The 119457-nt window shown below is 48.5% G+C and overlaps 1 protein-coding gene across 1 annotated transcript; it reads right to left on the bottom strand.

Annotated features, from left to right (window-relative positions):
* Window positions 1–13876: 13876 nt before the first annotated feature.
* LOC149351658 (immunomodulatory peroxidase-like) lies at window positions 13877–48711 on the bottom strand. The gene is made up of 17 exons (XM_089580994.1): window positions 48404–48711; window positions 43927–44010; window positions 42701–42973; window positions 41270–41413; window positions 39361–39487; window positions 34479–34687; window positions 33687–33857; window positions 32931–33110; window positions 31848–31949; window positions 31649–31756; window positions 30236–30433; window positions 27338–27474; window positions 22302–22469; window positions 19932–20134; window positions 19305–19474; window positions 14218–14320; window positions 13877–14117 (listed from the first exon to the last, which is right to left on the bottom strand). The coding sequence occupies exons 2-17, from the start codon at window positions 44000–44002 to the stop codon at window positions 14036–14038; spliced, it is 2451 nt and encodes an 816-aa protein (XP_089437120.1). The 5' UTR covers window positions 44003–44010; window positions 48404–48711; the 3' UTR covers window positions 13877–14035.
* Between the last annotated feature and the right edge of the window lie 70746 nt (window positions 48712–119457).

The following is a 119457-nucleotide window of genomic DNA, read 5'->3' as shown; positions in this document are numbered from 1 at the left end:
CCCTCGCGCGTTTCACTTGTGGGCTCAGTCGTCACATGGCCATCGATGAATGACGTAAATGGCTCGGGTCTAATGGCATTGCACAAATTTCTCTTGTATGCCACTGCGTCTAGACATGATAACGTGCCTACTCTCCGTGTATTTGCTTCAAGGGTTGTATTAATGGCCAATGGTTACAAATACAAGGGGGCGTTGCAGAGCAGAGTGCAACGTATAAAGTTTTGCCCCTGTTATACCTTTCTACTTTTCTTTTTTTCACGGCGAGTCGCTCGCGCAGTAGAAGCGGAGGTCGGGAACCCCTGCCCTTCGATATGTCCCGACTACGTTGACGAAAACAAGCACTCTTAAAAAGAGGTAGCACGCCCGTCGAGCAACCCGTGAGGCACCCCGGAGCAATGGAAACCTTTGTGATTACTTCAGGCAATAGAAGTTTGTTGAAATGCTAAACAAAAAAAAAATGGAGAGAACTTTTAAGCTCCGCCCTAAGGGCATGACGCGAAAGGTCATTCCCTACTTTACATTCATAGATCCCTGGGAGTCCTCATACCCCTCCTGGCACAGTGGTGCAGCGGTTAACCGATGCGACAATGCTCTGCGATAGCAGGTGCTCCCAACGGTGGGCCTTGTACTGCCCAGGTTGCTCTTCCCGGGCGACCAGTCATTAATTGAACTGCCACTTACTACAGTGGGCAGTTTGCTCACTCTCCGGTGGGCAGGTTGTGATGACGCCGCAAGGTCACGTGACCTAGGTGGCCCACCTGCCTCCATAGAGTTTCTTACTATTACCTAGAGGGAAAGCTGGTGGCGCTGCACTTCAGCCACCATGGGCGCTCAAAGCATCATGGGGCGGTGAACTACTTGTTGCGAGACAGTCGTAGTTTTTCAAGAACACGGAGTGTCATTACTAAGATGTTTCATTCCAAAAACGCTGTCCGTGTGTGCGCAGACGACTTTCGCGCGATCGCAGTGTGCAAAACCCATAGTAGTGAAAACGTGACGACACACGACGCCAATGAAAGGTTTTACTTTTCCGAAATGCCATTAAAAAAACTTTTAAAGTATCTAAGCAACAACATATTTTTTGAAAACATATTTGCTTTTAAAAACGCGCTTGTTAATTACGAAATATTAGCTTTTTTAGTGTTCATCACTTGGCCAATAGGAAAGCTAGTCATGTCTTATTTTAGGCAAACTTTGCACTTAAATGCTTTTCTGCTCGTTTGTTGCAATCATTAGACAAGATATTGAATGTTAGGACGTTTGTAGCTATCAAACAGCTTTATTTTTTTATTATTTTTTGGCCAAAAGTTACAGTTCCGCAACAAGTAGCTCACCGCCCCATGATGCTTTGAGCGCCCATGGTGGCTGAGGTGGTCACGTGGGGTCTCCATGCAAACTCCCATAGCAGGCCAGGGTCATGTTACGACCGGCCGACCTCTCCACCTTTCCCTCATTAAAATTCCTTTCTCTCTCTCTCCATAGACGGCTTGCCAGCTTTCCCTCTAGGTAATAGTAAGAAACTCTATGCCTGCCTCCCAGGTTGCTCTCTGGGCACCACATGCCAGAGCCATGCCCGTGCTCCGACACTGGAGTTCCTGGTGAACGGGGCCTTTGTACAGCACCACTCTCTTTCTGCAGCACTACAAAGATTCTTGGCTTCCAAACGCCTCTAAACAGGATTTATTCGCTTCGAATTTGTTTGGGATGATAAGAAAAACAACTGGAAAGCGACATATGACTGGTGCAGCCACACAAGAAGAGTAAATTTGTTGTGCTGGAAGGCAATGCCTGCAATTAAATAGCCCTTCTAGCGTTGAGAATTATTTTTATTGCTTTTTATTGTGTCCGTAAAACCAAAACTAGAATTGGACAATTTTGCGAGAACCTTAAGCTTGGAGAAAGCTAGCGAGTGATGACAGCACTCTTTTCTTTTTTTTTTGCTGCCAAGACTCATGGAGTTGCCGTAGTTTCAGGACAGAAGTGCGCATTTATCTGCAAGGTAAACGCCGAGTTACGTTTGTGTTTTCAGTAGACGTATAATCCGCTTTATTCAGTGTCACGTGCAGAATTGTGTTCCTTGCTATAACAGCGTGCATTGAGCGGAATAGGCTGATCAAGTTCCAAAATTCAGCAGGCATGTCAATGGATAATTGTTTAGTGTTACTGGAAGCATAGCCCCCCTCAACTTGTTCGTTTCACGGAGTGCTTTCCTTGCAAAGATGCGGCATTGTGTAACGGTTCTTGAGTCGCGCCGATTTCGTGCAACATATTTTTTTTTCCCTGTGGTTAATGGTAATCTGGCAGTATTTTTGAATGGTCGCAAAGTTTTGAAAATTTTCAGACGTGTAGTCGGTCTTTTAGTGCTCTTAACGAACTACATTGATAAGACGCACCACCATACAGTCGAGAACACTATAGAAGCGATTTAAAGCAGCACGAAAAGGGTTGGCGCATGAGCTGCCATAACAGCAAAAAGACCACCTTTCAGGCTCTTTCTAAGCTCGTACCTGCTGTGCGCGCGCGCCTTCCACTGCTTTTAATAAAACTCTCTAATACGAAAGATGTCCGCATTTGCCTCCTTGTCGCTCTGCTTGCGGCTGGAGCCGCGATTTCCTCAGGGTTTTGGGCAAGGATGAGGGACTGACTGGGTTAGCGCCACATTCATTTCACTGGATGCGAGCGAGCTTAATTTTTAAATCGAAAGCTTTACTGGCCTAGTCAAGCCAAGGTCATCGGTGCCACAATTTGACCTTCAAGTGTAGGTGTGGCAGCCACGTGACATATCTCCTCTCATTCCCTCCTTTATACCCTCCCTTAAGGCGCGGTTCAGGTGTCCACCGAGATGTAAGACAGACACTGCGCCATTTCCTTTCCTCAAAAACCAATTTTCAATTTCCTCTTTCTTCCTTTCTTCTTTCACTCCCTCCTTTATCCCTTCCCTTACGGCGCAGTTCGGGTGTCCACCAAGATGTGGCAGCTACTGCGCCATTTCCTTTCCTCAATAACCAAACAAAAACAATGGGCCGCTGGCGTTCGTTGGGGTTGGCGTTGACAACGTTGTAAAGTCCGTTGATTTTGGCTAAAGGAAAGGCGCACAACTGGCTCCCTGGGTCAGTGGACACCTCAATCTCGCTTTCACGTACGTGGCGTTGGTGTCCATCTGAAAAAACCTTCTTTCGCTCAACATTCCGTGCTGAGCAATGCAAAACCGCCAGCAGTTTTTTTCTACAATTTTCTGTAGACACCTGTGCAGTGTGTAGCTGTCGTTTCATCGCGGCAGCATGCGCAGCACGCTTTTTGTCGAAGTATATTATATGCTGTCGGACGCCGAATAAATTTAGTCGCGAGTGTAGCACTTGTCTGTGTCCTCCTACACCTGTGGTCGCCTGCGTCTGCTTTCTGTCCGTTTTCGATCAGGAGATTACTTGCGCCAACTGGTACTTTTTTTGCAGGCGCGAATTAATAAATTTACGCGCAGGCGCTGCCAGTTATTAGCTTTTGTTCTTGTTAGTTCCTTCTCGCGTTTTTGCCGGCAAAACCAGACCAGTTCATGGGCGTGGGTAAAAAATTCGGCCTTCCGAGAATTAGCATATAGCATATGTCCAACTAATTTTTAGCTGAAGATCCGTTCCGTATAATTATTTCGAACTGGCACCACTAAGTAGTATTTATTTACATTTAATACGACACGCTCAAGAACGAAACACTCCAGACCACTTTCCGAATACAGATTTAATAGAGGGGCTTTTAGGTTTTCTCCCATTCCTCAAGCTGTAAGAGAGTAGACGGTATCACCTAATGATCGTTTAAACATTTTGTTGTGTCCCCTTATTGCTTTTGTGTGTGTGCGCCCCCGCATCCTCCTCCTAACGACCACTCGCATCCTCCTCCTAACGACCACTCGCATCCCCCTCCTAACGACCACTTGCCCCTCGTCGCACGCTGTCGCCAGATGCCCCCCCATGGTGCGCCCCCGCATCCTCCTCCTGTTTTGGGAAGCCACTCCCTCCCGTGGACGCTTCTCCGCTCCCTCCTTTCTTCGGGCGGCCAGTTCGGCTCCTGCCTCGGTCGACGCTGGTCGCACCCTCATCGGCTTTAAATAAACGAAGTCTTAAAGTACCGTGTGCGTCTTTCGCTGCATTCAACACAGCGACCGGACACGACAGTGGCGACGAGAAAGTGGATTCGACCCGCGCTACGCAACGCTATTGACAAGCCATGGCTACGCGAGGGTTTCCCAATCAGATACCAGAGTTCAACGGCTCATCGTGGTCATCGTGGGTTGGACGCCTTCAGTTCTACTTTGAAGCTAACAACATCACAGACCCAGCCTTGAAGAGGGCCAACCTGCTGACGCTGTGCGGGGAGCAGACCTACGATACTGTCTGCGCCCTTATTCAGCCAAGCACACCAGCGGCAGTGTCTTACGACGACATCGTAAAAGCGCTGCAAAAGCACTACGACCCAAGGCCATCCGAGGTCTACAGCCGGGCTCGCTTCCAACGACGAGATCAACTGGGAGGAGAAACTGTGAGCGCCTACGTAGCCGCGCTCAAGAAGCTCGCTGCCGACTGCAATTTTGGAACGCTGTCGACAACAGCTACCGGGCAGGAGGGAGACGCAGCTTCTTCTGCTAACACCACCATGCTTCCCTTGAACGTGATGTTACGCGACAGATTTGTGTGCGGACTGAGTGACGAGTCACTGCAGCAGCGCCTGTTCGCTGAGAAGGACCTCACATTCAGCAAAGCTTACGACATCGCCGTTCGAGCGGAGAGCGCCGGTCACCAGCAGAGAGGGATTCGCCGGAACACCGAGCCGGTACACCAGACAAGCAACCAGGTGCGCAAGCCTTCTGTTGTTGTAAAATCGGTCAAAAAGGCACAACGCTGCTGGCGGTGTGACGACCAACACAACCCCCAGGGATGTCGATTCCAGTCAGCCACGTGTAATTTTTGCCACAAGCGAGGGCATATCGAAAGAGCATGCATTACGAAACGGAGACTTGCCAAGATAAAGTCACCTTCCCAGCCTAATCACAGCGTCAACGCCTCAGAGAATACGCCGCTATCTGATCTCCATGGAACAACATCAGCAACACCATCTGTGTTGTACGACCTGAACACCATGAATCTCGGCACGCGACCGAAGATTTTTACAGAAGTAAGCGTACATCACCAGCTGATTAAGTTCGAGGTGGACTCCGGCGCAGCCTGTACTCTGATCAGTGAGGACACGTTCCGAACTTCATGGCCATCTGACGCACCCGCCCTGCAACAAGACGACACGCACCTGCGAACGTGGTCAGGACAGAATCTGCCACTATTGGGCTCTGCCAACGTGCAGGTTAACTACAACGGCCAGACCCATACGCTACCTCTGCTTGTTGTGAAGGGCACAGGATCAAGCCTTCTAGGGAGAAACTGGTTTTCTCCACTAGGCGTGATGATATGCGGCATACACCAGACGCCGAGCCAGAACATGGTTGAGCAACTGCAAGAGAAATACGAAAGAGTATTCTCGGAAGAGATTCCAGGAAACGAAGGGCCCCCGGTCACACTGGAGTTGTTGGACAACGCGCAACCCAAATTTCTGAAGGCCAGGCCGGTGCCGTTTGCTCTCCGAGATTCAGTTGAAAAAGAGTTGGACAAACTGGAGCAGCAAGGTGTCATCGAGCCGACGCAGCATTCAGAATGGGCCACACCACTTGTCGTAGTTCGCAAGAAGAACGGAACCATACGCCTCTGCGGAGACTACCGGAGCACCGTCAATCTTGCGACTAAAGCGTCCTCTTACCCGCTACCGACACCTGAAGAAGTATTCAGTGTACTACGTGGCGCAAGAGTCTTCAGCACATTGGACCTCACCCAGGCGTATCAGCAGCTGAAGGTGAGCGAGTCAACTGCTGAATTATTGGCAATTAACACACTGAAAGGCTTGTACAAAGTCAAGCGACTGCCTTTTGGCGTAGCTGCAGCCCCGGCCATATTTCAAAAATTCATGGAGACAGTGCTTCAGGGCATCCCAGGAGTTTGTGTCTACCTTGACGATGTCATCATCAGTGGCACTTCCACTGAAGAGCATGCAGTGCGCCTAGAGCTCGTTCTCGAAAGGCTAGCAAACGCTAATTTGTGCATAAGCAAATCGAAGTGCTGTTTTGCGGTGCCAGAGGTGCAATTTCTGGGACACCGAATTGATGCGGAAGGCATTCACCCTACCGAGGACAAAGTGCGAGCGATCACAGAAGCACGAGCTCCAACAAACAAGCAGGAGCTACAGGCTTTTCTCGGACTCTTGACGTTCTACGACCGGTTCTTGGAACAAAGAGCTACCGTGGCCAACGACTTATACCAACTCCTTCGGAAAGATGTGACATGGACATGGTCGCCACGCCATCAGCAGTCATTCGATGCCCTGAAAGACCTGATTCGAAGATGTACAGTCCTCCGCCACTACGACGAAAGGAAGCCTCTGCTTTTGGCTTGCGACGCATCACCGTACGGAGTCGGCGCGGTTCTATCGCAAACTGACGAGCAAGGAAGGGAAGCTCCCATCGCCTTCGCCTCACGTACGTTGTCGCAAGCAGAACGCAACTACGCGCAACTTGACAAAGAAGGGCTAGCCATCGTCTACGCGGCGACACATTTTCACCAGTACATTGCCGGCCGGAAGGTGACCTTTATAACCGATCACCGACCGCTATTGGGCATTCTGGGACCACAAAGGCCTATGCCACCAACTTTGTCTCCGCGAATGACACGTTGGTGCATCAAACTCTCAGCGTACGACTACGCTCTGGTCTACCGCAATGGGAGTAAACATCAAAACGCCGATGCGCTAAGCCGTCTGCCACTAGACGCAACTGTTGACGAACCATTTCCACCAGGAGACGTTCTGATGTTCGAAGCACTGCCAGAACCTCCGCTTACAGCAGGCACAGTTGCAGCATCTACGCAGAAGTGCGCAGCTCTCCGGCTAGTTTACACAGCTGTTCAACAAGGCAACGTGCATAAACTCAAAGGGGACAACTTCGACGCTTACCGCAGGCGAGCTACAGAGTTGAGCACCCATCGCAGCTGCATCATATTTGGGTCCCGAGTTGTGATGCCGAGAGAACTACGCGCACAAGCTATGTCTCTCATCCACGCCGGACATCGGGGCATCGTTGCAATGAAAAAGTGTGCCAGAAGCTACATGTGGTGGCCTGGCATTGACAACGACATCGAAACAGTGGTGCGAGAATGCAAGCCTTGCCAGAGCAGCCGGAGCGCCCCGCCGAAAGCTCCTGTCCCAGAATGGGAAAAGCCAGACACACCATGGCACACACTGCACATTGATTTTGCAGGACCAATTGAGGGCTGCACTTTCCTTGTGGTCGTAGATGCCTACACAAAGTGGCTTGAGATAAGGCAAATGGGACAGACGACTTCGGCAGCAGTCATTGACAACCTCCGATCACTATTTGCAACGTTCGGCCTGCCGCGCAAGGTAGTGTCGGACAACGGAACACCGTTTGTGTCTGCGGAGATCCTCAAGTTTTATCGCGACAACGGGATCTCATCAGTTACATCGGCCCCCTACCACCCAGCGACAAACGGACAAGCCGAGCGCTACGTAGCCGAGCTAAAACGCGCCCTTGAAAGAGATCAGACAGGCTCGCTGCAGCGCCGCCTTGCGCGCTTTCTCTTCAAGCAGCACACGACGGTTCAGAGCACAACAGGCGAGACCCCCTCGAAAATGATGTTCGAGCGTGAAATGCGAACCCAGCTCACAGCCATCCTCCCCGAGCCAAAGGCAGAGACGTTCCGGGAAGAAAAAGCAATTCCGCGCTGCGGCACGCTTAATGAGGGGCAGCGCGTCCTCGCCCGACAGTTTCTGAAGAAGCCACGCTGGGAGGAAGCTACAATTGTCAGACGCATAGGCCTGCGCTCTTGGCTCGTCAACATACATGGCACAGTAGCACGCCGACATCTCAACCAGCTGCGTAGATTTACGACGCCGTCTGAGAGCTGTCCGCCAGCGGAGAGAACACGTGCACCATCTTCCCACATAGCCTGGCACCTCTTCCCGGAAGAAGAGACTTCGCCCAGGACAGACCTAGGAGACACAGCGAACAACAGCCAGCCTACAAGTGTTTCTCCCCCGAGCGCACAAAGCCAGCGCGCCTCCACGCGTGAGCGCCGACCCCCTGCACGATACCAGGCAACTTTCTAAGGGGGAAGGAAGTGTTGTGTCCCCTTATTGCTTTTGTGTGTGTGCGCCCCCGCATCCTCCTCCTAACGACCACTCGCATCCTCCTCCTAACGACCACTCGCATCCCCCTCCTAACGACCACTTGCCCCTCGTCGCACGCTGTCGCCAGATGCCCCCCCATGGTGCGCCCCCGCATCCTCCTCCTGTTTTGGGAAGCCACTCCCTCCCGTGGACGCTTCTCCGCTCCCTCCTTTCTTCGGGCGGCCAGTTCGGCTCCTGCCTCGGTCGACGCTGGTCGCACCCTCATCGGCTTTAAATAAACGAAGTCTTAAAGTACCGTGTGCGTCTTTCGCTGCATTCAACACAGCGACCGGACACGACACATTTCTTCCTTTGATGCTTTTTTGCCTTGTCCGTTGTTTTTATCGGTACAGGTGCGCCATCTTTTTTTTCTGCGGGTATTGCATCATGTTGCAAACTCCATTGTTTCATCCTGGCATGACGTTTTCACAGAATCTGCGCAGGCAGCAGGTGGAGAATGCTTCTGTTGCAAGAAAGACTTTTAATAGTGCGAGTTGCGTTGATTACGCTCACTTACAACCAAGGAGGAATTTCTTGCAGCTCGTTCTGGTGTCTGGAGAAAAATATAAAGTTGCCGGCACTGTGGTTCCAACCCGCCTATTGAAAGCGAACGCCGGGTACTGAACCGACACACCGCAAAACAGCGCGTCGTCACGTGAGACATATTTACGTCGTTACATGACAGCAATATGAGCAGTGACGGCAATATTCGTGAGGCGTGTAGGAAAAAGAACGACCCCGGAAAAGGTAACCTGAAGAAGCGTCCTCTAGGAAAAAATGTCCCCGAGTGAAAAATTACTCAAAGAATGAATTCTTTCGGAGCCCACTTGACAAAAAATTTAACTCCTTATTGCACTCGTTGAATTTGAGAATAGATGTGAGCATTTAGTATTTTTCAGTGCCAGACCACACCAGTGTCATTCAGCCTCTATTCTGAAAATAAATAACACAGCGTTGAAATCAATACTGGGACAAGTGTCCAACTTTTATCGTTCTGCACACCCTAACACAACGTCTGCTAACCCGTACACTTACCTTGCAAGCGCAGGTGCAGGAGCGAAGCTGCTTTCTCCGTGGGTGCAATGCATGGGCTCTGAACTACCACCCCCTGAATATTGCATCGGGTTCATATGATAGCTCGATAATAGTGTGCAGGACACGCGCAGTACTTGTGCCACGCTATCGTTAACCTATATATGCGCTGCCCAGCAACAAACGTATTTAGCCTGTATCTGGTCCGTGTCAAGACGTCCTTCTCACCTAATGTTCTTTCGCAAATCTTCCCAGCCTTGGGCGTTAAACCACCGTCACATTTGCCATGTCCGACATTCTTAGACAAACATTGTTAATATCGGAAAAATGTAAGGTACTGTCCCGGAAATATTCAAAGCAATGGTCCATTCTTCCGACATGTTGCAAAATATTTATTTCGAACTTTTTCTATCGCTCACATCGAACAGTTAAGACTGCCGTAGAGAGAGAGGGGAAAAAAAAGAGAAGCAGAGAATTCAGCTGGCGTTTACATTCGTTTATTTGCTACTCTGCGTGGGGAAGGGAGTCGGGGAGAGAAAGATGGAATGAGAGAGGTTTAGGAAATGGAACGACAAAGTTCTGTGCATAGGGAATGCGCAGTGAGAGTGCTGAACGGAGGGATTACAGTATGTAGAAGAATAATGCCATTGTAATAATCAAGTAAATAGTTCATAGCGCGTCTCTGCTGCCTATGGCAGGCCGGGGGTCCTAATACACAGTAGAGTGTTAGAGGTACTTGAGTGACTCCATAAGATGTTCATAATGTGCACGCTTCTCAGCATACTCTGGGCATTCTAACAAAATATGCACCACTGGTTCTAGTTAGGTCGCAGTTGTCGCAACATGGACTGTTCGCTTGACCTGAACGGAACTGTGGGGCGTTTGTAAATGCAGCGTTTAGTCGAAGTTGATGATTAAGAGCTTCCAGATGGCGACAAAGTCTGGGTGACGCTCTCGATTTGAGTTGTGGGTCGATAGAGTGCAGAAATTGGTGATTATGTGTCGGCAAGCTCCACAGCCTGTTTTGTTTCGTTGTAAGCGCTTTTTTTTTAGTTACCTGGGACGCCTCAGACCTCATGAAGTAAATCAACTTGTAATTCTGGTGTTGAGCCTTAGAAAAACAGCGGGGAATGCTTTTGGCGATAGCAAAAATCCGAATAGCAAAAAAATGCAAGCCTATTGACTTGAGACCTGCGGATATATTGATTGTTATAGGGAAATCTTTCAATATATTTGAAAAAAAAAATGCTTTCATAAACACTTTTCCTTTCAAAAATGCTTTTGTACAGAATTGTTATAGGTATGGTTGCGTTGAGCATACCATTGCGTTTACGGGTGAGTGATTGGTTCCACCGTCGAACAACTTAAATCCGCCTCATCGGATAAATAGCCCAGTTGTGGCACCTCCCGCATGTGAGGCGGATGCTCAAGTCACTGTGGATTACGAGACGTTTGATGGCACCCGTTAGGGGACATCTTTTCCGACTTCGCAAATAGGGACGTTTTTTCCGGAGACCTTTTTTCGGGGACGTTTTCTCCGGAACCTATACGTGAGGCTTCAGTGTGTTTTTGGCTTTGCGCATAATGGAGTCATTGAAAATGTCCTGCAGCCAAACCGTCGAGCCGATGAGCCTAGCCGCCTAAACTGGCCGGAGCTATAAGAAAAACTGATTTGAGGCTGCAAAACGTCGTGCACTCTAAAGTGACGTTGCATACGCAGAATCAGTGGCTGTCATAACACTACATTTATAAAATCAGCGAGAGCTGGAACGCTCATTACACTTCACTGGGCAGATTCCGCTCCGTTGCACATCCCAATGTTGCGCCGCTCCTTTGTGCACAGCCCTTAGATGCCCTTACCACGTAAATAGCCTCTTAGAGGCGGTATTGCGATGTTCAAGGCATTTTTTTCTTTCCTTTTATGTAAGAGCTATATTATGGCACGACAGCAAACGAATGCGTCTAAGGCGGACCACGCTATGTATGGAACACAGTAGCGTCCCTTTTGAAACAGGGTGATGGCAGTTGCCATCGTATTTGACTTTTTTTTTCTTTACACTTCTTTAATAAATCTGCCAAACTATGCCACACGACTGCTGCTCCGGACGGCACTGGAAAGCACGTGCGCTTGGCGAGCTCTCGGACAGAACTTTAGCACTCAGAAAGAGTTCATCAGGTGGAACTATCGGCTGAAACTGCCTTCCTTTAATCTGCGGTTGTATAGTCCAGGTAGTCGAAATATAAGGCAGACAGTTAAATCAATTATTTTGCACCGCACGATTCCGTAAGTACAGCCTGCGTCACCCTTGTGTAGAGCGCTTGAGCAGCCACTCACCTTTTTTGCATGCGCGATAAAGACGCGACACGAAGCCGGATCGATCCACTGCAGGGGGAGCGATAGCGTCGGAATTGTGCTGCGAACTGGGTTCTCAGAAATGCGCAGATAGGAGTCGCTGATAGCTCTTCGGTTCCCTGTCACGCGCTGACCAACTTGACAACCTTTATACGGACACGTCACCGCTGCGTCAGCGCTGCAGGATTGTGGTGTTCAAACTCTCACGACTTGTGCAACGCTCCGCTGTGCAAGCCCCGCGCACGCACGCACACACAGGCCGAACTAACATGGCCGAGAACTCTCTATCAGCATGCTATGTGGTTCTCCGTCATATTTCACCAAAACGAGTAAGATCTCGGCTTTTATTTTCCTGAAATTTCCTCTAATCCCATGTACTCGTTAATGTCTCTTGATGCAAATATAATAAAGCAAATTTGGTTCTTGAGTTCAAGCTAATCTTTCCCTTCGATAGTGCTCGTACGTGTATTCGGAATGTATGTATTCGTACAATGTTCATGTGTCCGTGGATGTATTCGGAGAGGCCTCATCAGGCATGCACTGAGCGCCTTTTGCCGCGTTGACCATGGTAGTACTCTGCAAGTTCCCCGAAACTGTTATTCTTTCTTTGTATGCCCCATTTCTATCAAAATAAAGCAAATGGACCAACATGCACAGGCTTCGTGAAAAGTAAGCCATGTTGTGGTGCATGATCCACGAAAGTCAAAAGTTTCGGAAGGGTGAGGACGCACTACGTCTCATCTTCAAGAGATTAGACTCTTTGCTGATGCCAACGCGTCAAAGCATGGACTAGAAAGGAACCCCTTGGATTCTTGTGAAAAAGGCTGTACTTGCGTGTCTCTCCTGGTCTTTCGCCTTGCTACCGCCGGTGAAATAACCGGATCTCAGAAGGCTCCAGAAAATATGAAGGGCTCCACGAATCACTAAGGGGAAAACACAGCCTGCACATAAGAGTATGCAGATTTCTTAGTGCTGCTGTCAGTCTGGAGCTCCAATAGTCATGGTCATCCGGTCAGGCTACCTGTTATCATATCTAGACGTGCGGACATTCTGAAAATTCCTCCGGGCTATCATAGAATTATTATCTACTATGTTAACCCTTTTATGCGCCATTGAGCGTGTCGATTCAAAGCAAATATTTTTCCCGCCTAGAAAACCAAACCGTTAGCTTTCCAGCGGAACAAACCAATGGGTTTTTTTATTCACATGAACAAATTTTTTCGCAAGATGTCAAAATAGATGGAAACGGTAACAATAAAATACCAGGAATTGTAAAATTTAGCGCCTTAGGAATCATGGATTCATTTTATTTTTTGAAGGTGCACGTGAAGCTAAAAATTCGGGAAAAAAATATTGAATACAGTATTGGTGGCAAAGTTTCTGTTCAAGAAAATGGCGGATGACGTGTAACCATGGTCACTACTTTATGAAATATTATTTGCTGCGTTGGCTAGCTGGATGGTACATTCGCTCTATAAAAAGAAATCAGTGCTAGGTAGAGCACACTCAAGGAAAAAGTTGCGAAATAGCAATGTACAAAATTGTGCCCCTACAAAGCTCTTTAAAGGGTTCATAAAGAGCTCGTCTAACTTGAGAAGTATGACGTTGGATGTTGAAATTGTGACAGTATAATATTTTTTTTTCGCTTCTCTCATTTCTTGTGATGAATGCCAAATCTGCTAAAACATTCAGCAGGATTTGACCTCCTTAAGTGCAACAGATTACATCCGGCATGGTGCATACAGTGGTACTGTGCACAAGCGTCCGGGCTATAGGCCGCGTAGAAGGCGACGGCCGCGCCCCTGGCGATGAGCTTGGTAAGTACACTCGGTAGAGAAGCCGGCCGCTCGATTTCACTTGATCCCTGCCTGGCTAGGAACGCAGTCCAATCACATTTGGCCTTATTAGGTGTTTTTGAGTCTATTATATTTTTATACCTGAAATTATTCGATGACTGCAATTCGTCGTGAATGCATGTGCCCTCTTTTACACAAAGCCACATCATATCTGCGGCTGCAGCCTCATAAATAATCGTCAAGCACGCAAAGAAACGAAAAATCGCAGCTGCGAACCTCGGCCGCCCTGGCAGCAAGCAATGAAAGGCGGCAACTGCTCTCCTGAGTGTACTTCCGAAATTGGCCGCTAGAAGGCTTCAATCAGTGTGTCAGTAACGCCACCTACAGCTCGACACACATGAATGCGCAGGGAATGGTCCCATTTTGTTGACAATTGTTTAATGAAGAACGATTCACAACACAGGCAACATTCGAACAGCACAAGAGACACAGTATGAAACATGAGCGAAGCGCGTTAGCACTGAAGGGGAAAGTGCGTGTAGCATTGACTCTTATTTTTCGCGAGGAGATGGATGCATATTCACGTCCAGACTGGTTCATTCTGCCAGTTGTCGAGGTCGACTCGTGGAATGTCAGCGCCGTTGCAGTCCACCTTGGGATTCCTGCATGGAGCATTCAAGGAGTTAGTCATTTTTCCTGCTCGTGAGAATGCATATGCGCTGCTAAATGGGCAAATGAAAACAACGTCGCCGTCGCGCTCACCAGCTTAGTTCCCGGATCATAGCGAGGGGCTGTACGTATTGCAGGTTCGTGTTATCACAAATGATGCGTGCCAAGCTTGCCTTGCGAATCTCCTCAACTTGCACTGCAGATAGAAAAGATTACGGCACACTGTGAGCGCAAGAGAGGGAGAAAATCCTCTCGTTTCAAAAGCGCAGGCACTGGAACTCTTCCGGGAAGGCAGAACAATGACAGGCTGTGTTGCAAGTGCTCTGTAGACCGTTTTCGCGGGCGAGGAGGACAACGGCCGCGGCGCAGGGGAAGGACCCTTTCACCCTCCTGCTAGCTTGTGCGGCGGACGAGTTGCGGCCTTAGCGTACGCTGCACTGAGCTAAGAAAGCAGTTGTCTCGCCCTATCGGAGCATTTTAACAAAACACGGCTGTTCGACAGCATAGATAGGCTCCAAATAAATCTTCGGCAAAGATACGTCCGCATATACGATATTTCAGAACAAGAAAAAAAAAAGAAAAAGCAAGGTGTTCTACGCTAGTTGTCGCAACCTTGCTGCTTTCCTTCGGGCTTTCATATATGACAAAAGGACACGATTACACAGCGCAGCTAGCGACTGCTCCTGCTCAGCCAAACGCTGACAGCACAAGCCAGCATGGCTGTCACGACAGGACGAGGAATTAGGTATACTTCTCCCATATGGCGGAGCCCGTGAGGAAAAGATGTAAAGATGAGTTCACCATTTTTGCCTCGCTTGCCTCTAACATCGTGCTGACGCGATGGCATTGACTGCATTGCAGCTTCAATGCGGCGTTCATCGTACCCGATGTAAATCGTTGTTACTCCATCGGATAAGGCTATAGGGGGCTTGGATTGCAGTAGGACACTACAGAAAGCCTGGCGAGCGCCATACAGTTACGGCTGATACCCATTATCTCTTCGCTCTCTATTGTGATAGAAAAGACAAGATGGAAAATTGATGCATTGCTGGACAGCGCACCGCTATCTGTGCGCAAGCAGCATCGATAAAGGCGTCTTTTCGGAATGGCTGCGCCGACAGAAACTCTCACCTTGCCCCGTTATGTGGGACACGCGTGACGTTAGCGGCCGACGTGAGGCGCGGCTCCCCAAAGGGTGCGACTCGTGAGACGCGAAGCATGCGACCGCTCGTACGATCGTGGCGTGACTCGGACCGCACTCAAGCGTTTCCAACTATGCTTTGTATAATAGTTTGTTGGCACTCGAGTGGGAAATAGAGCTGGCGCCAGCGAATGAATCAGGGCCACGTAAGGACGGCCCGCGAATGGCACGAGCCCGTCCTTTCAGCAATCGCGATAGCGGGCTATGAAAAGAAAGAGGATAACGTTGAGAGCCAGAAAGGCAACAACGTGTATTAGGCAAACCCAAGTTGATGATATTCTAGCGAAACTCAAGGAGACAAAATGGACTTGGGCGAGGCACTTCATGCGGAGTGTAGATAACCGACTAACCGACGGTCTGCTGTCGTACAACACAATTGATTTCAGATGGAGGTAAGGAAATTGCTGAGATTCCTAGGACGAACGCGGCTGGCACTGGACAGGTCAGGTCGGATATGAGTGGCAGAGGCCGTTGTCCTGCAGCCTAGTACGTAATCCGGATGATAACGATGACGACGACGAAGATGACCTGACGAATTACAAGCTGATCACGCGTCGCCCCAGCCGGCGATTATTTTTTAGAACCGGGCCCCTAATCCACTGGCGCCAGCTGTAGATTCGACTTCACTGCCTGCAAATTCGGAAACAGTTTAGTCCTGCTGTGCAAAAATTCGCCGGGACTTGTTCAAGCAGCCTGCAGCAGAAAACAAACTGTCCACGTGTGAAACGCAGCGAAAGTGAATTCGTCTTTTTTTTTTTTTTGCCATGACTGCCACTTCGTATGCACAGTTGGTGCTTCGTGGAAATGGACCGTGCCTGCGGCGCCCACGTGTTTGTTTTCAACAAGCTGTGGGGTCTGTGTAGCAGGCGAATTTTTGCGTACTGCTCAGAGGGCGCCACGTCTTGTGAAAAGGTGAATTGCATAAGTCCGGCGCTGTTTCTTATATATATATATATATATATAGAAGAGCGCATTTTTAGCATAGCATTGTCAGCGGTGTAGTACATCAGAATACAGCTAAGACGTGCGAACTTGCAGAATAGTTAACTTTTAACTATTACTGTTAGGCTCCTTAATTACTGAGAAGCGTGTAGCCCGCCGTAAGCAGTATCCATATCAGTTTTTAGAATTTCGACAACGCGGTTACCTTTGGCGCCCTGGGCCAATAAATTTTGGCTACTTTGATGAGTTACATGCACTGGAGAGGTTGCTTTGCCTGCCAGCTTTTCGAAAGCGCATGTATCGCAGCGCGATGTAGCCAAAATTTGTTGGGCACAACGCCAAGGGTAATCGCGTTATGGAAATTCTAAAGCCCGATATGGATATTACGGTGGGCTACACGCCTCTCGATAATTAAAGATCCTAACAATAATAGGTTGCTATTATTAGTTGCCAATAATAGTTAACTATTCAATATTAGTTAACCAGCCTGCCGTTAACACGTCTTAGGTGTATTCCGATGTACTATACACTGCTGATAATGTTATGCAGAATAAAGCGCTCTTCTAAACTCAAAAAGCCTATTTTAAAAATTGTGTAGTCTTAGGTGAAACACGCTGTGTGTGTGTGTGTGTGTGGGTGCGTGCGTGTATATATAGATAGCCTGAGGAAAAGCTCGCTTGCTAGCGTATGTACATGACACAGATTGGTATGCACCTTTCAATGGGGGCGTCGCCACATTGCTCGCTGGGCTGTCGTGTGCACCTGGAGCTAGTGCAGTGGAAGCGGCAGCGGACCCTGTTTGTAACAGCCCAGAGAAAGGCATTGCGACACTCCCTCACGTGATGAAAAGGCGTTAGTTGTCCGCACATCTCCTCTCCAGGCTGTCGGAAACCGGTTCCGTTGCCACTTCCACCGTGTTTAGCGCGAGGTGCACACGACAGTCCAGCGAGCAATATGGCAATGCCCAGGGAGCCGACATTTGAAAGATATACAGGCGCCGCCCGCTCCAACGCTAGCAAACGTGCGGCAGGCGAAACAGGACCATAGTCCAATCAAGAAGCGCCGGCAAATTGATATTCCCATGAAAGCTGCGCATTCCTCTTTTCACTTTTGCTACTACTAGGAGCGGTAGGAACTGTAATCTACGAGGAACTGTACCCATGAGCAACGGCAACTAAGATAACAGGGTGGCTGTGACTATCTTGCTTGAAAGTAAAAATTAAAACCAGAAGCTCACACGACTACACTCCATGACCCCTATGCTACACTCAGATGACTGCACTAAAAATACTGGGGGACACTCAAGTTCACCATAAGAGTATGATGCCGTAACGTTAAAGGGTCCCTACGGTCCCTTGGGGGTCCCTTGGGGGTCCCCTGGCGCACCCTCTCGCAGACATCGACACACTTGTTGCCATCACACACTGCTTTATTACACGTCATCGTCCATATTAGTGCGAAAGTATTCCTTGTCTCATGAGTGGCGTGCACAGGACCTGTCGGCAGAGTGTGTCGATAGAGCGTGTCGACAAAGCGTGTCCGCACGAAAATGAACATTCGAAGAAAGAAATTCGCCTGCATCGCGGTTCGAATCCAGGCCCTCTGTGTGCCAGGCGGGCACGCAAGGCAGCGCCACGAAGGGTCGTTGGTTCAAACGTGTTAGAGGGGCACGAAGTGAACGCGTTGTGGTGTGTATATATATATATATATATATATATATATATATATATATATATATATATATATATATATATATATATATATATATATATATATATATATATATATATATACATGACAGTGATGTTAGAAACAGTGACTTGCAAAAAAAAAAGTTTTGACGTCATCCAGGGTCACGTGACAACGGTGACTTGCAAAACAAAAAGTTGCTGACAGTCAAACGCAAATGCTTTCGCATTCCTCCAATGCCGCAGACTGCAGTGCTCTCCAATTTTAATTAGTGCTGCTAATTAGTGACCTAATTAACTAAGTGTACCTGTAATGTAATTCGCCTACTGTGCGGAGTGAGGTGCTCGTACATGGTCTTTATTTACCCCACTGAACGAACGTTCCTCAGCAGACTAGAGGTAATGCGCCCGGCTCCCGACCCAAAGGACAGCGGCTCGATTTCGCTTGACCATGCTTTTTGTTTTCAGTGGAACTGCTTTTCTGCACCACTACACTCACGACCAATCAGTATTTTCCAGTCTCAACGAAGCCGGGTTCCCGCCGAACGGGACCTTTAACGTTAAAATAATAGACTAGCAGCAAAAGTGTGAGCTAAACCGATTATAGTGCGAAAGCGCGGGCAGTATCAGTGGACGAAGACGGTGTGCTATAGGCGCAGCGCGACAGTGCGTTGCAGTTTAACACGAGGCGTGTTCGGCTGCGGCGATAGCCTAGCGCTCTCGCGCAGCGGCCTGCGATGCTGACCTGGTCGCGCCGCCGCGGTTTTGGATATTGATTTGATTTCTTTTTTAACCTAATGTGGCGTCGCTGTTGCTAGGCAACGGCACAAGATCCAGAGATGACAAGGTTCTTGTTCAGTGCTGGTGAGCGTATGAGTGCTTTCGCACAAAAATGGGAGGACCAGTGAGGGGCATATGTGATGCGGAGAACAATTATAGCCAGTGATCTGCCACCGAGGGAATGGAAACTGCGGCGTCAGGTCTCTGGTGGGCGGCCGCGGCTGGCTCAGCACAGCCAGATATCAGCTGGAAAGGCCCCCTGTGTCATGCAGCAGACGTGACCGGACACTGCAATATGAGACTGACGAAGAAAGTCGCAAGTGTATAAGTTAGCTCAGGTTAACGCAACCCTTTCGCCTGACGTTCTGTTCAGGTTCAGGGCACGCGCGCATGTCAATGACGACAAGGGCACGTGCGAGTGGCGGTCTTTCTACGAACGTGCCTTCCATTTGCGTCATTGCCCGTGCAGCGAACGCGAGTCCGGAGTGCACGACGGATGAATATTCAAAACGAAGAACCGGTAGCAGGGGGTAAAAGACGAGAAGCCGCCGTGCGGCCGTGGCGCTCACCTTCGTTGAAGGACGATTCGAGGCCGCCGTTCTCGTACCAGAAGCGGTCTCCGTTCTTCATCCTGCGGAACTGCTCTGCCACGATGCAGGCGAACGTGGGGCCCAAGGTGCCACCGGGCACCGAGCGCTCGTTCACGCCCGCCGGGAACAGGTCGATGTCGTCGGGGGACCTGCGACGGGCCACGCGCATTCGGAGGGTAATGTCCCGGCTGTTCGTGACAGGTTCGGGCGAAACCAGCGCACACTGGGACGATGTATTGAAGAGCTAAGTCGGAACAAGGTCTGGCTAAAGAAGACAATCGCCCAATGGTACAAGGCGTGTTCGCATGCCATAAACACGCACGTGTGTATTCGTTTTGAATCAGCTGCCATTCATATATGCTACACCTTATTCGCGTGTTTAAGGTGCGTCCAACCAAACGCAACACTGTTTCCCAGCGTTTAATTACAGGGCCAACAGGCATTTGTTTCTAACACAACAAGAAAATCTATACGCGTGCATTTCCGCATGCAAGGAAATAGCCATGTACTATACACACCCCAGACAATCAAATCTGTGAAACGTTCGCCCTTCCCGCCATGTACTGTGTACGTGTGGCATGAGCACAGTGAAAGAGGCATGCTTACTTGTAGACCTGGGCGAAAGCCTGCACCGACTCGGGCGTCATGACGTCGGCCAGCTGCGAGAAGTCCGTGATGCGGGACATGCCGCAGTACTCTCGCCAGTCATTGTAGCCGGGGATGCCGTGGTCACGGCCGCGCTGAATGTTCAGCGCCACCAGGTCCATGCCGAAGCCCTGGCCCAGCGGCTCGTACAGATGGTTCGTCAGCTGCGCACACCACACAACATGGCGAACGTCAGCTTCTCTGTCCACGTCGCGGGCATGGTTCAATATGAAAGTGCACGCCTTCGGCAGCGACTGCGACCCAACGCGAAGCGACGCATCGAACCTATGCTCACTTTCATTCATCGGGTGCAACGCTGTATAAGGAACGGAAGTAGTCCGCACGAAAGAATAAAAGGAGGCGTGTTACTCCGCGCTTGCTTTGCATCCGAGTGGTGTAAGGGACGAGAAAGCGACAGCGTGCCGTCAGCAGTAGGAGCGAATTTAATCAAACTCATGACATATGTATCGTGTAATAAGCCTGCAGGCAAAACATGCACTATTTTCCGTTTACCACAAGGAACGCATTACTTTTTGATCGCGGACGTAGCCAGCGCAAACAAGAGCGCTAGCTTTGACAGTCTTGCACCTGATGTATGAAACGCAGTTATAAGAGGCGGCTAGCTCTCCTCATGCGTTCGGAGCGCCAGCCTCTTGACCTTCCTTTAATGTCGCACTGATTCAGCCTAGGAAACAGGACAGAGTCATATGCGACTTACTTCAAGGCCACGTTTTCTTAATTGCCGAGAATTCTGTATAAATTTTTCCACCTTATACTTTCTTTTTAATTATAATAAACTGATTCTGATTCTGAACGCCAACGTTGCACCCCAGTTTGTCAGTGGTCGCCTTAGCTTACTTCCCGGACTTGGTTAAGCAAAATGCGGTTTGTACCTCAGTCGCTAAAATCGATTCCGCTAAAGCGAAATCTTCACCGCTAACTCCAAAAGGATCAACAACTACGTCCGGCTTGAATTCTCAGTTTCGTCTGTTGGCGTACTCCAGGGTCGCTGTCTTTGGTGGCAGGACGGGCTCACTCCATACTTAGGGCATTTCATTTTACTGCAGCGCCGGCAGAGCGAAGCGGCCCGGTTCGCCCTAATTGACCCGATGTCCAAAATTGCATCGCGTCGTCCTGCTCCCCGTCGCTTGTTGTTGTTAGTGGCCATTTATTAATGAAAAATAACAATGCAAGGAAAAGATGTTGCTAGCCGCGGCATCTGCAATCTAAACCTGAAGCACCTGAGCTGCGGCTAGCGGGAATAAATGGACAGGGAGAAGGAAAGAAAGGGGGGAGCGATTGAAGGGATATTTCAGTTCATACAGAAAAGAGCTAGGCGAGAAACTGCTGGGTGCACGAAAAGCTGTCACGGGTATGCCACGCTTTAAAAAAAGGGTAGTAAAAGGCAGCAAGTGCAGCAGTTACAAACTCTTACTGCATTTTACTACGCTCTTACTAAATATATACTACCATCTTCATGTAGTTAGTAACACCTGGCCAAGTTGCAGTCTTAGGCAACACGAAGCAACAAACAGGCTAGCAACTAAAGTATGTAACTATTCCAGTTATGACGAACTTACTCCCCTCGTAAGGGCAGATGCAAAGACGCGAGTGAGACGAGCAAAGGTCTGGTCAGGTTAGGGGAGGGGGGCACAAGGACATGCCCTTTTTTTCTCGGGTCATGTTTAAAATGTAGGGGGCAGAAATTTGCTTTAGAAAGGCGCAAAAGCGCGAGCATAAAGGAGTGAGTGGGCGCGCGGCCAGAAACTTCGGCATTTATGTGGTGAATCCTGCGCCCACCTACGGAGTCGAACGTGCAGTGCTATATGAGCCCGGAAATAAGCATTTTGAGGCCGATTTTGTAATCAAACACCTACACTGAAATGACCCAAGTTGCATTAAACAGTGTGAAAATTTCGATTTGTACAAACCGCACAGAAAGTCATTTAGGCGCGCATCAAACTCCACTGTAGTGTCAGACGAATCGCAAGACCAGATAAGATGGCCTTCCGCGGTAGCGATCTTTGAGGGCTTTTTCGTTTCCTTTCCCACTGACGTCAGGGCGTGAGCGTAAAACGACTCATTGTTATCGCACCTCTTGGGAGTGATATGGGCGGAATGTGCCTTATAGTCTGATGGTCGTACGAGGATAATCGGCAGTCGGAACACTTCGCGTAGATCTCCACTTTTCGGTTCTACGAAACTCGGGAGAGGGGGCGAGGGGGGGGGGGCACTGTTGCACAGGATGGCGTCCGCGGCAGAACTACATTCCCTCCTCCTGTTCATTTCTCTAAGATTTCCGCGTGCCTGGACTTCGCTTCTTCCACATACCTGCTCCGTGACGAAGCGGTCGTAGGTCTGAGCCGGCTGGCTGATGAGACCGCGGTAGAAGCGGTCCAGGTTCCCGGGCGCGTAGATCTCGGCCGGGTTGAAGAACTGCGTCGCAAGGGGAACCCGCTTGTGCACGGAGCCGTCCTCGTTGATGAGCTCGATGTTGCCCTGAAGGGAAGAGCATATGCACACGAACTGAGACGTGCGAAAAAAAAAAAAAAACGTTTCGCTACAGAAGGCACTACAAGCTCTGCATTTTCCCAGTAGACTCACGCGTACGGTAAGATTTGTACACCGAGTGTATATCACAGGTGCGGTGAGCTACTGACATGTTGTTCCCGCGACGGCGTATGCCATTAGCCACTCTCGCACGAACCTGGCATTTGCGAGGCGACTCCGTCTGGCTAGCCTGTGCCAAGATTTCACACACAGACGTTGTAAACAAGCCCAGTCATCGGGAGGATGGAGTCAGGCGTGCATCGGACAGATGCACACTAGGCACCAGCGAGGTTTCTTACGGCGACAGGTGGTCGGTCGCTGGAAAGAGCCGTGGGTGCCTCAAAGCTGGTTTCTTTCCCCGAACGGAGTCTTCACCTGCGCCCTGGCGCGCAAAGCCTTGAAGGTCGTTCCCCATAGTCGACATTTATGCAAACCAGACTGAATCCGGTACGCGGCTCAATTTACTGCCGGGGTCGCGTGCGCAAGCGCGCCTCTGGAACATAACAGCTTGACTGCATAATAAACGTGCGCTACTGAAGTCCTGGCACGCACCCAAGCATGGAGTGTGACTTTAGAACAGCCGGGATCACTTGGGCTCTGTGCCTCAGTGTGACTGGCGAAAGGACTGGGACTTAGGCAGCGCAGACGAAAGGGCGACAAAATCCGCGGCCACCAACAAACCCTCGCAAATAAACCTTAAAGCTATGCTAAGGCGTGTTTGACAAACTCTAGTAAGTTCGTTGCGACGCCATTTGTTTCATGCTGTTCTCTTCTCAAATAAACAAACTGCAAGAAAAAACGTCTCAAGGATTACACAAACTGATTTCATAAGATGCAATCGCAGTCTTTTTTTACAGAGCTCATTCGCGCCTTTTTGGTAGTTCTGTAATGGCTTTCGCCCTTTGTGCGCTTTATACGACGCTTTGTACACAGCTGTGTATATTGCGAACTCGCAGCTTTTTCTCAATGTGTTCTGTTGCTATCGCTAATTTCTCGGTTTCAGGAAAATTTAGCATAATTCACTTTTCAAATCAGATGTTTTTTTTGTCAACTAGTGAACGCAGCAAGAAATATTTCACCAGCTCTGGGTATCTTCCGCCTTTTTCTTGCTAACCGATTTTGCTACCAGTAGTAATGTGTATTTTTTTCTCAGTTTCATGCGTAATCTGCATTTTCGAAACACAAAATGACTCCACGATCCCTAAGGTGCTGATTTCATAAATCCTAGTGTTTTAATAAAAGTTTACATTTATTTCGTCGTGTAACAAAAATTACCCATTGGTGTTTTTCGTTCTAAAACAAAACAAATTGGCTTTCTCAAGGACTATATATATGCTATTTATGCCGAAAGATATTCGTTTCGGATAAAAATCATCAAGAGCATCTGAAAGGGTTTGCGCAAAATCCAGTACGCAGCTCAGCAGTTATTCGTGAACTGTAGCATGAACAAAAAAAATACTATTTTGAATATTAACGTCCTTTGTAAGTTACCACTGTGAAAGTAGCATTAACCCTCCTCCACGAGACATTCGTGTGTTTCTTTAAATGACCATCTCTTTTTACTATTTTATTTCATCACACTGCAGACCAACCCGCCGCGGTGGCTCAGTGGTTACGGCGCTCGGCTGCTGACCCGAAAGACGCGGGTTCGATACCGGCCGCGGCGGCTGAATTTCTTGAAGGCGAAATTCTAGAGGCCCGTGTGCTGTGCGATGTCAGTGCACGTTAAAGAACCCCAGGTGGTCGAAATTTCCGGAGCCCTTCACTACGGCGTCTCTCATAGCCTCAGTCGCTTTGGGACGTTAAACCCCAATAAACCAAACCAAACCAAACACTGCAGACCCCAGTGAAAGGCCCCGGAACGAGGGGCTTAATATTGAACAGAAAAAAAAAAGTACAAAACATGTATTTCATGTCTTTTGCGTACTGGTCAGCGACGTCACAGGCACAGCCGGATTAAGACGTCATCATTGGCCAGCGTAACGTTAAAACGCAGCTTCTCATTCAACAATGCTGGCATCGACGAGCACATATTTTTTAATCGCATCTGAAGCAGGCCGTGGAATACACTACGAGAGCAATGGCTGCTGTCCAGTGAGTGCGTTGCTTACGCAGAGGCCAGCATCCGTGCCTTTGCGTTCGACCTTGAAACGTCGCAGCAGACAGTGTGTGTACTTGCGTGTAGCAGATCTTGCCGGTGTATCTAGGTGCAAGCGACGAGCCGCCATCTATTCGCGCCAAGCGTGCAAGCGTTAAGATAACGGATGCACGAATCGCTAACCGCCGAGCTAAAAACGCACCTATCCGGGTGCTTTGTTTTCCTGCTTGCGCGGCCGGTAAATACTTCGTCGCTCCGGCCGCCCTGTGCCGGTAAACAATATTTGTTTGAAAGCATACGATATGCGCTCTTTGCAGGGAGCTTTTTACGCGAACACGCGATGACCTTTGCTTTCCAGTTTTTTTTTTTTTTTTTTTTGCTACTAATCTATCTACAGAGTGTTGCGTCGCTCAGAGAAAATCGAGGGAAAAAATCCTCTGGGCTTAACCGCTCGCTTGTTCAGGTTCAATTAAATTTCTCACACAGGTGGCCTTTGGCGGCAAATTTTGTTTTATTCTACGTTTGGGGCGGGTACTTGCCTGAATCGATTATAAATAATCGAAAGGAAGCATTGTATGCGGCGATGCTGGACCAGAAAAGGCGGTTTCGCAGCAGCGTTACCAACAGCGGCATCTCTCGCCCTCAAAATATATGGGAGCGCCCTTCGCTCCGCGTCTCGCGTTCGTCTGCTTTTGTCATCCTGGCGCCGACAAAAGCTGGCGCTGTGCGATGCGGACTTTTGGTTAATACTCGTCGATTCAGGCAAGCACCCTACCCAACCATAGTATAAAGCAAAAATTACCACTAAAGTTCACCACTGTGCGAGATTTGAGCGCTAAAAAGCAAGCGGTTTGGTCGAGAGAATTTTTCTTCGATTTTTTTCTCAGCGACGGAACACTCACTTCTTATGTTCCCCTCCACATAAAACTGTGTTCGATGGCGACATATATAGATACACTGTTCTCCGCCTTGCATTTTTCTCGCAACCTTTGCCTCTTGTGCAACACTGACGGTATTCTGGCACTCCAGCGATATTGGCGTAACCGTAGTCGGTTAGCCCCAGTGACAACAATAACATCCATGTGATGTGCCTGCTAAGTCTTGAAAGGACATGAGGATATCCCCAGGAAGTGAGGAAAAACTCCCGCGGACATCCCTCGCATATCCTTTTTACCGCACTCGCTCTCTGTACCCAAGCGAGGTCCGTAGGGACTCCCTGAGGATTTTTATAGGTCTTATGGGCATATTGGTTATTGGTCAAATAATGGTAAATTTCTCTGATAATTTTTATGAGCCCAAGAAAAACAAACTTGCTCGGCTCATGTGAAAAATATTCTGAAGACCTAATTTACATTTTCTACGATTTAGACGTGAAGAAAGAAATTGATTACAGCTGATTACAGTGGTTTAGTTGCTTGGCCCAGTGCTGACATTTCTGTGGTTAAAATCTGCATAGCATCACCGGCTGTCACGGCGAGCACGTCTAACAACAAGCATATGCGAAACAGAGATCAGGCTACAGAAACGCTTCAAAACAGTCATGCAGCACAAACATACTGAACATACAACCACAGAACGAAGAATTCCTGCGAACTTATATACTCAAAATCGAAGATCCTCCTTTCGGAGCCAGTGGCTCTTGCACATTAAGCAATATTTCATTTAATTATGAATCTGTGATGACACAAACAAGAAATGAAAATGAGCAGACCAAGTTGCAGGTATGTTCTATTAGAAAAAAAAAACATAAAAGTCTGCTCTGCCATCTTTGTCAAGAACATTAATCATATGTAATGGGACGTGATTCAAGTAAATGTCCGTGATATCACCCGAACGGAATATCCAGCGGATAACGTGTCAGGACATCTTACAGAAAGAATTGATTAAATGGAACCCGTTATTTTAAGGGGGATAGCTCAGTGGCCTAGCTAATGGGAGAGGGAGTTAGGTAGAAGGTCACATGCGGCGGTAGACGCCGGTAGCGCGCACAAAGGCCCACAAGGAAGGGAGCGCGTCTTTGGCGCCAGCAGAGTTCCGGGCCATAATCCAATCCCGTAGGCAGCGAATATCCGTGATAATGTGCTGGGCGCGGATCCGTTGTAGTCCGACGCACTCCCATAAAAGGTGATAGATGGTCGGGCTCGCACCTGTGCACATCTAAGATATGTATAACATAGAATATACGTATCAAGTCCGTAATATCACTTAAGCGGGATATCCACGTATAACTTGTGAGGGCAGCTAAAGCAAGGACTTGCCACGGACGTACCTCGCAAGTACTCAAATGTGTTAGCATATCTGTCTATAATTAGGATATCCCTGCGACTTGGTGTTGTCGCTGGGGTGAAGCTTTTCCTTCAGAGATACATCCCTGTTTGTGTGCGACCGGCCTTACGCTTCTCTGTAGGCCCTGTAATGAGCACCCGGGTGGCATGCCAAGTGTGCGCCTGCCACCGCTCTCAAATGCCGAACCTCGCAACGCCTGGGGTGTTCCCAGTCGACACTGCAGGGAACAGCCTCCGCCTCGGAAAGCGTCACTCGAGCTCTCGAGACAACCAATTGCAGTTCGCCCAGTCCGCAGCCCGTCACATATCGACCACTGCCCAAGTGGCGCGCGCATGTGATGGCTGAAGTTTGTTGCCTGTGTTGACTTTCCGAGGTTCAGCAACTGATACATGAGGAAGCCTGATACGCCTTATCGAAGCATTTGACCACTGACCTGCACAAGAGTGTGTCCGTACCGGTACGCGGCGGCGGCAAACACGTTGCCGATGCCGGCGTTCAGCTCCGGGTCGTAGCTGTGGCTGTACCCGTAAGGCGTCAGCAGCAGGTCGAACTGTTCCATCACATTTCGGCCTGCGAATCGAAGGATTACAATAGGCGTTCGCCACAGAACAATACAGACGAGGTTTCGTTCGCGGGCGAATTAGGCACTCTAAGGGCGAGGAAAACAACAAAAAAAAAGCGTATCTTCTCTCAGTCTAACCGTCGTCTGCTTGTCAAGTAAAGTGCTTCTGCACTATAGTACAGCGTGCCATGTGCTTTCAGTGAACGTAAACAAGACGGAGCATATCAAAGTGCTTCTCGGTGTCGCTGCACGTCGTAATCTCATGTGCTTCGAGAGCTGCTGCACTCACGGGTGGCATGTATGATGGAAGTCCAATGCTTTGATGAAACAAAATAAAAAGCTTTATTTTTTAATTACGTTATAAATCCTGTTTTATGATTCCTGTGTGCGCGTGTAAGAAGGAGAGAAATAGAGAAGACGAGAAGAAAGAGGCGGTGATGTCGTCACTATTTCATCTCACAAGGGCTTCTATATCACATTTTTATTACAACGAGAAAAAAACGTGAAAACACGGAATTTACAGCTTTCGGTCAGCTACACCACAGAACACGAGAAACTTCGAAGGAAAGATTGGTGTAGATTGGCACACGCTAGCTTATTTTATGGCGTGCATCGAAATCACAGTGCTTAGCAGCCTAAGGTTACTCCAGTAAAGAAATAAACCGCCTAAATCACAATAACTTTGTAAGGCTGTTAAGTTCGGTGAAAACCATACCATCACCAGCGGCTCACTAACGATTGTGATGAGCTGTCGGCTCAGCTTTGAAGGCGTATAAGTAGACGAGGCCCCGTTCTTTTAATTTATCTCATTTTCGCGGCCGCGACGCACAGTAAGTCGAAAAGTAGCTTACGTTTGTATTCAATAGCTACTTTCTCAGGTGCCGGTTTAATCGTCCACAACTTTTTAACTGCGTCAAGTTAACGGCTGACAAACACGACGTTCGAGCTCTGCATGCGAAAACGGCGCACAGACCACCGAGGAGACTGCCCGCTACCACAGACCATGGACTGGTCAACAAGAGCAGCAAGGACAATTTCTGCGCGAATCTTGACACGGACATGCTGTGCAAACAGGTGCCACGAGCGTGGCCTAAGTCCTCGCCCACTGAGTTGCCGCGAGGGCGTTTTTGCTGGCTGGTTAGTGGATTACTAGAATTAGTTAAAAGCGCAGAAACCCATGGCGCAGGAAGGAACGAAGTTGACAGTACAGTGCGCTCTCTCCTGTCAACTTCGTCCCTTCCTGCGCTGCCTTTCCGCGCTTAAAACCAATTCCACTAGCCCACTGAAGTCAAGAAGGCGGCTCCGCAAAAGGCGAGCGGACTCCGCAAGTGCGCGCTCGAGCGCATTTTCCTCACCGAAGCTCCCGGAAGTGTGCGCGACAAATGTCGTCAGGTTTCGCCGCGGTGTGATCAGAGCCCGTTCCACTCATGCGTTTGCGAGCAAGATAGGCCTTTCGACCCTAAGCTCCGGCTATACCTTCAAAGTGCGAAGCAAAGAGTTGCGAAAAAGTCCAAGCGTTGCGTGCGCTGTTATAATGAAGCACCAACGAACGCATACTTAGCATGGTGAGATGGCAGATGAAAAGGTAAGCGCCGTCTTTTTTTTTTCGTTTTTTTTTCCTGAGGTAACAGCAAAGTGAGGCATTCCAAGCAGAAGAGAGGAGGAGGCCGACGAATCAAATGCTTCGGCAGTAAACCGCTCCGAAACTCCATTTCTTGAGAAAACACCCGCAAGTTAACTCGACATGAAGTAGGTCGCTCTCCTTTCTGCTCGAATCTAAAAGCGTGAATTTTTCACGTTTTCCCCTTTTCAGCCAAAAATAGAGTTGGCTCAGTTTTTCACGATATCTCCCAAGATCAAGTTGCCGGTTACGGCGCTCGGCTACTGCCCCGAAAGACGCGGGTTCGATCCCGGCTGCGGAGGCCGAATTTCGATGGATGCGAAATTCTAGAGACCCGTGTGCTTAGCGATGTCAGTGCACGTTAAAGAACCCCAGGTGGTCGAAATTTCCGGAGCCCTTCACTACGGCGTCCCTCATAGCCTGAGTTGCTTTGGGACGTTAAACCCCAATAAACCAAACCAATCCCAAGATCAAGACACTGCCAGCGTACAAATTTCAGGCCTTTTCTGTGAACTATTCCCGACTTTACTTCATCGCTCTCCTCCCGTGCACATATCCCGTATGAAAGGTGGTTTACGGATGCGGAGACTGCGCGGCGAACTGAATCACACAAAAGGTTTTTTTTTTTTTTTTTCGTTGGCACCACAGGACTACCATTCTTAACCCCACACGCCTGCCAGCAGCTGTTCTGTCGTATGTTTTTCGCCTAGTCTTCTTTCGCGTTGCGTTCACCACTTAAATGCGTGGCTCTCAATTATGCCATTTTCGCTGCAACGACGAAGCGCATATTGATATAGTGATCGGATGAGGCGGGACGTCACTGCGTTTACTACGGGCCGACGACAACTGGCGATAGCCGGTGCATTAGCCGCAGCGGTCCGTTCCCTCGAGCTTTCGATGCTTGCAGCTCCGATTTTTGCCGCCAGAAGACTACGCAAACAGCGCAAAGACTACGCAAGCAGCGCAACTCCTGAGTGAATGCGCTGAGCGCCTTTCACCAAGTACCCTTCCTTGCCTACAGTGTTCGGTATTTAGTGTCTCCATTGTCTCAGGTCTTGGCTAATCGCGTGTGTGTGCCGGCGCCTGCAAGACGGTGAGGCAACGCATCTGGGTTTACATGTACAAAGAGCAACATATAGAGTACTTACCGAGCAGGATAGGCAGGAATTCGTTGAAGGCAATGTGCTGGAACTCTGCGGCCACGATGCGCCGGGCCTCCTGGTAGAGGATCTCGTCCTTCCAGCCCGGGTTCAGGCGGTGAAGCTCGGCCGCCACGCGGTTGTGCTCGCGCAGCCACAGCGTGTGCATCGCCGTCAGGCTGAGCTGCTCGTTCACACGCTCGTCGCCTGCAGAGGGCCAAGAGCAGGTCCACAGCGCGGGTTGCAACCCTCCGAAGCACATTCGAGCCAAGATCTATCATGTCTCAAGATTCCGTGAGTAAGATTGTGGGAATCCTGGCTTTCCGCCGTTGCCTTTGCGCGGCTGTGCCGGCTTCCCGCGTTGTTTCTCCTCTCTCCCTTGCTCCCGCCTCAGGCGGTGGAGAGGCGGCTAGGTGACTAAACACTGTCATTTGGCCACAGCTCCGCCCCGGCTCCCCAACGGCCTTTGCCATTGGTGATTTTTGGCGGGAATTCGGGACCCGCTTTGGGCGGCCGCGCACCGCGCGACCGTCCGAGCGGGGCCCAGAGAGAGATCCCTCCGAGACAGCGTAAGGTGCGTACGTTACTGTTTGTCCCTGCCGGCCTTTGCCGCTCGGACCAGTGCATATACTCGAGCTCGCCCGCACGTGTCCTCTGACCTGCAGCGGCTCGAGCCTGTCTAGGGGGGTCCAGCCACCTCCGACAGGCGTACCTTGCATTGTTTGCCCACTCCCTCTCGCAACCGGCCCAACGGCCGACACGAGAGCGAGATCACAGCACTGCCGCGGGGACATTCTCCTGCAGCGGCGTGCTAGCGGCACGCATTACTCGAGTCGCTTCGTGCGCGCAGCGGAGCCTTGCTCCTCGCGCGCCCCCGGGACGGGGTGACTATTGAGTGTGTGTGTATCAGCTGGAGGACGACGTGAATAAACGTCTCCTTTGTGAACTTGGAGGCCTATTTCTTTGAGGCGAATCGCTCTCCTCCCAGCGGAGGTTGAGTGCGCTGCAGCGGTGTCCCAGTGTGTGTGTGGTGACGGCTGATCGGGGCCCTTGGCTCGCGCGAAGCTCGAACCCGCGGTGGGTGGTGGCCTGTGCCCACGTATAAACCCACAAGATCCACTACCGCGCTACCTTGCTAACCTGATTTGATGGTTACTTGAGCTTCCTCATTGGTGCATATTCTTGGTGCTTAAGGGTCGGCAGTAGAATTTCGTGAGAAGTGACTTGAAACCGAAATAGTTGCCAGAAAAAGTTTTCATTTCAACCAAAATGGCTTAGATATTGGCCGTTAGACAACGTGAGGCTCTCAAACCAAGTTTCCACTGATGGATTAGTTGTGATGAAACAGAAGCGGAAATCAGTTTGAACTAGCTTGGAGTAGTCGATGCGACATGTGTGGTACGCGCTGAGGAGGCCGCTCACCTGCTCGGAAGCAGATGAAGTCCGTGCCCTGTTCGTTGCACTCCTGTGAGCTGTCCGTCTGCCGGGGCAGCAGTTCGTCTCTGCTGAAGAATGTGGATGCCAGACGACCTGCAATGGCCAAGTGCGGCGAGTTCAGGCATCAGCCAGTGGAATAATTTTCCCCGTGAGACGCTTGTTTTTCAACACACCATGCCCGTACCGTCTCTGAAGCTTCGCAAGGCCTTTGCTTCTTCTTCTGTTGAGCCGTAAATGTTAGATGCATCCATGTACGCTGTGAGCTGGTTAAGCTGTTCCCGAGGTCCTGCGGAAATAAAAGCGAGAAACGATCAGTTCTTCGGGAATGCATGTGTTTCATTAGATAGTTCTTTGCATACCTCCCCCCCCCTCCCCCCGCTCTTTTTTTAATGAAGAATTGTTTTCTGCCAACAAAGTTTGCCAAGCAACACAGGGCAGGCGGAAACAATTAGATTCGGAAATTTCCGATGGCATTCCTCTGCCGAATTAACAACGCATAAGCTAGCTTCTTCTGTTGTGAGAGACGCTCAGGATCATATTTCCGATTCGACAACACAAGGGTGTAATGAACCACATTAAGAAAATAATTTCGAATTTTCTGGTAGGCTTTATCCAAAAAGCTCGGGCGTAGTTTTCTCTCACTTTTCCTCAGCTTCTGAAAAAGTTAAAGATTATTATGCTCAATCTGATCTAACCTTACCCAACCTTACCTAAACCTGGCAACTTTACTTAACTGGCATAACCTGCAAGGGCCTATGTCTAGGGGACAATGTAAACAACGTTCTCCCGCATACCGAAACTCCTTGCACAATCACAAGGCTGGGTCCATTCATTTCACGAATAAATAAATACATTCATTACACCAGAAAGAAAGATCGAACAAAATGGCTGAGTGGAGTAAAACGACTCAAGTACAAGTACTCACAGAAAGACGAAAATTGCATGAATTGTCGTTCGAGGCAGTAAGTTACGAGAATCAGACGTTACTTTTCAACTGTTGTTGTAATCTAATCTGGCCAGTTTCACATTGCAGTAATATGTATTCAAACAAGTACTTGTGTTCCAAAATATTTACTTGCACCAACTGCGCAGGAAAAAAACGCTGTACTTTATGGGCGTTCTCATATGCCGAGTTTATTTTTCAGCGTTTCACGCACTGTAACAGCTGCTTCTTGTGATGTAGCCACTCTTAGGGATACATTGTTTAAATATCCAGAAGAGGTGCAGGTGATAGCCCCGTAAGCACGGCAGAAGCGACCGTACTCACCAAGCGTACACTTGGGCCTCGGCGCGGGCACAGAACGCACGAACTCTAGGCAGCGCAGCCTGAACTGGGCGTAGAAGTGGTCGTCGGCAGGCAGCTCGATCGGCATGCAGGCATAGTGGCGCTTGGTCGGGTTCTGTATCAGTTCCTCGTCACAGCACGTGATGGCTGAGCCGTTGCGGACTGCGAGGGAGGAGCGACGCGTGAGCCATGAAATTAGTACGGCGGAACCACTTGCTGGAAGATGAGTCTGCTGAGGAGATATCGCACTACATCAGAGCGAGGTGGCTATGCGGAACCAAGAGCATGGTCGTGCTCATAATCAGATAGCACTGCTTATCAAAGAGCAGTAGAAAAAAAAACAGTTCGTCCAAGATCTTCCACTTCATAAAATTGTTCGACTATGGGGGGAGGGGGCGGAGGGATAGCGAAGCCATTATTGCTGGTAAGAGTAAAAAAAAAAAAGGCTATGGAAGTATATCTGCAAGCGTTGGTACAGCTCCTTCTATGCTAGCATAGCGGCAAGTGAGCTTCAACAAGGGCATTAAGGGAAGGGGAGCTGAATAACCTCTTAGCCGAGTCTGCTGTGTGAACTTATTTGGTGTCACTGTCCGTGCAATGTCATTGTCTCATTGAAACGCTGTTTGACTCACTCTTATTTGTAATGAAACCTTCTCGTGAAGGTCGCCCTTGTTCAAAGCGAAAAATTAAAGTGAAACAGAACGAAAGGGCGCAGTCGTGTTCGCCGAAACCACTCACATCGCGACACTCCAGTCAGCGTGAGGTCGTGGTCTACGAACTGGGCGAACTGCATGAGCATAAGCGTGTTCCTCTCGTTGGGGAAATCAGCGTCGGGATCGGCAGCCACGGAGATCTTTCTGGGATTGGGAAGCTCGTTTCCGTCGACGCCGACTCGAGGGAGCGTGAGACCTGCAATGAAGGTAACGTCAGCCGGGCACTAAGAGATGATGAAATACCCCAACTGGTGGAGAGAACGGCCGCTACTTTTGACACGTCTATGGTTCGGTATACGCCCATAAACGCGGCCTACAGCGACAAGTCTCAAAAAGCGTCCAATGTTAAAAACATCACCAATCTTCCCTACGAAATATAATGGCCTGCGTTGCACTTTTAGGATGAGGTTGTAAATGCGGGTGTTGTATAAAGATGCGGCACCTGTGTGCTGTTTCATTTCGGTCGTTTTCTAACACGAAGCTTTTCACTGCCAAGTCTCAGCACGTTGACAGCGTCTCTGGGGCATCACGCTGTGTGCGACTTGCGTTAGCCTTACCGGCTCATGAGATGAAGCTATGCAGTGGCAATGTGATGCACGGTTCGCATCGTTGCTTTGGGCGAATACCAAAGTAGTAGTCATGTTAAGAGGTCAGCACACATCTAAAACAACAGTGATTTGCAGTACCGAGGCTGGAAGCGTTGGAGCTTGTTTGTTTGACGAACTATTATGTGCTGCAAATATTTGAATGTACAAGTATTTTTTACCGATTTACAGCGAGCGTTGTTAGACTCTCGTATTTGATCATGTACGCTCACCGTCGGCATAACTGGGCGGCATGAACCTCTCGAAGGCGGTCAGTGACTTTCCCCACTCTCGATTTTGGAGATTGTTGCAGAGGCCGTCGGCGGACCTGTACTTCGTAGACGGGCAGCGGGGAATCTTTGGACAAGCATCGGCGATCACCGTGTTTTGGATGTTGAACCTTTGCAGCCCGTCCCGACCTTGTGTAGAGTCCAGGTTGAACCTGTGAGACGAAAGTCACTTGCAGTGTGGCGGCTTTCATAAAAGCTCGAAGAATGCCCTGTACTTCGCCTTGCTGCGCTAGCGAAGAAACCATTTTCTACAATGGCTGTCGCCATATGCTTTCTGTTCTGACGAGGTCGCAAATGCAAAAACGAATCGAGCTACATTTTTATGCGCTCAACACTAGTTTTAGTGTAATTCCTCAGTGTCGTATTTTTTGTTTGTTTTTACTTATGCGTTTTTTTTTTCTTTTTGATGTGTAGGAGTGATGGGAGCGACTGTGCTACCTCACAAACCCGAATTATTTTTGTGACAGTTCAAAGAATGTAGCGAGGTGACAGTTATGATGCATTGATGAAATTATCCTCATCGATGATGTTCATCAGATTTGCGAGTATGCTTTTGCAGGCTAGTTGGTGCCTAAGCATTCTGGGTTTTTTTGCGCAAAAGACACGACACAAAAGAAACGAGGTAGACAGGACAAGCGCTTACTAACAACTCAGGTGTTTGTGCTGATCTGATATGTATGTATGTGAATCTCTTCTTTCTCTCTTCTTGTTTGATAAGAGCAGCTGCTGTATTTAAGCAAATGTTCCGTCAATATACACCTGAATTGTTAGTAAGCGCTTGTCCTGTCTGCCTCGTTTCTTTTGTGTCGTGTCTTTTGCGCAAAAAAACCCCAGAATGTTCATCAGACTCAGGTTTTCTTGAAACTCCTGTTTTCATAATTTGCACTTCATGTGCCTCTCTCTTGGCCTCCACAAATATGGAGTCAGTGTATTACTTGGATAAAGAAAATATAATGTTGGCTGATAGCGTTAAATACCTCGACATAATATTTTCTTCAAACCTCACATGGAGTGGTTTGGTTTATTGGGGTTTAGCGTCCCAATGCGACTCAGGCTATGAGGGACGCCGTAGTGAAGGGCTCCGGAAATTCCGACCGCCTGGGGTTCTTTAACGTGCACTGACATCGCACAGTACACGGGCCTCTAGAATTTCGCCTCCATCGAAATTCGACCGCCGCGGCCGGGATAGAACCCGCGTCTTTCGGGTCAGCAGCCGAGCACCGCGACCACTGAGCCCCCGCGGAGGCTCCTCACATGGAATAAACACGTAGAATACGTAACTATACATTGCCTCCACAATTGTGGAGGCAATGTATTACTTGGATAAAAAATATAATTTTGGCAGATAGCGTTGAATACCTTGGCATAACATTTTCTTCAAACCTCACATGGAACAAACACGTAGAATATGTAACTATGAACGCTGGCCGTGCACTTAATTTCATCAAGCGCAATTTCAGGGCCACCCCTGGTGATGTTAAAGAAACTTTATATTTTACTATATTTTATATTTTTTTAATATTTTACTAATGTCCGCTTCATCCTAGAATAGGCCGCCGCAGTCTGGCACCCTAATTACACTACACTTATAAATAAATTATAAGCTGTTCAAAATAGGGGCGCACGTCTTGTGACTAATTCCTACATGTATATCACTAGCGTTACCGCATTGAAGGAAGCGCTTTCTTGGCACCCTCTCGAAACACGCCGTTTCGTATCCATGCTTACATTGCTGAAGCGAATAGCGTGAAGAAAGGTTTCAGTTGATCGCGATCTTTATCTAAAACCACCTACGTTTATCTCCGCGAGGAAAGACTACAGTTCCACAAATGGGAAGTAGCCTGCCGCACATCTGTATACCAATCGTCATTTTTACCACGAACAATAAAACAATGGAACAGACTAGCAGAATGTGTCGTCTCAGCGACTGACGACACTTTTCCAGTTCTGCTGACGCAGCTTCTACGGGCTTCAGTGCAAAGATTGTATTCCTGCTTTTCTGCTTTTTTTTTTTTTTTGCTCAATATACTGCTGGCGAGTTGTCTGTGCCGGGGCTGCTTACCGTCTTCTCACTTGACTGTTCCACTGTTACCTTGACGACTTGCCGTTCGTGATGATCATTTTGACGATTGTGGCTTGTTTTACACGTCACTTTTTGTAACATGCCCTCCTATTCTAATGCCCTCTGAGCGCAATTTACGACCATGAATAAATAAATGACTGAGGCAGGTAAGCTAAATATTCGTTTAGTCTCAGTTGCAGCTTTCCTGCTCGAAAAGTATAGATATAAAAAAAATGACTAGAAGCTTTGGTGTGGTGGCCAGCCCAGCACCGCCACCGACAGGTCAAAGTCACCTTGTACGCTTCGCGTAGGTAGGAAATGGTGAGGAAAGGAACTTCCGCCCACAGCGCACACGAACTTGAGGCGGCGCAGAGGAGACGCGGGGTGCGCCGCTCTGACAGGTGCGGCTATCTTAGCATATCCTCCGCTTTCTATTTTATAGCAGCGACACGTGTCGAGGCAGCGGTGCACACAACGTGCACGGCCTCTGCTGCTAGCGCATCCTCACATTCGTAGGGTACAAGGGCTGCAGTCAAGTGGGCGACATACGTGCACCTCCGACGCCACTGTCATAAAAAGTGCGGACATTTATAATACGGCCGAAGCCGAAGGGTATCCCGAAGACGCGGCCCGCGGGACAATGACCTTGCAGCGACGCTGCCCTTGGCACCGTTGACGGAAACGGAAAACCGCTAGATCTGGCTGCCTCTTGCCGTGCAGCACCTGGACCCTCGCACCGCGCACTGCATACAAGGAGATTGCCGAGATCCGCCTTGGCTGCCACGAAATAAAAGTCCGGGGCTGCTCTTTCTGAACCGCGTAGGCCGCGTATGAACGCAGACGCGCAAAGCTCGATTCAGGCTCACCGTGTCAGACTTGTGTCGCAACCGCGGAAAATCAGAGAGGCTTGAGAACGTCATACTCAGATATGTGCATAGCGTGCGTTCGCAGCATCCCACCAAGCCTAGCGCGAGCTGACAGCGTGGGACAGTTCTGTGACCGCGGGGATGCATTCGAAAGCGGGAGGCGGCTCACTGAGCTCGGCGCACGAATCCGATGAGCCTGTGCCTGCCACTCCTCTAGCCATCCTTACTCCGCTGCTCATTTCTAGACAACGATATCTTAAGGGTGGCTGGCTGCAACATTCGTAGTGGAAGGCATTGTGTCTACCGTCTCACCCTTTTAACCTACCGCTTCGCCATTTTTTTTGACGGTTACTGCGTCCGGAGTAGCTGCGTTTCTCCCTTACCCTGTCTGTAGTCTGACATTCCCCCCTCAGCATCCTGCGACTGCTGACCGATGTTCTCGTGCTAGCATCAGGCTAAGCAGTTGCGGTGCTGTCAGCGCGTTCTCCCTTTCATTCTGAGGTAATCACTGTCTCGCCCTGGTTCTAGTTCAGAACATACAGGCTCACCATCTTGTGGGCCGCCGGTTATTGCGAGCAGTATGCTGCGTTTGTTCGACCTGCGAGGTGAAGAAAGAATTTCCGCGGAATTTTTCGCCCATGAGAAATTTCGTCTTCCCCTTGTTTCTTTTTTTTTTGTGCTACTAAGTTTACTTGCGCAAGTATGAACCAACTACCCCAGCAACGTGCTTTACGGTGCCAGTGATGTACCGGCGTGCAGCAAACCTTCAATGCCTGAACCACAGAGTGGAGCTCTTGACGTACATTGCGCCTCGGAACGTGTCGTTAAGTAGGCATGTGCCATCAGCATCAAATGAAACGCGAATAAGAGAACTGAAATTCCCAACACAAAAGCGCCTGTATCTCTCGAGAGGAAATACAGACGCGGTTGATTAGCACTTGCACAGTCTTTGCGCCTCCGTTGTGAAACAAATTTGTGCTAGTACTGAGCTTTATGTGCTTAACATGATATCGTCTTGCAGTTCACGTTTCATTTTTCTTGTTCGCACTTCATTTGACGCTGATATTGCGGCTGCTGGTAGGGCTCGTCAGTCTCACAGTGAGGGTATACAGTGTCATGCTGTGGCTAGTTGCACGAGGTAAGCATCTGTCGCAGGGTCTCAGAGGGCGTCGAAGTACAGCTCACCATCTGTAGCTGGCTGAGATCGTGAGGCCGTCCGCATTTACTGAACGCTGCAACTCCTGGCTGTCTCCGCGACGCTGGAGCCACGGCGGCAAAGCAGTTAAGGGTCGTACCAACAGGAGCAGTATTCGCAAAACTCTCTTACACGAGTACACAGTGTCGTTGGCCAGCGCTCAAATTTGTCACCCGATGGGAAAGGTCCCAGCCAGTCACGAACCATCGTTTCGTATGAGAGCTTTTGCGAATCTCAGCCGAGATCTTGATGATGATGATGATGTCCTCGGGCTGAATGGCACATACCCACGGCGGGGGATCTTGGAGTACTCGAAGCCAATACGAGCTAGTGCTTCTTCGTCTTCATCAACATAACTGCTGGTGCTGCTGCAGAAGGCAGCGCCACTGGGAACTCACCAAGGGATTCAGTCGCAGGGAGAAAAGCGATATGGATGGCATCGCCGCCAAAGCATGGGAAGAACTGCAGCGTAAAGACGTATCCACCCTTAGCAGCATGCTTCCTTAAATTGGCTGTCGATCGCCCGCTGTCTCTGCCATAACCCTTTCCGCAGCCCGTTTCGTTTTCCTTCTGCCACCGAGTAGACGGTTACTTTCCATATTTTTGTCAGGGCGTGACGCCCAGCGCATAGGCGTTGAAATTAACTGCTTCCTTTTTATGCCTATGCCGGCGGAGAACTGGCTCCGCTGTGGGCGCACCTACCTTTGAGCGAGTTGCCGCGTGGCCTCGAGGCCGATGAGGCCGTCCCTGCCCAGGGACTGGACGATCGGCTTGGAACCGAAGAAGGCGGCGTGCAGGGATGCGGTCGTGTGTCGCTTGGCAAAGAGACCTGGGACCGTGCACAGTTGACCACAACGTGAGAAGTGAACTGGTATGCCGGATGCTTTAAAGTCGCATCATGCTTGGTAGACCGACACAGTAAAGTTGCAAGGGGCGACTCTGGCGCAGATTCTTTACTTCCTCATGATGTGCTACATCATTTTAAAATGAAATTAACGGTGAAGCGAAGATTTACTCATGCACTTTGTCGCCTCGCGTGGCGACAGCTGTGCACCGAATCTCTATCACACCTAAGAGTCGCATTTACGTGACGCTGCCCCTGAGACGGAAACAGGACGCGAAAAAACAGGGGCAAACACGGTGGGCAGGGAACATTGAAAAGACAGCAACATGCAGATAATATTCAGTCATTTAATGCGAAACTCGGAGCTATGCTTGCAGTTTACCCTAATTCGTTTAAATATTGCGCTTCAATGTCTAGTATGTCAAAAATGTTATTCCTTGATCTCGGAGCTCTTAGTTTGCTCAATTCAACGTCTGGAAGGCATTCACTGATTAAAATAGGATACAAAAAAGTTGTTGCGCAACTGTAATGCGATGAAAAACATTTCGCATGCTTTCGATCCTTAGTGGCATTTTGTGGTTAAATCTAAGATCAGCTTATGTTTGTAAAAAATTTTAGCCCTACAATCACCTAACAGAAAAAAAAATTGTGAAGAAATCGCTTGTCTCGACTTGCTGCCCGTACGATAAAGCATACGGGGTTTAGACATGACTTTTGTAAGCCGTTAAGCGAGGGTGCAGCTGAAGGATTGGAATATTTACTCTGGCTTCAAAATAGATTGTGCTAAAAGGTTTGAATGCTTTGTGTCAAGTGGAAAATAACTTAATACGTACCTAATGGAATTCCTATAAATCCATGAGGTGTATCGAGTAACGGCATAACCTTAACCTTTAAAAATTCGCGGAGGGAAGCGCCTTTTGTTTGTTTGGCAAAACGCAATAAATTTAAAAAAGATATCGAAAATGCGTCTTTTTCTTCCCGGAATATCTTGGAATCCCCTGTAGCAGAAAACCGCTCAGTTCGCTGTGATTTCTTGCTGTCTAAATTTGGCTCTCTTCCACAGAGACCACCTTCACTAATTTGTTAAAACAAAGGCGGCATAGTTGGTTGCTGTAGCTTGAATGCATAGATTTAGCGCACCAAAATTTAGACACAGGGCAAAGAAGGAATATAGACATGCCGGACAAACTCTGACTTCAAACGCGTTTCTTCATTGCCCTGCGTCTACATTTTAATCCGATGAAATTATGCACTCCAGCGCATTCCTTAACTGAACTCGATGCTGGATTCTCGGAGAGTAAATGCAAAACCCCTTCTTTAAAGGTATATGGCAAGACCTTAAACGAAAATATCCAAGGATTCAAAGCCCGTCGAACTTGTTCCTTGTATTTAACCCTAAATTCCTCGTATTTATTTGATCGCATGCCGGCGTTCAACTTCCAAGATTTGTCCAAGATTGGTTTTGATATTGTGTATTATTCTTTAAGCATCAGCTTCGGCAAGACCAGAAGGTACTTTTTAGTGCATCGTTCCTTCTGTAACCAATTTATGGCACGATAAGAAAATAAAAGTTTGCAAAAAATGACGCTGACGATTGAATTAAAGCAGTGAGGTATTTACTAAGTGTCTAAGAGAGTCCTGCACAATGCCACAGCGTGTATAGTGAGGCTGGGCTCTCGTGAGTCGTACGTGCAGATTAATCGCGCGATATTTCAGGCACTACGGAAACATTGTATCTAATCACACAGCTAGGTCTGCGGCACTCACCATCATTCAGTAGAGCTCTCTCGGCGTCCTCTATTCCGCGGACGACACTCAGACTGGCTCGGCCAGCGATGTCCAAGTCGTCCTTAGAGATTTTTGGCACAGCCACTCTTCTTCCAATCACAGTCACGGGCCGGCTGACGGGACCTGCACGTGAAGGCAATATTCTCAACTACTGGCGGAGCTGTAAAAGGGCTCAGAAAATGTTTATTTCAGACGATGGAGTGTGAGAGGCTGAAGTGGCGAGTTCCCTAGCCAGCAACTCAGAGTTTCGAAAAGCAGTAGTAGTTAATGATTAGAGAACTAAAAAAACTTATATAAATCGGCCAAGTAAATATGTTACACACAAGACTGAAGAGGAGAAAGTGTACGTACAAAAGCAGCGTCGATAAAAGAAAGGCAGGACTGTTTCTCGGAAATCGGGTGAAGGAAATAACCGATCGACACGGACGTAGACAAGAAAACGCAAGCAGCAGAAGTGAGAAGCGGAGAAAGAGAGCGAATGAATAATCAGTTTTGGAATGCATACATGTGCAGCCTATTACCAACATATTCCCGAATGATACGTCAGAGAAAAAAAAGTGAAATTTACCCAGCTCAGACTATGTCAGTGTTCTGAAAGATGGGGTCACGACCCGGTAATTGTCGCTCAGAGCCCCTAGGCTGTCGTCACAGCCTAGTCAGTTCTAATGAAACGATGTTAACTAACCAGTTAAGATAAACTTCGAACATGCATCATGTTCAAGGGAGACAAGTTGCGAGGCGATTTGTCTCGTATCGCCGCGTAACTTGTGCCGCCCCGCGTTACCTCGTCTCGCAACATGCACGCCGAACCTGTGCAGCAGAATCAGTTCGCACTGAAGGAATGAATCCCGATTTTAAAGTGTGCACTGTTACCTAGCTCATTGTGCAATGCGAGATGTTTGCAAGAAGCAGCGACAGCACTGAACCTTCTCGACGTGGCGTGGAGCCACGTCAATTAATGGCCATTTCGCGGTACCAAAATAAAGTGAAAGAAATCGGCAAGCTGATATAACTCATTGCAAAATGCGTTAACCAGTTGTTGCACTTTATGAGGAACACTGCGCACATGTGATGTAGCCCAGTTTGAATGATTAATCAGCGCATTTCGTGGAATCTCGCCGTCTCAAAATCAAGCACGTCCAGTTCATTCCCATCCATAGCGTCGTTCCTTTGTAATCTACTTACATTCAGCAGCAATGCAGACTGACCTTGGCAAAAGAGCCGCCGTTACACCGTTGTTAGGAAGACAAAAGCGTATTACGCCAGGTTCAACTACCCATAATAGGCTATGTATAAGCGCGCATAGACGGGAGACATCCAGCAGTACATTTTCTTGCAAGCACGCGATTTTCTCACCAGGATAACCGCTCGGAATGCGGTTGCCTACGCTTTGAACACACAGCCGCTTACTTTGCCCTGATGCCGCTGGCGTGTCCAGAGGGCAGCACACACGGATGGCGTCGCCACAGCGGGAGGTCCCGATGTCTTCAATGACGTTGAACTGGAACACGCAATGGCTGATGGGCTGGCATACGCCCGGCTGGCCAGACGCTGTCCGGCAGTCGGAGTTGGGGCGCCCCGCCGGCGCAGTCTGTCTCTGGCTCTGGCCCTGGCTTTGGCCCTGGCTCTGGCCCTGGTTCGGCTGACCTCGGCCACGAGACTGGCCACGGCCCTGGCCTTGTCCTGCGCCCGGTCAACATGACCTTGCTTATGTTCTTTGCGGGAAGGGCTGTGATGTTGTAGCACCCATTCAATCCTGGCGCAGCAACTTTTAAGAATGCTATCAGAAATGTCAGTTTCGTGTTAAGAAAGAAGGGCTCCTAAAGCTTCTACACACTGCCGTAAGTATGCGGAGGCGATCGCAGTTCTGATACTAAATGTTCACTCAAGATTTGTCATGAAAGGTTTGAGTTGTCATGAAAGGTTTGAGGACGTCCCTATGACTCTGTCCAATGGCCACCGAGCCAGGACTCTGGTCCAGTGTCCTGCCTTGGTGAGTATATATGGATAGACTCTCCCTCACATTCCACAACTATTGTCATTTTATTGAGGAGGCGAATTTCAGCTCATTAATAATAACTTCCTCGTTGTATGCTGTACACCACCTGCATGGTTAGCGAAAATAAAGCTCAGCTTATGGATGTAGTGTGCAGCTTCAGAGCCCTTATTTGCAAAACTTTTCTCACCTAAGAGCTCTTTCTGACTGACCAGCACAAGAGTACTGGCTAACGAGAGGATAACCCAAACAAAATATTCGACGAGAAAGGCCCCAGCTGATTTTTTCAGTTCTTTTCGAGTAAACTGAGGCCACTAACACCTAGCTCTCCGCTACAGCCTTTAGATATATATCTGTAAACCTTGAATGCTGCGAAGAATGATTAACGAGAGAGTAATTCTAATGTAGAACAGAGCTTGTACTCTCGATGTGGGCTGAAGGACAGATTGGCGAAGCTACTGCTATGGATGAAGGCTACGAGATTGGCCGGCGCAAGAGCGCTGGCCAATCGCGACAGCCAATCGGAATGGCCCCACTGAACTGGGAACCACTTTCACGAAAGAGAAGCTTTGCAAATCTCGCCACAAATTCGCCCTCGCTCCACCCTTCGACACGTGGCGATGGCTGAACGAGCGTATACCTCTCCTCCGTTGCGCGTTGCTGGAGCCGGCCAGGAGAAGCAGGGCCAGGGCAGTGGTCAAGAGAAGGGTCCGCATCTTGGCGCCTGCGAGCAACGGGAGAGCAGCGCTCAGTCGCCCCACTGACACTGGGCTGCTGTCTGGGCCGTCCGGAGCCCCGTCAGGAGCCGCCGTTCCCTTCCGATGGAAGTCGGCGGGACATTCGGGCTCGTGGCCGATAAGCGTGCACGTCTTCCGCACCGCAGGGTGGGGGCGCCTCCACCGCCGCTGATACCACTGCGCTCTTCCGCAATGCACCAGAGCTTCAGGGTCACCGCCGCAGCGCCGAAAGGGACGGGCGCGTGGCAGAGGACAGTCGACCGCGCGGATGCCTTTTACCGGAAGGCGACACGAGAGGCTCCTTCGAGAAAGAGGGCTGCCCGAGCGCTTATCTCACGAACACTCCTTTCGGCTTGTCGTTTTCGCTTTGCGAACTGCTTTCTTCGTGCCAGCCTTCAACCGCGCTTAACAGCATAGTTCTGAGGCTACAAGACTGACGAAGAAGCCGAACAAGGCTTCTTCAAGCGCTTTAAGCGAATGAAGCGCCTAATTGAATGTCCAGTTTCTTGCTGTTCCGCTGAAAATTCAAACTGAAGAGCGAAAAGAAGCTCCTTGCTTCGTTTGATGAGTTAGTCATGCAATCTTTTTTTTTTTACAATTCTTGCTTCTAAGAGAGCGTTGTCTGGTTTCAAGAAAGTTCTATTAGTAATTGTTGTTTGTTTTCTTTCATTATCTTTTAATTTTATGCATGGGACTTTTTTACTGTCCGTACTTCTTAGCGTGATTTATTCGCGAGAATTGGGATCACAACGAACCTTTCTCTTCACAGAGGTTCCGCTAATACCTTGAGGAGCGTCTAAGGCTAGCGCAACGTTGACTATAGCGAAACGCTGACTCTATGTGGTGAGTGATCACCCTAAAGCGCATTCGTCGCTCCTTAATCAGCATAACACAGCTGTCGAAAGCACACTTGAATGGACGCATGTGCGTTTGATTCCAGATGCGACAAAGAGCCCTTGCGTGGTCTGCATCCAACCTTCACTGTACTCGACAAGACCATACCCCGAGCGCAGGGTCAGTCAGTGGCTTCTTGAATGGAGGTACCGTGATGTAATCTACAGGATAGCTGATTCGGCTCAATTGCTTTTTTTACGGGAGCGGTCGCGACACTGCTAGCATAAAGTTTCTGCTGTTGGACTCACATTCGTTTTGGAAGAGTATATGCGGCTGTATCGCAACAAACGAGGACGAAAAGGCCATTAAGGAATATCACAGCATCTTCTCATTTGCTGTTACAGCTGCCGAAGTTGTTGTTCGTTTACTTTACCGTCAGCTGTAAAGTAATATTTGTTGTTGGTTTGAAGTTTCTCTCACTCCCAGGTAAGTTGTTTACGAGCGACAGCTCTAAGACCCTTCCACAGCGTTTACCAACTTAAGTGTAATTTTTATCTTCCCGCCGTGTTTACTAGCTCGGTGGCTCTTCTGTAATGCGTGTAAGGCCCGTTGCAGTCACTCGCTATGATGGAGCACGTCATGACCAGTATGTTAATTTAACTTATTTTTGTTTTCATATGTTTGCCATCTATTTCGTGTCTCGCGCTGGCTATATATACTCGATCCGCCTGCAAGGCGTGCCCACCAAATCGATTCCTGGAAAGTCGCCAGGACGCTAAGAAAGCCGACCGGTCATCTGCTTTTGTAAGGTCTGCGTAGTCCTTGCGTCTACGTGCCGACAGAGAGCGTTGAAAAACAAAAAAAAAGGAAAAAGCCTGTCAGGCAGTTTTCGTTCTTCCCTATCTCTTTCTTTTTTCACGAACGTCATCTACGTCTCTGGTTTCGTCGAGTTCGCCCGAAAGTGCTTCGCGGCGACGAGGTCAGCAAATTTTTCAGTATAATTATATAAAAGGAAAAAAAATAAGGCCAATGAGCAGCGCGGAAGACAGGTGGCGCCACGTTGCGGTGGAGGACAGAGGCGCATCGTGTTCAGTTATCTACCCCCCGGGTTTACGCTAAGTGAAAGGGGTCGCATCGTTTGTATCCAGCTCACGTAAAGGTCAAGAAATAGTCGCCCATTTGCTACATGCGCTCAATTATTCAGTCAGCGTGAGGCATTTGTTGCCCAAACACAAAAGCACGACAAAAAAAAATATTCCTTTTATACCTCTGGATGGCTTGCTTATTCGGGCGCCTGCAGCTCGCAAGCTCGCTGGTTAACATCTGGCACTGTGCCACAGAGATTAGGATCAGCCCTGTTCTGCCCAGCCACGATGCCGTGGTTCCCAGGCCAGAGCTGCAATATATTGGTCTTTCGATGCCTATCTATACGGTCGTCATGCATGGATATCCTCTGTGCTTGCGCGTACATACATGGTCTGCTCGGCGTATCGCCTCCACCCTTGATGGCGTGAGTCGGTAGACGGTGCCATTAACCTCCCTGCTCCTTTGTAAAGAAGAAATTTTGCTTGCGAATTTTTTTAGAACTTATTCGTCTAGAGGCGAAATTAAAATTGAGCGTATGCTTTCCTTTTAGAAATATCGATGCGAACACCTCAAACCATTCGAAGATGAGGTGTTTGCAAGGTGAGCACTAGATCTAAGGCTCATCGTTTTCGAACGTGTGCTAGTTTACCAATAATATCGATCATTTCCCTTTTGAGTCGTCTAACTTGGAATCATTTCAGATAAGGCTGTATGAACAAATATCTTTTGCCCTCTACAGCAAGTGAACCGCTTGCTTTTGTACAGTTCTTTGCAGCGACGTTTTGAGGTTTAGAAAACTCCTAAGTTGACACGCCTTCAATTAACAGGCAGCTTGAAAACCCAGGTAAGAAAGCCGTGTACCGCTTGCTACGTGCGAAACGGAATGAGTTCCATGTCGTGCACTGAGCTATTAGAAAGCCAATAAAGTGCTCTTCCAGATCTTTATCACTTTTAATTTTTTCTCTCTATATAAACGGTTCAGATATACAAAATTTGGGGCTTTACCTCAGGGAATAAATTCATTTACTGGGGCTCTTCATTTTTTGCAAAGAGGGCCTTAGTAAGGCTTTACGCCTTCTCGGACATACCTTCTCAATCGAAAAAAGCTGACTGGATGGGGCAGTGGATTTCATCGCATAAAGTATAACTTGATGCGTTCCCTACGTGATATGCGCATAACTGCAGGCGACACAGTGCGTATGTGGAACCGTTAGCGCATCCTATAGACGCAGTCAGCTCTCATTCGTGCAGCGTATTATACCTATGCATCTCACTACACGCCTTTCAGCCTTGTGGTGCTTGTATTAGAGGAACTCAGGCGGGGGCGTAAGAGCTGCGGGACAAATTTGCAAATTTAAACTGTGTAGCAACAAAACTACAGGTAAGCATATGCCTCACTTCATACTTTCCTTTCTATTGTCGCAGCCACATCTGAAGTGTACACAGCCGCCTTAGTGGCTCAGTGGTCATGGTCCTCGGCTACTAACCCGAAGGACGCGGGTTGGAACCCGGCCGCAGCGGTCACACTTCGATGGAGGCGAAATTCTGGAAGCCCGTGTACTGTGCGATGTCAGTGCACGTTAAAGAACCCCAGGTGGTCGAAATTATCCGGACAGTCCCCCACTATGGTGTTCCTCATAGCCTGAGTCACTATGGAACGTTAAACGCCGTAAACCTGAAGTGTACACGTACATATATGCCTCATACACCAAGATCGCGCTGTGCTCGTGCGTGCGTGCGTGCGTGCGTTTGTGTAAATTTAATATTTGGGCTAACCCCCCCCCCCCCCCCCCCCCCCCTGTACACCTGCGCAAGAGGCTTTTTGCCTGAATTGCTCAAATTCATTGACTTGGAGTCTACAACCTACGTTCCTCTCCTGTCCTCATCATCTACTCCCTGCCGCCCCTGGCAACCCCATCTGCCTTACCACTGCCTGCCTCATCCCGAAAATGAAGCATTACGCCGCACTCTGTATCCGTATTCTCTGAAGTTTTTGTGCCGTATCGCCGAGCAAATGAATGGCAACACATGAACTGCAAATTTCTTCACTTTCGGGAGCAGATATTTGGCCGCCGTTAGTTTGGACAACTTCATATCACTGCTAAAAGTCCACCGTCTAATCAGCGAACCTCCTTACCTCCCCGTTTCTTATTTAAACCCAAATGTCGCCATGTCACTCGTGTAGCACGGATTCAAGCTACGTTACGTGCAACGACCCTTCATCATAAACTGAGCCCTTTCATCTTAGAAGCCGGCTTTAGACACACCGGGGTGATATGAGAGCTGCTTTGAAAGGTAGCCACCTTCCAGCGTTTCGAGACAGCGCAGCGATAATCACTGTCGCATGCCTTGACAAGGGAACAGCTGCGGTTGAACGTGCTTCATGCGCAGTCCCGACACATGGCCTGTTCGAGGCGATGCATCAGGCTGGTGCGCACAGACGACGCGCGGGGGTCTCACCTGTGGGTGGTCTGGAAGGCGGAGAGCTTTTCAGAGTGGCCGCCGACGGTGTCAGGCGGGTGACTGAGCCGGCCGCTCAGTGTTACCGGCCGATCGTAGAGCGGAGGGCCGCTTGCGAAGAAGCGGCGAGAAGAATGCAAGAGAAAAAGAGAAGCTCCTGCACAGCCCCAACAAGTTCCACTCCCGTCAGCGCCTAAGTCGACGAGGCGCCCGTCGGAGCCAAGGAGAGGCTCCGTCTGACGCTGCGCCGGGTGTTTCTTGGTTTCTGCTCGAGGGGGGCTTTACGCTCTCGCAAGGAACTTTCCCCCTCGAAGCGACTGTCGTCGTCTGCCCTTTCGTCTCCGCTTATGTTGATGAGAGCGAAGAACAGAGAGAGCCTCGGCCGGGGGACAAAATAATGAAAAACGCTTTCTTCCACCTTCACCCCGACACCTCCTCTCTTCGCGTAGCGTAGTACGTGTGCGCTCGCAAATGATTCCAGGAAAGAAGCCCACGTTGCGAAATGGACGTAGCGATTGCACTTCGTCGAAGGCAACAGTCTGCCTGCCGGTTTCACCTTGCACGCGTTGCGCGCGCGCTCCCTCAGCCGACCCTCGTACTTTTTCTTTCCCGTTCTTACTTCTTATCCTCGCGTGCCGCGTGTTTGGCCCATGTGCCATGGCGAGAAAAATAGGCGCTGCCCGCTGAACGGTCAAGGACTCGCGGTCGCACCGGCAAATATCGGTGGCGCAACGCGCTTCTGTAATGGAGACCGCGCGGATTGACCGGCTGGACGCCACGCGCTCGGGAGCCGTGCGCGCTCCGGAGGCCCACCGATGGGCAGGTTCGGGACAGCGGGGTGCGCGCGCCATGAATAACAACGGTGTGCGGGCTCCCGCGCGAGGGCCCGCCGGTGGGCCGTCGCTTCAAGGACGATGGCGGCCGTCCCCGAGGGACGAGTTGGAGCGCAAAAACAGCCAAGCCCGGGACACGACAGGATGCGCCCCAGAAAACCGGGCGCTGGCGACGAACGCTGCAGCCGTCTGGGCGGAGAGTTCGTTGGACGAAGGGGCGTGAGAAGGAGGGAGGCGCCTTCGATTCTGGACTGCTGACCAACCGAGCCCGTGGAAGCACCGCCAGCTCTACGAGGCGATGCGAAAAGCGATGGACTGCCACTACAACGAGAGCAAGGACTTTCATTACCGTCAAATTTTATCTCACTCCGCGTGCGAGTGTTGTACCTGCGCTCAAGTCCGTGACGAGTGAGGTTGTTAGGTACGAAATAACCGATAACAGTAATAGCTCAGCAAGTGGAAAATTATACTGCGCTAACATGGTGCGTTTGGTTTTAACCAGTGACCTCTAATCAAGCAGTTAATGAGCGAGCATGCTCCACGTACAGCCTCGGTGAATAGTCTTCAGGCCAGAGGGCTTGCTTTTGAGCAGTACAGTCGCGCACCTGTGGCACCCTTGAAGCTCTAAATGTCCGTAGGGGCTAGGACAAGGGTCTTGCTCCCCTTCTGGAGATTTGGAATTTCGGGTGCGCCGCAACAATCCAATTACACGGATTAAAAGCGAGGCCTATTGCCTCAAGACTTCTGACCAAGGCTGTTGGTAGCTCCACCGTGCTTGCTGGATTAAGACTAGAAGCATGGGCGGATGGGCATTCTTGCGGTCACACCAATCACTTTCCGCGATTACGCCCCCACGGGACACCTCAGCTTTGTCTAAACGTTTTACTGGAATGCTGACTTGCCCTGGCATAGTTGTTTCAGAATTGTTTGTACATTCAACAAGTCTGTATGTCTGCATGTGAATGTTGTACTTGGGTCAACACTGAATATAACAAGGGTAGAGGTGCGGGCTCTTCAATTGTTCATATCTTAACAGCGCAAATGGCACGGACCGAGACACAGGCGCACACAAGGCGCTGACTTTCAACTGCGGTTATTGGAGAAATTTGCGTGTATTTATTACATGGATTAATCTGTGGCAGATGGAAAAAAACGCAGGTACAATGCGCAAGCAAGAAAACTGACGCTAATGGCCATTTTCAGGCCTTGCGAAGTACGCAAGTTCCTGCTCCGAAATTTCAAGGGAAGGGGTGCTGACGCAGAGGTCACCCAGAGCGATGATCTTTTGTGCTTTAGTGAGTTCCCTCGTGATGCGGTCCTTGCTTCTTTGTAAGTTCTGCGCTTATCGAACATGGGTTAGAACCATTTGCTTTTTATATGTAAAGATTGTACTCACAGACAACCGCGTGTGACGGGCTTATGAACCCCGCTCCAATAAGCCACCATTATAGTTTAATTCCGCGCGTTCTAAACTAGTCTATAAAACCGTTGTGAGCTCACGTTTCAAAACTGCCCTAAAGAAATCCTGCGAGCACCTATGTGGCCGCAGCTTCGCTCACTATCGGCCTCAGGCTACCCGATGTACATGCACCTATCTGCTGCTGAGTGTTTGTATGTAAGCAGGAAGAGAAACGGGAACACGGCCGTGGCAACAAAACTAAAAAAGCAGAAAAATGCAGCAGTCATTCCCTACATTCTTACATTGTTCCACAACCTAAAGAAGATAGTGCAATATTCGCAGGTCCGAGTAATTTTCTTCGCTGCTTGCAAGCTTTCTCTGCTTAGCCGTATTAGTAGTCCTGTGACGGAGCCAAGTATGCATATAAGATAAAATACGAAAACAGGTCTATAGATTGAACTCAAGCATTGGTTTACAAGCTTCCTCTATCTTGTGGGAAAATGCGCGTGGGACAAACAGTGTGGTGCCTGAATGATAAGTTAAGGGAACACAAAAATGATATGGTGAGCTCCAAAAACCGAAACCCACTGCTTCAGTGCTCAGAATGAACAAGGAAACGCAAAAGAAAGGTGTCAACCGGCGTTCGAGTTTAGCAGAATTTACAGAAGAAGCAAGGACCGCAACACGAGGGGAATGACTGAAGCGCAAAGGATCATCGCTCTGCGTGACCTCTGCGCCGGCACACCTTCCTATGCATTATTGGGGAAGTAACTTGCGTATTGGCAACGCATGTGAAAGACGATTAGCGTCACTTCTTGCTTGCCCATTGCACCTTCTTTTTTCATCCGTAGCGTATCAAACCATGTATATAAATTCACGTAAATTTCTGCAATAAACGTAGTTGAAAGTCAGCGCCGTGTGTGTCCTTTGTGCTTTCGTCCGCGTAATTTTCGCTCTTTTAAGAGGATAATATAATCTCTGGTTTCCGTACAGTCTCTCGCATGTGTTACAACATGGTATTGGACGGTCTACTACAGCACCAGATGCACTGCAAAAGCTAGGTCATCGTGATAGCACCTCAGACGTGCTGCGTCATTGAAGCCGATGTCGACAGCGCGAGCGGCTATTCGTTGTCATTTGTAAGTCCCACAAGGAGCAGAAGCGTGAAGGAGTGACAAATGCACAGTTTAATACGCACTTAGAATTTGGTTTTCTTTTTGGCCCAACAGCTCATAATGTTTCCTAAGCAAAGAAACATCAAAGCTCTCCGTGTCAGCCACTGTACAAAGCATGAAACATCACGTGATGTAGACGCTTCAGTGTACTCACTGACATCTGTAGAGCAGTTCTTTCAGGGTTGCGCCGAAGGTCTTGACCGAAACGTGTTCATCTTAAGTTGGTTTTCGTTTTACAGGATTTAACGTCCCAAAGCGACTCAGGCTATGAGAGGCGCCGGCTCCGGATAATTTCGACCACATGGGGCTCTTTGACGTAAACTGACATCGCACAGTACACGGGCAGCGCCTCCTCTATTTTTACAATGCCAGCCGCATCGCCCGCTTCGCAATGGGAGCCGTCGGTACACCTAATTTCAGTTAGTTGTCGCGCTGCGGCGCTAGCCAGATGGTACCACTGCTTGCGTCATGCTTGCGTTTGGGCGCGCGGCGGTGATGGCGCTGCCCTACTCGTACTCCTGGTGTCTGTCAAGTTGTTGCTGTTTCCCCCTTCTTGAGTAGCTCTCGCTTGATCCGTGGCGCGGCGCTTTTTCCAACGGCAATCGGCTGGAGCGGCAGCTGCTCGCCGTTTGCAGAGGTGGCCGGTGGTGATCGCTCCGCCTATCCCTTGAGGATGGCGGCTGGCATACTTGATGCGCTGTTTGAAGTACTTGCGCTACTTATTGCTCTTCCTTGCCAGACGAGTAGAGTGTTATAAGTTTATTTCGTGGCACCATTGTTAACGAAAATTGTTTCGCGCAGGTAAATGTTGTGGTCCGCGAAGCGGACGAGGTGTCCTCGCAGCAGCAGTAAAATGGCACCGGATAATTATCTGCAGCAGGGCTGCTGCTTTCAGTTTTGTGTGAAGAGTGGGCAATTTTAAGCTCGTTTATTTGGAGCTGAGGAACTTCGCTGCACAGACAGTACAAAAGAAGTTGACGTTTACGTGCATTTATTCACATATATTTACAACAATTTACAGTAATAGTATGTACAACTCTTTGTATTTATAGCCATTTACATTTTTAGAATTGGTGTCTATTTGCTTGTATTGCAGGTATTTACAGCCTTAAGAAGGCTGCATTGTAGCGCAACCACTTTTGTACGCACTAGGAGGACAAAGCATCTCGTGCGCGAGCGGAGCTCAACAACAATCAAAACACACCTAACGCCCGGGTGGAGACGCCAGTTCGTACGCCCTCATGTGTTTGGTCGATCTCTCTTGCGGCGCCGAACGACAACGCCGGTAGAAGAGACGCTGACGCGGCGCTGAAGAAACTCTGCCTTCTGGTTCGGCCTTTACGGGGACTGCCCCTGAACACGCGCTGAAGTGGTCTTGATTTCCGCTTTATCTGCCTCTTTTTCTTGAGGCGCTTTTCTTTGTTTTGCATCGTTTTATTAGCCCCTGGTTCCAGTCAGGACCAGGCAGAACTTCCGATATGCTTTGGCAACAGCTGCTGCGCCGTGTATTTGCGAATGAAGTTCATTTTTCGCTTCTCAAAATAATCGTAGCTGCAGGCTGCCAAGGACTGACAATAATCTTTATCTAGTCGTCGTAACAATGACAGCTTATCTCGACAAAAGTACAGCTACGACTGGAAAGCTATTGTTGTCTGGTAGTCTTGAAAAATGCCTTGTCGTGAACATTTCATTCTCCACTTTTTCTTACTGAACATGATAAAATCCAAAGCCAAAATAGCATAACTTATTACTAAATACGTTTACCATCTGATTTCATATTTTCGCCAAGCAGTTTAAGTTCCTCTCCCGGAATGTTTCAGCGTTGTAGCTTAGCTAAAAGACCGACATGATTTGGCAAAGCCGCCACAGCCTTCCGTTGCAATGCCAACCGCCGCACTCTCTGTGACTCCTTTTAAAACCAGCGCCTGCAGCGGCTTCACGATGACCAGCGCTTCACGGTGAGCAGCGCCACCAATAGCGCGCTGAATGACGCGTCCATACCTGACAGGCAGCCTGATGGTCATGAAGGATGCAAAGCGTCGCCTCACGAAGAAAGATAGAAATGATAACAAAGTGGCCTCGTCCGCTTTCCGTTGTCTGGCGCCACCCAGATGGTCCTCTCGCCCACAGACGCACAGCAGGCGCGAAGGCTAGGCGACGGGGGAGAGTAGGAAAGGAGGACAGAAGAGGGTTTTGGACGGTCAGATCGACCCTACTCGGCAGGCATTGTAAAAATAGAGGAGGCGCTGACACGGGCCTCTAGCATTTCGCCTCCATCGAAATGCGACCGCCGCGGTCCAGATCGAACCCGCGTCTTTCGGGTCAAGAGCTGAGCATTATAACCTCGGAGCCACCGCGGCGGCTGTTCACCATAAATGCATATGCTATTTCCGACGAGATTTTGACAGATCTCATGCATGACATCCTTGGGAACGCTGTCCTCTCCTAATTAGTATATTTACTTAATGAATTTTGGTGTACATACAGGCTCCAGTGCTACTGCGCGCAACAATATTGAGGGCATAAATAGAGAGTAAATTTCCCAGATCATAACGCCGAAGCGCATTGTCACGTTAGGCCTCGCTGTGCTCAGATAATTCGGCAACACATGTGCTTTCATATCAGAAATGAGCCTAACGTGACGCCAAGTAACGTAACACTAGATACTTGACTTATCGCTTGGATCGCCGGGCGGACCTAACCAGAGGCAAGGTAGATGTGGTCGCTGTGGTGCTCGCTGCCGCATTCCCGCCGGCGGCAGCGAGAATGCGGACTTCCCAGCTAGCAAGCGGCCAGAGAAGGCGAAGTACACAGCCATACAATGGAATCAAATCAGTGTTTTTTTTTTGTTGTTGTTTTCAGCGCTGGCTGTATTCGCCTAGATTCCCAGGTTTCCTGTCGTCATTCCCGTTGGTCTGAATGTCCCATTCCGCAGGAAAAAGATAGGCAATATCGTGGAGGAAGAAAAGCTAAGGAGAAACCCTCGCAAGCCGAGCTGCTTGACAAAATATGTGCCGGAAGTCACGTGATTTCGCAATGGCCACTAGGAGTCTTTTGGCCGATGGCGCAGCCAATAGTAACGTTGGGCGCAGCGGCGTCGTCTGCTTCATTGTCTGCTGCGCATGCACAAATGCGCAGAGACGGCGGCCAACTACGGGAGGGAGCGCTCACGTCCGGCTTCAAAAAATGTAACGTTACTGCCTTTCCTTTGTTCTTTCTTTCCTCCATGCAACTATAATAAGGGAGTAATTACTCATTGACAACCACCCAAGCGCAGAAATACGGCTACAAAGGAAAGCTGCACAGCTTTCTCAGAAACCTCGCAGTTAAAGAAAAATTCGTCCTGGTCCGGGGTTCGAACACGGGACCAGGACGAATTTTTCTTTAACTACGAAGTTTCTGAGAAAGCTGTACAGCTTTCTTTCGTGGCCGTATGGCTGCGCTTGGGTGGATGTCAATGAGTAATTACTCCCTTATTACAAATTCTTCTCCACCTTGGGGGCTCCCCTAAACATTTGTCCATGCAACTGTACCACACATATGTACAAGGCTTCCGGAGGAAGAGGAGGAAAAACTTTATTAAAAAGAAAGGGAGTTGTGCGAGCTTATGGGTGGGATCCTCATTCCAGGGCTGCACTGGCTTGAGCTGCCCTGCGGACCTGTTGTATGAGGGTGGTGGTGGTGGTGGTGTAAAACATTTATTTATACTATGTACAAGAGAGGTATTGCTTGGACCGTGCCTGAAGGGCCCGGCCCTCACAATCACTAGGAGGGATCCCTAGTCCGGGACCTCTGTGGCCTCCGTGGCGGCCCGGTCTCTTGTCACCAGGGCTCGTTGGTCCTGGAGAGTTAGCAGCTGAGCAGGGCAGCCTCCCAGTCCTCTCGGGTGGGGTGGGGGCGGGGTGGGAAAGCAGGATTGGCAGGGCATGCCCACCTCATAAGATACGTGTCCGCAAACACTTCCCCACAGTGTGGACACTCGCCCGAAAAGGCCAAATTGAAATGTTTCAGCACTGCCGGGCACAGTACCGTCTTGGTGTAGAGCCGAAGAAGCCAACGCTCCTCTGCCTTCTTGAGGCCTTTACATGGGGGTGGGTATCGGCCATGAGCGGTTTGATACAGGAGAGAGATCTACCGAAAAGTAATAGCTGGATTAAAATCAGTAGCCGGATCAGGTAGCGTCCGCTACCTTCTTTCCCTCTACCCCCGCATGTGCTGGGGCCCAGATGATGGTGCGCCGGGTTGGCAGATCCCGGTACTCACATCTGTGTAAAATTTGTAAGGTACGATCTGGAATTAGGCCCTGTTCAAAATTGCGGCAAGCTTCCCTTAAGTCGGCGATAATTACTCGGGACGCTGGGTCTGCGGCTGCAAGTGCGATAGCAACTTCCTCCGCGAATGTAATGTTAGGGGCACGGAAGGTGAGGCCCTGAACTGGGTTGTTTTGGTGTACAACGGCAGCCGTGTACCAACCACCATGGTGTGGACCGGCCGCGTCCGTGTAAAATACCCCTGATCGAGCACCATACTGCTCGGAAATGGCCTCCGCTCGAGCGAGGTGGCGGCCATCATGGGCATCCTTTGTCATGTTATTGGGGAGGGGGCGAACCTGTAGTGCGAAGCGCCAGACCTCGGGCATGGATACCCGCTTTTCCTCTTGGGTTGTGTAATTGATGTGGAGGCGGGTCAGTAGGCGGCTACCCGCTCGTGTTTTGCTTAACCGCAAGTATTGATTGCTGAGATGAGCCGCGCGCAGCTCCCCATAGGTGTTCGTCATCCCAGGCTGAGGAGACGTTGGCTGGATGTTGCAATTGGGAGGTCGAGAGCTCTCTTGTAGATTTTGCGGAGAATCACTTCGAGAGCATTCTCATCGCATTTGCGCAGGTGGAGGTACGGTGCCGAATACAGGATTCGGCTGGTTACGAATGCATTGGCCAGCCGCAGGGCGTCTTTGCATCGCAACCCTCCTCGTTTGTTTGATACCCGGCGGACCATACGGCCCACCTGATCCCCCACCTTGCGGAGTTTCTTCAGCGTGGTGTCAATCTTGCGGTTCTTTTGAATGTAGAGTCCCAATACTCTGATTTCATCGTGTTCAGATATCGGGCCATTAAGCAGGGAGAGGGCAATTTTGGTTGCGCACCTTGGATTGGTACGTATGTGCACGAATTCCGATTTGCTCGGGGAGCACTCAAGATGTGCTGCTGCAGCTTCATAGAGAGATTCTTGTACGAGGGCCCGTTGGTCCTTCAACTCAATTGTCGTTCCACTTTAAAAAAAAAATTAAAAAAATGTTGTTGCATGTATACACACACATGCCTTACGGATATGCACTCAAATGCTGCCCATGGGGCTCGGCTTTACCGCTTCGATTTACAATTATGACGCCACAAACAGTTGCTCGCCTCCTCCTTTCAATAAAGAAGTGTCATAATTTCATTAAGACTACGGTCATATATTCTCCGCTACTCCAGCCTACGCATAGGCGCCTCCATAGCTATCTGCACTACAGCTGCACTTCGAATTCGGAGAGTGATGTCCAGCCAAGAACTCGTGCTGCACCGGGCTGGCACTTCTGCAAAGCGATGACGTAAGTGCAGCGGGCGCGCGCCGCACTGGCGATACGAATGCGAAAGTGATGCAGAAGTGGTGCAGAAAGTGCAGCCAAATCGAACAAACCTATACTATTAACTAGAGAGAAAGCTGGCGAGCCTGTACGTTATCCACCATGGACACCAGAGGCAAGCCGGGAAGACGAGGCTTCGGATTGAAATCTGGTGGCTCCTTGACTGTTCTACGGGTTGGATGTCTCGGTTGTTCAATTTCGTTCAATTCTGTGTGCTTTGTGGTGGTGTAATCACCCAGCTATGCATCAACTTTATTTGATAGCCGAAGAAGGCTGCAATAACTGCAGTGTAACGAATATGGTCATTGTAAAGAATGCGCAGGTACGGTCATTGTGCTTCTGTGAGGTAAAATTCCCAGATTAATCTGCATTCGCTGTAAAGAGCGTCGATCATTTCGCGTGAAGTTACGCGTGAGCTTACCCGCCTGTGCTGCATTTCTTTGCTGTTCAATGGAGAACCGGAAATAATCTTTTCTTTGCCTTTGGTGCGCGCTTCCGTGAGAAACTAGTGACGGTGACCAAACTTTACACTGTCCACTTCGTAAATAACGGCGTCTGCTGAGCAAACTTCTTGTTGTCTCTTTTCGAAAGCAGTGTGCATGTTCGCCAACTTCGCTTTCTCTTCCTGCGTATGCGCACCAAGATGCTGTTTCAGTGAAGTGCGGATTTATAAGCTGCTCTGGATGATATGCGCAAGTCCGCGGTAGATTTGTGAACTGCTATCGACGTGGTTTATTTCAGCCTGGGTCAGAAAGGGTTCATAAAGTGATTTTGTGCGTCAAACTGGGTCAAGACGACAGAATAAAATACATTACAGAGCGTGTTTTCTCTCATTGTCTCGTCCCTGTTTTCCGCGCCGAAGCACTTTTTCAATATGGATCACCAAATGGCCTACAACACAACCTTACAAAGCAGAGAGGTTGCGTGCGTCAGCATATGAGCATGGCCGTCTCTATGGCTGTAGGTTCCACACTGCTGCAAACTACTCGTGAGTTGGAGCATAGCGGTGATCACTCGTCATATGCTCAGGTGAGCGGCTGCAATTTTTTTTTTTAGAGAGAACACCTACAGGTTATTGGGCATAGCGTTGAGATCAGACAAAGGGTGTTTATTTTTAGGCTGTAGCTAAATATCAGTGTACAGATGTTTTTGCTCTGCGGCCCCGTTTAGATGCTAAGAGTTGTAGCTGCAGCGCAGAACATGGCGGGGCTATTTATATGAGGAGAACCTGTTAACAGGCATGGCTATCGCGAGCTGATGCAGTCAGAAGGACCATCGCCATAGTGGCCTCTGCATTCTACAGCCTGACTTGCTAAATTAAAGCCGTCGTCCACAATTCGGAGAAGCCACGCACGCTCGCCGGTAGGCCATGCTCTTTGCATGTCTCCGTTGCGCGCGAGAGCGACAGCTGCTGCGAGTAGCTCCAACTTGCTTGGTGACCGTGAACTTCTGGACAGATTCATGGCGCGCTGGACAGGCGATATAGTATATGCCAAAAAAAAAAAAAAATCACCTAGGCTCTTGATTTTCTAAAAAGTATTTGCTGTCCGTGTATGTTCATACGTTATCTCTGTTTCCCCCCTCATTAGCATCTACCTCCCTATTTCTCATATACATACGCCCCCCCCCCCTCCTCCCCACCTTCCTGCTAAATTATTACCAGGTCATGGCTTCAAAAATCAAGGTGGCCACTAAGCTTTCGTTCACTAAAACCTCCCTCTCTCTCTCTCTCTCTCTCCAAAACAAGACTTACAAATTATTAGCGGAACTACAAAAAGGTTTCGGTAGGCGCACCAAGGTTATTGCAAGGACGAAAAAGCGCTAAAAACGAGGAGGGCACACGAAGGCGGACGCCCCGTGTGCTTTCTGTGTCCTTGTCTTTTTTAGTGCTTTTTTCATTCCTACAGTGTCCAACCAATCAGTCAAAACTCTGCAGCTTCTGCACATGAGTTAGTGTTCCAGTCTTACAAACAGATGCAAAATTGCACCGTGCTGGCAAGGTGTCCAGAAGGCCCCTTTTAGGGGCCAATTTCTGCAGCCTCGCCCTGTTCTCAGTGAAATTACGCACCGTTTTTGTTTTTAAAAAGAGCCTATTTTCAAGGTAAGTACCTTACTAATTGCGATGAAAATAACATTCATTCGAGGCGGGTAAATAAGGCAAGAGTCCGCATGGTTTTCAAACTTCCCCCGCGTAGTCGAAACGATTATTTACTAGCACTTTTTTCTTCCGAGCTCAGCACGTGGGGACGTGCAATATTCATTTCACTTCAAAGCTTTTAGGAATGCACACTAACTGTTCAGTAACGTAGCTCAAATTTGAGTCAAAATTGTGGGATGTTTACAGCCGTCCGAACAGCACAGCCTGGAGGCTGCAGAGATGTATGGGTGTGTACGAATCAGCGGGGCAAGGTTCGACAAGGCACGGCACGCGCATACTAGTTGTGAAACTTTAATGTCAGAACTTTGATAGGAAATGTGTACTCGCTCGAAGCAGCACCTCTACCTCCGGGAACCCCTTCCCGAGAAAGCCGTTTCCACCGCCGGGAGTAGGTCACTTTGGATGGCGGAACAACCGTCGTGCTTGACTAGTGACTCGAATACTTAACCGAGCTGCAGAAAAGAGGAGGTGTTGTGCATATATGCTCATGGGAGTGGTTGCAGGAAACAAACCTGAAAAAAAGACTTCAAAGCTGGCACAGTATGTGGGACTCAACATTCGAAGCTGCAAGTGGGCTATGAAGGACGCCGCAGTGAAAGGCTCAGGTTTAGCCTCGACCACCCGGGGTTCTGTAATGTGTGCTGACATTGCACAGGACACGAGCGCTTATATATTTCGGCTCGGTCGAAATACGGTCGCCGCTGCCACAAGGATTCGACCCCATGACCTTGGGCTGATGGAACGAATGACAGCCACTTAGCCGCCGCAGTGGGGTTTATACACGTAAAGCCAGAAAGCGAAACTCTGGAGGTGCAGAGGCTTCTTCGGGAAACACAACAGAAATGTGCACTGCGCTTCTTCTGTATTAGAAAGATAGACAAAGCGCTGAAAAATTTACGACATTACATGGGTTATGACAGTTAATAATAGCCCATGTACGCCCGTGTGCAATATGAAAGAGAACAACTAATCTGCGCAAAAATGCGAATATTCTGTTTATTTCTCCACTAAAGTTGAAAATGACTTTTGAATATTACATGCCAAGAAAAAACTAGATAGAAAACAGAAACAAACTGTACTTTTCACACATAATTATGGAGTAGTCAATAATTTGATGCTCATGCTTTGTTCCCTCTTATATTGAACACAGGGGTATGTATGCATGGTGTCACTAGTTAGATTTCTACCTGAATATTGAGACTGTCACTCATATATAGTTGCACTAATTTCATTCTAAAGTGCACAAAACATCGTTTATCTGAACGACCCTGAGAGCGGGCGCATTTTTTCTTCACTTTTTCATTTTTTCTGCATGAGTGGAGTATTTTGATAGATGCTTCCTGCGAGATGTGAAATATCTACACCTCATCCTAATATCTACAAACATCTACAACTGCATTGTAACCATTTCTCTAAGTCTTAATATGCATAACATGGTATTGAACTGAATACACGCACTTTGCAGAAATTCACCTATCGGGAACAAGCACAGATTACCACAATATTTCCCTGTTAATTTTATTACTGTACTAATGAAGTTTTCCTTTTTAAACCCCGCGGTGGCTCAGTGCTATGGCTTAACACAAGGTCGCAGAAATGGTCCCAACTGCAGCGTTCGCATCTCGATGCAAGCGACACGCAAAATGTCGGCGGATGCAAAAGAACTCCAGGAGGTGGCAATTAACCTGGAACTGTTCACTACGCCGTTCCTCATAATCGCCCCCTCGGCTTTGGCACGTAAAGCTCAATAATCAAAGAAATTAAGTCTTTTTCTCGCTCGCGCTACTTCTTCCATAAGCAACGGATACATCCCACAACTTAGTAAGGTGTTCTGGAGTTGCGACTGCACATGACAATCTGTGTAGGCAATTTTTTTAAAATATTTTCAGCCTCCATGTGCATCACTGAAAGTCATCTATGTGTTATTAACTTCAGGCGTGACAATAACATTACCGGGATATCTCATAATCGACAGTACACATATACAGCGTTAGAAGCTTTTTCTCGAAGGTATGCTTAGACATGTCATAGACAGATTGTATGTCGGGCTGTCTGACAACACGAAAGGATTCCTGTTTGTACCACATGTACGAGGGAGTCATTCAAAAAGAGGTGGCGTGCACATTAATTACGCGTGTGCAACAATCGCCATGTCGTCTTCCCCGATGTCATTTCCAATGACTTTGTCGTCTGACATAGGCCGCGCGCTGCACAGATCGTGCATGAGAAAGATTTCATGGTAGTGGTAAATTTCAAGTCGCCTCCCGCTGAGAGGTGGCGGTACAAAGCACTGGTATAGAACGCCCGGCCACGCCGGATGATCCTTCCCCTACGCTCCTGAACATTATCTGTATGCAGAGCAGGTCAATAAAGTCGTGTCTCGTTAATATGTACACCTGGGTTGGTACAATGTTCAAGCGAATCTCCCAAGGTGGAGTAGATTTGCAATAAAGGAAACAATTGCTCATTTAAATCTGCCCGAGCGTAGCCACACAGCTAACAAAGGAAAGCTGTACAGCTTCCACAGAAAGTTCGTAGTTGAAGAAAAATTCGTCCTGGACTATGGATCGAACAAGGACCATCGTCTCACCGGAGCAGACGCTATGTTAACTGAGCCAACTGAGCTCAGTTTGCAGAGCGAATGCTCAGGTGAAGTGGTGGTCCTAGGTTCGAACCTTGGACCAGAAAGAACCCAGTTAAACCCTATTACTACACGAAAATGCGCCTTCCAGAGAACGCGGTTATACAGAGCAATAAGCTGTAGACTTAGCTGTAGACTTAGAAAGCTGAAGGCTTAGCAAGTATGCGGAGTTTTAGTGCATGGGGGAAAACTAGCGGGCGTGTGCCGATTCCAGAGAGTGTTTTCAGTCACACTACTGTTTTAGACCTTTTTTAACGCTTGTAATTCATGACGCGGCTTAATATGAGGACAAGTTCAAAAAGTGCGTCTCAGAAAGCAAAGGGCCAAAGCACGGGTACTGGCAAGACACCTTATTGACAGCATCAAGAAGCTAGCGACGTCGTGCTCCAAGGCTCTCGTGCATTTGAAGTGTCACAAGGAACGGCAGGCCGGTCTTTCATGGACGCGGAAGTGCTGCGCAGGAGATGGCAATACGCTGGACGAAATAACTGTAACGAATGAGAGAAAAAAACATCTGATTTCGCAAATTTCTTGAGTGCAGTCTGCAATATCTGTATTGTTTATAAAAATAATGAGCCAAAAAGGCAGCATTTCATACCCCGAGCAAAAACGCGCGCTCATAATAAATTGCCTTTTGGCGTAAAACAATAACCAGAAAAATCCCGAAAAGCGAAACTCTTCGCGGAATAACCCGGTTCGTATGCGAATTTCAGCTCGAAAATGCCGCTGGATTTTTACCGCCCGCATTCAGGAAAAAATTAAGCCCGAAAATGAAGCGCCCTAAAAATTATTCTCTTGGACGGCCTTAGCGATATGATATATCAATTTCATTGTCGTGCCGTTCATTCTGGCCCTTATCGGTCGTGCCTGCAATACAGTGATTAAGTTCAGATAAGTACTGAGATCAATATGCCCTCAACTACATCACTATGAAAAAGTAAAGACATACGATTCTCACCTAAGGAACAGCGCGAAATCATGGGACAACAGAAAGCAGGGAGTCTACACAGGCGCTTACACCCCACGTTGTTTTTCTGCCTTATTACGTACAGTGCTTTGCGCTGTTCCAATCGCGCCCTCAAAGTTAAAATAAGCTAGCCGAATTACGTGCACTTGTGCCATTAACATAGTTCTAATCTCCGAAAGAAATATTGCCGCAGAACTTACAGCATTAGAAAACATAATCGATTGAACTAAAGAGGTCACGGAGGCGCCCAATGCACTAGTCGTGTCTGCTCAAGTTAATGAATTGGTTTGGCGTCTCTTTAGGAATACTGCGCAGAGAAAAACCAAACTTTCACGCGCCCATTGGCGCTGCTCGCTCGTGGTACCTATCAAGGGCGAACGCGTCACCCTACTCATGAAGCCTGCAGACCGTTTCAAGAAAAACAATACGCGACCAACCCTTGTTCTCTTATCACCACTGAGGTGGCTCTTTTGGTATCTCAGTCGCATGTTTCGGATGTCCGTGGACAATCGCGTGACTTTTGTGTTCAGAAGATTACACAGCGGGCGCGGGAGCCCGATGCATGCAGTAGCAGGCAGATGCGCTCTTACCAGGCACTTTAGAGGAATTGGCAGGACTATCACACGAATGCAATCACTGCAGAGGGATGACTGGGGCTCCAGTTTTCTCTCTATCTTTCTCGATAGAAAGCCTCTACCAAAATGTTATCAAATTTAAAGCAGAATAATAAAATGGTTCTACTTTGCAACGGCCACTTTCCCGTTGAATTCTGTCGCCATCGGCCAGCACCGCCCTGGACACCGGAGCCGTCGACACACACTGGCTGTTAGCGCTGATGTCGCAGGCGGGAGCCACCTACGATAAGCGGCAAAAGAATTAATATATATATAAAAACACTACGAAATGTGGCCCCAAAGGTTCGCATCGGACACGGGAACTTGGCTTCCTCTTTCGATGGAACGAAATTTGCCCGAAACGGTGTAACGCATTCCTGATGGCCGATTCTGTTCTCCCCGTACGTTTTTAGATAAGGCCACAGCTGCGAGGGAAGTAAAAGTTCCTATGAACGGAACAGAAGTTTCACCTCTACTAAGTAAAGCGCGCGGAGCCTCTGGATTCCCCGAGCTGCACGTGCCGACAAATAGCACATTGCTGCCTTCCGCGGCACGTGCGGGAATGCAGCCTTCCTCAGGGAACCAATAAAGAAAAGCGTTCTCGGCGTGGAGTCAGCCGCGCTGTGCTACAACGCAAATACTGAAGTGGCTGTGCCGCTTTCGATGAAAAACTTCGGGATGCCTGACTTAAGTGCACTAACCCAGCTAACCCTGGCTAGAGTATTTAGGGTCCTTTCAGCAGTGTTTGCTCATTGATTTAGCACTAAAGATGTGCGGTCCATTTACTGAGCCGGCGTTGGAACCGGCGTTGGAGCTGTAGTATTTTCTTCGTGGAGGGCGTACGACGGCGTTGGCTTGTGAGAACGGTACTGAACGGTATATTTGCATTTGTCAAATATGAGTAACCCGATGCTCATGAGGTCGCAGCTGGCGCCGGGCCGTGCACGGGTGTTCTTCGGACAGTCCGCCGCTCCGAATCTGTAAAGGTCGAAAAGGACAGTCATACAACACCAGTATGGCCTTATCAGGTCATCAGCTAAAGTCACGCGCTGATCGTACTTTTTCTCTTTTTTGTCCGACTAGGGTTGTACGTTGAAGGGACAAGCACACGCCAATTCGATGACCAGCCAGCGAGTATTGTAAGTAGATTAAACGAATGATTACAAGCATTGTTCCGTTTTGTTTTCTTTTTCTTCTCATTTTTAACCGGGGCAGCTACCTAGGACAGTTTACTCTTTTTTGTTCGTTCTTGTCTAAAAAAAAAAGAAAGCGATAATTTACAGGAGCCCTGCTTCACTGTATTAATAATATTTTGAGCGTATTCACATAAAATTCAACAAAGAAAACATTCCCATCGCTTCACGTGCACGTGCCTCTTTTAATATGCACGAGCGGCACGCTTCCTTTGTGAAGACAAAAGAAGCATGGACAAGTCCATTGTCTAAGCTGTTACCGTTGGAACAATGCATAGGGGAGGAATCCTAAAACTTTAAGTGGAACAGACCTTGTCTGCCATATTTTGTTGTTACTTTAACCCGAGTTATCTAGAAACTCTCCACTCGGTCTGTAGGGTCACAACTCATGATGCCACCATATCACAACACGTAAGCTATGCTGTGCAAAATTCTAAATTGTGGGGTTTAACGTCCCGAAGCAACGCATGAGCAACGAGAGACGTCGTAGTGAAGAGCTCCGGATTAATTTAGACCACCCGGGGTTCTTTAACGTGTGCTGACATCTGACAGCACACGGGCGCCTTTCGCGTTTCGCCTCCATCGAAACGCGGCCGCCGCGGCCGGAATCCAACCCGCGACCTTGGGATCAGCAGGCCAACGTCAAAACGACTGAGCCGCCGGGACGGGGCGAAGTATGCTCTTTCCAACGCTTCAGTTAACTTTTCGAGCAGCTGAGAACGGGCTGCCCATAGTCAGAGCTGAAAGACAGGTTGCCACACAGCAAGCACCGCCCTGTATTGGCGCTTCTAGCATCAATGTTTTGCATGCATCCCATCTACCATGAGAGCCGGAGGAGGGATAGAGCAGTAGCTTTGCAAGCCCGATTTGATGGCAGACAGGACGTCTTGTATACAGATGCCGCAGAATGCGCGGACGGTACGGGGCGCGTTTCGGTAACAACCAGGGAAGACGAGGGCCCGGTAGCGTGCTGCAGCACCCGAAACTCGACCGCAACGGAGGCGGAAAAGCTGGCCATTGAGCTGGCTCTAACTCAAAAACAGGTCAAAATTATTGTCAGTGACTCAAAGTCAGCGATCAGAAACTTTGACGCGGGCTGCGTTTCAGCTGTAGCAGCACGAGTGCTGGCCGGTGCCCCACCACCGGCAGAACAGGTCGCGCTCATTTGGACACCGGCGCACCAGGGGTTGAGGGGGAACGAGAAAGCGCACACACTGGCCCGAGGATTAGCTACCTTCCGGGATCCCAGGGGAGGTCTCATACGCAACCCCATCGCCCTCGCGAGATGAAGAGCCCCTACGGTTCGATGAGATTCTTAATACATACCAAGAAATTCTAAATCATTACAAATTAGGCAGAGCGACATTTCCAAAACCGAATAGACAACTCACTAAAAGCGAAGAGGTCGTGTGGCGCAAGCTTCAAACTGGAGTTTCCCCGAACCCGCAGCTCTATAGTAAGTGGCACCCGGAGATTTTCAGCCCCAGGTGCAAGCGTTGCGAGGGCATAGCGGACATGGTCCATATGATATGGACATGTCCTAGCTTTGGAGAGCCTTACAGAACTGCTGAGTCCTGGGAGGCACTGCTTCTGAAAGAGGACGAAAAAGAACAACGCACTGTCATCCGTCTCGCCCTAGCCGCTGCTGAGATCCAGGAGATTCCGGTCGACGGTTAAGGGGGAGGACATGGCTGGGACCGAGCTGCGACTCGGATCCGGGTCAACCTTTTGACGGGTGTCAATAAATGTTATTTCTCTCTCTCTTTGCAGGCTCCGAGTTCTAATGCGACCACTCGGAAAAAAAATCCTGCGATTTTTTTTACCCTTGTCCATAGTCAAGGCCAACGTGCGTAGGCAAAACTAAGTGGATCCGCGCAGTTATCGTGGAGCTCTCGATCCCAAGAAAAAAGGACTAAGAAATCCTTGCAGATATTGACTCATGTGAATACGGACAATACTGAGAAATAAAGAAGGATGCTTTGACAGAAATATGAAACTTTCTTTAAGTTGTGTTTTGAGTATTATTATTATTATTATTATTATTATTATTATTATTATTATTATCATCATCATTATTATTATTATTATTATTATTATTATTATTATTATTATTATTATTATTATTATTATTATTATTATTATTATTATTACAAGTGCACGAACATTTAAAATCACTTGGTACTAAACGATGCAAAAGGGGGAGCTCCTCTGAAAGTGACTTCCACAGACTGCTCAAAACCGCAACGCAGTCAAGATCGCGCTAATGTTTTGATGACTGTGTCAGTCTTTGCACTGGTTCGCACATGTTATGCTTTGCTATATACGGTTGCGCTGTATGCGAGTGTTTTCGGTAATTATCAGTAATTAATGGCAAACAATTGACAACGGGGCCGGTAGCCAAGGCCTGTTTGTAGGAGTAGCGGCTTCTTCGTGATCGAAAGCCAATGCAGAAGCCAAAGTAAACCGACTGATAGTGCTTGAGAACAAAAACAAAAAACATTGTGTCAGAGTCGGAAGAATAAGAAACGGCGCATTTTGCCACATAAGGATCCGGCAAAATTTCCCAGCGCTCTGTCCGCTGGGCCGACCCTCGCGCGCGGTTCCACTAGACGCTTCGCGCCATGTCGCCCGCAGCGGGCAAACGTGGGAGCTTCGATTCATATGCAGGGGACGCGGTGAAAGCCTGGTGCAATGCCGCGCACAGCCTCGTGTCCCCGGAGGGCAGCCCTCGGAGGCCGGTTTTTCCCCCGCGCGGACGCAACCGGAGAGGAGCGAGCGGTTCCGCGTCACCGGGGAGGAGGTCAGCAGGCCTGCACGCGCCGCGTTGGGAGGACGTCCAAGGCTTATGGACCGCCGCGCCGGCCAGCGGCCCTGGTCGACACGCAATTGACCCTCAGAGGTCGTGGGTGCACGACACTGGTAGCTTAGCGCACGTTCGAGTCGCGGCTTCGTCCGTGTACGATTGTCGATTTAAACTGGGGTTTCTTTCCTCAGATGCCTCGCAGTCGGCCCTTCCAGACCCATCTTGATCTTCGGGATTCTTACCCCAGGCTGCGAGCCTGATTCACAATTTACTTTCACTTGGCAGTGACGACAGGGCCAGCAGAGGCAAGCGGACCATCGTTTCGCGTAGCGCATTGCTAAGGGACAATGGCTAAGAACAAGACTGGCGAAACAGAGCGGCGCTCACTTCCAAGACTACGAAGTTGATTTGCAGAGGCTCCGATCTGTTCCGAATATCATCATCAGCAACATAATTATCATCAGCCTAACTACGATCACTGCAGCACAAAGGCCTCTCCCATATCTCTCCAATTAATCCCCTGCTGCGCTTGCCTTCTCTTGGAGTCAGCTCCGTTACCCTTAATCGAATATCAGTCATCTTGCCTTCGTATTGCATGCCCCGCCCAAGCCTCCTCCTCCTTGGCGCGACGCGCTAGTCAAGGCAGCGGTGATACGTGACAACGAAACAAAAACCAAGAGAATCGCTGGCACAGACAATGCACAGCCGGGGTTTACAAAGATATAACAAGAATCGACGATGACTGAAGAAGCCAGCCCATGCGTATCTTCTGCGCAGCAAAAGTAGTGTCGGCGAATGATAGAATATTGGCTCGGTTTAAAGCGTAAATGTGCTAAAATGGCTAAAAAGCGAAACATTGAATACTAAGCATAATTAAAAATAATGAAAACAATAAAATATATGGGAGGGGGGCGGAAGAGGCGGCCGAATGTGCAGCAGGGTATTGCAAGGTAAAAAAAATTACGAGGAACTTTAGCGGCTAAAGTGCTGAAAGGCGAAAGCCTGAGTGCTGCATTCTGCTACACGATTGTTCACTTCACATTTTGTTGGTGCATTAATTAACTGCCAATTAATGACGCTTAAGCTTCGCCTTTAGGAGTGGAACGCGACAGCGTGTTGTAGCGCTGCCACGGAGTCCACTGAACGCCACCACCCGTTCGGCACGATGCCTTCCCCTTTGAACGCAACGCTTTTTAAGGAAAGTAAATGGCGCAGTAATTCTCTGTCGTCTCGGTGGACACCTGAGCCGCACTGTACAGGAAGGGAGGAAGTGGAGTGAAAGAAGAAAGAACGCCGTAATGAAGAAAATGAAAATTGTATTTGAGGAAAGGAAATTACGCATTAACTGTCTCGCATATATCAGTAGCACTAGTCGAAAATTGTATTTGACGAAAGAAAGTTGCGCAGTAACTGTCACACATATTTCGGTGGACACCGGTCAAAATTCGCGCGTGGTGACATCACGACAATTTGGACCAATCTGAAACGCGGACAAATACGCCTTGCTCGTCAGTAAATTGTTTTTTGAGGAAAGGAAATGTATCTGTCTCGCATATCTCGGTGCACACCTGAACCTCGCCGTAACGGGAAGGGAGGAAGATGGGAGTGAACGAAGACACCGTATTCACTAGACGCACTTTTGTTCATTCCAAACCATCGAGCTGGCATAGCCGAGTGGTAGTGTGCTCGACTCGCACTCCGGAGACCGGGGTTCGATTCCCAAGCTCGGTCAATTTCTTACTCGGTTTTATTTATTTATCTGGCCTGACTAGAAAGGTTAATTGGACAAATTGGTTAAGTAAGCAATTAACTAAACTCAAACTTACTTGCAGCATCACTATACGATCCCTTTAATTGGTTGCATGGTTAGTAGCCAAAGTACAATTGGCCCCATTTGAAATTCGCGCACTGTGACGTTACGACCGTTTCGACCAACTGAAAAGCGTGACATTTCTTGTCGACAGCTCCTGCTTACAACGATGAGGCATTAAAGGCTTCCGCCTTAATATTGAAATAAGACATGATGTTGGGCTAGTCGGTTCATGGTTAGAGCGAAACAAAACTGCGCGAAGAAGACGGGACAAAAGAAAGGCACGAATACACACACACAAGCGCACACATGCGCTTTGTGTGTGTGTATTCGTGCCTTTCTTTTGTCCCGTCTTCTTCGCGCAGTTTTGTTTCGCCTTAATATTGAAAGCTAAACATATCGATATAATTGCCTGTATTGTTGGGAATAACTTATTGTGAACTCTGAGACATTTTCTCCAATCAAAACATTTAACGCGAGAGCGTTTGCTCCCGCATATCGGAAAAAATTGCCCGGCGTCGGCGTTGGCGACCGTTTGAAGCCCCGCAGCCGGAGCGGCCGGAGCTCGCAGATGGAATGTGGCGCCTTCAGGGAGAGGGCAGGATAGGAGACCCCTCCATATTTACTCTGGCGTCTAGTCCAGGCGAATCATCTTACTAGAAATACAGGATGGGTGCCTGATAAGAACTGTGCTCTCATGGCCCTGCAAGCACCCACTACAGAATGGCCTGTTCCTGTGCTGTCTAGTCTTGGCGCCAGAAAATTCCCACAATGCCACTCAGCAACTCTTTCATCTCATTAGTGCGCAAACATCCGAGTAACAGCGCTCTCGAGATGCATTTTGCGGAGAAAAATTGACAACGTCTTATGTGCCGGCGAACCACTCAGGCAACGGAGAAAACGATGTGGTTTGCGGGTGCCGATCAAGAAGGCGCCGCCGGAGCGTGGCTTCGGTTGCCTGAAAATCGCCAGTAGCCGCCGCGGTGGCTCAGTGGCTATGGTGCTCGGCTGCTGACCCAAAAGACGCGGGTTCGATCCCGGCCGCGGCGGCTAGAATTTCTTTGGAGGAGAAATTCTAGAGGCCCGTGTACTGTGCGATGTCAGTGCACGTTAAAGAACCCCTGGTGGTCGAAATTTCCGGAGCCCTTCACTACAGCGTCTCTCATAGCCTCAGTCGCTTTGGGACGTTAAACCCCATAAACCAAACCAAAATCGCCAGTACTATGCAGAGAGGATCGGCGTTTCCAGAAATAAAGTTGTAATTCGATAAGCAGTGCGGGCAGGGCAATTTTTATTTTGTTATTTTCTTTCTCAAGAAGCCAAAATTTTGGCGGCTGCCTGTCCTTCAACTTTGTATTCTAAATTCATGCCGTAGTATCTACTTGCTGCCCACCATCTAAGGAAAAAGCCCCTGTTTCGTCTCTGTTGTACTTGCGCGTTGTGCACCAGTGCTGCGCATCGCGAAATGATTTATCGCCAGCTATAAGCCACATTGCTCAGGACGACGAGGGCTTCAAAGACAAGACTGTGTTGGCTGGGCGAACTTGTCTCCGGGACGAGAGAGAGGATCTGGACGGGCGTCGGAAGCAGTGACATGCACATACGGCCATGTAGCTAGGATCAGACTTCCCCTTGCTCTCGCCTGGCCTATATTCTACTTACACAGCAAAGAACTTTCTAGACAACCATTGTGCGCCTTCGCGAGCAATCCTTATCCTAGTTTAAATAGAAATGCGGGATTGCGATTCTTCGCGAGACAAATAGTCGCGTCGAGTGTAACTGGCCCCGTGTGGGAAGCTGCACAAGATAAGAAATTTTTGTTTTTCTCAAGCTGTCAGTTAACTCTGTTTGCTCTGGTCTCTCAACCCTGCGGCCGAATAAAAATTATTCTCGTTGTTCTCTTTACTTTTTTCTTTTTGCCGCAGCGGCCATATACTCTCGTGCATGCGCGTATGCGTGCTTACGCGCCTGCGTTCGTGTGTGTGAGCGTTTGTGCGTGCACATGCCGTTTTGGTTCAAGTTAATTCGCGCTTTAACTTTCTTTAGACGCCTTCGCACGCCGCCATGCACGGGCACCAACCAGTTCTTGAAACCAGATGTGCTTGCTCGCCTCCCTACTTTAGGCTGGTTGTCTAAATATATCCATATATCCTCCATGGCCCCCAAGTTCTATATCTTTCTATACTGCACGAATACTAAAAATGCGGCCAACGAAAGGAAGCCGCCGGGTGATTGATCGAGCGGGCGCATCATGTGAAAAAAGTTTGAAAGGCACGTTTCACAGCAAAGTCAGGAGTTTCTGTTATCAAGTTAGCCCTGTCACAAAGGAACGTGGAGGGAGGCTCCGCTATATTTTCTCTTGGGGTTTTCGTGGTGCTATCGAAATCGGGTGTTCTCAAGAAGTCCTCCCCCGCTCCCGTGGTCGATTTTAAACTGCGTCCATGCTACCTTACGCTGGCAATAAATGCCATGTTATTAATCAACGAGGCTGAGAGGCTAGGCGTTCAGACGAGAATGGGGCTCGATTATTAAGGCTAAAGCCTTTAATTAATGGTTCATACTGTCGTCCGTTAACAAAGCGTTCACATGCGTTTAACTCGGGAAACAAAAAGATAGGAGAAAACCAATGATTGCACCAGATAGAGGAGGAAAAACAGAACCTAGAAGCCAAGTTTGATGACTGTAGATTAATTAGTTGATTAATTATAGGCGAAAATGTTGAAATAGCGTGGACGTCGATATAGCTACGGGAACGGTGTGACGTCACATCCACCTTAAGTCGTCATGGCATAGTGAAAATTGCCACCGAATGGTCGGAAAAACGTCGGATTTGTGTCAAATTAGATGAAAAAATGTGTAATTAAGCGCAATTAACACTTAAGATCTCAAAAGATGTATATTTTGGGTATCGATATAGCCACGGGAGCGGTGTGACGTCACATCCACCGGAAGTTGTCACGGCATAGTGTCCTCGGCTTTCGCCTCTCAACACTTCAGTTGCCAAATTGTACTCGCAATTTTTTGCTTCCTGGTGGAAGGGGCTACACATCGGCGCAGAAGGACGAAACTTTCTAAATTATCCTTGTGGGACCAGCAGCTGAAGTTTACTGAAGTTCGTTGTAGTCTCGATGGACTGCAATCTTATCCAGGTGGATCTGAAAGGAGAGGGTTTAGAACTATTCGAGCGTTAGACAGTATGCACCGTCTGGTTAGGGTGAGGCATATTGCAAAAATGAAGCATTCATAGATTGTGAACAAGCGTTCTATATGGAACCCGAAACGTAAGTTGCTTTTCTTTGACTTTGGTCAGTGACCATTAACGCCTCCGTCTACAAGATGAAGAGATTGAAGAACAAGAAGAAAAGTCAGTAAGGACGATCGCTCGGTGCCCCAAAATAATATTAGGAGAATGATGATGACGGCGCAAGCAATGCGGGTCGAAGACAGCACTATAATAAATGGAACAAACATGCCGACATTGTCACAGCTAACTGCCTCCGGAAGCTATTCTTATTAAGACGCTGTCTAAAATTTGCTACACTTGCTGTGCGTTTTCTTGCCTACAGTGCGATCATTCGTCCAATGTTAGAATATGCGATAGCCGCATGGGATCCCTTTGCTAAAACAAATATCATTAAATTAGAAAAAGTTCCAAAAAGGGCTGTTAGATTTATTTACCACGCAAACGGCCGCACTTCGATCACTGAGCTCCTCAAGCGAAATGGGTTGCCATCCGTGACACAAAGGAACCGAACATGTCACTTAATATTTTGCTTTCAGCTTATAAAGGGACACTATAGCATTGACACATCGCGCACCCTCACTTTTTCCACTGGTTATGCTACATGACAACGACACTCATTGACAATAACCAAACTCACAACGAGAAAGAATTGCTTCAAGTTTTCATCTTTGCCTCGAAATATTAATAAATGGAATAATCTTACTAACGACATTGTAACCTAAGGTTCATTGACATTATTTCAGTCACATTTACCTTTATGTAGGGAGTGATTTTATTATGAGCCCTCATCCTTGCCTCTTGTGTGTTGCGTCGTATTTCAACTGTTGCTTACCTTTGCATGTAGCGAGTGACCTCACGTGTTTTCAGTTATGTACCGCTGTTTTTTGTACATTTCGTTTGTTATTTGATTTTTTATCGCCCTGCTTAAGGTCTTGGAAACAAGACTACAGTATGAATGAATAAATATGGCCCTGCATGTGCTCAGAATAGATCTCCTGTTTAACTTCAAACACTTCATACAGTTCCGCTTATAGGTGTAGCTCGCGAAGGCACTGCAAATGCTGAATAGTCAAAACGCCTTTGGGACATGCCAAAGGAAAAAAAACTTTTTGTTTTTCTTTTTTTTTTTTTCAGGTATTAGCGTCGCGTGGAACAGTTGGGAGAGTGTCAACACCACTGAGGACGGGGACGTCCGAAGCCCAGTACCATGTCATTATGCTTTCTTCCATCGCTATAGAAACGGCGACGATGGCGCGCTTGTGACCAATGTCTCCCGGCTATGACCTGTGTTGATGGCGTGCTCGTGCCTCGCCGTCCCTGTTTCCTTATTGCGGTCGATTCACCGCTGACGCCGTTCGTCGTCAGAGAACAGCCAAGACAGGAAGGCGTGTTCCTTTAACTTATTTCCCCCTCGCCGAGCCTCTGATTAAATAATGGATACGGCACACTAAAATAATATTTTAAACGGTAAAGTAATCAATAAACTCAACATGTTCTGCTTCTCGCGATTTGCTGAACTTGCAGGAAACAGAAGACGTCTTTGTCTAAATTTAATATCTTCCCTTAAATACCGACGCCTGACATGAACGCCTGCAATAGAAGAATGAACTCAAAGCTGCCCCTGAACGTGCTAACTTATTGAGGGTGAATCAGTGGCAACGTTAAGAAAACTGCTCGCGCTAAGCGGTTGTCTCTGACGGTTTGCAATAGCCTCGCTCACCACCGTGCGAGGCGGAAGACGGAGCCGTTTAAGAAGATAAGGGTGGCCAGTTGTCGAACGATACGCATCGTCAGTGAGGAGGCCTCAAGCCGTCGGGGCTGCGCGATACGGAGACGCCTCGTTTGCCGAGCGCCGCCGCGTCTGGCGGGGGAACCACCGTCGGGGCTGACGCACAACCCGCTCCATCAACAAGTCGCGAGAGAAGGGCGACGGGGATGGCCGCCGGGGCCGCACGCGCCGCCTGGCCTGACGCAAGCCGATTGTGCTTGTGTGTGTGTGTGCGTGCTCGAGGTGCAAGGGAGGCCGGGGACACACCATGGGGGGCCGCTTCCCGCCCGCGCGTCTGCAAGTCCACTGCGGTTTTCCTCCGGCGCCAGTGGCGTAATGAAAGCCGGAAAACTGAAATAGTAGCGCCGGCCACCGAGCTTATCTGGCGTTCTTGGTCGCCGCGTCGGCTCCAGCCTGCCGGTGTTGTCTGTTGATAAAAATTTGCTCTCTCAATCACATTTTAGAACTTTTCTCCTGCTGACCATGTTTCATCGTCGACGATCTTTATCTCAATTTGGAAATATTTTTTTAATAACACTTCCGATGTTCAAGAACTTTGGGGCCGATTTAAAGAAATTAGCATGAATTTACGGAATGCCACTGGCCCACGGCGTTCCATAAATTCATGAAAGGAAAAAGGAAAGTAAGTTAAGGACCGTTGGATTTCTCTGGCGACATTGCAAACAAAAAGAAAAGGAAAGGAGCTGTTGCTTTTCGGAAAGTGGAAGATCGCTTTTCTTCCCAGCTAAAACAAAAATAATACTAATAATTGACAAACCACGTTATTACGAAAAATATTTACCACATTTTATACCCAAATTACCCGAGAAATTATGTCGTTTAGCTGCCTCAATTTGAAGACCTATGATGTAATTGAAATCAGCGGTGTTCCGGTCAGTGCTGGGAGAGCAATATATAACCCCTTCAATTAAAAATTTAAGTCTTTAAGTCCGTATGTATGAACGACAACTACAGCCCCGACATTCAAAGAGTCACTCCCGGTTCTGGAGGTTCTTATTATTATCGAGAATGGTATTTTAAATACGTTGCTTAACCATGATGTCAAAAAATAACTCGGGCCAGTCAAAATCCCTAATGACGCCCCCGCGGTGGCTCAGCGGTTATAGCGCTCGGCTGCTGACATGAAAGTTGGGGGCTCGATCCCGGCCGCGACGGTCGAATTTCGATGGAGGTGAAATTCCAGAGGCCCGTGTGCTATGCAATGTCAGTGCACGTTAAAGAACCCCAGGTGGTCGAAATTTCCGGAGCCCTTCACTACGACGTCCCTCATAGCCTGAGTCGCGTTGGGACTTTAAACCCCATAAACCATAACCACAACCCTAATTAATTTTTGAAGAGATATGCACAATGGACATCAAAGTATCTGTATGTTTTATTTGCAAGGTCATTGCGTGAAGGCCTAAATCCGAGACACAGGGAGACTACAAGACTGAAGCCGCTTCAGAAAAGTGAAGACAAGCGACTGATCGGAAACTGCCGCCGCAATTCACTCACATCGACTGCCGAGCCCATAATTCACAATCCTATATAAAAAAAAGTATTTGAAATTGTTTTTCGCTGAGTATCAGAGCGGATTCAGAAGTGGTGGCTCAAACTGTGCACAGCTAATGTAAACTATGCGTTATTTTGCATCGTTAACTGCCTCTCACAGCGTTTACGCCTCCGACTTCTGCCCCTCCGACGCACGCCAACTTGGCCCACGGCTCCAGCCGACCAGGCCGACCTTTTCGTAAATTGTTTTTCTTAACTTGACCTGTCCACCGTCTTGCCTACAAAGCTATTGTTCCGCCTACCTTAGATTATGCTGCTATCTATGAGAGCCATTCACTAAGGCTAACACGGAGCAGAAAGGCTTCAAAAGAGGGCTGCTCAGTTCATATATATAACGACTTCCGACGTACATCAGTATCAAATCTTTTAATCGGTGCTAGCCGGCCGATAACAACTCAGCAAAATTGTTCAGGCCGACTTAAATTCATGTACCAAATAATTAAAAGACACTACATAATTGAACTCACCCATGTGCATTTTTTCCCTTGTGGATATGCGACCAGACAAAAGCAAAGACTTTAGCTCCTTTCGGTGTACGTAATAACTGCTTTAAATATTAATTTCTTTGAAAAACTATTTCTGATTGGAATAACCTCACTAGTGATGAACTGCTAAGCCGTCAATGACGTAACAACTTTCAAACAGCATATTGACCTAGCATTTGTTATTGAATTCCTTAGGTTACTGTTTTATTCTATTGTTCTGACATCGTGTTCAAGCGATTGCATTAATGACGCTAGCTGCACAGCTTCAACTTGTTCTGGATTGTTGTTTTACACCTTTGCCTCTTTTTAGTAGTTTATTTGTTCCCCCGTTCTGTTACAGTCCCAACACTAGGGATATACCCAGCGCTTTGTGGCATTCCTCAAACTACGTTTTAGCGAATGTAACCTGAATTAGCGGTGAGCACACCAGACCAAAAGGTATGTCTCCCTCTTTTTTACTCCCCGCCGATGCTTCCCAATGCGATGAAAAAGAGTCGTCTTCAGGGTGGCCCATTAGAGGTAAATGAACTGCATTTTTCATTCTGCCGCTTGCGTTTCAGCCGCCGGGGTGGCTCAGTGGTTATGGCACTCAGCTGCTGACCCGAAAGACGCGGGTTCGATCCCGGCCGCTGCGGTCGAATTTTGATGGAGGTGAAATTCTAGAGGCCCGTGTATTGTACGATGCTAGTGCACGTTAAAGAACCCCAGGTGGTCGAAATTTCCGGAGCCCTTCACTAGGGCGCCCCTCATAGCCTGAGTCGCTTTGGGACGTTCAACCCCCTAAACCGTAAAACCGCTTGCATTTCGGCGCAAGCGTTCGCCAACCGTCATCTCTTTTCCCTGCATCTTCATTGAAAGCACGCACATGACTTCGAAGCCAAGCTCTCCGGGGGGCAGGCCAAGCGCTTTTTGTAGATTTTATAATACCGTCGAAAAGACGCACTAGTGTTAACCTTTTGGGTTTGCAAACAACGAGACACAAATACAGAAACTACACGATGCTCACCGAATTGGCTTGGCTTGGCTTATTGGGGTTTAACGTCCCACAGCGACTCAGGCTATGAGGGACGCCGTAGTGAAGGGCTCCGGAAATTTCGACCACCTGGGGTTCTTTGACGTGCACTGACATCGCACAGCACACGGGCCTCTAGAATTTCGCCTCCATCGAAATTCCACCGCCGCGGCCGGGATCGAACCCGCGTCTTTCGGGCTAGCAGCCGAGCGCCGTAACCACTGAGCCATCGCGGCGGGGCGCTCACCGAATTGCTACTGAAGTTTAATCAATGAAATTTTTGAAACAGACAAGAAAAAACGAATTGTATGGCGTTGTGCGCAAACACACACAAAAAAAGAGAGAAGATCAACCAACAGAACACGAACAACGAGCTGAATTCTTGCTGCTATCAGATGCTCTACCCTCGCCTCATGCAGGGGAATTGACGGACAGCTCACACACACATTGCCTCAACCAGTTATCGCATCGTCTGATGCAGGCGCTTATGCAAGGTTTATGCGCTTGTCTGAAATCCGGAGTGCCCTCACACTCTCTGAAGTGTGTTGTTAGGCGCGAGTAGGACGAGCCATCGAAGGGAGGGCATATGCTTTCGTAACCTCGTGTCCGGGCACCTCCCGGTTTGTCCTATGCTTACGCAACCGAAACAAATAGGAATTGAATAAACTCCTTCACAGCTCAAAAACCTGCTTATGCGCATGATGCATAAAGAGCCCTCTTTCAAACAAAGGCCAGCAGTCTATCGGTAGCTATAGCGCAATAACAGCTATCTGATTTTCATTCATTTCGCCCACCCCTTGTAGCCTTTGTCGAAAACATGCGGCCTGGTTCTGGGCCATGCAGCATGGTTCCTTTTGCGAACTCCCCAAGGCGGAGGGGAGTTCACGTCCTCAACGTTGCCTAGCTTAGGACTGCCAAATATTTTAGAAAGCCCCGCTACATGGCTTGGAAGCAATCTACTTGAGCTGTATATTTTTGAAAAAGGCCGCATCATCTCTTTTCTCTAAATTAATTTAGTCAGAACCCTCCTGACAGGCCGAGGTGTCATTGTTAGGGCACCTGATAGCGGCGAGAATTTTTCTTATTTTTGCGCATGCATGCGCATACATTTCGTTTTTTTTTTTAATACGTTTCGCAGATTTCCTTGACTGAACTTCCGTTTAAGAACTGCAGATTGAGCTAGTTGGCGTAGATTCATAAGGGTGGTTCAACAGCGCAAACACACACAGACCAAGAAAGAGACCGGACACACAAACCAGTGCTGGTTTGTGTGTCTTCTCTCTTCTTGGCCTGTGTGTCTTTGCGCTGTTGAACCACCCTTCCGTTTAAGTAGGCCAACGTTAGGTAGTTTCATTCTTCGCGCCTGCGTTGTATCGTCGCTTGCAGAGACGCACCCACCCTAGCTACAGTAAATTCTTACTTGATTGAACCTGAGTTTAGCGAATATTTTACGGTAATAAACATTTCAACAACGCCTGACAGTTTTACTATGCACCCAATGTAAAGTGCAACGTATTTCACAGCAATGGATGGGTATTTCAGTTGAACAAACAGCTGAGCTGGACTCAAGCGAGTTTTTATGGCCAGGCCAACGAAGTTTTCACTGCACCGTGCTGACGTGAACCAGCGACAGGGACTAAAATGGTAGGCTCTGGGAAGATGGGGTAGGGGGTCTTCCATGAGCCGGATGTCAAAAGAAACATTTCGTTTGCGAACTACGCGCCATTTGACAACTGCCTGATTACTTGTGCTGAATTATAACAGAATAAGAAAGCCTCTCTACCACTCTTCCTGAAGAACATTTTGATGAAGATAACTGCAGAGCTGAAACCAGTACCCGTAACTACGGCGGAAGGTGTATCGTTTATTGGGACATTGTGAGATCACATCCCTGCAACAGGTTGCGCCAGAGGGACCACAGAGTTCTCTTGACAATTTCGTGGCTGCTTGTGTTTGAAAGCAAAGGTGCAAAATAAAATTACCCCCTTTTTTATTATGCATACCGTAATGGGTTTAACGGCGACATTTTCACCTCTCTTTGTCCGTCCGTCCGTAAGCCGAGAAAATAACCATCTTAAGCTGCGCCACTAACACTGCCACGTGCAGACAGAAGGGAGAATGGAGGTCAAAGAAGCTTATGCAGAAGGCACTTGCTCACGTAGCAGCTAATTAGTGCGACATTAACAACAACAGCGTTGCTAAAAACTGGCTCTAGTTTCGGTCGCAGAGAAGCGCATGACGTAAAGCAATGATTAAAAAGACATCTTATACGAGAAATAAATTCAATCGCCTTTTGAGGGTACAATGCCCTCACTAGATGACGAGAAATGGACTCTGAAAACTTTGCAGCTTTTCATGATTTTGGAACGCGCAGAATGTCTTTCTTTGTCATGCGTTCCCTGTTAAGTTTAAGCACAAGTCTGTAGCCTCCCTCGTACGTGCTTGTGCTTGTAGTGTCCGCGTTTCTCTCTTCCAGTGTGTTTGTGCGTGGTTGACTCGTCGCGTGCATAAAATGCCTATAAATATGCTTTCGCCAACGCTAGCGTCCTCGTTCCTTGGAACCTCCAGAATTGCATCACCTGGAACGTGTGACACAATTGGAAAGGAAATGAAATTAAAAACAAATGCTTGCACCGAGACGCCGGTAGCAGGCTATGTTTTTAAACAGGCGTGCGCCCAACCTGCGTTATCGCTGGGTGCTTACAAGTGACGTAACGAAACAAGTGCATAAAGGTTTCTTTAGTGACACCATTCCTTGTGTTGTTCCTTGTGCAAGCATGAGATAAAGATATCGAATAGCGCGCATGCATTCCTAGAGTGGGGTAATCTAGGCGTAGCTCCGATTAGACTGCTAATTTTTTCCTTTGGGTAATTGCTGCATCGCTTTTCTTTTTTGTTTTGGCGCCAAGTCTGCTGATAATGATAGTGAATGCTGGCAGGCGTCGTTTTTCGAAGGCCGAAACAACTACGCAATAATATGAAGCCCCATCTGTCGAACGCCAGGACGTCACCCCACGGGACTAGCATCTAATAAGAATAGTCCGCGAGAAATCTGAGAACCACCAGAAGCCACGTGTGGTCACAAAGGGCTTCTCTGTTCGATCTGTAGGAACTTGTTGCGGTTGGGCTTCGCTTTAGTTTAGCGCTATTTCGACAGAATTATAAGGTACTACGGGATTTATACGGGAGGGCTAAAGATAAAAGTTGATGTTGATGATGATAGTGTCGAATTTAATGGCGCAAGGGCAACTTTGGCCAAATAGTGCCATGCTCCAAGGTCTTTTTGTTTACTCAAGGTCGGGTGAACGACCCATTATCCGAGCATTTCACCCCGGGGAAGCCGAGAACAAGGTCAGGGGAAAGCTTGTACTCAGTGAAAACCGGCACTGGGGATGGAAGGCCGCTCCTCCCGCGTACGAGTTGGATGCTCGGTGACCACTAGGTCACCGCTGCGGTGATGAACGTTGTTGGCTATGCTCTCGAGAACTAAAACCGTGCTAAAGAGCTCGCTTTGTTTTGTTTAGATGGCGAATTGTACGGGATGAAGTCGTTATTTCACCAGCCTTCTCTGTTCCGTTTTTGCAACCTCAATTTTTTCTTAATATTGTACTGCGTGTTATGAACGCATCCCCTCAATTTTCAGAGATTTTCTTTAAAAAAAGTGAGTTCATTATGCGAGTGGGTAGGTATAGTCTAGGCAGCTATGCACGCACGTGGCTAGCCACTAAGCAAATGTGCCAGGTAGCCTGTTGTGTACTTTGTGTGCATTTCTGTACGTGGCACACTCAATCGTTTTCAACAACTTTGCCATTTTGTCAGATTGCGCTATGTGCATTTCATATAGAGAATGTGAAGTTTAATAAACCTTCAGTTAAGAGAACTGTCATCAAGGTGCCTTGGTCTTCACCGAAGCGAGAGTATGCGACAGCCCAACTCGTTACTTCGCTGTACGCCACCCGTGAGCGCAGCCGCTTGAAGAGCGCCCTGGAACCGCCGCGGGAGAGACCGGCCGTTCCGACCCCTCCGCAGCAGTCGGCCTTGAAAGCCCTGACGTCGCGCTGTGCGCGACGCGTGGCCTGGCAGCATCAACGGCTGATGCGTCACACGCGGCGATACGTAGCCTTCGCTGGAGGCATGGGCCAGCGCGGGATACCGAGCGCCAGGCGGAAGCGCCGACGCAGCCGCGGGGGATTCAGCCGCTGGAGAAAGGAACGCTCGAGCGACTCAACACTACATGGGGCACCATGCGTTCGGCTCAGGGATATCGAATTACGCGCAGTACTAGGATTAGTGCTAGCACTAATGCAGCCGGATGAGCACTAATGCTCAGAGTCTGTCTGTTATGACCAGTAACTGCAAGTCGTCGCGCTGTGTTCCGAAGGCCTTGCGTATATCCGTGTTGCAAACGAAAGTACCGAATCAAGCACGCTTATATATATTGCAAGCGCTTGAAGATAACGTCCGCGGCCCCAACGGACACAACCTATCCAAGAAACTAAACGTGCACGTCATGCACTGTCGCGAGCTGGTCCTTAATTTCTCTCCTCCTCCGTGAATATTTTCTCCGCGAATGTTTTTAAGTATCCACGCGAGGATTCGTTTCGAGAGGAAACCACAGATGCCTTCGTTCCAGCTGAGCTGAATCGTTGGCACGTGGACGTTGCGCAAAAAAACCTGCCTACAGGATACGCTTGCGCGCCAAAACGAGCAAAAAGTTAACAAAAGCAATTTGCACTCCTCATCGTCGCCTGCTGATAACTTGCCCGGTAACTTTCACTGTTGCGAAGCGCGCGAGGTATATGGGTGTGCCGGCCGAAGTGCGGACTCACTAGGCCAGCCGGGCTCGCATTTAGACGGGCTCCACGCTTTTCACTTTAGCTTTCATCGACGGGCGTCGGCGCCAGGAGCACCGTAATGAGTTACGCCATGCAGCCGCTGGCATGAACGAAGATGACGTCAATGACGTGAACGGTGCTGTTGCAGATTGGATTCAAGGGAAAAGAGCGAGGAAATCGAATCCCAGAGAGATTGGGGACCCCCGCTGCAGCAACCTCTTCCGAGTACGCTGTGTGCGCATATACGCGTGCAAAACGGCGCGTCGTGAACGCGGAGGTTACTGTAAGCGACTGTGGATGGCACAGTACTATGCGTGAAAAACGCATCCGGGTGCTCCTGTCCGAGTAGCGTATGCCGTACGCTTTAAAGATGCAATACGTAGATCAGGGTTGTTGCAACCTGCTGTCGCAATACTGGAACGTCTTGACGTACATGTCAATCTTAACGCAATCTTAACGCTGAGTCAATATAGTAAACGTGAACACAGTGCCAACTCTGGCCGGTGGGATGTACATGGTTTTATTCTGACGTATACATGTACATTCATCATTGTCAACCAGTACCTTGTCTGCATATGCTCCTTATTTGGCCAGATTTATTACTATTTTTTTGCGCCCATTACGACAGCGTGACCATAATAATTCCTGTAAAGCTGCATCAGTGGATGACTGCGATTCTGAAAAAGAAATGTACGCGTCAACCAGTGTGTCACCAGGACAGCTATGCAGCAGTTGGCCAGTGATAAACCGCAAAGCGGGTGACTCGACTTCTTGTTTCTCTAGACGCCCCTGGCGAAGCTACAGACAGCGGTGAGGACACAGTTCGCAACAAACAAAACAAAGCGTTTGAGATTGGCAATTCTTTGCGGTCTGCCGGGGTCATCGATCGGAAACATATGTTAAAGAAGTGTTGCTTAATCATCCATTTATCATCTGCACGTCTTAATAATTTTCGGCCGCATATGCAAGCGGACGAACTTCCAAGGGAAGGCGGATGAGAACTTTGGCTTTTCCAAGGAAAGACGCTGGCTTTTCCCCCACGAAATGCATGAAATGCGACCTTTACGGATTCAGTGCACGTCGCACGGGCGCCCCTAGTGGTTTTCGACGGCTCGCTGGGTGTTCATGAATTGCAATGAGGTTTTCTTCTCGCTAAAGATAGCCTCGCTGTTTTCCACGCGAGGCGCTCTGTATGGGCGCTCTTAAAGTGCTCCACGCTTATGCACCTACGAGAGGCCAGCAACTTCCGCCCCGGAAATCGAAGAGCAAGAAGCGTTGCACAGGGCGATCCTTGCCTGTGCCTTGTTTTCCGCTCTTCACTGAAATTGTCATGCTGAACACTGCTCGGACGCACCAATTCACTGAAGTTTGCAACGGCGGATGTCGGGGCATTGCGGCAGGAAGGCCCTCAAAGAAAGAAAAAAAAATGTTGCCGGTGAAGTTATGGCTTGACGCGGTTAATTCAGCGGGTAGCCGTCGTGGAGATCTAACCTTGGTATCTGCTTTGGCTGTTGTTTTGCTTTTGCGTTAGACGAGCAATGCGCATACCGATAGTAAATGTAAGGGGATTCTTGGACACACAACCCCACGCAGCAAACCTCGCGGGCTCTGGTCAGACAGCAACAAATCACCACCGTGATTGCAAACACAGCTGCCTCGCCCTTCCATCACCTCACCGCTCACTGCAGGGATTCAAAATACAGTGCGGTATGGCGAAAACTGCAGACAGACTGCTACATCTCGCCGTATACTTCCTTCATAGCTATACCACCCTAACTTGACCCGTCCACTCTGCCTCACATGTTTGGCGGCCAAGACGACCCTCATATGCAACCTGTGGGAATGCCCCCAGCCCATGGCAGTGTCCCCCAAACCCAACCCATCCCTGCCTCATGGGAGGCTACCCTCCGGGTTGCTCAACCAATTGGCCAAACATGGCTAGTGGACAGCGCTCTCCGAGCGGCCCAGGCCCGTGGACTCGATCCGGGTCAAGTAGGAGCCCACCCTCCTTTTTCAAATAAAAATTTTTCTTTCAGATAAATGTTGTTACCCGCACCACCCGCCACCATCTCCATCTTCTCATCATTGTCCCGTTTGTTTTCAGGAGGTTACTGATACCACTGATGGTTATCCCGGCTGATGTACCTTAATGCCATGAGCTGCGTTCCATCTGTACTCTTTTGTTGCCTATTTAGCTTGCGGGGAGACTGCGTTCGCAAGAAAAAAACGGCATGAAGTGAGCTCCGTTATGCGTCTGACCATGCACCTTCTAAGGGCGCTTGCTTTCTCCTTGTGGTATGAAGCGAAATAATTTGAGCGCATAACGCCAGCACTTGCTTTTCTCACAGTTATCTGTTACTGGTGAATGTCATATTTCAGTACCGAATAGGGGATGCGATATGAGTCACGGGTGTTACCCAAAAGACAGAAAAAGGTAACCGTTTTCCCGCTATGCACGAACCCCTCAGAGCAAGGCGGCGACGGCCATGGAGGACAAATCAGCGTTCGCTGAGGCGGTCATGTTAAAGAACACCTTCCCGCATGTGCGCCGGGGGCAAGACAGCAGCTGAAGGACGTTTTCAGTTCAATTATAACCCATAGCAGGGCGCAACGCGACTGTTATTACGTGCGTCAAAGGTTTCGGTGTACTTACCTATAATTTAGATCGTCTCTCTTCCCTCTGACAATGAGTACGCAACTTTAGAAGTTTCCTGAAATCAGAGCGTAGTCAAGTTATCATTTTATCTTGCTGGGGAGAAAAAAAAAGTCGATGTGAAAACAATTGGTAGTAGGGGCGGGATATTTATACTCGCATAGCAGTGAGTCTCACGACAAGGAATAAAATATGAACATAAGTAAAATATACTGCGAGTACTTTTTAAATTAAAAAGTAACCTTTTTCCTTATACTTGAAACTTAACAAAATCTGCAAGCAGGAAAGTTTTGTCGAGTTGGAGATTATTCATACCTGAAACAATGCAAACACGACGCGAATGCAGGAAGAGATGTACACGGGAGCGCTGCATTTGTAGGGCCCTTTCCCATGTTCAAAACCCTCGTGTGTAAGTCCCTTCCTGTGTCCGTGTCTTGTTTGCGCTGTTTCCGGTATGGGGAAGATCACAGCGAATTGCATAGGGCACGAAGCATCCTTTCGTTTAGCGCGCAAAAACAGTGCGCCAAACTGCCGTGCCGTACGTCCTGATTGTCTTCGGATGCACTCACTCCGCCGCCAGAGGTGGTAACGGAGTTGTGGACGGCAGGCTATAAGAGGTGCAATCTTGATGTTTAGAGCAGTAACACGCTACGTCAATTGGCTGCAGTGCAATGACGCCCCACGGTCAGCTGCCTAAAATAAACCACCCTGAACTTAAGTCGCGCCCTTCAAGGTCGTATTCATGCCACACAGGCAAAAAAAAAAAACAGAAAGCTGAGAGGGAGGGGGACCAAAAAGATGGTAGTATTTTACGCGGAGTTTATAAGCTAGTCTATGAGGGACACCATAGTGGACGTGGCGCATGATTAATTCGGACCCCCTGGTGTTCTTTAGGGTGCGCTGACATCGATGCAGCGCTGGGGCGCTTTCACATTTCCCCTCCATCGAAATGCGGCCGCCATTCAATCCTACGACCTTGGGCTAAGCAGCCGAACGCCATAGGCACTGAGCCACAGCAGCTGGTTGAAGAACGCAATCCAGAGCCAAACCTAGGGTTAGAAACTGAACGGCGATTATACGCAGCAGGTAATGCGGGCAATCATCATGTAGCTGGCATGCGATAATGATTTCTCATAGAAAGATGCAGCCCTTGCTGCCCTCCAAAAACCATCCAGCCCGCCTCCTTCGTTCCGGTCAAGCTGGGCTACACGGACGCTTTTGACGACTACGACGACGACAAACACGCTTTACCCGGGATCCTTCGCATTAGCAGCTAGCGCTGTGAAACGCAACTCTTTTGGTACAAAGCTGTAGATAGAAACAAGAGGAAAGGTGCCTCGCGTATAGTGGCTCGGCGTTCAGGTCTCTCACTGAGTAGCTGTATCAAGGAACAAGCTGTAACGTTGCTGGTTGGGCAACGTGACCGCACAGGTGTAGCACAGTTACGGTGGTAGCTGCGAGATATGATGGCATCAAGGGTGTTTATCGCGGCTATCTTCCTTGCAAATGTGGGGCGCACAGAAATACAAAACGCGACCCGCCATGGTGGCTCAATGGCCATAGCGTTAGACTGCTCAGTCCAAGGTCGCGGGGCCAAATGCCGGCCACGGCGTCCGCATTCCGATGGAGTAAAAGTGCAAAAAAAAAATGTGTGCTGTAGGATGGCAGTGCACGTTAAAAATCCCCCAGGATGTCGAAATCAATCCAGGGACCTCCCCTACGGCGTCCCTCGTAGCCCATGGAATATACCGGATGTTTCACCTAAAGTGTTCTGCCATTTCTTTTTGAGTCAGAAGGGCGCTTTTTTCGACATAGCATTTTGAACGGTGCAGCATATCAGAATACAGCTAAGACTTATTAAGTAGAAGGCTGGTTAACTGATACCGAACAGTTAACTTTTTAATTATTACTGTTAGTCTCCTTATTTTTTAAAGGCGTGCAGCCCAGCGTAAGTAATATCCATATCACTTTTTATAATTTCGAAAGCGCAGTTACCCTCGGCGCAGTGACCCAACAAATTTTGGCTATTTCGACGAGTTACGCCCACTGGAGACATTGCTATGCCTGCAAGCTTCTCGAAAGCGCATGTATTTTGGCGCGTTGTAGGCAAAACTTGTTGCGGCGCAGCGCCGAAGGTAATCGCGTTTTCCAAAATCTAAAAACTGTTACGGATATTACTTACGGTGGGATACCCGCCTCTTATTAATTAAAGAGCCTAGCAGCAATAGTTAGAAGTTAACGTTTCTATATTAGTTAACCAGCGTATTGTTAGCAGGCCTTAGTTTCTTCTGATGCGCTACACCGTGGAAAATGCTATGCCGAAAAAGCTGTCTTCCAAATCAAAAACCCTGCTTACGCGATAGCGTATACAGCTCGTTCGGAAGAAAAGCCGTCGCTGTGTCCTAGGATTGATAGGAAGGCCTCAAGAACGTGACGGAAGTATTCCCTGGAGTTTCGAATGGAGAAATAAACTCGCCGGCATTGAGGTTCGAACACGTGCCCTTTGCGTGCCAGGCGGGCACGCAACGCGTATGCCCCAAAAGGTCCTTTTTTTTTTTTTTGCTGCACATAAATCAAGCTCGCTGAGCTACCAAATGCTTCACCTACACACACACTATGCCGCAATGCAGTCTACACATTCTCATGTCCTCGCTGAGCAACCAAATGCTTCACCTACACATACACTACGCCGCAATGCAGTCTACACATTCTCATGTCCTCGCTGAGCAACCAAATGCTTCACCTACACATACACTACGCCGCAATGCAGTCTACACATTCTCATGTCCTCGTACACTGCATTCCACCAACACATCAAAATTGCGGGAGACATACACATGCGTTAAGAACGGGTAACCATTCAGGCGGCTGTTCCTGCGCAGCATAAACCCCCCCGCACCAAGGCGCCCTGTTCACTGAACAGAGACTTCGATGAACGAGGTGGTTCTGCGTGTCGATCTATCATGCGGCTCTTCCACGGGCTAAAAAGTCTAGTCAGCAAAGGGTCGTTGGTTCAAGCGTGTTACAGGGGCACCAAGTGAACGTGTTGTGCATTACAGTAAACAGTGTTGGGGATGAGTCCTGAAGTTATAGTAATTTAAAAATAAAACCAGATATAAAAGTGCTAATTAGGCGTCAGAAATTGCGCGAGATGAAAAGGCGATTTTATGGGGCTTCAATGTATTGAAACAAATGGTTTATGGTTTATGGGTGTTTAACGTCCTAAAGCGACTCAGGCTATGAGGGACGCCGTAGTGAAGGGCTCCGGAAATTTCGACCACCTGGGGTTCCCTACCTTGCGCTCACATCGCACAGTACACGGGCCTCTAGAATTTCGCCTCCATCGAAATTAGCTGCCGTGGCCGGGGTCGAACCCGCGTCTTTCGGGTCAGCAGCCAAGCACCATAACCAGTATTGAAACAAATGGTGTGCATGTGTATGAGTATGTAGTGGCGTAGTATGTCGTTCAGTGTAACCTAGACAGTGATTGGTGTTTGGTAATCGATAATTTTGATTAGTTATTAGTAATCGGTAATTGTGATAGTAATCGATGAATGTAATCGGTAATGCCATTGTGGATTGTTAATCGGTGAGAAATGAGAAAGAAAAGGAACAAAAAATAAAAAAAGAATCAAAAGGCGATATCGTGTCTATTCTTAAGGCGAAGCTTATGAGTCCTCCTAATTTTATTTATCTATTTCATTAGTTCCTCAAACTGCAAGGTAGAGTGATTACCTCCAGGTCTAAATACCATAACCTTGGCCATTGTTCTCCACTGGACAGTTGTGGAATTTGTTTGGCAAAGTAAACGCGGATCTGGAAACCCGCTTGCTTGTCTCCTGGCTTGTCTGCGACCGTCGCCGCGCTGGCGCGCAGTTCCGTTATCAGGGATTTTTTGAAGTACATCGGGCGGCCATCGCCCATTGTTTCGAAGAGCAGGACCACGCCAGAGCTCGTAAGAATGCAGGAGCTCGTGACGTCAAGCTGAGATGCAAAACCCGTCCGCGATTATGATAGAAACAGTTTAAAACCAAGTAGCCGCAGCAAAGCAGTTATCATGCACGGCACTATCGTCGAGCTCTAAGAGTGGTCAATAAACTGTATTCGACGTCTTCTATTATTCGTCTCGTACTTGCCCTGTCGGCGTACTTGTCTATTGCGCTTCCTGGAATGACCGCGACTTGTTGACGCGCAGGTGTTGGGGTATAGCCGGCACTTCTCAGAGTCCACGTGTTTCGAGTTTCCTGCTGCCTCCATGCATGCCGGCTTCCTGTTTTCCAGCCTTTAATTAATTGCCCTGTTTCTTTTTCTCTTGTGATATACGCAGTGTTCATGCCAGTCCCTCGGTCGGCATTGCCATTCATGCCTCACAGTCACGCGACACACAAGGCGTCACTGAATAGCAGTGTTAGGCCTCCGTAGTAGCCTTAGGGCGGTTGAAGTTTCGCTTTGAAATAACACTTTGCGAACACGTCTTGAAACGAGTGAACCTCGACACACGGTGCCTGCCCTGTTGTGCGTTGAGGCTCCGTTGCAATGCGGTAAAAGGAACTGGAGACCTGGCGATTCTTAATGCGTCGATGCAATACCGGATGATCGAAAATCGATCCGGATGCCTCGACTACGCGACGTGCTTCATAGCCCATTGCGTTGCTTTGGCCAGTAAAACCTTTAGACTAGACAAGCCAGACTTCAGCGCTCTCAGCTTCATGGAAATATTTATTTTCTTTTCTCTCGAGAAGTAAGGTGCCTAAAGCGGTGGGTGCTGAATCCTGAAGCGCAACGTTCGTTTCACTGCGGGACGTGCATTTCTATTCAGTTTCACTCGTGTTTGTCACCTAAATTTTCATTTTTCCAGGGTTGCAGGCTCCTACCCTCTCTTTTCTTCACCCTCCGTTTATTTTTTTATTTTCGGGTGTGGGGGGGGGGGGGGGGGGGGGGGGGGAGGGTTCGTGCGGTTTTAAGGGAGTCGCTAACATCGCCCCAGCTTCTGCTTTAATCTTCCAATCTCCGAACGGCAATGTCCGAGTGTTCGTGACCTCGACGGCGTGTGCAATGAAAGCTGCCGCACTTTAACCAAGGGCTTTTTGACGCTCAAAACAGGACTCAGCTAAGCTTACTTTTGACCCGGTTGGTAGGACGGGTAAACGAACGCGTCTGTGCTGTTTAGGCATGTGTTGCCATCAGTTTCTAGCTTTAGCGCCAACGCAGGAAGTGGTTCTTCGAATCCGAGCCAGTCCGGGGGGCGTTGCCGCGAGCTCCAAGGTCGAACAAAGGACTGCACTTATTCGCGTTACTTTCGGTTTTTGCAACCACCGAGTAAGTATTTCGAACCACTTCCTTCCTCGTCAAGCCCACTGCTTACATTTGGGCGCTGTTGACTGCCGTGTTTCCGGCCTGCATTGCGGTCACGGAAAACATGAAGGCACGTTCAAACTTGAACATACGGCATACGTGTGTACAGATTACCTTAGTCGAAATTATAATTCGCTTTTTGGGAAATGCACAGAAATGTCAGCATCGTCACAACGTGGATTGACGTCGCGTAACCCTGCCAAGCCAAACGCTCGAAAAAGAAAATGCGGAAAAGGTTCGCAGAAACGGTTGAAATACAGATATGCACGCTCGAGCGCTTGATACTATATTCTTATGCTCCGTGGAATTTGAGCCTCTCCTTAGAGCCCTTGTGTGTTGCGACCCAGCGAAAAAGACCCCCCCGCCCCCCCCCCCCCCCCCCGCCCCCCCTCAACCCCCAATCGCGTGCCTTGTTGCCGCTATTGCCCCGCTTTGTGTCATGGCCCCGTTTCCCCTTCGTTGGGCTGCGTAGCGCACTCTCTTGCTTCCACGCAGGTCCTCCGTGAGCCGCCACGCAGTCTTTCGCATCCGTGACTTTCGAGCAACAGAGGTTGCGCATAATTTTTCCGTTGGGCTTTCCCGCTCACGGATTATGGAGGGAAAAGATGGCTGCGTTGGCGTTCGAAGTGGCGGGCAAGTTGGAGCGTCCCGTGGCCAGAAGTGAAGGAGCCTGCTTACAAAATCTCCGCTCTGACCAAAGGTTGCTCCCATTTTTACTTTCAACATTGCAGAAATTCGTTCGAGGGCTGCTCCCCGAGAATTTGTTCCCAGCTTTCGAACAGAAATTTTCAAGAAAACGCCTGCACTTTGAACCCTCCTATTGAATGATAAGAATGCACCTATAGGGAGACGGAACTGGTATCTGTCATGGAATTCACTAATGAGTGTATAGGGCGGTTAATCGGGCATTTACATAATCGACAACTCGGGAGCAATCCAGCGTCAAAAAGAGACATCAGAGCCCTCATTTAGTTGCGTAGCATTGGAACGAATGGAAATTTCCCTAGGGTGACATGTGCAGTCGTTCTTGGTCGTCTTGCCAGCCTTTCGCACTATATCTCCGTGACGAGCGGCGTTGCTGCCGATGTTTCGACTAGAGCACTGCACGGGTTGGGGCGGAAAATGCGTCGTTTCACCCGTCCTGGACTGGGCCCGGGCTTGAAGTTCCTAGCCCTGGCCGGGCTCGGGCCCGTACATAAAGGGCCTGTCCCAATTTCAAAAAAAAAAAAAAAATTGCATGGTGAAGTATACTTGGGCGTTCCAGCAGCGATACGGATTAAACACGGCCACGATGTGGGCTGAGCAAAAAAGTTACTCAATATGGTTTGGTTTATGGGGTTTAACGTCCCAAAGCGACTCAGGCTATGAGAGACGCCGTAGTAAAGGGCTCCAGAAATTTCGACCACCTGGGGTTCTTTAACGTGCACTGACATCGCACAGTACACGGACCTCTAGAATTTCTCCTCCAAAGAAATTCTAGCCGCTGCGGCCGGGATCGAACCCGCGTCTTTTGGGTCAGCAGCCGAGCACCATAACCACTGAGCCACTGCGGCGGCGTTTCTCTATAATAGAACAATGAATGCCTTCCACACGCTTCCATGTACTTACATGCTTCTATAGGCATATCCAATCACATACATGAATGCATCAAAAAGCGTTCTCCAAATTCCCGACTCCTCTCTTTCACCTGGGTAAAAGTATTTTCAAAATACTGCGTTAAAATGCTCACTCCGCACCCCATGACTGGTCGAATCACTCTGGTGCTTAAACGCAACAGACACCCTTCAGCGCTGACAAAAGTTACTGAATTCCACTCCGACCAGCGTCAGCATTTCGCGTCACCTCAGCTGTCGCTGGAATTCGCATCACCGCAAGTGTAAGACTACCGGTTAGTTTTATAGTGCAGCTGCTTTTTTTTTTTAATGTTGAAAGTTGTGTCTCTTTGCACTATTTAGACTGTCACTCGAATATCTCCCACATATAATTCTTCCTTGCTGCCTCATTGCTTTTGAAACAACAAACGTCTCGCGCGCGCTTGAGTGTTGAACCCGAAATCCTGCCCAGTGAGGTTGTCTTACGTTTATCGATAACGCTCGCGTTCCTTCACATTTCGCCTATGTACAGTTGCTCTCATCTTGTTTTCTCAACGCTTGTACGGGTGCTATAGCTCCAGCCGTGTACTTCCTTGACCCCGACGCCGAGCTGGGGTCAAGGAGGGGCGCAGGCGACCTCTTGCGGCGCGGCGCCCCGCGGATACCGTCTGGTTCGTTCGCAGTGTCGCGCTGTGGGTTTTTACTCCGGCCCAAAGCAACCGATGCTGGATGCCATAACCCGTGTGGCACACATCGCCATAGTCTGCCAGCGGGAAGAGCGCACGAGCAGCACAACGATTCTCCGCCCATGCTGGCGTCGTTTGGTTCTCAAATCCGAGGTCCATCTTGCTAATTTCTCTTTGTGGGCAAATATACTGTGTTGCTTCGGCACCCGGCCAACGCCAATGCAAGAATGCATGGTCAGAACGAAAGAAGAAAACAAGCTAAGGACAGCTTATGTCGCGCAGCTTAAGCAGTCAAATACTGCAGTATGTTCATAAATGCAGTGGAACTGTAAATATTCGTTTCACCTGCGAGTATTTAAAACAAACATCTGTTCATTCTGCATGTGAAAGTGCTTGGTATTTGGGAGCACTCTGAATGTTTGGGACGTGACTGGATATTTCGTTGACACAATCCTTCACTAATTTCCGCTTCGTCCGTCTGTCCGTCTTCATCCGTCCGTCCTCGCCTGCCCTTCCCTGCTCTGCCCGCCCGCCCGCCCGCCCGCCCGCTTGCTTTTCCGTCCGTCCGTCTCCGTCCGTCCGTCTGTCCGTCCGTCCGTCCGTCCGTCCGTCCGTCTGTCTGTCTGTCTGTCTGTCTGTCTGTCTGTCTGTCTGTCTGTCTGTCTGTCTGTCTGTCTGTCTGTCTGTCTGTCTGTCTGTCTGTCGGTCCGTCCGTCCGTCCGTCCGTCCGTCCGTCCGTCCGTCCGTCTGTCTGTCTGTCTGTCTGTCTGTCTGTCTGTCTGTCTGTCTGTCTGTCTGTCTGTCTGTCTGTCTGTCTGTCTGTCTGTCTGTCTGTCTGTCTGTCTGTCTGTCTGTCTGTCTGTCTGTCTGTCTGTCTGTCTGTCTGTCTGTCTGTCCGTCCGTCCGTCCGTCCGTCCGTCCGTCCGTCCGTCCGTCCGTCCGTCTGTCTGTCTGTCTGTCTGTCTGTCTGTCTGTCTGTCTGTCTGTCTGTCTGTCTGTCTGTCTGTCTGTCTGTCTGTCTGTCTGTCTTCGGTGCAATTACTCGTAATACATGACCGGTGGCACCTGCTGCTGCGCAGTACACTCGAACGAAGGACAGCGTCGTTGAGATTTTTTCCTGGCCGTTGCATACGTGCAAAAATGTAAAGGTTCTTGAACGAAAAAGATTCACTAAAATATTTGTCCTCTACTTGCTAGTTTCATGGCCTTTAAGTTTTTCATATCAGCGGCATGCACTGCTTTGCTAGTTTCGGACTGATATAGTTCTAGACTTCGTGTGATAATTTCTTTACTTATTAAATACGCAAAAACATGGAAGCATTGGCATCAGTTATGTATGCAACGATTTTAGGACATACGAATGCGTTCTTTATTTTTAAAAAAATACACATATCTCACTTGTGTAGACAGTGCGTAGCGTTATCTAATACACAATGACATTGCCAATGGCAATGCAGTTATTATTTTTGCATTTGATCCCTCCACAAATTCTATGAGGAGGCCGCGCTGCAACATGAGCCCCCCCCCCCCCCCCCCCACGAAGAAAATTTCTGGCTAGGCCATTGAATGCTATGCATTATATTTCACTTGCTCTGCAAAAGTGGGAAGGACGTATCCAGCCGCCAAATGACCAATTTCTCACTCGGTCATTGCGTGATGAGCATCTTCACGTCAGAGATGCCAGCTAGAATGATGTTGGAATATCTAACCTCAATTGCCACTTGTGGTGTTTTCCGCGCGACTTGTGTCTCTTTGTTTTGATATACCGTTGCCCTACAAAGCCTAGGTTGATGTTAGGGAATTTTTTTTTTCTGACGCAACTCCACCTGATCCCGTGATTGAGCATCACACGGCCCGATGACGATGATAGGTGAAGCCGTGCCGTGAGTGAGTGGAGACGCTTTTTAGTGTGAGAGCACTTCTAGCCGCACTCTCCGGGTTTCAGCGGTGTGCGTCTCTCTCAAGCCTCTGAGCAGCAAGTGTAAATGGCTCACTATAGGTCAGTGGACACCTCAATCGCGCTGTGAGTAAGCGGTGGCGTCCACCTACAAATCGAAGCAGTTACGCGCCTTTCCTTTTCTCAAAACCATCGAAAGATTTAGACTCCGTTGATTATGAGGAAAGGAAAGGTGCATAACTAGCTCCCTGAGTCGGTGGACACCTCAATCGCGCTTTGAGGTACGCGGCAGTGGTGTTCACCCGCAAACATTCGTGCTTTCGCACAATATTTCGTGCTTAGCAATGCTAAATCGCCAGCTATTTTTTCCCCTCTAAATGCTATGGGCGTACGAGAGATGGTTCGGCTGTGCCCGGTTAACAGCATAAGATGCAAAATATGTAGCACTCTGCCTGTGTGTTTCTATCTTGTCTGTTGGCTTAGCTCATATGTAATAGTTTCTAATGCGGTGCGCGGAGATGTGTTGAATGTCTTCCAGTTCCACCATCCGCCACAGTGCCGAATTACTGCACGTGTCCAGGCAGCCCAAAAGCCGTATACCGCTGGACATCTCTATCATTATCCTCATCATCATCAGCCTAACTACGCCCACTGCAGGACAAACGCATCTCCTGCATCCTTCCAATTAAACCTGTTCTGTGCTGGCTGCGGCCACCTTATCCCCGCAAACTTCCTCATCTCATCCGCCCACGTTATTTTCTGCCACGCCTCTGCTACATTTTGCCTTTTCTCGTAATCCACTCCGTCGCCCTTAACGACCATCGGTTATATTTCCTTTGCATTACACGCCCTGTCCATGCTCGTTTCGCCTTTTCACCCGCCGCGGTGGCTCACGGGTTTGCGTTCGGCTGTTGATATCCCAACGTCGTGGGTTCGATTCCGGCCGCGGCGGCGCCAAGCCAATCCTACAACTAAAACAGGTTTCAGTTACACGACTAAGGGTGGGCTCCTATTGACATGTCCTTATTAATCCGGAGCATTGAATTACAGTGTGCCTCGAAGCACGCCGCAGCGTACTGCTGCACCGTAGGGTGCAGCTTTTCGCCATCTCTGGGTGTTCGTTTTCGAGCCAGTATGTCTATTCTGTGCAATTTCGTAACTTCTCCTTGACGCGCCGCCTTTGGGACGACTAGCGGTATTGCGCAATAATATAACTTGTTAAGCTAAGCATCTGGCGTGGCTAGAAAACCCTCTATGCCGCATTCCTGAATGCGCTGCTTCCCAGAGCTGTCGCTTAGCGCTTTGCTATCGCGTCCTCATCGAAAAGCGCAATTCTCGGTACAACGCAGCCAAACGGGTGCCGCCACCTGACCGTCACCGTCAGCTTCCCAGCGCCACACCGGTTGAAGCCACGCTCGGCAGATGACGCTATGATTCGGAGTCAGATAGGGAGCCAGCCTACGTGTTGCACCGCAGCCGGGCGGGGGCGCAACTAGTTCTTTGAAGTGCAGAGACAGCAGAGTGCCGAGAGGTATTTGGAAAGGGAAAGGAATGATGATGTCAGGGCTTGCGTTTGGGAATGCCGTTCTGAGCCGAAGGATACAAGCTCAGTCGGGGCTAGAAATAAATCAGAGAGCTGTTTAAGCACTAGGTGCCCATGACAAAAAACACAAATGAGGCAGTACAGTGGTATGGTGTTTGGAGGGGAAGGTGTGCGCATCGGCAGGGCTGCGCCGTGCTTGGTGGCATCTCACCTTTTCATAGCGCCGATGGATGGCGCGCGCATCTGCAGTGAGATACCTGTACGATGACCGTACAGGTATCCGGTATCCGGTACAGGTATCCGGCCGGCGGTCAGGTACAGGCTGTACCTGACCGCCGGCCGGATGCGTAAACTTTCAGCGCGCGTAGTTGTGCCGATCTTGAAAATAATTAGCTGAGTCAGCCTCGACACTGTTTTGCTTTTCTCGCTGCCAGAGTTTGGCGGATTCTCGTCGCAAGAGAAGAACACGAAGATGAAATTACGCGACTAAAAAAACACAACAGTAGACTCGCGCACTGTCATGCCGGAATATCCGGAATGAAACACGCAAACAACGCCTACGAACGAAGCACTATATTTTGCCCTGTCTTTTCAGCTGTAGTATACAGCCAGTGGGGCTTTTGCTCCTGCATAATGGAGCAAGTGAAGTATATGTTTGCAAACTGGTTCCAATGAAAGCAATACATCGCTGCGCAGTATAAAAATCCGACATGTGTGTGTGTTAGCGTTTCACTTCGGTCCAATTATTACATATTACATGCAGGCAGAGGATATCATAGTAATTTCAGCCAGAAAACATGAAACACGAATTTGCGGCATTTGATATAAAGGACTCTCAGTTTCCTCGATTTCATGATGAAAAATAAGGCGAAGGGAAGACTGGCAGAACGACACAGACATTCGCTTGTCTGCGTCGTTCTGTCCGTCTTTGGTCTTTCCTCAGTGATTATATCGTGTTCGGCTGCTGACCCGAAAGACGCGGGTTCGATCCTGGCCGCGGCGGCCGCGATGGAGGCCCGTGTACTGTGCGATGCCAGTGCACGTTAAAGAACCCAAGGAGGTCGAAATTATTTAGAGCCCTTCACTACGGCGGCCCTCATAATCTGAGTCGATTTGAGACGTTAAGCCCCATGAAACCAAACCAACCATACCAAGGGGAAATTTTACGGGTAATACTTGCACAAAGAGTCGAATAGCTTGGTGTGGAAGGTATTTATTTGCCCAGTACATTTACTTTCTCGATTAAAGGAAATGAGGGCCAGTGCAGTTTCTTTTTTATTTTCTCAAAAAAAAATACAGCCCCCCTCCCCCTCCTCCCCTTTGCCTAAATCTGCTCTGCTTCCACCATACCTTTAGCGAAAGTTTTGGGAATGCTGGTGTACTGATAAATATTTATTTCGGGGCAGTCAGCCAATCGTCTAAAATGAATGACGGTAAGAAATTCGCAGACAAAGATAAGGAATTGTTGGATGTTCCATCCACTATACAGTAATGTAATGCCAAGCGAGTCGCTCTGATGCAGTGCTACTGTAATTTTGCTGCCGATAGTATACAATCTATAGAGGCTCCCTATAGCCCACACTACAGCAATGTTCCCATATGCCCACCCTCGTACGTATTCATAACCATGGCGCATGCGCAAAACCCATTCAGTTTGAAAGCTGGCCTGCTCTTTCCTTTCTGTTGCCCTTCTGCATTGATCAGAACTGCATTATTAACTGGTTCAATAATTAAGTTTCGAATTCACTGAACGCGCTGCATTGTTCCATTGGGCATAATTAAAATTCCCGAAACGATAGGGCCCATGAAATTTGTGACCTACTGCGTATATATGCGCTCATTAATTTACTCAAATAATATTTTTTTTTGCTTTATTCCAAGCGAAAACCGCAGTTAGCCGTACCAAGCTGTCTGCGAATATGTAATGCTGGAAAATAAACTGCGTTTTGGTTTTTCTTAAGCTCACTTTGACGCTTCATAGCACTAGACTCTCGTTAAATGCTTGAATGCGCCGAAACAAGCAGTGCCGAAGGGAAATCATTTCCCTTCTTATTTAATCGGTGAGCGTCGGCTTCAACGATCACTGCGGCGGTTTTCACACAATTCGCTGCACCTATCGCGCAACTGGCGTTCGATAAAGGGCGCGAATAGATCAAACAAGAGTTGCAGAAAGAGCTGCATACGGTAGTTTGAAAGTAAGGAACGGTAAAATTACTATTCAAATAACTACCCACTGTGCGCGAGCTTTCGACGTTCACTGTGGTGCGTTGTTTCGAACGTGCGGACCTGCGCGCTAAGCTAACAGTAAACAATGTAATAAGCGGACTTCAGGATAGGTCGTTCGCATATACTAAATTCACTGAGGCAGTCCCTTAGGACACATATATTAGGCGCTGCAAGACATCGCGAAGCAAGAGAGCGCCACCCCGCCGGCGCAAAGGTGAACCGGCTCGCGGTGGCATCTCACTTTCGACAGCAGCGCCGCCGCATCGCCCTGAATTGGCGCTACCTCCCCGGCGCTCCGGCGTCCCGTTTTTTTCGCGTTGCCAAGCTTCTGCAAGGTTGAATGTGTTTATGTGTAGCGTCTGAACACAATACGACAGGGGAGAAAGCGATCAACCACCGTTCATTAATTGCGCTCCTCGTGTGCCCGCTTCAAATACCTGGGATTGATGAGCGTCATTCCCACAACCTACAGCCAGTAGTTACGCCTAAAGAGCCTTCAAAAGTAGCCATGGACCATACAGCGACAAAGCTATATGCCCAGGATTGCCTTTTATCACATTTATTACGTTTTTTTGTTTGCGCGTTACAGCTACGGCGATGCATGAGGTCGTGCTCTCGTGGTAGTACGCGGGCGAACTGCAGCCTCGTATCCCGGAATGCCGGATATGAATTGGCAGTAAGACGGCAGAGTGGTTGTACGTAACCTCATCCGCTCTGTAAGACGGGCTGTGCGTGCTTATAGGCGCGTTATCTAAGTGGGACGCGTTTAACGGGACCACTTCAAGAAACGTCCATAAAAGCCGCACCATCGCAGTCAGTACGTGTCCCGCCCCGCAGAAAAACTAGGCTGTTGCGTCTCAAAGGCGTAGGGGGACCAGAGACGCTGACCACAACATGGACTCGCTTATCTGCCGTCTCAGAATGGCAGCGCATCGGGCACGTACGCAGCACGAGAGCTTGCCGTATCGCATGATCATAAAGCGGCGCATGAGGTCGCTCATGGGAAAACGCGGAATACTTGCATGCACTGCCTCTGCTACGAGTCGCAAGGAACCAGTCACTAAACACTACATTAAATTTTATTTATTTATTTATTTCTTAGTACCTCACAGGAAAAAAACCATAATAGCGGTACAACAACAGGGTACAAGTCAAATACATGAAAGGAACACGAAATTTATACAAAACGGAGTTAAAATAACATCAGACACGAAAATAGAAAGAAAAAAAAGCGAAACACGAACATGAGAAAAAAGCAACCAGGGGCAACATAAGAAGTGGTAAATGGGAAAACAACGTTAAGAACAAATGAAACTGTCGTACATTTCGAACATCACTAGGGCAATAAATGTATACATAGATGTTTTTTAAACTCACCAGGATCAATGAAGGAGATTATGTTGTCAGGAAGATCATTCCAGAGTTTTATTGCTCTAGGTAATGCAGAGGAATTAAATGACAGGGTCTTCCCATATATCCGGTTGAAGCTGAGTTGATTGTGTAAGCGTTGTGAAGAGCGGAAAGGTGACTCCAGAGGTAACCACGAAGGACGGGTGTGAACATATTTATGGAACAAACACAGAAGTGAAATGGAGCGACGAATTTCAAGCATCTGTATGTCATTAAGGTTTTTAAGCTGGGATACACTTGCGAGGGGACTATAATTGCTAAAAATGTACCGGGCAGCTCTGCTTTGAATGGACTCGAGCATATCTATGAGATATTTTTGATGGGGAGACCATATAGGTGGGATGAATTCCAGCTGTGGGCGAACAAATGTAAAATATGCAAGTTTTCGAACGGAGCTAGGCGAGTTCCGAAGGTTCCGGCGTACCTAATGCCCTCGATGCCTTGTTGCAGACTGCAGAAATATGAGAAGACCATGAAAGATTTGGTGTGAACTGAATTCCAAGGTATTTGTACGACGTAACCCTTGATAGGAAGGTATTATTTATAGAGTATATGAAGTTAGAAATAACATGCTTGCGGCTAAAAGTCATTGATTTACATTTATTAGGGTTAAGAATCATGTGCCAGTTTTTACACCAATCAACAATAGTGTCAAGATCATTTTGAAGGGTCAGGTGGTCAGTCTCAGAAGTGACCTTACGGTAAACAACACAGTCATCTGCAAAAAGGCGTAAGCGGGATGAAATGTTAGAGGGAAGATCGTTAATGTAGATTAGAAAAAGTAAGGGTCCAAGTACGCTTCCCTGTGGTACGCCTGAGGTTACATCACATAGGGATGAGGAAATCACCTCGATAAGTACTCATTTACTGCAGAGGAAGTGCTTGAAGAGGGATTGAACTAGAATTTCTTAGTTTCATTCGCAGTGTTTGCGAAAGGTGATTTGAGTACAGGTGTCAATGCTAAATTATCGCGATGTTTCCTTGTATGTCTCAGATTTTCCTTTTAAACGCTTGCTTTCGCCTCGTTTTGATGTTTAATAGATATTTGGTTCATTTTCCGCTTTGTCAGGTATTGTACAAAGTATGCAGCGATTGTAATCAAGTATTGCACACAAATTATGTCATCATCATTAGCGCGGTTAAGTATAAGTAGCCCCATTTTGAAACGGAACACACAGTTTGCACAAAACAACGAATCCTGCTGTACTTGTGCTCTTGAAGCTGAAAACATATCATGGGCATTATTCGCCTAGAGGGAAACTATTTATAAACAAAAAGAAGTGCACTTTTCATGCGTACTTAGAAGTATAATCAATGGTTCAATGTGAATTATGTCTCCTCTTTCGTACATTGAAGGTGCTGTTAGCGTGAAATGAAACGCGAACAAGACAACACAGAGGGGAATAGAAAGGCGAGAGCATTTTATTTGAGGGATGCCGAATGCTATAGCGCACTTCATTTTCACTTCGATGGTGCGACGACCGCTGCGTAGAAGATGGACGCCTCATGTATTTCTTCTGCAGCAGCAAATACTTTTGAAATTCTTGTGCTCGCTTTCCACTTATCGTGTTCACGTTTCATTTGCTGCTGATGGTATCTGTACAGATTCCTGGAGTTCACAGGCCTCTTCCACTGATCTCCAACTATTCCTTTCCTGTACCAGCTGCATAGCTGCATTACGCAGCTAGAACTATCGGGGCAAAAATGAGCCTTACGGGAGCTCGGCAAGAGCAACCTCACAAGCCCCACCTGCCCGGCAGTGGCGCATCGCTTAACCTCTGCACCACTGCGCCAGTAGTGGTGTGAGAACTCCCCAGGATCCATTAATCTATGAAAGCGAAGGAGTATTTGCGCGATATGCATCCTCGCAACTGCATGCATTTTCGCTAGCTCCCCAGCCCCGGTCGTACGGACGAGTGCTGGCATGGTACAACTTTCTTAATAGATATTGCTAAGCTGCTCTTCACAGCTTGAGAGTACCTGACGAATACACCCCAACCCATTCTTATTCCACTGGTTGCTTCTCTCTCACGGTCCGGATCATCTAGAGGTCACAACGTCGCCTAAATACAGCTATACTCTTGCAAACTTCCAGTACCTCACTACGTCTATCGTAAACTGCAGCTATCTTATCTTTACAGACTGTTAAACGCCATTTTAGTTTAATTCATAATTGAAAGTGGAAGGGGGGGGGGGGGTGACACCCTCGTGCTTAGCGTTTTTAGGCCATAAATCATGCGCTGCACTTAACTTAGCATTTACTCAGCAGGGCAATGTCACCAACAGTTTGGTGGTTACTAAGGCGTTCTCGAGTAACTCTTCGAGCTGGAACTCTTAAATCCGCTGAATTCATCTTGTAAACATACACCAAAGGACAGCACAGAAAAACTCTGTGTAGCCCCTACCGTCCGCTGCGCAGCCCCTGTAGCTATTTCTTATGGAATTTACATAAGCGCCTTCTGTGCTCTGTTTGCGCGTAGTGCAGTGTGTGCTTGACTGCTCATGCTTAAACTGAATCAAATGCTTTTCTCTGGGCCTCCGCGGTGGCTCAGTAGTTATGGCACTCGGCTGCTAACCCGAAAGACGCGGATTCTATCCCGGCCGCAGCGGTCGAATTTCGATGGAGGCGAAATTCTAGAGGCGATGTGTGTACTGTGCGATGTTGGCCGAAATTTCTGGAGCCCTTCACTACGGCGTCCCTCATAGCCTGAGTTGCTTTGAGAATTTAAACCATCATAAACCATAAACCGCTTTTTCTGGTCACTTATCGCTGCCACTTTTTCCCCCTGGGAGAGGGTGAAAAGCCTGGGAGCAGCTCTTTGTTGCTTCTTCCGTCGTTTTTCAGTTGAGCTGCCCCTTGCGTTCACAGCGCAACGAAAATCTTTTCTTTACACGCGCAAACTGAACACTGTTTGATAGTTGTTGCTCGGTTGTATAGACGAGTACACTTATTGGTTTTGCACCACGGAGCATGCTCCACACGGGTACAGGCGCTGAGGCTGGCTGACAAGGCATTCGCTCTCGTTCACCCATCAGCGTCAACTTTTTTAAGCACGTACAGTCATGGACAAATGTTTGCGGGATGCGGATTTGAGGGAAAAAAATTTATTCCTGCGCTGCCTCAGTATATAGGCAGATTGTATTTTTGTAGCAGATGGAGCACGCATGTCTCCTCACGTTCCTATGCATTCCCGTGATCTGCTGCATTTGACCTCTCCGCAATAAATTTTTTTCCGCGAATCCGCATCCCGCAAACTTTTTTCCATGACTATACCTACGTGCATCGACGCCGTTTCAAGCCGGCAGCTGTACATCTGCCAGGAAGCAAAAAGACGATCAAGAACACTTCCTGAACAAATAAAGCCGTGCACCTATTTCGCGCGAACATTAAAAAAAAAATTCCTCTGCGTCAATTTTGTTTTTTTTTTTTGCCGTAGATCCCTGTATGTAGATGTTGAAAAAAAAACGACTTCCTCGTATAGTTTCCTGTCATTGCGGACAAAAGCAGTAGGAACAATGAACTGTTCGAAAAGAACTTCCGGTTGGTTCAAATCTCTCTTCTTCCGGTGAGTGGGCGTGACGTGTTGACGGCCTTTGTCACGTTGCCCGTCCAGTGCAAGTATCGAAGGCAAAGGTTCCTGCGGAACCGCAACTTCAGATATATCAAGAACCCTAGAAATAAACAACTTGATGCCGATACGTCTCAGTGCGATACTACTATGTGTGAAAGAAGTAAAAATCATCTTTCCGTTCCCAGCTCAGCGCATTCGCTTGTATGCTACGGATACTTACTGTAGCTTGCCGCGCCTATGTGCCATAAAACACAACACATTGCCTATTTGGTTGAACTTCCCTCGGATGAAATTTTCGGAACCCGTAGATATCAGATTCCATGCCTCAAAAGAGGGAGGAAGAAATAACCTTTATTAAAACAACCATGGTCTGCCACTTGCCCCATCAAAACTGCTCAGACGTGTACAATTCCAGACACCAACTGCGCAAGCGTATCGTGATACGCCGCCAGTACTGGCCAGTGGCGGTAACGCCCACACAGTAACCGCATGCGAAAACATTGTGCAGTTTGTGGAACTTTGCGAGAATCTTCTAGGTCCAGTCGACAGGACGAAGAGTGATGTACCGGACGGAAAGCTCCCGGGAAGTTTCAATGAGGGCGGTATGAATTAATCCCGCGTAGGTAGAGAGGTGAAATTTCCGGAAATTCTGAATGCTGAAAAAAAAGAACACGAAGAGAAAAAGTTTTCCAAGAAATATTAGAAAAATTGCGAAGATACTCACAACAAACATATGTAGGTAATTTATATCCAGATACGCCCGAAGTTTGACACCGAGAACACTTTTTCATGAATTCTTGTTCACATAAGTGCTCTACTGTACGGTGCTTCGGCTTCCCAAAGACTGCCACTTGCTGGTGGGTGGTACCGACGGTGAATGCCTTGGAAGGCACTCACAGCCTTGGTGAGCCAAAGAAAAGCGCCTGCGGAGCAACACTGAACGATGCGAGAAGTGGCCGCAGGAGGGCCATCTGTTCAGTCTCTACACGACGGTGTTCCAAGGATCCCGTCTGATTACAGTCACTCCAGAAGCCAGTCTACTAAAGTTGGGAGGTCCACAGAGTATGCTGTTGAAACCTAACTGCACCAAGGAAAAGAGGGAAGCTTACAGACAAGCCGATCAGTGTGCTTTTCAGAGACCTCTTTTGAGCGATTGCATCAGAGTGCCGAAGAAGCTTGTTGAGACGCTGCCACAAACTATATGCATCTGTGGGACCGCTTTGCTACCGAGAGCCGATAGCGACTTGAAGCCTTCGAGCTTCGAGGGCTCGAATTTAGCTGCCGCCAATCGCACTTGCCAAGCGGCCGACCCTATAGGCGTTTGAATATGACAGGGTGATGAGGCGGGCAGTGGAAAAAATCGTAGAAGAATGTAAAGAACTTTCAAATGGAGTCTGAACTTGCAATGCAGGAGGGTATTCTAATCTAATCGCACTTTGTTCATCTATGATCACCACGCTTGACGCTTAGCAGATATGTTTTCTTTCTTCTTTTTTTAAGAAATGAGAAATAAAAAGTGCGGTAATGTTGTTTCCAAAGGTAAACACTTGCGCAAACAGTAGAAGAAGAAGGAGACGGTACAACAGGACAGAGCGCAAACTTCCAACTGGTTTATTTAGGAAACTGTACCTACATATATAGACAGGTGAAATCATATCAGAGTGATCAAGCGTAAACACGTGTGCACACAACCAGCGAAGATCCACTACCAAGCAGGGCAAAACTAATAAAATCTCATCATGTTATCACTGAGGCCAAAAGATGCTAGCTGTAAGAAGGCTGAATGAAGTATGCAGGGTAATACCAGCAACGCAGACAGATACACACACATACACATGCACGACTGCGCGCGCGCAAACAACACATGCACATACACACACACACACACAAATAGACAAGCACACGTAACCTTGTAACAACACATATCTTTGGCAAAGCCAAGTCAGACCTAAAAACAAAGTAAAACAGGCAGTCACAAACTAAAACCGATAAAACAGCCAAAAGGCTAAACCTGAGTGAATAAAATCAATTTTCTAGGCAAAAGCCGCGTCACTCATAAAAAACCAACAACAACAAAAAATCAACAACAAAAACAAGACGTATAGATTTCTAAGCAAAAGCCGCGTCAGTTATAAAAATCAACAACAGACAAGAAGGTATGTAACAGCAAGTAGCCCAACAAATCACACATGTCCTAAAAAGGCTAGCTCCTTATCAAGGAGTGTTAAAGAGGTGGAACTAATACATTTTTCACCGTTTTTCGTTATTAAAAAGGCCGCAGTGATCTCTCTCTGCATTTTGGTTTTGCTACGTGCGAGAATTATAGTGCCCTCATACACAGGTTTGCATTTATGGCAGACAATATGGTCATACAGGTTGCCAGTTTTGTAACTTTCCACATTCCTCTTGTGTTCAATGATGCGGTCATTCACGCATCTACCCGTCTGTCCAATATATATGCACCCACAAGTGAGAGGCAGGCTGTACACAACATTGGTGGAACATTCGACGAACCTAGTGCCATGCTTCTTTTCACATCGCTGAGGTTTTTTGGCCAGAACGGTACATACGCTTGACAGCTTAGTAGGCGCGGAAAAAAGTACAGTCGGAAAAAAGGTTGCGACATGGATGCCGTTGTCGCCAGAATTGTAGGGTTGTTCACCGCCGAAGCAAAAGGCCTCAAGTTCACCTGGGAATTACCACATCGTCAGGAGATTCAGTTCCTTGATTTGCTAATAACCTTCAACGATTCCGGATGCGGCCCTTGTTACAAATACAATCCACGCAGCAAGAAAAGCTTATTGCCCTATGAAAGCGCCCACTCGAAGCTCGTCAAACGTGGAATAATAGCTGGTCTTCTTCAAGCAGCACTTGCCAGGAGCTGTTCACACAACCTGAAAAGCAGCGTCACCATCCAGATCAATCGTCTTGAAAAAGCAGGGTATCCCGCCAACGCAATACACAGTGTAACAGCAGGTATACTACATAAAGCACGAAGGAATGACAGTAAGGAAGCCTCGACAGTGTCTCGGCCAAGACAGCAGATTCAAGTCATCCCTTATTTGCACAAAATTTCCCATAACCTGAAGAAGATTGGAAACAGGAATGATGTGACTGTACTTTTTTCCGCGCCTACTAAGCTGTCAAGCGTATGTACCGTTCTGGCCAAAAAACCTCAGCGTTGTGAAAAGAAGCATGGCACTAGGTTCGTCGAATGTTCCACCAATGTTGTGTACAGCCTGCCTCTCACTTGTGGGTGCATATATATTGGACAGACGGGTAGATGCGTGAATGACCGCATCATTGAACACAAGAGGAATGTGGAAAGTTACAAAACTGGCAACCTGTATGACCATATTGTCTGCCATAAATGCAAACCTGTGTATGAGGGCACTATAATTCTCGCACGTAGCAAAACCAAAATGCAGAGAGAGATCACTGAGGCCTTTTTAATAACGAAAAACGGTGAAAAATGTATTAGTTCCACCTCTTTAACACTCCTTGATAAGGAGCTAGCCTTTTTAGGACATGTGTGATTTGTTGGGCTACTTGCTGTTACATACCTTCTTGTCTGTTGTTGATTTTTATAACTGACGCGGCTTTTGCTTAGAAATCTATACGTCTTGTTTTTGTTGTTGATTTTTTGTTGTTGTTGGTTTTTTATGAGTGACGCGGCTTTTGCCTAGAAAATTGATTTTATTCACTCAGGTTTAGCCTTTTGGCTGTTTTATCGGTTTTAGTTTGTGACTGCCTGTTTTACTTTGTTTTTAGGTCTGACTTGGCTTTGCCAAAGATATGTGTTGTTACAAGGTTACGTGTGCTTGTCTATTTGTGTGTGTGTGTGTGTATGTGCATGTGTTGTTTGCGCGCGCGCAGTCGTGCATGTGTATGTGTGTGTATCTGTCTGCGTTGCTGGTATTACCCTGCATACTTCATTCAGCCTTCTTACAGCTAGCATCTTTTGGCCTCAGTGATAACATGATGAGATTTTATTAGTTTTGCCCTGCTTGGTAGTGGATCTTCGCTGGTTGTGTGCACACGTGTTTACGCTTGATCACTCTGATATGATTTCACCTGTCTATATATGTAGGTACAGTTTCCTAAATAAACCAGTTGGAAGTTTGCGCTCTGTCCTGTTGTACCGTCTCCTTCTTCTTCTACTGTTTGCGCAAGTTTTTACCTTTGAAAATTATGAACCAACTCGCCCAGAAGAAAGTACTTATTGGTAATGTTGTCATGACCAAATGGGGCAACAAGCCCCCCTCCCCCCCCCCCCCCACACACACACACTTTTTTTTCTTGGAGAAACAAATTTTTAGGCACTGATAAGCGATAGCGAAAAAGCGGCACCTGATTAAAAAATCGAGTTTTAAAATTTTCTCCACATGTAGCCGCATTCTCATGTAGTACAGAAGCACGCAATATTTGTCGTTTAGTCGCTCCTTACCAATTAAAGGTAAGCATGGTGAAATGACTCAACAATGAATTATTTTAGAACTGAAACATGACGCTAAATCAAGCCCACTTTTTCAAGTTTTTTTTTTTTTTTGACACAGTCGTTCATCACATTTGAATGTTCACTGGAATAATTGCGCAATGCCTCATTTATGGGGCCACTAGATCATGCCGCCGCGGTGGCTCAGTGGTTATGGTGCTCGGCTGCTGACCCGAAAGACACGGGTTCGATCCCGGCCGCGGCCGTTGAATTTCTTTGGAGGAGAAATTCTAGAGGCCCGTGTACTGTGCGATGTCAGTGCACGTTAAAGAACCCCAGGTGGTCGAAATTTCCGGAGCCCTCCACTACGGCGTCTCTCATAGCCTTAGACGCTTTGGGACGTTAAACCCCATAAACCAACCAACCAACCAACCAACCAACCAATCTTGTCCGCTTTCTGTATCTTTTCCATTCCTCTGGAAAAGAAGGCAAAAAATTCCTCAAAATTCTCCTTCTTTTTCGAGTCCACACAACACTACACGTGGGCAGAAGGGAAGATGTTACGCCGTAGCGACGGAAGTGAGCTGTGTTGATCGGGTGTCGTGGCTAAAATAGCGTGCGCACTACCTAAGCCGCACATGTAATCGGCCCAATATTGCAAATGGATGGTTTCAGTCGGAGCCTTTGTAGGACCGGCATTCGCCAATACATTTCCAGTATGGGGCCGATTACCTGTGCTGCATGGGTACCGTACGGTAGGGACTCTGCGTAAGGGCACGCAATGGATGGGTGGAAGTAAAGTGCACATATGTTCTGGCCCTGCCATCAGTATACAGATTAGCTGGAGAGACGGGCGACAAGGTTCAAATAGAGCTGTCCGTAGTCTCCTATACCAACACACTTGCGGAGCAGCGAATACCACCCTCCGTGACGCTGGTCACTTGGTGGTGTACTCCGATCCAGTGGCTGCAATAAAAGAGATCATTTTTAATGTGAGGAGTGATGGAAAGAATTTCTGACATGTTACTCCACACAAACCGAACCGGTACTCACAGGTCAAGGAAGAGAGTGAAGAGGGGATGATGAAAAAATACAGCGAGCTCTACACGTGGTATCGAAGGCATACAACGGCGAATAGTATGTGTAAAGAGTCGACCAGTACACACAGGCATGTGGCGCACAAATGTATTAAGTATGGGCGAAGGAGGGTACTTAAGGACTCCCCATACGGCTACACGCCGTGAGTGCAGTCCTGCCTGCGCCACCTGTGATCGCTTTTCCGAAGCAGCAGCGCTCGGACCACTTATTTGCACCTCGGTTGTCGCTGCCGTCGTTTGGTTGTTTGCTCTTGCATGTTCCGCAAGAAGTTGGCAGAGTCGCACACGTCGCAGTACACTGCCTCCAGGGCAAGGGTTCATAACCGGACGTGCGTGTTGTTGCCGGGTTTAGCTTCGCAAAGCCTGCCTGCTGATGCCGAGAGGCACGCACCGTTTCGATCAGGTAGTGAGGCACAGCGCGTACTAGTTTTAAAATACCAGGAAATAAAGATAGCCATGAGATTGTGATGAGCTTTTACTCGACTGATACTTGCAATACTTAGTTAAGCGTGGGCAACCTTTCGCCGCTAATTGTTGTGCAAAGTTCCTCACCGCGCAGCAGTCCACTGGCACGGCGAGCTTCGTTTATTGCTATTGGCTACGTGGGGCATGTCTGTACGCTTTGTGCTGCTTTTTTCCCCTTCATTCCATGCACTATGTCGGGGCATGTCGGGGCATGCTGAAAATGGCGCTTTTCTTTCGACAAAATGATAACGTACTCTCAATTTCACTGCCCTAAGCTTCACTGTACTGCTGCGAAGAACCGCGCGAATGCTGCCAAACTTTGAGCTATAACTTAGAAAGTCAGGCAACGCAGTTAGTGTTTCACGCCTGTTACGTGACATTTGCTTGCAATGTCTTTGGTAGCAAAGCGAGTTTAGTGCTCTCAAAATAGCTAATCAAGCTGATCTAGTTATGTTTCCTTGTTGCTCTCTATTATTTTTACCTGGTCTCAATTTTCTGAACTTCCTTAACTCAGAAAAGATGGGAGTCTGTGGGCTCCTCTGAGGAACATCGCTACTTTCAGCCAGCATTTTGGCAATGGAAAGTCATTCACCGACGTTAAGAGCCCAGCGTGCACCCCGACCGAATTCCCAGACATGTAAATATGTTCCCAAACAAACACTGCTAACAGGGGAGATTTAAGAGGGTTGGAGGCGTACAGAGAAGACTCCCGTATATGACTCCCGAAACTATATATGTCAAAGGCTTTTATTTGCGCGGGTTTTCTTTGACGATTTCATTACAATTTTTAGATTTTTCTGCACTACTTTAAGGTAGTGTTAAGTTTGGAGCACTGCATTTTTCTCTATCCTATTTTTTTTTCTTTTTTTTTTCTTCTGCGCTTACTGCGTATCGTCCTCTCTGACCGACTTGTCCCCCCTTATGCAATGTTTACGGGCGAGGAAAGAATAACTCAAATAAAAATTTTGTACCGTTCTTGATATAGCACTCAAATCAAAAGAAACCCTCACTGCTTCACGGGATCCTGAAAACTGATGCAGCAAGTATCGGCGTTATAAGAAGTGGTTTCAAAATCAACGCCTTTGCTGCCTTCAGTGCTGGATTAATGGCTTTGACCAGCCCAGGCCGCGGCGTAGTGAGTGGGGGGACAGGTTCGCCCGAGCCTTCCGAAGTCCCTTTGCGGGAACGACGCGGCCGCGCGCAAAGGCAAAGGTGGCAGAGTCGCACGGTTTGTTTCACGCCTTCCAGAGCTGCTTCACGCCGGGTGTTGAAAGAGGGATAAGATTTGTTGCACCGACGGAGCCGCCGCATGACGACAGCCCCTCGTCTTAGTGGACACCAGATGTGGCGCAACCTTGCAACCAACGTGTCGTGCGGAAGATCGGCAGACCGCAGCCGTGGCCCAGTGGTTTGGGCACCCGTCTCATCTGCGAGGTGGTTGGTTCGCCGGAAATCGACCGGTAAAAATTGGTACAAGCGTCGCCCGGCCTGGCGCCTGGCTTTCTTTAGGGGTGTACGCTTGGGAGAAGCTCCGTAAATTCCGCTGCGCCCCTCGCGGACCAAGCCCTGTTTCGAACGACCTCGCAGTCTGCTAAACGTGGTACCCTTCGGCCAATGCGGTTCGAACGCGAGCTAGGTCTTGATGCGCTGTCACTGGGCGCGCGCACGCCCTAGCGCAACGGCTTCCCCTCCTGTGTGAAGACAAATCAGCCCTTACGCAGGGAAGGTAACTCCCTCAACGCCACGGTGTCTCCGCACGATGCCTCCTCTCTCGCGAGATGCACACACCGTCGCCTGCAGTCCTTTCGACAGAACGCGCAACTCTCGCCGAACCTTGATAGCAGCATCAGCAGCACATTTAACGAAACGAGGTCAGGCGCTCGCTCTTGACGGGGAGCAATAAAAGTGACGAATTGTCGGCGACTGTGCGGCTAGATGCAGGCTCCAACGCTCCAAAACACTGATCGCCAACAGTTCTCGGGAAACGGGCTTGGGAAGCGGCGCCGGACTGGACGGATGCCGCCATTCGTTCAAAGACAGTAACGGCCCGTTTGAGTTATGCCATTGACAGAATTTCTGGAGACGCCAAGGTCACGGGTCTTTCGGAAACCGGCGCGCACGTGAATATGAGTCGATGTGTTTTCATGCGTTTTCTTTGGTACCTGGAGCAATACAAATATATCCAAAATTCATGTCCGGGTTTCTACGCGGACGCTCCTGTATCGACAATGTGGTTCACCTGGTAACCTCCGTCCAGCAACAAAAAAAAAATTGAAAAGATTGACTGTGGCGTTGTTTTTGGATATCAAGGGCGCCTACGGCAACGCAACACATTAGACCATTTTGGACGCATTGGAAGCTGCTGAGATCGGAGGCTGCTTTTACAGCTGGATACGCAGCTATTTATCGGAGAGTTCGCTCTTTCTCTAGACTGAGGACGGCCCAACGCCTTCACATCAAACTTCGCGCGGAGTCCCAGTGGGTTGGGTGCTGAGCCTAACTCTCTTCAACCGTACTGTCGTCGGCCTGGTTGACTTACTGCCGCAATCTGCTCATATCTCCATCTACGCGGACGATATCTGTATTTGGGCTTCAAGTGTGACCCGTCCCAAAGTTAGTGCGAGACTTCAGAAAGCGGCATCTATATCTTACCTTCTTCTGCAGGGCCTAAATATTTCGACTGAGAAGTGTTCACTTGCTGCGTTGACACGCAAAACAATGTCACGTTACGCCAAAATCACGTTACGCCACAGCTTCGCCAAAGGCGAAGCTGTCCCCTACGAGAGAAGCCATCGTTTCTTTGGTGTAGTCATCGACAGGAATATCTCGCGGAGCCCTCACCTACAGAACATCAGAAAGAGACTGACGGCGATTGTCCACGTCCTCTCCTTCCTCGGGGGAATGACCTGGGGCGGATCAGTGCGCTCGATGCTACAACTATTCACTATTCCGGGGCTTCACTATTCCTGGGCTACCTATGGTACAGGTTTCCAATATTGAGCAACATTAGAAAGACAAATGACCGGCCTCTTCAAAGCGTGCAAGCGCAACTCTTTGTATCTGCCTTGGACTGCCTAAATGTGCCTCTACAGTAGGAGCTGGTGTCGTCGCCTGGGAACATGCCTTGGACTGCCTAAATGTGCCTCTACAGTAGGAGCTGGTGTTGTCACCTGGGAACATACAACTACTACATACATTGCTCTTGGCACCATGCGAGTACATATCCGGCATCTCACACGGGTCCCCTGTCATCATCTCGCAACTCTTCCTGTAATTAGGCCACGTACTGCATTCAAAGTCACTGACGCTCATCGCGCCTATCTTTCATCGCAATTCACCCTAGCCTCAAGACCATGCTCGCCTTTATGGAGTCCACATAAAGCTCAGGTGCACCACTCTATTCCTGGAATTATGAAGACAGCTGGTGTATCATTGGCTGCACTCAAGCAGATCACGTTGGAACATCTGCATTCTATCGACACTCACCGCATCCATGTCTACGAAGATGGCTCAACCAGATCCGCGGGGCCTTTGTTGATCCCGGCGAGGTCCATCTCGATGAAGGTGAAGACGAGTTTCGCAACTGGTGCGGGACTAGCTGCCCTTCGGGCTGCAGCTGAGTTCATCGGCCAAGAACCTCCAAATTAATGGTCAGTTTTAATTCCAAAGCAGCCCCTCAAGGCCTGCAAGCTGCTCTACGCCGCGGGTCGCATGAACAACTGGTTGCAGAGAATTGCGAGGTGTACCACTGTGCCATATTGAAAGGTCATGCTATAATTTTTCAATGGGTGCCAGGACACTGCGGTATCAAAGGAAACAACCACGCGGACTAGGCAGCTCGATCTGCCCCCAATGACAGACTGTAGTCTGTATTCCTATATCAAGAGTTGACGCAGCGTGTAAGCTACACCGGTTGGCGCTGGAGCTCATACTTTCTATGTGGAACACTGGCTAGTTTTTCAACCGTCGCCTTAGGGCATTGGACTCTGATCTGCGTCTTCATCTTCCCCACAATATACCGCGTGCAAAGCAACATTACTTTGCCGTCTATGGCCCGTTGTTGTACTTAAAAAGCAATACATGTTCCGGACTGGGATGGCCGACAGCCCTGCTCGTGAAAGATGTGGCTGCGAAGAGAAAATTGCACATCTCCTGTGTGAGTGCCCTGCTTTGACGACGGAAAGACGTGCGCTGTGATGTGCCCTGATCCTCGCCCTTTAACAGACGATAAGATCCTCGATCCGTGGCCACAGCAGTCGGCTGCCCTCAAGGCCTACAAGGCACTGTTTTGCTTCCTGAGAGCGACTGGCTTGAGGGACCAGTTGCGACTGCGCCCCTCAGCCCTTCTCTTCCCCTGTGAAGGGCAGCCAACCAGAACACCCTTCTGGTTAACATCCCTGCCGTCCCCCTTCCTCTTTATTTCACTCTCTCCCTTTTCTTTCATAGGGCAGAGATTTTGTGTAGCACGGTTGAAGTTGCTGAGCGTGGCACGTAACCCAGTGGGCCAGTCATTTTGTGGTCCATTCCCGGAATGCCGGATTTTTGAAGTGGATTTGATGTTTCACTTGCACTATGTACTTTAGGGAGAGGATTATGAACGTTACTGAATTTGAATGGCGTACCATATGCGGTTTGTAAACCAATAATGTAATAAGTTTACTGTGATTAGGTGCCACAGAATGCGGACCGGGCCCATCGATCTTTAAAACCGAACCTCGGAACCTGAAAATTGTTCTGGACTACAGTTTGATGTAATGAATCCTCGGCTATGCCGAGTAAGGTCTTCACCTGTTGTTAGCCAGTTCCATCTTTTGTTGTTTCATCTTTTTGCCGCTTAAAGTGTCTGGAATGCTTAAGCTTGTAATTATTTAGGTTTCTGTATATAAAACTCTTGAGTCATACTCTCTTAATCCCTGCACTGTAATTTGTCGCAATACCGTCTCTGACGGGGCACCTCTGGTGAGAAGAATGCCTCCGAGTCAAAAATTCTAAGAGCCCTGACAGTCGCTGACCGGACGGTTGGAGGTGAACCTGGGTAGATTGCAGAGAAACTCTGAAAGTTTATTACTTGGCAACTCGTATTTCGCGTTGCCGCAGGATATTATTTCGTCAAACACCTTTCAAAGTAGCATGCCGCCCTAAAGTCTGGTTGCTACACTGCAGAGGCAATCTAACGGCGAGCCTTTCAGTCGGCGTCAAAGCGTAACATTCGAGGATACGTAGCCAACGTACCGCGAGAAATGGCTGCTGGGTTAGAGGACACAGGGGCTTCAAACTCTGACGTAGTCGTGGCACGTCGGGGGTTAAGAGAAAATACAGCGCACAGGCGCTGTCGAGGAATTAATTAAAAGGAGGTTTGTTGCCCTTGTCTGCCTCACGCACTTGGCGCGTGCGTACACCGGGTTGAGTCGTGCTGCGGTTGACATCGACGTTCCCACTTTCATGGAGCGTCAGTCCACCCCACGCTCTACAGCTGTAGAAATACCGGCCTCTGACAACCAAAAAGATAAAATCGCAGCAGCGAACTCGAGCCCCCCTGGCGGCAACGAGGCAACAACGAGAACGCCCAAAACGCCAACGTCGGGGGGCGCGGCCAAAGAACCTCGACACAGTTTCCAACATCTGCCACAAGAGGCAGGGATGGTCTCATGCAAGCAGAGCTCATGGCGTATGCCCGCTGTACTATACGACACCAGCTTTCACTTATACCCTACGTCCTACACTCGTGCGCACGTCAGTGCCACTAAGAAAGAGCCAGTATCACGGACTTTTGTCCCTGATGTGGAAACCAACAAGATTTGATTTTTGTGACAGACTGACTGAATCCTGTATTCAGAGACCATGAATATGTGTGTGTGAATTTCCGCTGCAGACATCTGCAGTGTGTTCTAGATTTTGCTGGTTGCTGTGTAGCAGCGCCACGGTTATACCGCGCTAAAACGGCAGCGCCTCATATTTGTTCCGTTGATTATAGGAGTTAGACGAAATTGCAACCTTTTGCAACAATATTTTCACAAGGAACCTTCTTCGGGCTGAACGGCGTCGCTATGTTGCCCAAAGATAGTGGTGGACCTGGGAGTGGTGTTGTCAGGTGTCGAGTGTGCGCTCTCGCACTTTTCTCACGCTTTTCGTGGAGGCGAAAAACGTGAGAAATTTTATTGTTCGCTCCTGTCTCGACGTTTTATTTCTATTCCTTTTCGCATGTTGAGCAGACATGGGTAGGGAATTTAGGGGCTCGTTATGAAGTACATACTTCTAAGACATGCAAGTTTTGGCAAGTTTGGTGTGACATGAAGATGAAAGTGTAGATAAAAATAAAAGGAAGTCAACAGTCACCGAAACAAAGGAAAGCGTAGCGGAATGTAGCTATATCTTTAAATTTAAGGCTTTGATTAATACGAAGTTTGTGGTGTAATCATCATACGCTTGAAAGTTAATTCATTAGAAAGTCGAATAAGAAACAACCACATGCCACCAGTGGCATGACGTGGATTCGGATCCCACTGGCGGGATGTGGTTGTTGTTTTTTCCTTCCACTTTATAATGATGTAACTTTCAGACATAAGATTTCAGACATAATTACGCCACTAATTTGTCATTGATCAAAGCCATAAATTAAGAAAAAAAAAACTCTCCTATGCTTTCCTCGGTTTCGGTGGCCTTGATATCTATCCACCTGTGGTTCGACGAAACGGAGCAGCTTGCGCCGGACGGTAATGAAACGTGTTGCCTTCGCTGCACTACCTACAGGTAGCGATACTGATCTGGTCACGGTGGTCACTGTAAAGAAAGGGTGCCGCGCCAGCATTGAGCATGCCACGTGAAATGCCCTCGTGAACTGCAGCGGAGTGCCGTACGTGACACGTTACGGAGTGCCAAGGCGTCGAGGTTATATCTATTTTTGTTGCCCTTATGCGAATGAGTCCTTGTATGGACGTACCCCACAGACAGCGCGGGAAGCCCACCAAGCTTTCTTTCTGAAGACGTGCTGTATATGCAGATAAGCGCCGCAATAACCATTAGAGTAACCCGGCTCTTTGCACACAGGTTTTGTGTATATCGCTGGTGGTCAGCGGACGATGTGCGGAACTGAGTTTTTTGTTTTGTTTTGTTTTCGTGGAAAAGTGCGCAGTAGTGTAGAGCTTTATTGTTGAACGCGCTGTAGGCCCTATTTCGTTCCAGGTTCAACGAACAGCCGACGCAGCTGTTATAGAGACAAAGTTCGCCCGAACTTCCGCCGGACGCACGCGCGGAGCTTGACTGGAAAAAACAGTAATATGATCACGGGAATGAAAAAAAAAAAAAAGAGGGCCGTCAGCTGCAATGACAGAACGGGCACTGTTTCCTTTGCGCTACAAGCACCACGAATGCGTCACGAAACTTACAAGCAAAAGAGGTTCCGAGAAGCTCACTCAGATGTATATTGTTTGATAGATGCGGAGCATACATGTGCAAGGTGTTTCATCTAAGTCGCACACGCCTAAAACTATAGGAGAAAGTGGGGCAAAACGCGACAGAAATTTTCAAGTCATCGCCTTCGTCTTATTTTTGATAGGTATCAAAAGACAAATATAACAATTATTTGCTACCGTCCTGAAATTCCGCTCAGTTATGTCCAACATTTTCGGACCAGAATTTTGAATATTGGAAAATTGTAAGGTACTGTGATGGATGTATTGATGTGTGGCGAAATCCGATGAGTGGCGAAATCTTGTAAGGTTTTTCCATCGCTCGCATCGAGCTGTTAAGACTGACATAAAAACCAACGGGGAACGCTTTTGACGATAGAAAAAATGTTAATAGCGAAAGAAAAACGCAACCCTGCCGACGGGAGAACTCCGGACATAATGATTGTTATAGTGAAATCTTACAATACATGAAAAACTGCGTTCATAAACTCTTTCCCGTTTAAAAATGATGTTGCCCAAAATTGCTGGGTATGAGAAATGAAGCATCCAGTTGAAGCGCGACCCAGTAAACTTTTATTTTACTAAAGAGATCGAAATGTCGCACAGTGCCCCAACTCTTGCAGCATAATGCGACATTGCACGGGGTAAAGTGAGCCCTTCCAAAATCAAGATATTACGCAGCCCTGCTGTGAATTCACACGAACTTGTCTCCGCGGGCACAAACACAACCCCTGAGCATATTGGCATGACAACCATTTGATCCGGACAGGAACCTGCCCTGTATTCCCGTCACCCATTAAGGCTAAGCACTTTTATAGCCAAGCTTTGCGTGTAGCCTGGCTACGCGAGTCTTTTCAATTTCCTGCCTCCCTCGCAACCTTTTTTTCTGTTCTTGCGTCACGGTTGTTGCTCTTTCGCCTCCTTTCGGGCGATTGCAGCACCTGAACACGAGCTGTTGGATGTGATTGTATACGCGCGACCGAACAGAGCTTGTTCTACGGCCAATGGGCTGTACCAGCAGTCATTCTTGCTCAACTGAAAATTTACAGCGCTTAAGTTCTGAAAAAAAAAAAAAAGATTGTGCATTGCCACGACACCGCTAGCGTACGTCGTGGTAAAGCGTGAGGAGTGCCGCCGAAGGGGAGCAGGGAAATGCGCCGACAAAGGAGGAAAGACTCTCACAACGGCGCCGCGCGCGAGTTTCGTGTTCCTTGCCCTAAATGAGTGAGGGATGGTTTACTTTTCAGAGTCGGTCCGAAACACGAGACGACGACAGGACGGCTCGGGTGGACTGGCGCTGAGCGTTTTTTATCTTTCTTGCTAGCTAGCCAGAGCGGCTAACAGCGACGCGCGTGTTTGATATTGTGTACTTTTCTTTTGCGTTGTGATATCTGACGTCTGGAAGATTACGGGATAGTCATCTATTGGCTAAAGAGTAAGTTCTGGCGGTAGGACTGTCTCTTAGCTGAGGATGGAGTTTTAGCGGGAATGCAACGAGATGGGTACGCGCGAAGGAGAGCGCCGGAGGTGGGCTGTGTGGCAGCCGGATAGATCGGCCGTGTGCGGCCGGTGGTGGTCCCGGGGCCGTGCGTGGCGTTGGAGACGCAAGTTTCTTGAGCGGCGGCCGGACAGATCGGCCGTGTGGGGGCCGGCGGTTTGTCCGGAGTCGTGGAAGTTTGAGGTTTTATTTGTAGTTAAAGCGTAGAGGTCGAAATATTTCGGCATATGTAAATCAGTTGTGTACATATTGCAATGAAAAACTTCTCGAGGAAAGCCTTCCAAGTGGCTCAACCTCAGAAGACCTGCACACCTGTCTGAACTCACCAGTCGCGAAGTACGTCCCCAGGGTCACACACGAGACCCTCCCTCTACTACTCCACGTCAACCTCAGGATAACATCAACATCGACACTCGACTCGAAGAGAGAGGAAAAAAAAATCGTGACTTGCATTTTCTTCCTCTCGAATTTCCTCACTGTCTTCACTATTCTGTGGTGTACGTCTTTAGAAAGACGAAAAGTTTGGTGGCATCGTTGCTGCTTGATGCTGCCCACTTCTTTCTTCATGTCTTCGCCGCGGCACGTTCAGATCATGAAAGAGACCGACAAAACAAGTTCACAGCTTTAGCGAAAGCACTAAAACTATTATCTTTATTTTAGGCCCTCAAGGGCACCACAGTGGACGCTTTTCTCCATGTGTAGCTTGCTGCTAGAATAATTCCATTGAAAGAACGTGAGCCACATTCTTAAATTTTTCATGAGATAAGACCAATAACCATTTCTAATAAATAAATGTTCACGCTAATCCAGGACACTTGGTCGGTTGAGTTGCACAGTTTTGAAAATGTGGCGAGCAGACTATCGCACCTCTTCGACCGCTTTCTCGTTCAGCAAGGCTCATTTCGAAATTTTTTTTTAATAGTTTGAAAGTGGTCAGCGTCAGCAGCCATAAGGGGCAATGATATGGTTGGTTGTTCTTCATATTTCAGTTTCGTACTGCAGTCAAAACTTAATACAATAGTAATTAATAGTAATTAATAGAAGAGCCTATGATTCAATTTCCAAAATTTGAGTGCCCTGA

This window comes from Amblyomma mixtum, chromosome 3 (genome assembly GCF_055824585.1).
Source record: "Amblyomma mixtum isolate Tamu chromosome 3, ASM5582458v1, whole genome shotgun sequence".
Lineage (NCBI taxonomy): Eukaryota > Metazoa > Arthropoda > Arachnida > Ixodida > Ixodidae > Amblyomma > Amblyomma mixtum.
The sequence above is the reverse complement of the archived record's forward strand: the minus strand, read 5'-3'. Positions and strand labels throughout refer to the sequence as shown.

What these genes read in the sequence shown, in the direction of transcription:
- LOC149351658 (XM_089580994.1), bottom strand. Translation starts at nt 44,002, where the DNA reads ATGCGGACCCTTCTCTTGACCACTGCCCTGGCCCTGCTTCTCCTGGCC. An exon ending in CTTGCGAAGCTTCAGAGACG is followed by an intron (nt 31,757 to 31,847) that starts GTACGGGCATGG and finishes TGGCCATTGCAG; the next exon opens with GTCGTCTGGCATCCACATTC. An exon ending in CGAATCGTCCTTCAACGAAG is followed by an intron (nt 14,321 to 19,304) that starts GTGAGCGCCACG and finishes TTCTATCTGCAG; the next exon opens with TGCAAGTTGAGGAGATTCGC.